Genomic DNA, 144179 nt, shown 5'->3' with positions numbered 1-144179 from the left:
AGTCTCCATCCCAGACCATTACAACAACCCATGTGCCAATCCTCATGTGAGAATTAAAATCGCCAGGGGCTCGGTTGCCTGCGTTTGAATCAAGGCTCTTCCATACTTGCATGGTGTTCTTAGACAAGGGGCTCCACCTGTCTGCTCTTCCATTTCCTTGTCTGTAAAAAGGAGGAAATACGGTGTTTCCCTTATAGAGTTGTTGAGAGGATTAAGTAGCTTAATTTTGTGTATGTGTACTCATATATTTGTTATTATTACTATCCTCAATCAGAAGTACATTGGAGGAATGTACAATCCAACGTATTGGAGGAATGTAATTTGAGTGAGAATTAACATATTTAGCTTCAATATCCTAATATTAAGAATTTTCTCTTGATTATCACTTGCCGCAAGTACACTAAATGCAGATGAGGATTCTGAGATAAACACCTCCGCGATGAATCAAGCAAAATGTATTCACATTTATAAAGCATTTAGAATTTAGTTACCTAATTCTTTCCAGTTGGTGACCTATGACTATCTCCTATAATAACTCTTTCTTTCTATGATATTCTATTGACTAGAACATTAATTTCTGGTCATAATACATAATAGAGATCACTTAATACATACTATGTATCACTTAATTAATTAGCCAATGTCTGACTACAACTACAGAGACCTGGCCTTTGGCCAACAACCCTGCATCTGTATGTCCCTTTGCTGGTTTCTGATTGATGGCAAAGCAGCGTCCTCTGTCAGTAGAGAAAATGCCCACCCACAATTCTGACCAGGTTGCTTAATGAACTGAAAAAATTTGTCAAGAAAACAAAACCCAATATAAAAGAGGGCTTCTTCTATTTGGGGAAATCTAAATCTTTTGATATATCTATTTACAAGCTATGGGTGGGCACTGCTTAGGAAAAAAATTCTTCTGTAAGTTATTGTGTCACTTCCCAAAGACTATAATCTAAAATGAAATGGTAGGACTCTGCTGGATAATGAAAACTCCTCTAAGACGCTTGAAATTTAGGTCATTAAGAATAGAAAAATAACATGATCCACATTCCTGTTGTCTGTCAGCTCGCTGTCAGTTCAGTCCAGATTTAAAGTATTTTAAATTTAAAATTAGATTTAAAGTACTATGTACTACTGCACACCACTCTGCACATAGAAACGCTCTATTTGTACATTTATAGTAGTGATTCAAAACTGTTCTACTCAGATATACAAACACACACATTTTTCTATTACAGTTTTTCATTCTCAGTTATATGAAAAAATAAGTTTCAAAAGAGTGTCTTATAGTATGATGAAGCAAAAATGTTACATAATTAGAAGTAATTTCTTAAGACTGAAGATCTGAATGAGACCTGATACATCCAGTGTCTTTAATTTTTTTTTTTCCAGTGTCTTTAATTTTAAGCAAAAACATTCCTTGGCTTCTGTTAGTTGACCAAGGTAGGGAGAAGCCAGGCCAGGCAGAGATGACCCCTTGTGGATGAAGGGGACTGAGTATCTGAACCCAGATCTCTTTCTGAACGTCACACAGCAATAGAGCAAGCTGGGTGGCACTCTATTTCTGCATGCTAAATGATGTAATTTCTGAAGATGAGCATTTTAAATATATTTATGGAGATGAACATAATTTTGAATAATAATTTTACTCAACTCTCTCAAGCCAGTGAGACTGAGATTGATTTCTACATTTGAAAGACTCCTTCAAGGAACTTAACATACACTTTTTTAAATGTAGTAAATGATGCCATAAGTCAGGTTAAGAGATAACTGATGAAAAGAAAAATTCCAACATATATGATGGACAAAATATTCATATCCCTAATATACTCAGAGCTTCTACATAAACTCAATCTGCCCATACTCAATTCTGCCTTTGTAGCGTGAAACAATCACAGACAATACATTTAGTATGGCCTGATTTGGCCTGAGCACCATAGTTCCCCAATACTTAACCCAAAAGAATGTCCATGACACATTACTAAGAGAAAAATGAGGGGCGCATGGGTGGCTCAGTCAGTTAAGTGTCCAACTCTTGATTTCAGCTCAGGTCATGATCTCAGGTCATGAGATCAAGCCCCCACCCCCACCCCACATTGGGCTCCAGGCTCAAATCACATCTGCTTGAGGATTCTCTCTCTCCCTCTCCCACTGCCCCTTCCTCCACTCACCCATGAGCCCTCTCTCGCTCTCAAATAAATAAATCTTAAAAAAAAAAAAAATTCATTTTAATCAAAGAGACTATTTAAAGAAAAACCTAGATGTAAGAATATATTAAAAGCATGGTGAAAACAGTGGAATAATCCATATTAAGCTGTTATCACCGACCACCTTAGGTAGGGTGAAAGAGGGTGGTTCAGAGGCAGGTTTGGGAGGGATACTTAGTTTGAATCCTTCTCTTTCTGCATCTCTGTATTATTGGCCTGTTACAATGAGCATGTACTACTTTTTGATTTAAAAACACGTAATGATGTAAAAGAAAATGGGAGGTACCAAACAGCTTTAGAGAAACATGGTTCCTAAGTATTAACAACCCATTCTGCATCATATAATTAGACTAGAATTAGGGACACTCCTGAGTATTCAGTGTGCCCACATCGTTTAGCACGAGGCAGCCCCAGGGACCAGTTTAACAGACCCATTTTATAGAGAAGGCCTAACGAGGTATTGTGCCTTGGAGAGTGTCACAGAGCTTGTCAGTAGCAAAGACTCGCCTGGAAACCAGGCCTTCTGCTGTCCGGCCCATTCGTTACCGGCACATACTCCAGGTCCCCAGACCTTGTTACCCTTTCTCATCTGAGATGAATGCATAGAAAACAGACGCCTCTCCAAACATAACATCATGAATATGTTGATGGCATCCAGCTCCAAGCAGCTCTGCCTTCAAAGATTTTTACACCACAGTTAGATTTGCTCTTCTGTCAATCGTGAGCCCTATTTTTAGGAACCCTTTCCTCCGGCAGATCCAGGCGTTCTCGCGTCGGAGCCTGTCATCTCTCCAGTGTGTATTTAGTAGTTTCTGCGCTCTGCTCACTGTTTGCATATCATGACACCGGGCAGAGTTCAGCAATACAGAACGTCTTATCCATTTCCTCTTAATCCATTTTAAATTCATCCTGAGCCCATCAGAGCAGGAGATGGAATGAGAGTTTTATAATTACCTTTCGCAAACAGAACATTAAATTATTATACAGTGGAATCCTCTCGTTTCTTGGACAGAAGATGGCCCTTACTTGCTAGCAAACGAATGTGCCTGTCTCTATAAGTACACACATGTACTTTAGAAATCAGCCCTGTTAGCTTGAAGTTATTGATCGATTTTGGTAGATTACTGCAATAGATTCTTAAAGTGCTTTAAGATTAAGAGATGTGCTTGGCTTTCTTCTGTCATGTATCTCAAAGGAAAACCACGAGACGAGACACACAAGGAAAAACAGCAGGTAATACCATATGAGACTCCTTATTAAAAACATAAAGTGCCTTTCACTTCTGCTTTTATTAAGTCTACTTTTCAAGCTAAATGGGGGTTAGGTGAGGCGATTATAATACAAGTCACATCTAACTATTTCATTATCCGTGTCCTACAGCAAGATAGCCCCCAGAATACCTTTGAAAGCTCTAGAGTGATGGCAGCAGGTTGAATATAATGAACAGTGTTACAAATGGGGAGATGAGATGGCAGGTCTGGTGGGGACGGAATCTCCTAGAAATTGCGAGGCTGTAATTACTGAACACCGGCTCAGTCTCTGTTGACTTTGAACACTGGAAGCCGTCGTTGGCAGATTCCATTTTTCTCAGCTACTTAAGATGAAGCCAGTCGGAAGGACTGAAATTTAGAAGGCATAATACATAAAGCAAAGTCATGGTTGGCTTTTATGACTTGATTTTTTGGTCAGTTTTTCAAGACCACTCCACTGTATGTTAGGCACCGGAAGGAAAGCTGGGTCGAGAAATGTTTTTATATTCTTCTGTCTAAGGGCTGAGTTGCTATTAGTTATATTTTAAATGATTTCAGCAGTCTAATTTTTGGTGGGGGGAGAGAAGCGATGTGCAAATTCCAGCTTTATGTGTCAGCACTTTCTTGTAATATTTTCTTTGAAATGGTCAGTAAATGAAGTATGGAGTGGAGGGAGGCACATGAGGAGAGAGGCAAGGCAGGAGGGGGACGGGGGAAAAGTGTAAATGGTGGTTCAGATGAAAAACTAGCAACACCGGTTCCTCTCCCGTGATTCACCTTGTACACCTAACCACGACAGCAAGAGACAGGAACACTGCAGACAAGACCCACCGGAACCTGGTTTGATTCCTAGTCCGCATTTGAGGGGGGCAGTAGTTGTTAGTACACATTTATTAAGGAGCTTGAATCAATTCTGTTAGCTGACCTGCTACATGGATAAGCCAGAATCCAGCTGAGCATATGCCTGTTTTCTTGCCTGGAACTCCCTGGACAAAATGCAATTAGGTCAACTCCGAGAGCACAGCACCGGCGGGACCAGGCCCAGCAGGGCAGACACATGCCTATGGTAAAGCACAAAACAGCTTCTACCCTTATCACCCATTCTTTGTTGCCTCTCTCCCTGGTAGTTCTGGGAATCTAGTTAAAGGGAACATCATAGCCATAAAGAACAGTGTCACAAAAAGTCCAGCCTGAGGAGGATGTGTGGAAGAGGACCCCGTTAACAGGGAGTTAGCCCCAGGCCACAAGCCCCTCACTGGTGCCCGGGACCAGCGTGATTGCAGTGACCTGGAACAACAAACCTCCAGGTCCATTCATGGCCTTTTCTTTAGCTTTACCTGAGAGCATCGTCTCGGCCCAGTCTGTCTTCCCACCTTCTGCTCCCTCAGTCACTGTCCCTGCCACAGAGTCTGAGGGCCAAATCACGGGCTCAGTTCACGACATCCCGGTGATGCGTCCCACCTCTGTTAGCTGAGGGTGACAGTTCTCCTGCCCTACAGAGATACAAAGAAGCAGAAGGCAAATGAGCAGAGGTGTGCCAGCTGGCAGGGGAGAGTGGGGGAAGTGGGAGGGGAGGGTTCGGCTGCTGAGACACAGGAATCAGAGGTTAGGGGACGGTCTAGAGTCTCCAGGGCTCTCCTGTGGGACTGAGCCCCAGCTGTCCACAGTAATGACTCTTTCTTCACTTTTTTTTTTCTTGGTTCATAGCATGTCCTAGGATGGCCTCCTAAATGAACTACTTGACTTCAACCATTGTTTCTAAAGGTCTGCCTTAGAGGAACACTATCCAAGAGCCTCAGCTTTATAGCTATGTCCTACCCAAACCAGAGCTCCTCCTCACCCCAAAGAATCATCTCTGATCTCCCAGAGAAGAGATGCTCCTTTATTGATCAAATTGCTACTTCTCCCAGGACAAAGCCAATTATTCCAACAAACCAAATGCAGGGGAAACTGCAGGCAGAAGGGGTGGAGTAAACACTTCCAAAGTTTCCTTCTAAAGAGTGAAGCCTTTGGACCCCTGCCCTAGGGCTGGTATTTCATTCCTGAGTGATGTAATCCAAGATTCCCTGCTCTCCAACCTGAGCAACAGATTCTATTGAATAACTTCCAGTGTGCTGCACTAGATTTCACTGCATTGTGAAATTTGGAGAAAGATTTGCTTTAAACGTGAATGTAAGATATGAATAATGTAACTGCAGTTTATCATAATTCTGTTACTATATGACAGTAACATTCAAAAAATCAATAGAACTCAGTGCACCTCACTACCCCCAGTGGCCTCCAGCAATCCAGTTTCCCATTCTGGTCCTTTTATCTTTATTAGTAAAGTCTAAATGGAATGTTCCTCAAAATGAGCATGTTATATGAGCTGAATTGAATGGATGGCCCATAGCTCTTTGTCTAGGGTATATAGTGAGACAGAGATAGGCCAGTGATAGGCTCTGGCAGAATTTTTCTGGGTCCTGACCACCAGGCTAGACCACTGGCTAGACGTTTTGTCCACAGGAAATGTAGGAGTCTAAGAGGATATGTGGCAGGAGCAGAAGCACTGGGGCAAGCAATCAAAAGAAGGAGCATAAGTGGACAGCTGGGCCAGGGGAATCAATTCAGGACTAGATCCAGGGCAGCCAAAAGACCCTCTCTTCTTGGGGTGTGGGAGAATCTAAGGGGGGGCCATACAGGGCTACACTACATGTTACTCAGGGTAAGAGGGGAGCTGTTCTTTTCCCAGCTTCATTTTTTTCTCTCAGAAACAGGAAAGGTCTCACCTTCCATACCATTAAACCCTGATGGGATCAGGGATCAAAGAGTGGATCCAGAAATTACTAGAACCATAACCATTCTGAGGTTGCTCTTATGAGGATCCCCTGCGAATCTGGGAAGTGGCCAGTTTTGCCCTCAGCTTTTTCAACTACTCTTCAAGGCCCCTTCCTCAGGCTCCGGCTCACTCAGTGCCCCTCTGCCTCAGCCCTATCCACAAGCCCCTGTGTCAGGATTATAAAATTTCAGTTACTTACTGAGCACCTATAAGCTCTGTGTGAACAAAAATATACAATCCCTGACCCCATAGAACTTCTGTCTGTTGGGGAAGACAACATCAAGCAAAGGCTCACACTAATAAATGGCACCTGTGGAAGATATTTTGCAAAGCATGCTGTCATGAGAGATACAGTGAGGGAATAGCTTAAAAGGAAAGACAGAAAATGCACTGAACAGGTGATGGGTGAACTGAATACTGAAAGAAAAGCAGATATTAAGTCGTAAAGGAGTAGGGCCAGAATGGGTCACAGGGGTAGAGAAGAGCATCCCAGCAAAGGAAACTGCATGTACAAAGGTCCTGTGGCCAGAAAGAGAACAGTGGAAAGTCACTGAAGTGTTAAGAAATAACCAGACAGAGGACAGAGTTGAATGGAGAAGGAACTTAATCAGATTTGTGTTTATAAGACCACGCTGGCTAAATATGAAAAATGGCTGGAAAGAGCAAGGAAGTATGCAGACAAAGCAATGGGTAGACTACTGCAGTGGCCTGGAAGAGATGTTACTGACATGATAGGGTTGTGGCAATACAAATAGAACAAAGGAACCAGTTTTGAGATAGACTTAAGGATGTAAATCAATGGGACTTGGTCATGGGTCAGAAATGAGGATTGCAGGAGACACAACAGAATGGTTTCTGGCATGCATAACTGACAATTGTCTCTAAATGTTCTCTGCTCTGTTGTGTTTATCCTGTTCCATAATTTCTAGCCCCTCTATCACCCTAGATGCTAACCTCTGACTGGAATCCATTCTGTTGACCTTCCACATTCATTTTCCCTCGTCTCACCCAACTTTACTCCCCGGTATGTCTGCCCCGTATAAAGAATGGTGGTACCATTCTTTAAGACAGAGAACTAGAATGAAAAGATGTTCAATATCACTCATCACCAAGGAAATGCAAATCAACTACGAGAAACAACAAGAGCTGGCAAGGATGTGGAGAAAAAGGAGCCCTCATGTACTGTTGGTGGGAACGCAAACTGGTGCAGCTACTCCACTATGAAAACAGTATGGAGGTGTCTCAAAAAATTATCCTATGATCCAGTAATTCCGCGACTGGGTATTTACCCAAAGAATACAAAAACACTAATTCGAAAAGATATATGCACCCCTATGTTTGTTGTAGCATTATGTACAATAGTCAAGACATGGAAGCAGCCCAACTGGCCAGTGATAGATGAATGGATAGAGAAGATGTGGTGTATGTATATATAAAAGAATATTATTCAGCCATGAAAAGAATGAAATCTTGCCATTTGCAACAGAATGGTGAATCTAGAGGGTATAATATGAAGTGAAGTCAGTCAGTCAGATAAAGACAAATACCATCAGTTTTCATATGTGGAACTGAAGAAACAAAGCAAAGAAAAAGAGACAAACCCCAAAACAAACCCCCAGCTACATAGAACATACTGATGGTTACCAGAGAGGAGTTAGGTGAGGGGATGGGTGAAATAGGTGAAGAGGACTATGAATACACTTAACTATGGTGAGCGCTGAGTAATGTACAGAATTGTTGGACCACCATATTGTACACCTGAATCTAATCTAATAACACTTTATGTTAACTATCCTGGAATTTAAATTTAAATTTTTTTAATTTAAAAACAAAAACAAAATAAATCTCTATAAAATATAAAATAAGAGAACCAGAGAACGTCAGGTTTGAAGAGGAAGTGCATAAATTTGATGTCCATATAATGAGTTTAAAGTGCCTTCTGGACATCCAAGTTGAGGATGAGGACTTGGCAGTGAACTAATGAACCTGGAAATCATCCAGGGCAAGTCTCCTGAATCCAAGAGTCCCTTCTACAACACCTGTGGCTGACTGCCCAACCTCCTCCCACACACTCACTCCTGCAGAGCATCAGTTAAATGGCTCTAATGGGAGAACTTTTTCATGCTAATTCCACACCTACAAATCCCACTCTTGCCCAGATTCTTCCCCTCTCTAACACCCAGAATAAAAACAGTCCAGCTTCTCTAACACAAGACCTTTGAAGATAACTGACATTTCCCCTCCCTCCGGCAAAAGCTTTCTTGTCTCTAAATGTTCTCTGCTCTGTTTATCCTGTTCCATAATTTCTAGCCCCTCTAACACCCTAGATGCTATCTCTGCCTGGAATCCATTTTGTTGACCTTCCACATACATGTTCTCTCGTCCCACCCAACTTTACTCCCCAGGGTGTCTGCCCCCTATAAAGGCTCTGTTAGTGACAGAGTCATGATCTGAATAGTACTCTAAATGAGCATGACAATACATGAAGGCCCTGACATTACCTGTTTTCCGTATTAATTTAAGTATCTACATGGAGTTTGTTATAATCACCCAGGAATCCTGGGGCCATGACTTCTTAAATTTGTCAAACCATTAGAATGTACCTACTAAGCTGAGGCCCTTGAATTAGCAGTTCTAATTCTTTGGGGAGCCTTGAACTCCTTTGAGAATCTGATAAAAGCTGTGCATCCACCCCAAAAATGCATCCATGCACATCCAGAAATAATTCTGTATAAGATACGGATGGATTCAGTGTTCTTCTGCAGTCCATCTCTGGACCCAGGCTTGGACTCCCATTTCCATTTCAAGTCCTAAAGCGCCCTCCACCCCCTCCACCAAGCCAGTAGCATATTTGCTCCATTACTCTCAAGCTAAGGATCCAGGCATAAAATTAAATTCATGATGATTATACAATTGGGACTCAGAGAGACAATTTCATTAGCTCTAAGAAAAGATTCTGCCTTGTTGAGCTCTGTGTGACTGAAGCCTAAATCTTCTTGGAGGAAGATACTAAGTGAAATCACCACCTTCTGTTCCTCTCTGTGCAACAAGAACCCACATACCTTAAATGGCTTGCTATAGAAGGTGACCTTCCCACAGCACCTCAAAGTGTCTAAATTTCTTTGAGAACTTTACAAAGTTTTGGCTGGAGTATGGAAGGTTTTAATCACTGAAAATTGGGTAAACTTCCCTTAAAAAAAAAAAATCTGTCTCTCTGGATAAGATCATTCAGCTGGAATGAAAGCTTATAAGGCTGTGGCTACAGCTCAATTTCTTTTACAGCACCAAGAAATCAGCTGATTTCAATCTCTAATGCCTAGATCAGATATTTAAATAAGTTAAGTGACAAAGGAGGATGAAAAACATTTTGGGTCTCTGTGCAGCATGTGTGTTATACGTGATTACATAATGTTTGAGCAACCTTCATTCCCCGTTGTCTATACACTCAGGCTGAAGGACACTGAAAAGCAGTGATCAGGGCTAATGCCTTGTCTTTCGTGTTTGTTTTTAGAAGAACACTTTACAAGTTCATGCGTATGTGCATGTTCTTTACTTTTTAAAATATTTATCAAAGGCCTACTGTGTGCAATGTGAGCTATGTAAAGATGATTTGGATCTGGTTATTAATGATAGTTTTTTATATTCTAGCAAGGGAGGTAAGACTCAAATGCAGTACATTCTTTTTTTCCAAAAGCAGTACAATAGTTTCAAATCAAATGAGGAAAGCAGAAGGGCTCCTTCACATGAGATTTACCTTATATTTAAAAAGCAGATATTATTTCATCTATGATCATTAAATCAATTGCCCTAATTCCCTTTCATACTGATCAAAGCTGGAGGGGTATGTTTCAAACAGTCAATTTTGGGGACAAGATGAAAATTTGGTAAAATACCATCTGCATATCCTAATGAAGGTAACACTCCTCAGCTAAATAAATGACCAAAATTTTAAAATGAGTAAAATCTGGGGTGCCTGGATGACTCGGTCTGTTAAGCATCTGCCTTCAACTCAGGTCATGACCCCGGGGTCCTAGTACGGATGCCTACATTGGGCTCCCTGCTCAGTGGACAACCTGCTTTTCCCTCTCCCTTTGCCTGCTGCTCCCCCGGCTTGCTCTGTCAAATAAATAAATAAAGTCTCTAAAAAAAAATAAGTAAAATCCACACATTTAAGAATCATCTGGAAGCAGGAGCTAAAAATATATGGGAACTAAAATCTAAAACTGCTCATGTAAGTGGAGGGTGCAACGTTTGTCAAATTCATTCCTAATGATATCCCACTGAAAGTAACAAAATTGCAGCAAAACCCCACAGGAGCAGGCCCAGCAATAACAAAGACTTGGGTAATTGACTCCTCTCTGCCTAATCCTCCTCTCCCATCTGGTGGGTGAGTCCCAGTTCTTACATGGAGAGGGAAGGAATGGAGCAGGAACATAAAGTAGAATGGGAGGTTTCTTGAAAGTGGCAGGCAACTTTTTTTTGGAATGTCAAGAGGAGGAGAGTGGGTCTCTGCTCACAGGGTTCTTCTCGCTCAGTCACAGATGGGGCCAACGAAATGGGCACCAACTAACCAGCAGATTCCTGGAATTGCTGCTGCTGTCCTAGAATTCCCGGCCTTGTAGAGGATGCTGGATCAATCCCAATGATATGTAAGTCAGAGGACAACCATCACTAGGCGGCATCACACTGCCACTGGAATGCAGACAGCCCAAAACCCCAGGAACTTTGTGGCTGCCAGCTGAACGGCTCACCCCCCTCATTTCATTAACCTCACAATATCTTGAACCTTCATTTTATAGGATTGGATTTTTTGAACCCCACTTATCAGGTTTTGGCAGGGTTTTACTTGGTGAAATATCTTCTAAGTCATCATTTTTATCCAAAATCAAATTTATGAAAAGGTCAGCTATATAGTTTGTAGGAATGATGAACAACTCAAACAGAAATTGAAATCTGAAATATTTTTGGAAGAGATTGGGAGGCAAGAAACAATATTGAATGAGAAGTGTACAAATATGAAAGTTTTCAGTTTATTCTTATTCAGGTTTTTTTAAACTGTATCTAAGCCTTTCAAAAGTCTGCCATTATAAGTTCCAAAGAATTCAGAAGCAACCACTGTTTAGAAGCACAGCTTAAGAAAAAAAACATATTAGAATCTAGGGGAAAATTTTAATTCAATAAAACCAAGATCTGAGGTGTCCTAAAGAGACGGTACTGAGGAGACACACACACGCAAGTCAAAATTCATGTGGTTATGAAGCATGATTTCCTGATCTTTGAAATTTTGGTGTGTATTTTACTTTGGTGATATAACTTGTTAATTTAATAAATATTTAGGTAGCATCAATCAAATCATTTAAACATGGTAACTAGGAATTTTTACTGGTAAAAAACATACAGTTCTGATTTTAAAAAAAACAACAGTTCATGAAAATACAAGAGTATCACCAAAGGCAATCCCACTTTGCCTACTTACTGCATTACATTTTTATATGTAGATTAGTCTTTCTCACTACCCCACAAACATAAAACAACAATATCGCTTGGTGCTACAGGCAAAGAAACAAAGCAATATCACAGAATAGGTACGAAATGTGACTAAAGTTCTTTAAAAGTATTATCACATTATTTATTTTTTAAAAAACTGTTATCAAATAATAGGGTATGAAAGCTATGAAGAAAGGGTGTGATAGTGTACCATAAAGGATTCTGTTAATGTACTTAGCTAATGAAGATGTCAACATTTTAAGACACAGAAACATTTTCTTATCAGAGCTTAAAATGAGCATCTTTGGCAACTGACAAACATGTCCCTCCCCACTAGTTTGCATAGCTTTTGTGACTATGTCACTCAGTCAAAAGCACTGCAAAAACTATGTAGCCACCCTTTTGTACCATCTGGTATACTGCAGTTCTGAGGAAGGGGAGTTAATTGGCTATATCTGAGCAGCCACAAGATTTATAGTTTTGATTATCCAAAATAGATGCTTTTACCCTGATATATAGAGAGTTTTCACTGTTGTATTAATAATAATAAAAGCATGCCAAATGAATGAAAAAGCATCATTATAAAAGGGATTTGTGTGTGCAATGAAACAGTATGGGTGCCTCTTGGTTCCCACAATGAAGATGTAACTATTTTCATATACAAGTTATTAGCTCAAGTTATTCTTTATTACACCATAACTTTGCTCCTATGGCAACATGGCTGCAGCGGAAAAATAATTGTGCCTGGGTGTTATATGCCAGATGTTTCTAAAGCAAAGGTGGCAGTTTAATTCTAAACTAGTTTAAATGGTAGATATAAGCAGTCCCAGCAGAAAAAAAGGTGCAAAAGTGTAAGGTGTACTTAATTAAAACATGTATTTCTAGAAATTTTTCTTTTACACCAGAGCTATCCAACAGAAATATATGCAAGCACATATGTGATTTTAAATTTGGGGGGAGCCACATTTTAAAAAAGTAAAAAGAAACAAGCAAGCTTAATTCTAATATACTTTAACTCAATGTATCCAAAATATCATTTCAACATGAAATTAATATGAGCTTATTAATGAAATACCTTACATTCTTTTTTCCTACCAAGTTTTCTAAATTGGGTATTTCGTACTTAGTGGAAATCTCAGATTCAGACTAGATGGAATTTCAAGTGCTCAAAAGCCACATATAACTAGTGGCTACCATAATCAACAGCACAATTCTGGACTTCTCCTAGAAAAGGACAATAGTTAATCTCTGCTAGCAGTTTTTAAAAATATTCAGAAATGACCCATGGGAGGCGCTTCATGATTCATGAATCATTCTGAATTATCTGCATGTGTCCTCTTCACAAGGGCTGCTGAGTATTTTCATTCAATCAAGATGATCACAGTTATCAACCTAGAAAATGTATTTTTAAAAAATTTCTTTAAAAATCCTGGGTCTAATAACTAAGCCTAAAGTAACTTAAAGAAAGAAGAAAACCCAGAGATCAGAGATGACAAGGCTATAAGTGTTCTCACCCAGCTATGGGAGGTAGGTGCTGCGTGGAATTATGTGAAAATTAAAGGAAATAATGTGTGAAAAGCATCAGGGCATGCAAATATTGGCCTAACAAGGAATTACCAAAGAAAGAGAAGGCTCTGTCCCTGCTCCAATGCTCTCAGTCTCACTGGGTCCAGGATAACACAGCAGAAGCCAAGATACTGGAAGAATCTAAATGGAACCCAAGGGAATGGTTACCTGGGTTAAGTCACAGGACATTTCTGAGTATGGATATGTGTGGTATAGTCCACAATCAATGCTTACCTGAATCCCTAATCTGTCTGTCCCAAAACATTTGAAAATAGATAAAATTAAACAAATGTTTGTTTTTTGGTTTTAAATGAATACTAACCTTGAAAGAGAGGATCAGTCTAAGAAGAAAAGGAGAAGATGTCTGGGAGATGAAAGAACAGTCCCTTTTGCGGGGGAGGAGGGATGGGAAATGATACTAAGTTTACCACTATATCTTAAAATTATCTCTTACTCCATTGCTAGCCAGAGCAATTAGGCAAGAAAAAGAAATAAAAGGCATCCATACTGAAAAGGAAGAAGTTAAACACTCACTATTTGCAAATGACATTCATTATGTATAGAAAACCTTGAAGACTCCATCAAAACACTACAATTAATAAATGAAAACAGTATTAAGTTATAGTACATAAAATCAATTATAGTATTAATACTCAGTATTAAGTTACAGTACATAAAGTCAAAATTCTGTTGCATTCCTATACACAAATAGAAAGCTACAGAAAGAAAAATTAAGAAACAGTCCCATTTATTTGCAAAAAATAAAATACCCAGAAATAAACTTAACCAAAGAGGTGAAAGACCTATATATTAGCAACCATAAAACATTAAGTGAAAGAAATCAAGGAAGTCATAATTAAATGGAAAGATATTCTATACTCATCAATTGGAAGAAGTAATACTGTTAAAATGTACATACTACTCAAAGCAATATATAGATTCAATGCAATCCCTATAAAAATTCTAATGGCATTTTTTCTCACAGAAATAGAACAATCCTAAAATTTGTATGGATCCACAAAAGATCCAAAATAGTCAAAGCAATATTTAGAAAGAAGAACAAAGCTGGAGGCATTATACTCCCTGATTTCAAACCATATTACAAGGCTCTAGTAATCAAAACAGTATAGTATTGGCATAATAGCAGACACATAGATCAATAGAATAGCAAGCCCAGAAATAAACCCATGCATATGCAGTCAATTAGTTTATGACCAAGGAGCCAAGAATGTACAATGGGGAAAGGACAGTCTCTTTAATAAATGATAGGATAATTGGACAGAAGAATGAAACTGGAATATCTTACACCACACACAAAAATTAACTGAAAATGGATTAAAGACTTGAATATAAGACCTGAAAACATAAAAATCCAAGAAAACATAGACAGTGAGCTCGTTGACATAGATTTTGGTGTGATTTTTTTTTTTTTATTATTCTGACTCAAAAGCAAAACCAACAAAAGCAAACAAGTGCGACTGCATCAAATTAAAAAGCTTCTGCACCAAAGGAAACCATCAACAAAATGAAAAGGCAACCTACTAAATAGGAGAAAATAATTGCAAATCACATATCTGATAAGGGGCCAATATCCAAAATATAAAAAGAACTCATACAATAGCAAAATAAATAAATAATCTAATTAAAAATTAAAAGATCTGAATTGAAATTTTTTCTGAAAAAGACAAACAGATAGCCAATAAATACTTGAAAAGATGCTTGACATAATTAATCACCAAGGAAAAATAAATCAAAACCACAATGAAATATCCACCTCACACTTGCTAGATTAGCTAGCATGAAAAAGACAAGAAATAACAAACGACTACAAAGTGCACTATGATGGAAATGTAAATTGGTACAATCACTATAGAAAACAGTATGGAGGTCTCTCAAAAAATTAAAAATAGAACTACCATAAGACCTAGCAATTTTACTTCTGGGTATTTATCCAAAGAAAACAAAAACACTAATTTAGAAAGGTGTGTGCACCACCTTTTTCACTGCAGAGTTATTTATTATATCCAAGATGTGGAAACACCCTAAGTGTCCATGGATGGATGAATGGATAAACAAATTGTGGTATATATACATTGGGACATTATTCAGTCATAAAAAAGGATGAAATCTTGTCATTTGCAACAACATCAATGGGCCTCCAGGACATTATACTAAGCAAAATAAGCCAGATAAAGACAGATACCATTTGATCTCTACTGGATGTAGAATCTTTAAAAAATAAAATAAATAAAATCTTTAAAAAAATTATATTCTTGTTATTTAAACAACAACAAAGAAAAACAAATAAAACCCCATATATGCTTACACATTTCTACAGCCTCTCATTCCCCATCTATTGCAATCACCAATCTGTACTCTATATCAATGATCTTGAATTTTTTTTTTAATTTGACAAAGAGAGAGACACGGTAAGAGAGGGAAAATAAGCAGGGGGAGTGGGAGACGGAGAAGCAGGTTTCCTGCTGAGCAGGGAGCCCAATGCAGAGCTCGATCCCAGGATCCTGAAATCATGACCTGAGCCAAAGGCAAACACTTAATGATTGGCCACCCAGGCACCACAAGAATACAGCTTTTTAAAAATAGAAATGGAAAGAAGATTGGGACAAGGCTCATCCTTCATTCTGTTAAAATGTTTTTTCTTCCTACTACCTGTCTTATAGGATTAGCTCATAACCAAGAGCTATTGTGTTCTCCCCATGAAACAGAGATGGAGAAAGAATTCAACCACTTTCAGCTAGAAACATGCAAGTGAGACATCATCTGTCCTAGTTCAGGCTCCTATAACAAAAATCTCAAGGACTGGATGGCTCAAAAAACAGACATTTATTTCTCACTATGCTGGAGGCTGGAAGTCTGAGATCAAGGCACCAGTAGATTTGATATCTGGTGAAAGCCTGCTTCCTGGTGGGAGACAGCCAACTTCTCACTGTGTCCTCAAATGGCAGGCAGAAAGAGGACTAGAGAACTCTCTGGGGTCTTTTATATAAGGGCACTAACCCCATTCATGAGGGCCCCATCCTTATGACCTAATCAGCTCCCTAAGACCCTTAATATCATTTTGGGGGTCATGACGTCAACATATGCATTTTGGGAGACAAAAACACTAGGTACATAATAATCAATAATTCTCTAAGATATAAGCTCCCTAAAGACAGAGGCTCTGTTTCTCTTATTACCTAGTGCCAAGACTTACAGCAAATGATTAATAAATATTTACCGTAGGGAATCTGGGTGGTTCAGTCAGTTAAGTGTCTGACTCTTGATTTTGGCTCAGTCCATGATCTCAGGGTTGTGAGATTGAGCCCTGCATCTGGCCTCATGCTGAGCTTTGAGCCTGCTTAAGATTGTCTTTCTCTCTCCCTCTGCCCCTCCCCACCTCTAAACAAACAAAAAATATTTATTACAAGAAAGGGATACCAGCAACTGTGGGTTTGGAAAATCAAGGTTGGCTATCATTGCAATGTCCCCAGAGATAAGACAAAGGACCACTCAAAATTTACCAAGACCAAAGAATCAAAGCAGATGAGAGAGAGAGGCACAGGTGGATATTAAGAAAGAAACAGACACTAGAGGAAATTTGGGAGCTCTCATTCCCAGATTTTAAATAAAAGTGAGATCAACTCATTTGCAGATCAGTTTTCTTCACATTTATCTCTATTGATTTATCACTTTTGTGAAGAGTCTATCCTGAAATCTAATCACTTTACTTCCATAAAGCTAATCCTAGACTCAGCCCAGAGGTCATCTTTAGTTACTCTTGATCATACTGTCTTCTAATAAGCTAAGTAATTCCTCTCCATCTTTGGTGTTTATGCCATTCAAATATTTGTAGAACATTATCCCATCTCCCATTAGTTGTTACTGAGCTAGGCTTTAAGGATTAAACATATTTAGATCCTTTAAACCTGATAAATGCCTCAAATCAATCCTTTCATTACTTTAACCATTTCTGATGTTCTTCTTGACTGTCTTTAGGGTCTTTGGACATTTCTACACTACTGAGAAGTCTGTAGCTCAACTTGATATTCAAAAAAAAAAAAAAGCCTGACTAGAATCATATAATTACATATTTTACTTGGATCACCCACATCAAAATGCCCCAAGAGCAATTATTTAAAATCATATTGAATCATACAACCAAACTTAATGAATCAGACCCTCTAGGAGGCTGATGCAGAAATTCAAAATGTCAAGTTATGAAAAAAAAAATTCAGGTCATTCTTAGGCACACTAAAGCTTGAAGACTACCTACAAAAAGCCATTATCAAGAAATCCTCAACATAAAATTTATGTATCTTTTCTATCCATGTACCTAAACATAAAAATTTTAGAAATATGATCCACTGTTATTTGTAACTGTGTCACAAAAGAAGGCAGCAGAGAGGTCTCAGACATGTGCAAGGGGGAACAAGCAGTTTTAGGTATGTTACTTGTAGTCTTCTTCCCCACAATCCTACAAATCCCAGCTACCCTTCTGTTTATTTCAAGTTCATGGAATTGGATTGATTATACACTTGATTTTTATCAAGGGCACACTTTCATCACTCATCCATGCAGCTTTTGTTTATTTATTTGCTTGCTTGCTTACTTAAAATATAAAAAGCACCAGTGATCCCATTGCCTAACATAGAAATTGGAACATTCATAATAACTTATTCTCCTGTGTGATCTTTTGTCTCCTATCCCTTTGTCCTAGCTCTCTTTACTTTAACAATTGTTAAGTGCTAATTCTGAGGCTGGCAGAGAATGTGCTGGGATATTTTATAAAGTTCTTCCTTCACAATGCAAAGAACCATTTTGAAAAAGAAAAAGAAAACAAAACAAAACAAAACATCTACACAAGTTATCCAACTTGGGTAGAACAGAGGTTTTAAAGGGAGAGGAGGCCAAAAAATAATTTAAAGTCAGATTATCAAGCATTTTGAATACTATACTAATGAACTTGAACTCCATTTTAATAGACAGTGTGGAGCCACTGTGTATTTTTTGTTCTTCAGGAATATTCACCAGTCAGTGGTATGTAGGCATGGAAATTGGGAGAAACAATAAGCAGGAGCAAAGGCTAAGAATAAGCTGTTTAGTCAGCAAGTGTGCACTAAATGTCTACTGTGCACTAGGTACAGTGCTAGGCTCCAAAGATACAAAGATAGTGTCTGCCCTCAAAGAACTCACAGTCACCTGGCAAGTCAGACAAATAACTTTAGTGTCATAGGTGAAATGAGAGAATCTATACAAAGGTGAAGTAAGACCTGAAGGATAAGAGACTCCATCCCATTAGGGAAATGAAGAATATCAGGGAAAGCATTCACAAAGAAGGTCATATTAGAGCTAAGTCTTAAAAGATGACTTTGAAAGAACTGTAAATAAAACAAAAAATCTGTGACTCAGAACTAGAATTGGAAAAGGACTAGTGCCTTTAATCCAAAATCCACCTAATGTCCACTTCATTTCCAGAACTTGACTGTCATAGATGTGAGCCAAATGACGCCAGAATCCAGGTGATTCAGTCTCAACAGTACACACACAGCAAAACACTGCTCAACAACAGAGTGATTTTGAAATCACTCACCCTCTTTAGATTACATTTGAGGAATTATAATCCATAGTTATGTTTCTTAAAACTTTAGTTACTTCTCCAATTTATTTCTTTTTCATACCCTGGAACACTTCTCATGCCACTCTCCTCAAGACTCTCTAAAAATATCTCCTCTTCCTCATCTAGTCTCCAATGCTCTGGTTGTTCTACCTTCCCCACCTTTCTCATTTTGCATGATAAATCCCCAGAAATCTGGCCTGCAAAGACCAGAACATGCCTCAGGAGGCAAGAAAGGCAAAGAAACTATAGGCAAAGCCAAAATCCTTTCTTTGTACAGGAAGAGATAGGAAAGGCTCAGAATAGTATTCTGTTACCTCTGTCTTCAAATAATCATAACATCCAAACACCTGTCTTTTATAACAGCGAATTTATCAAAAATATGTATTACCTGGTCTTCTAGCCAACCTACCACCTGAGAAGTTGGAAAACTAAAAAATAGAAGGGTGAAAAGGCAGATTTTGGGAGGCATTGAATCCAAGCAAGGAAGTTTGAATTTCATATTATCAATGGAAAGTCAGTCATCAGAGTGTTCTGAGAAGAGAACATCTTAAGAAAATAATACATCCAGTGGCTGGAAGAGAGAAAGGTGTGAGGCCACTAACAGTCCATTATTATCTTCCTCAGCGTAAAGTATAACTCCACATATTTACAGGTGAAATTATTGTTTCTTTTCCTAAGAACCTGCTTTTATCACTCGCTACAAGGAAGGGCTGGACTCTTACTGTTTCCTTTGTTTTCTTAGCCTCCAAAGCCACTTTCTGTTCAACACTCATTTTACCTCCTCCCTGCACCTGGAATATTCTCTTTCTCCTCACCAAGTCAACCAACCAGGCTCTCTTTCATCAAAAGCAACCTCAAAACCCATTCTCTCTACATTCTAAGTGAGCAACTGGTACAGACAGATGCTGATTTTTTTCCCCTGCACTTAATGTTTCCATGGATCTTAAGAGGCCAAATCTTCCTTTTGATGAAATCTCCATTGACTCAAATGCAAATTATCCTTACCCTGTTGTTGCCATGTTTTAGAACTATTACCTTGTAGTTGGTGGTTGAAAACAATCTCTTTCCCTTTACTTTTTAAAAATTTCATACCCAGGGGCGCCTGGGTGGCTCAGTGGGTTAGGCCGCTGCCTTCGGCTCAGGTCATGATCTCAGGGTCCTGGGATCAAGTCCCACATCAGGCTCTCTGCTCAGCAGGGATCCTGCTTCCCCTCCTCTCTCTCTGCCTGCCTCTCTGCCTACTTGTGATCTCTCTCTGTCAAATAAATAAATAAAATCTTTAAAAAAAAATGCTTCTTAAAACAAAAATTCTTACCCAAATATATGAGATTGTCCTTTGTCAGAATACAAAAAAGAATCATTAAATTTTTTTAAGTTTTAAGTAAAAATGGTAATAAAAAATCTTGAATAAATTAGAATTTAATCATTGACACCAATATCTCCCTTCTGAGTGGGCTAGAGATGCTCACTTCATTTCTGCACAGGCTCTAGAGATAGACCTTGGTTCTATACATGTTCTATAAGTGCACCTCATTTCTGAATGTGCTGTAGAGGTACACGTCACTACTACCTTTTGTTGTAAGCAGAATATAGTTGAACATTTTTTAATCTATTCTGATAGTCTGTCTTTTAATTAGTAAATTTAATCCATTTACATTAAAGTGATTGTTGATAAGAAAGGGCTACTTCTGCCATTCTGCCATTTGTTTTCTTTATGTGTTATATCCTTTAGTTCCTTGGACACTGCCTTCTTTTGTGGTTGATTCATTTTTTTCCCTTACTGTACCTTCTAGATTCCCTACTCATTTCCTCTCCTGTATATCCTGTGTATTTTTAAGTTTTTTTTTTTTTTAGTGATTATCATGTGGATTAGAATTAACATGCTAAATCTATAACAATCTGGTTTAGATGCATACCAACTAAACTTTAATAGCATGTAAAAACTCAGCTCCTATATTTCTCTCTCACCTTATGCTCTTATTGTCACAAATCCCATATTTATATACTGTGTGCCCATTAACATAGATTCATAATGAATATCTTATGCAGTTGTCTTTTAAATTATACAGGAAAATTGAAAGTTACAAAAGAAAAATATAATAATACTGGCTTTTATATTTACCTACATGAGTTACTATTACCAAAGTTTTTCATTTCTTTGCATGGCTTCACTCACTGTCTAGTTTCCTTTCATTTTAGCCTGAAAGAGACTGCTTAGCATTTCTTACATAATATGCCCACTAGCAATGAGCTCTTTCAGCTTTTGTTTATTGGGAAATATCTTAATTTCCTTTCCATTTTTGAGGAGCAATTTTTCCAGATATAGAATTCTTGGTTGACTTTTTGTTGTTGTTGCTGCTGTTATCAGCACTTTAAACATGTCACTCACAGCCTTCTGCCCTTCATGCTTTTCTGATGTAATATCAACCGTTAACTTTATTAAAGATAATTTGTCTGTGATAATTTGCTTTTATCTTGCTGCTCTCAAGATTCTCCATGTTTGGCTTTTGATAGTTTGGTAATAAGATGTCTTCCTGTGGATTTCTTAGGAGTTTATCCTACTTGAGGTTTGTTGAAACTGTTGGACATGTAGATTTATGTCTTTCATCTAATTTGGGAAGTTTTCAGCCATTATTTCTACAATATTATTTCTCTCTCTCCTCACCCTCTGCAATTCCCATGTTTATGTTGGTATAGCTGATAGAGTCCCACAGATCCTTTAGGTTGTGTTCAATTTTCTCCATTCTTTTTTCTCTTTCGGCCCTAAGACTCAATTTCAATTGTCTTATCCTAAGTTTGTTGCTTCTTTCTTTTGCTGCTCATAACTACTGCTGAATCTCTCTAGCAAATTTTTCTTTTTCAGCTATTGTATTTTTCAGCTTCAGAATTTCTACTTGGTTTCTTTTTATAATGTCTATGTTTCCATCAATATTCTTTATTTTTTCATTGTTTTTGCTAGTTTCCTTTAGTTATTTATTCATAATTTCATTTAGATGTGTAGATTTTGTCTAGTAAGTCTAATGTCTGAACTGGCTCACGGTTGTTGTTTTTTGTTGTTGTTTGTTTTGTTTTGGTCAATTTATTTTTTTCCTGTGAATAGTCACACTTTCTTGTGTCGTTGTATGCCTTGTAATTTTTGTTGAAAATTTTGCTGACATCTTAACATTACAGTGTGGTAGCTCTGGAAATCAGATTCTCTCCCCCTTCAGGGTTTGCTATTATTGATTATTGAGGGTTTCAGTTTTCCATTTGTTGTGACTTTTTCCAAACTTGCGTGTGTGTGTGTGTGTGTGTGTGTGTGTGTGTGTGTATAGACTGTATTCTTTGTTACGTGTGATCCCTAAAGTCTGTTTCATTCTCAGCAGTGATCTGACAGAGATTTCCTTAAATACTGAAATTTAGCAATCTCCTTCTTTAAATTCTCCCCCAGTTGTTGCAAGTTTTTTTTTTTTAATTGGACTCTGAAGTTCTGAAAAACATGATTCTATCCATTTTTACCAGTTTGATGGCTGCTTCAGTGGAGGGACCAATTCTTAGAGCTTCCTACTTGACCAATTCTGTGACATCACTCATGCATCTCACTTCTGAATGTGTTCTAGATGCAGACCTCACTTTTGTCAATACTCTAGATGCACAACTTACTTGTGAATGTGCTCTATATGTCCACCTCACTTATTTCTCTACAGTACTAGATGCATACACCACTTCTGAATGTGCATCCAGATATATGCTTCCATGTGCCCAATTAGATTTGAGCTTACCTTCAATTAGAAGACAAGGGACTGCAAGACAAATGACTTTTCTTCGCTTATTTATCATTTATTCTGTGGCAAATAGAAATTTCTTTCATATTTACATGTTTCTTACTTTCTTTTTCTCAGAATGGGTCTTAATAATTGCTCTTTCTACCAATTTTGCTTTAGACCTATAGACTAGAATTTGTAATAAAATATGCCAAAAAGCAGTGTTGACAAAAACAAAAACAAACAAACAAAAAAACTGTGATTCCTTTTGGTTTCAGTTTTCCAGTAGTCCCCTATGAGGAATAATGAGTTAATGCTTGCAAGCCCCTCTGAAGTATTAGGATATTACATATTACTGAGAAGAGGCAAGAGCCGTATGTTAAAAATTAATTGGAGGAAACTACTTGCAGATTGTAATAATGAAACATCCCAAGTTCCAAGGGCACTGGGGACTTCAAGTAAGCAAGCCCTCATTAATTTGGCTAATTAGTCACTTGCTGTATTTGCTAGTTTAAAAGCGGCACCCTCTTAAGCAGAAAATTGAGCTGTAAAGTGCTAAGAGCCATATGTGTGGTAAAGATGGCATCAGTATCCTACACCTAGGATTTCAAACCATACCTCCCACATTCAAAAATGCACTTAGGATATTTGGACATTTCAGATTTATCCATATAATCTGAATGGACAGAGGGAGAATGAGAAAACAGGCCCTGCCTTTCTCAGTTTCTCTGGGAGAAACTGATGGGAATCACTGTTACTTTTTTTTTTCCCCAAAAAGGAAGCCAAAAGGCTTTTTCAGACTAGGCTTCACGTACATGGGCAGTGCCTTGTTATTGGCCAAAAAGGAGGCAAGAGAAAGGGAAGAGGCAAGTTTGATTCCTCTATCTGGGCAAATATACAATCCCATGTACTCCAGCTCCTAGGAACCTTGTCTCATAATGCAAGAGAAAATCAGATAACTCATGTAAACTGTGGCAAAAGCCTGGTGAACTCTTCTGCCACAGAGTGTCTCAGTCCATTGAACTGAATGCTTGTGTCTACCAGATGTAGTGTCTTACATTCCTCAGCTGGGCTAAAAGCTACTGGAAAAGTCTCACCTTCCATTTCCTTTTTATGTCAACTTACAATAGCACCATCACTACCATGGCTTCCTGAGTAGAAGCTGGATATTCCTTGGCTCCAACAGCATTAGATTTATAAGATAGCTCCCAGGTGGAGTCAGACTTAATATGACTAAACCATGCATTATCTGTTCAATTTTAATGGTTTCAATTGCTGCAAAAATTTATTGATCTTGTTCTCAAACCTTAGTGACCTATACTTTCAAATTCAATTAAAAAATTTACTGAACACATACTATGTTCAAAAGCACTAACTTGTAGAGAGTACAAAATAACTAGATTCTTCCTATCTTAAAATTTGCCTCTGCAAGCAATTACCACTAGCAGCTAAAGAGCATGCTACTCTTTGTAGAATACAATGGCTGACTTCCTGTTGTTTAGAAAACTGAAATAGCTTCCAAATTCAACTCACTTAGAAATCCATGATTCCAAATGCATTAATTTCAATGAGTTCTCACGCAGCACTTGCATTTCCCACCACTGTGTTTGTCCCAGAACAGCTCTCTCTGCCTGCTTTCTAAACACAGTTCAAGTGGACCAGAGCTGCAGAGAAACCATGGGAATAAACAGGGTTTATGTAGTTGGTGCAAAGAGTAAATGTAAATATCTTTTTAGCAAGCAAAAAGCTAGAATGTATTTTTGAGTGTTGCTAACGAGTGGAAGAAGCAAGCTGCTTTTATCATGCAGTGGTGCAAATTAGATATTTATGGGTTTCCTGTGGTGTTCAAGGTGTTGCTCCTTTCCAGTATTTTAGGAAGGAAAGCTTTGTGTTCTAAGAATAGCTTCATTGATAATTCTCCCTTGGGCACAAAGATACACTAATCTGGACTAGTAAATTTTATCTGAAGAGCCTATACCTTTCAGAGAGTGGAAAGTGTATCCTCAGGCCTTTGGGTTGTTGTTTTGTTTTTTCACTCACTTCAAGTGCACATAATTCAATGCTTTTAGTATATTCACAGATAAGGGCAGCCATCTCCACTTTGAGTTTTATAAGATTTTCATCACCGCAAAAAGAAATCCTGTACTCTTCAGCTATTGCTCCTCTATCTTCCCATTCTCCCATCCTCTAGGCAACAACTAATCTACTTTCTGTTTCTACAGACTTCCTGTTCTAGAACTTTAATATGAATGGAGTCATATACTAGTGGTCTTTCATGACTGTTGTCTTTCACTTAGCACAATTTCAAGGTTCATCCATGTTAGTGTAGCATGTTAGTGCCTCCTTCTCTTTTACGGCAAAATTAAATTCCATTGTATGACTATACCACGTTTTGTTTATCCAGTTGTCAGTTGGACAAACTGGACATTTGTATGCAAGTTTTTATGGGGATATACGCTTTCATTTCTTTTGGCTATATACCTAGGAATAAAATTGTTAGGTCTATGGTAACTCTATGTTTCAGCATTTGAAGAACTGCCAGACTGTTTTCCAAAGTGGCTGTACCACTTAATGTTCCCATTTACATTCCCAGAAGTTTATATGGATACTGATTTATCTACATTCTTGTCAACACTTGTTATTACTGACTTTTGTATTCTAGCCATCCTAGTGGACATGAAAGGCTATTTCATGATTGATTTGTATTACTCTGATGATTAATAATGCCAACCATCTTTTCACTTGCTTATTGGCCATTTGTATAATTTCCTTAGAGAAATGCCTATTCATATCCTTTGCTTATTTTTTAATTGGGTTGTCTTTTTATCATTGAGTTGTAAGTGTTCTTTATATATTCTGGATATAAGTCCCTTATCAGATATATGATTTGCCAGTATTTTTTCCCATTAGACTATCTTTTCACTTTCTTGATGGTGTCCTTTGGAGCACAAACATTTTTAATGTTGGTGACGCTTTAAAGAAACTTTGTAGCATGGTATTTTCACCAATCCAGCAGCATGGATCAACTTTTGACATTGCTGAACTCCCTCAACCCCCTCTTTGACATTACCACCTCTGAACTCCTCCCATTCATCCCCACATGCCTTCTCTCTTCTTGCCCATACAGCCTCAAGCTACAATGTCTTTCCTTCCATCTTGTAGATACATCATTCTTTTTCTTAGATTTGAATCTTGGTAATTCAAGTATCAGTTCAAATTTACTTCCTCAAAGAGGCTTCCCTGACACCCATCTAAATCACATCTAGTCACTGTCACATTCCTTGTTTGATTTTCTCCATAACACATCTTGGTTGTTTATTTACTTGTATAAATAGTAAATTATTCCACCGGAATAAATGCTTTATTAGTGTACCCATTAGTTATCTATTTTTTTAAGATTTTATTTATTTATTTGACAGAGATCACAAGTAGGCAGAGAGGCAGACAGAGAGAGTGAGAGGGAAGCAGGCTCCCTGCTGAGCAGAGAGCCCGATGCAGGACTCGATCCCAGGACCCTGAGATCACGACCCGAGCTGAAGGCAGCGGCCTAACCCACTGAGCCACCCAGGTGCTCCTAGTTATCTATTTTGTTCACTGCTGTATCTGAAGTTCCTAGAACAGTACCTGCCATATAGTAGGTGCTCAATAAATATCTACTGAATGAATGAATGAATTTTTCTACTCCAGACATTATACTAGGGACTAGGGACAAAAGAGTAAATAATACAGATCCCTGGACGGGGTGGTATACAATGAAAAATATGCCTTGTGTCCAGTATTCTTGGAGGAGATGTTTGTTTGTAGGAGATTCATTTGGCAGGATTTCTTTTTTCTATTAAGGTTTCTTTTTTTTTTTTTAAGTTTTTTTGTTTTGTTTTGTTTTTACTTATTTGAGAGTGAGAGAAAGAGAGCACACAAGCAGCAGGGAGAGGCAGGGGAGAGGGAGAAGCAGGCTTCTCACTGAGCAGAAAGCCCGATGTGGGACTCGATCCTCGGTCCTCGGATCATAACTGGAGCTGAAGGCAGACGCTTAACCAACTGAGCCACCCAGTCACCCAATTTTTTTATTTTAATTCCAGTACAGTTAACATACAGTGTTATATTAGCTCCAGGTATATAATATATTGATTCAATAATTCTATATATTACTCAGAGTACTTATCACGATAGCGTAGTTAATTTTTTAACCCTTTATTTTTAAGTAAACTGTCTCAAAGATATGTAATACTCAGGGTTCCTTCAATCAACTTTATTCTGCTCACAAATACACTTTTCATTGAATTTCACTCTTGTTAACTCACTTTACATGGTTTTTTTTTTTTTTTACATTTTCACTACTAACAAAGAGAAGCAAATAGACCTGATTGTACTCTTTTCCTCCCCACCTTACTAATATATAATAACCATAATCATAACCAAAACAATGTTTTTTAGAAAAAGTTTGCTGCCCTATCCTAAGGAGGGAGGAAAAAGCTATCCCCCTCTTATGATCTAGTTGAAAGACCCACACTGGCCACTGGGAGGCTGGGTTTCAGTCCCAGCTTACCTAGAATTAGCTGTGTAACCTTAAGTGTTGTGTACTCTTTTTAGGCTCCAATTTCTTCCCCAGTGATTTTTAATTGATAAAATCTTTGCTACTTAATTTATGGAATTTGTGTGAGGATGAAATAGGGTAGATGTCAAAATACTTCCAGCTCCTCCGGGGCAGGAATGTGCTGTAATCAACTCAATATCTCCAGGGACAATGAGATTTAATCAGGTGCAAAAACACTTCCTAAAAGAATCCATACTCTAAACGCACCTCTACACCCTTGCCTAACTGACTTCTTCTGCTTCAAATGACATTTGCCTTCCCTTTTCCCCCTAACTCCCTTCCATGTGTCAATGTCTGTGTAAACATCCTTTCACTCTAAGGAATGCTGGTTTTGGATATTCTAAGCTTTAGAATCTTCAAAGTAACAGTCATATAGGGATTAATAGCTTCAAGATTAAATAGGAATGACTGAAGATACACTCTGTAACAAACTAGATAGGGCATTCAGTACATTTCCAAGTTTCCAAGTCCTAAGAAACCGGTGATAATTCTTAATCAGCATGGCCAAGAAATGCCCACGATGAGCTGGTCTAGAGCATTCTTTTTGCAGTCGCTGTGGTCTGCCCATACTGCTCACCTTCTTTGCCATCAGCATTAATATATTCACTTCTTGCTTCAGAGATTGTTTCAGAAGCTGTTAGGTTTCGCTTATACATATTTTCAAACCAAGTACAGTTGTGCAGACTGTGCACTGCAAAGAAGCACCCCGCTTGGTAGGAGTGGGGGAGTGGTAGGAGTAAAAGCTGTAATCCAGCCTGTCCTGCGCTAGCCATACCAGGAAGAAGTGTCTTTTGTAATCTGTCCACCTAGAGGCAGTGGCATTTAGCAATTTATAGTATATAAGCATGTAGCAGCTCTCTTTCAAAATACCAAGTACAGAACTCAGTCTTCATCAAGTAATTTCTACAGAAGAATGCATTCCTCCAAAACTCTGAGGAAAAGGGCCAGATCTAGGACGCTGGCTTTGCGTCTCCCTAATCTCAGTGTTTCTGGTCTAGGACCCATGGTCTCTCTCTTCTTGATCAGTGTTCACCATCCTTAAAGAGGAGGCATTTTTTAAACCTTTTGGTGAACCGTTTATTTCTTGATTGGGGTCTGAACTGAGAACTACTCTCTCTCTGGGATAACACTTCCTGTGTTTCATAAGTCACTCATCCCAGTGGTAGTGGTGGGGGTTGGTGACCATTAAATTATGGAATGTTCAATATCCTGGGGGCTACACATGCATTAGAGCTAAAATGCAGCATCTGATGAAGAGGGCCCTTGATGTATAAATTCTACCCCTATTTTCTTTGCTCTGAAACGTTTACAAGACACCTCACAATATTGGGGTGAGGAATAAAGTAAGTGTATAATATTTGACTGAATCCCAAAGAGAAATGTAACTACTTGCAATATTTTTCCAACATTTCTCTAAGACCTTAAAGAAATTTTAAGTTTCAAAGTGCTCTGCACAATTGAAACACATAGGAAGTCCTATAAGGAAATTTTCACAGAAGCCCAAAACTCCATCATCATTAAAATTAAATATGTTGTCATTAAAAGAAGTGGGCTTCTTTTAAATGCACTGAAATGTAAAAATATTACTTCAAACTTAAGTCCAACACACCAAAGGAGGAGAAGATAGCTGTTGAAAGAATTAATAATGAGAAATGACAGAACTGTTTTATATCTATTGCTCTTTGTGTTTCCCCCTTCTCCTTAAAAGCAAAGATACTATAACAAAAAAATTTAATAAGTAAAAAATACATTTTAAATGAAAAACCATGATTAACTTATTAAGAACCATTAAGTATATAATTACAAGGATTCTATTACATTAAGATACCAATTTCTTTAAAGCCAGAAATAATACCTACTGAAACTTTAATTATTTAAATGAGAAGAGAAAGAGGCATGTTATCTTCTCTGACAAAGATTAAAATCAATTTAATTGCTTCTCTGCTGCCTTGACATGATTCTCGCTGTGAGTCAAGCAACCAAAAAGGGAAATTAATACCGCAGCTGTTAATCAAGTGATATCCGTGCACTCCGTTTGATTACATCAGGGAGAAAACCGTTGCTACTCGGCTGACTCGGGCGTCCACACCACTCGGTGTTGTTGGTGGGAGTTGGGTGAGCTCTGAGAGGGGCTGAGTCTGGACTTAATTTTGAGAGCCTGTGAGAGCCCCGGCAGAGGCTCGGCCTCAGGAAATTGCAGGTTGCTGTGTTGGAGCCTGAGTAAAGGCAGTTCTATCAAGAAAGAGGTCTGTTCCAAATTAAATTCACCCTTTGGCTCCTGATTCTACTGTCCAGTGTGAAGTACAAAGAAATGCAAGGGCATTGCTGGGCTGGAGAAGGAGAAAGAATATGAGAACCCGGCCAAGACGGATGCTTTTTTGCCTGTAGAGCATAACAATATATTTTTCAAGGTAGACAGCAGCAGCTTCCAGAGGTCAAATACCAACTCTCTCACCCGAATTAGAACACGCATTTGAAAGCCGGGGACAGTGGCAAGCGCTGTGCACCTCGAGGCCCTAGATGTGCTGGTTTAAAAGCGAGGCTTTTGTTCAACACCAGCGCTGGGTGAACATCCAGCAGCATCCACACTTGGCAAGCTAATGTATCTGATTGTAAGAAAATGGTATTGTGAAATATTTATGAGGCTGGAAATACAAACCAGTACCCTGCCTCATCGTGTCTTATCAGCCCTGGTTAACTTTACAGATGATGAGAGCCACCGGGATAACTGAGGTTGTCAAAACGAATGGATCTCAGGCACTTTGCACCCATGGAGCTCAGCTGCGTCGAGTCCTTTTATTTTCAGGAACTTTTTAACCCTCCTCTTCCTGTTTGCCTTCACTTGTCAGAGACGGAGGCAGATAATAAGCCTCGAGGAAATACATTCCCTAGGAGAAGATTCTTTGGGGAACCTTAGCTTTTTCCCGGCTGGCAGAAAAACCTTCCCAGTTAGGGTGTGAGAAATTCAGTTCAGAGAAGAGTTTTGTGTTTGGGTTTTTGAACTTCCCTGCCAGTAACAGGAAAGGATCATGAGGAGGGGTCCCGGTTGGAGGAGAAGACTGTGTTTAGCGGGCTATGCAGAAAGGCAAAACAATACCGCAAAACAAAAGACAAAGACTGCTCCTCCCTGACCAAAGGGTACTCCATACTCTTTACATTTCAGAGAACTCATCACTGGCTCAGCTCAGCCCAAGGGATGAGTGAACATGGCCATCAGCCCTTATTTTATCTGAGCCCAGTTCACCTGGCCCCAGGATCTTGCAGATGACTCTGTCTGGCTCTTTTTCATCAAATACAACTCATCCTACTATATTGGATCACCTTGCTGTTCGCCTGGCACTGTCCCTCCCCATTTCAATCTGACCAAATTGAAACAGATGCCCAGAGGCCACGGAGATCAAGACTGGTATAACAAAATTTGGAGCCAGTTTCCGAGCTTAAATCAATATTTAACGGTAAGCCTGCTTTTATTTATTTATTTTTTGGCAGGCTTTTACTGGCAAATATCACTTTAAACTGAAAGCCAGAAGCCTTAATTATAAAGGATGCCGTTCAGGCTATATTTTGAAAAAACAATAACTCATTTGACAAGCCAAACTGGTAGTTTAAGGGATTTCACTCCCCCAGAATCAGGCAAGGAGAGGAGTGTTATTGCTTTCTGTACCCTTCAAGGATGTATTTAATTACCTCATCTTCAAGCACGCAAAGACAATTCAAATACAGGAGAGGGAGACGGGGGGAGTGAGAGCCAGTTGCCAGCTCAGTAAGACCCAGCAGAAGCCCAGGGCCCACCGGTGACATCACAGGCACACCACTCGGAGCCGAGCCGGAGCAGGAGCGGGATCCGCGGGAAAGAGCGCAGTGGAAAACATTCGCCAAGGCAGGAAACATCACCCACAGGACTTACACACCCGGACCTCTGTCTAGAATGGAAGACCCGCACACGCGCCATTCCACGGTGACTTCTGCTTTACCTCTCTGCTCCCCAACATGTGTGGCAAACCTTCTCTTGATGAATCCACATCACGACAGCTGGGAAAGAAGTGACATTAGGTCAGAAACATAAGCCCCTTTGGGCTTGCTGGGCTCAGCTAGCCTGGACTAGAGGTTCTGTTGCTTTAATATAACTTTCGGGATGAGTTGCAGATATCAAAACTCTGTTTTTATCTCACCTACTTTGAACAGTGATAGCAAAACAGAAACAGATGAACCACGTAAGTTATTATTAAAGATAAAAAAAAAAAAAAAAAACCAGTGCACACACGGGTATACAAATGAATCCACACCCAACTTAGCAAGCATAATATAGCTCACCAAGAAACAGAAGGGACTCAAAGCAATCATGTAAGGAGGAAAAAAACCAGTCCCCACATGGGCACCAAGCCTGTTTCTCCCGTGTCTGTCAGAACAGAGTCAGGAATGGTCGTCTTTCTCTGTGTTGTTATGTTGTTTCACAAATGCAGACCAACCTCCAGCTACTGTTCTCTTTCCTCTAAAAAGTAAAAATTCGAGGAAGCTTCTCCTCCTTGAAATGCCACCCCCCAAGCCTCACACCCCCATCTCCCCACCTGGGCCTTCCAGAGACTTGACACTTGCCTTTTGCTTCTCCTCCAGCTCTGGGCAAAATGACTTCCACAGGATCTCTTCCAGACACTCCTATAGGTTCTCACACCCACCTCTGTGAGCAAACCGAGGAGGGGGGACCCCCATCTACATTGACAGGAACACAGTTGTAGGGCTTTAATTTCATTTCATCGACTTCCCTTTGCAGCTCGTCTGTCTCTCCCATGTCTGCCGCCCGCAGCAGGAGATTAAAAGAACAGAGGAGGTAGAAGCTCTTGTGAGAACCACGGGAATTTTGGCAGAACCTTTATAGGAACCATATGGCAGCAACTTTGCAATACAGGAAACGCTTCTAAGGGAGAAGATATTATTATTCCCAATGAATTTTTCTCACCCGTACAAGGGAACTGAGCACTCCTGCCCCAGGATGGAAGTAGTATTTGCTGGGAAGACTGTATGGATACAGGTTATATCTAACCTTAATGTGGCTAGTCCTAACGGGTCATCAGTATAACCCATAATATATTTTACTAATTCAAAAAAAGAAAATACATGTTTTTTCTGATATTCCCTAGTTACTAAAACCTGCTTATGGCACATTCTACTCATCTGTGTAATGAAAGGGCTGAATGAGATGATAGTTTTCAATTTTTTTATCTTTGTCATAGACTCCTTTTTTCAATCAAGATCTTACTCAGAACTTCAGGACATAAAGGCGAGACAGTGACAGAGCACATCTGGATGAAGCAAGGATCAAAGCTCTGGGTCTGCTTTCTTAGCATCCTCCTGACTTTTTTCTTCTTTCCTTTCTCTTTCTTTCTTTCTTTCTTTCTTTCTTTATTTTTTGTGTCCCAAGGGTCTTCCTGCAGATTATTATTCTTTGTTCATTCTGAACACGTAGAACAATGAAATACCCATTCCCTCCAGTTCTACCAGATCCAAACATGCTTTACTATGAGTAAGACTAGCTATGAGTTACATTGCCTCAATGGGTCTGTGACTTTGAAACCAGCTCTGCAGTCCACGTAGACCATAGACTTCTCCCATAACAATTCCGGTGGGCAGAACTCAGATAAAACCAGGAACAGCACTCCTAGAGAAGGTCCCAGGATGCTGCCTCCAGCCCAGGCAGCCACAGACTGTTTCATGAATTAGACACAGCCATGGAGGAAAGAGAAAAAAGTGGCTGAAGAAGGACAGCACTGCCCTCAAACCACCTCTGATTTAGAGCTTCAAGAATGCTCTTGAGAGGGGTGCCTGGGTGGCTCAATGGTTTAAGCCTCTGCCTTAGCTCAGGTCATGATCTCAGGGTCCTGGGATCGAGCCTCGCATCAGACTCTCTGCTCAGCGGGGAGCCTGCTTCCTCCTCTCTCTCTCTGCCTCTCTGCCTACTAGTGATCTCTCTTTCTGTCAAATAAATAAATAAATAAATCTTTAAAAAAAAAAATAAGAAAGCTCTTGAGACTACATCAGAACTCTCATATCACAGGGATGCCTGTATATGGTTCAAATTTTAAAAATATACTCAAACTTAAGTTCACTTTTGATGTAGTAGGGTTTATTTCCTAGGGTATCTTGATCTCCTCCCCCAACAACTGTTTGGTCCTAGACAAAAGAACTCTGCAGACACTGGAATGGAAATGCCCCTGAACCAATGAACCCAACCTTGGTCAGATGGAAGCATGATGGCAGCAGCCCACTGAGAAAGAATATACGAACACCCTTCAAATGTGGCCAGAATAGATAAATATGTGCTTATTTTTATTCCTTGAGAACATGCTCTAGAACAAGTAGTAATATAACTCACTTTCTCTGGGCATAAGTTAGGATGCTTTTAAGAAACCGGCATTCCAAACATGGTAGGAAGAGATGCAGAAGTAGTTCATTTAACAGGAGACATGTCAGACCAGTTCTAGTCCTCCATGATCACTGCTAGAGTTTTGGAATCGTGTTAGCTTGCCTTTCAAGGTGTGGTTTGAGAAGCCATCACTTTTTCCTGAATGAAAAACCTTGAGTATTTTACTTAACCTTTCAGAATCCCTCACCTGAAAATGTGATGATGATGATGATCCCTACATCCAGTCTAAATCTACTTCATAAAAGTAGAAAGCAGCTGGAAGTTGAGTTCTAGCCAAGGAGACGGGTTCTACTATGCAGGTTCTGGGACGGGTGGGGTCAGCGTCAGACCAAGATGTACTCGATAGCTAGAAAACTAACAATTCAGTTGTTCCTTAGTCCAGTATTGTTATTTAAAAAAAAAAAAAAAAAATCCGTTTCACATTATCTAAGGAGATGTTGAGGGCCGGGATGAGAAAGAACAGCTTCTATCTATGAAATTCTATCTTGCCAACTATTACTACTTAAGAATTTACCTTGAGTGTCTCATCACCTTCCCTCCAAAGCAGCTTCTCTATGTTTTTCTTATGATATATACAGTACTGTCCGTGAGAGGAGTTCCAGGAATATCATTTTTCTCCATCTTTTCAAATTTCCAGGGATAGTTCGGACCCCAAGGATATTCTAGTGCTCTAAATTATTGACAGTGTAGGAAATGACCTAGCTGACCTCCCAATTTAAGCTGAGTCTGGGTAGGGCCTCCTCCTTGCCAACTTCCCAGCTGAGCTGACCTTCCAATTTAATTTGATTCTGGGTGGGCTGTCCTAGCAAATCCATCAGATAACATCAGAGTGAGTGGCAACCAAAGTCTTTGGTGTTGGGGGTCCAGCTGAGACAAACAAGAGTAGTTAATAAATCAGAAAGACAAAGGCAGGGTTGAAAGTGAAAAAGGATATACCTTGGAGCTGAGTCAGGGCCACTAGAACCAAGCAGAAGTAGGTCAGACATGAAGGAGTTGTGTCCTGATACCTGGGTCTTGGGCAAAGACAGTAGGTGATTATGCCTTGTCCTGACACTTGCCAGGGACTCCAAGGTGTATCACTATGTTAGGGCAACTTCAAGGTCCAGGAAGACAGGATCTAGAGTTGTCATGAGAACTAAGTATGATAAGGCATGTAATAGCTCTTGCTATTAGTGAGCCACTGTTCCATATAAGTAAATACTGTGATTACTACCTCCACTGCCTTAATTACTAACGTCTCCCAACTACAGTTTGCTCAACATTCTTAGTTAGGCCTTGCAGAGAATGCAATTAATGTTAAAGACATTAATAGAGATCATGAGATTGGGATTCAGAGAGAGTGGAGTTCAAATTCCAACCCCATCACACATCAGCTGTATGAGCTTAATCAGTTCACGTAACCTGGAGCCTAGATTTTCTATTTTTTTCAAAGTGGGGACAATACTGATGACTTGAAGGGATACTGTGGGACTGAAGACAGCGTTCATAAAGGGTCTGGCCCACAGTGGTAGTCAGTAAATGATATTCGTTAGTGTTCTTATTTTCATTTAAGTTGAACCATGGCTGTAGGCGTCTTTGAAGGAGAGGAATGATTTTTTTCCACTTACAAAAAAGGATAACTCTTCAGGGCACTCCAACCAGAGAAGGAGGCCCTCAATGTAAAACCATCAGCACAGCATTCTTAAACTATTGAGATAATGGCAAGAGAACTCCAGGATGGGCACAAAGTAGCTTCAGGTTACTCTCGTGCTATCCTTTCTTAGCAGATGGAGAGAGATAGGAAGGCCTAAATGTCCTGAGAGTTTGATTAATGGGGTTTTTTTAAGTAAGAAAAACTTCTTTCTTGACTTGAGATTTGGGGATTTTAAAGTTTCAAATTAACTCTCGGTGCCTTCAAAGATATTTGAACTTCCCAGATTGTGTGAAAAACTGTGGGAGTATTTCACATGTCTGTAGAATGTTTGAAAAAAAAAAAAAAAAAAAAAAAAAAAAAACCTCAGCAAAAATGCACTCCTGAGAGACTGACAGAAACATGCTGAAAAGTCGGGTTGAAATCGACACACCCGCCCGCCACAGTCCAGAGACACAGCCGGCTTCCAGGAGAAATGCTGGGAGAGCAGGTTCTGAGTGAGTCGCTTTTCTTGTGGGTGGAACCAGTGTGCTCTGTGGAGAGGCTGAAGACAACGTGAGCCAAAGCCTTGGAAAATTCACACACAAGCCAGCAATTCAACAGGTCTTGGCTGCACACAGACCCAGCCTTCACGCGGGTGGTGAGCACCAAGGGTTGGCATGGAGAGCACAGCACAGATGTTGGCTGACGTGGTTTCCTGTTGTGCCCACCTGCCCCAATCCTCCTTCCACCCCAGGTCCATGCCAGCCACTGTCCCACCATCCTCTCTCTGCTCACTCACCAGGTCTCCATTGGGCATCTGCGTGGGCCCCACAGATGCCTCCCTCCCCTCCAACTCCTCTCTCAGACAGAATCATTGAAAAAATTTATGTATGGTTTCCCTGCCCCATGCAGCCCTGTATGCTTCATGTGCGATAACTGGAAGAGTACGATTCGCAGAGATTTCACTTCTCGGGGAAAAAAGAGAGCATACTGCGCTAAAGAAGGTAACTGAGGTCTCCCAGGGGCTCCTCCTCATGCTCTCTAGCACATGGGAAACTGAGCTCACCATTCAATCTTCTACTCGCAGTAGCGAACAGATGTCTCCCCAGCCCCCTCTGCTAAAAACCTAGAGTGCCGTATCCCAGGAACAGATTAAAGGAGTAGCTGGAAGCATACCCAAGCTGAGGATTTACAGATGTTCAATAAAACCTGCAAACAGCCCACCAAAATCCCTGCACAGAGCTGGAAAGGGCACGTGTCCAGCTCAGTTGGAAATGGGTCTTCAGTGAGGAAAGGAAACAAGAATCATAGCTGCTCCAGATACGCGTGTCACAAAGGATGCTGAGGAGCTCAAGCGCATCCTTCAAGAACAGCTACTTTCCAATCCATCACAGGCTGTTTCTGAACTTCAGAATTCTCACTTCGCCCTTAAAAACGCTCAGTTTCGTCAGAGGGTATAACAGATATCTACTGCCAAGGAGCGGTAAGAGGCACAAGCCGAGGCGAGCGTGGTGTGAGGCAGAGAACACAAATACCGTGAGAAGTCGCCGGGGAGCCGATCGCAGGGCTCGGCACCAAACAGGCATCCCCCTCTTATTATCCTTCTCTTGATTGCCCCATTTGGACACATTTGTAAAAAGCATTGCTCGCCCCCACGCCTTTATTCCCCAAATACAGCAGATGGCTTCAGTGCAGTGTTTCAAATCAGATGTTAGGCAGAGACAAAGATGGAGCCCAGAGCATCTGGGTTTTCAAGAAGCATAACGCAGAGCCTGTGAGAGGACTTGGAGAGCACGGAGAGGAGAGATTGCTCAGGGTATTTACCAGGCCATTTTAGCTAGCAGGAGAAAAAGACCCGAGCCGTGGGATTCTTCTTTCTTTAACTTTAGTGGGAAGGAAAGGTGTGGTCTCACAGAGCACAGTAAGTGGATTATTTCAGGTGGGAGAAAATTTAGTTAAATTCCTTTCTTCAACACACACACACACACACACACAAATGCTCTCAAAATTTGCCTATCTAAATTATTTTAAAGAGGGTATTAAAAGAGATATAAGTGAATATCAAATAATAATAAAAAAGGAATAATTCATCTCAATGCAATGTTCATGTGTTTCAAAAACCTAAGTGGGATGGGTTCAAAAGGACATGCTACTGTTTCTGAAAATTATACTTTGTCTTTTTAAAAGATTGTCAGGTACAGAGTTAGTGAAGTTGTGAAGCAAAGACACATGGTGCGGAAATTACTTGTTTTTGTCAGTATCTGAAGAAAGACTGAGGAATCAGAGTGATTTCAGAGTGTCCCGTTGGATGTTTGTCAAACTTGTCTCACTGCCAGCTTGTTAGTCACAATATGGCACTGTGACATCCTAGGCATGCTACCGAATCTCTTTAGTGACCCCCGTTTGCTGATTTGTAAAATGAGAGGGGAGGCCCCATCTTGCACTAATATGCTATGAATACATGAAATCCCACATTCTTAACCAATACACGTGAAGTACTTAATATAATATCTTGCACGTAAGTGTGGAAGAAGTGATGGTTCTCATTATCGACAATGACAGAAACTTCCCATAGCTATTGTTGTATTAGTTTTCTTTAAACACTAGCTGCTTTAACTTAGAAAAGCAAAGACTGGGCAGCTCAGACCTAGACAGTGACCCTGGTTGGGCCAGTGGAAAAATGGGGAAAGCAGATGCTCACATCCATACCTTACCTCTGGGAAGCAGAGTGAGCAGCCCATTATCATGCCCTCTTCTGGCAGCATTTTCTGATCTCAACAATGGCTTCTCTGATGGACTGTCTGGGATAGGAATATAGGCCCCAAACCTTTTCTCCTTCCCATTTCTGAAATCGTTTTCTAATCTACCTAAAGATATGCTCTTCGTGGTCCTTAACACTATTTTAAAATAATACACATTTGTGTGTTCCTTATTTGGAAAAGGTCTAAGAATAAATCAATGAAATTGTAACACAAAGCTCAAACACAGGGTTCTGCTCCCAGAGACTCTTTCTATGGTTCCCTCAGTGAACAGTACCCATTCTGCTGAGTGTCTGTGCAAGCCAGGAATATGAGAATTGTCCTAGACTTTTCTTTTGCCACTTTCATCTTCTCCCTTTTCTTCCCTGTACCTTAACCAATAGTTATATAATGCCCTGCCCATTATATACATTTGATGAAAATTTGTTGAAACAACACCACTAATACCTAGAAGTTAAAAAGGCCTTCTGTGTGTCAGACACTCTTCCAAACATCTTATACGTATTCACTCATGTAATTTTCACAATTCCATCATCCCCATATGATAGATGGGGAAACTGAGTCACAAAGGGCTTAAGTGCCTTGCTCAGAGCCCATGTGCTCAACCACTGTTCTTTACTGACTCTCTACCTTGAGACATTTAGGTTTAATCCTGCCACCAAAGTATATTCATTCCAAGTTGAGTAAAACAGTATATTGCTGGTGCTTATTATTGTTTTACTTTAGTTTGTCCTACAGATATCATGTGTTACATTTGCCTCAACTTCCTAACTGAGTGGGTGCGTCCTGGAACTCTAGAGTAGCATGGACAGGGAAACACAGGGTGGCTCCATCACATCTCCCTGTCAGTCTCACGGCCACCCAGTTTCTCATGTGCACACACGTCAGCAAGATTGGAAGCAGCGGGAGAGAAGCATCAAAGGTAAACTGGGAACAGTCTAGGAAGGGAAGGAACACAGACTTGATTCGATAATCTATTAGGAAGAGTTGGAAGTCCACAGCAGGGCATGAGGTGAACCAAACTATTATTTTAGGAAGGTCAATTTGATAGCAGAGTGACGTGGAGATAGACTGGAAGCAGGGATATCGACTTGTCAACTCATACTCCAGCCAACTCTGCTGAGCCATCACTGAGGGCTTCAAACTGTGTGGTAGAGCGGTACAATACACAACTCAAGGTGAGAGATAGCCTGGAGGTGAAACTGGCCTCTGTGCCTCGTTAGACAGAGAGGGCAAGGGAGAGGACACAAACCCATGTTCAGAGAGCAGGAGAAAGGTAATACCAGTGGGTTGCAACAGTGAACAAGATAGCTATGGGCCTTGCCTTCCTGCAGCTTCGAGTCCAGTAGAAACACACACTAGATAAATAAGGAAACAATTATGTCAAGTTCTAGAAAAGAAATCAATAGATAGAATATGAAGTGGCAAGGAAGAAAAGAGATCTATTTAGATGTAGGAAAATAAGCATTAAAGTCTTGTGTCATAGAATCCAAGGAAGTGGCAAATCTCAGTGTGAAAGAGACGGTAACCAATATCAGACATTAGGAGGTTATAGAAGTTAGAGCTAGATGGCCATTAATGGCTTTGGAGAGCAGAATCTGTAGAATGGATGGGACAGAAAATTGTGCTCATTCGGTTCGAGAGTGCCCGAGGCATGAAAAAGTAAGAAAAATCAACCCATACCATGCTTTGTGAAAGTCTGGCAGAGAAGGAAAGAAATAAGGGAAGCTGGAAAAGGAAGCAGGTTTGAAAGGATTTTCCTAAGATGAGGGCAAGTGTAAGTGCTTCGTGGCCTAAGGGAGAGGTGAGAAATTCAGAAGAGGAAAGGGCAGGGAGGAAAGAGAAGAGAGGATTAAGGGCAGAGTTGCACACATGAGCCTTGAAGAAAGAAGTAAGAAGGCTTTGCCCAAAAGACAGCAGTACATTGTCAGGATGCTAGAAAGGTAAAAGAACTCAGTGCTCTTATCTAAATATTGAATGAGGTCAGGAAGCAGCCTAGGAAACATCTGCCCCTCCAGGTGGGCTGTGTCTGAGAGACACCACCACTCTTACGGAGAGAGAGCTATATACCAACAGAGAATCCTGAAATAGTCTGTTATTAAAAATTCAATACACAAACAGCATTTGCAAAGTCACACCAGCATTTATCTCAAGAAATCAATAAAAAGCATTAAGTGGCTCTGATTTTTCCTTTTACCATCAGAAACAGGAAAAATCTAGTAAGCTGTTTGGATAGACATTACTTAAATCAATTACCTACAAATAATTAAATTTATTTTCAAGTACAACAAAATAGGAAAATCATTTCAATTGCCTCCTCAGATGAACATATTTCCACAGTGAGCAATGCATTAGCAGGAGGGAAAGAAAAAAGAAAGCAATAACATTTATTGAGCACCTACTAGGTGCCCAGTGTCTTGGATTAGATGTAAGATGTCTGTCCTCACTTAATCCTAACACCCTATAAGGTAGACATTGTCACCTTCTTATATATGAAACCAAGGTTCAGACATAGTTAAAGAGCTGCTCTCCTGAATGATCATCTTCTAATATAACTACCCTAGAATGTTTATGTGTAGAGACTGGCTTGGCACCAACTTCTAGACTGCTGTGTTTGGTGCTCCTGCCAACATGGTAACCCCGGGGCATTCAACAATCCCATCCTTAGGATCTGTCATCAGAAGGAGCTTAGGAACTCATCATTTCACCCATAACCATTTGTAGTGTACATGGTCTCAGACCTCTTTCCTCCCCACAGTCTTCTCTCCAGCACTTGCCTGGCCCTTAGTCCTTGCTGGAGGGGCAGGCCCAGATAGTTTTACTCAACACCTCTGCCCTTTAATCACAGCTCAGGAGATATCCCAGGATGGAACATTTCATGCCAGGCCAGGCATTCTCTAACTAAGACACTGAAAATGCATCACGTTGTGATGGGCTCTGGAACTAAGAACCACACAGGCATAGGAGTTGCTGCCAAACCAAAATCATGAGTAAGTTCTACTTATTCATGAGAGCAGCAAGTATGAATAGAGAAAAGAAGGTGATCTGAGGAGATGAGAATGGGAAAGAAACATAGAGAATGCAAGGTAGGAAAGCAATATAGCCCTGGGGAAAGAGATTATCTCCATTCCTGACTTCCGTCTATTTGAGGTCTCCCTGTACTTAATCTTGGGCCCTTTTTGCCCATGACATTGTCTAATGCAGCTTTGTAACAAACCCTACTTTTAAAATTTGTAAGTAAAATTATTGACTACAAATACTACTCATTTAACACAAAAGATTGCATTAACAATGTAATAACATAAGCTAGTTTAGTGCTACACATCCAAAGTGCCAATCATTACTTCATTTGATCCAGACAGCAAGGTATTAACTCTATTCTCATCTTACAGGTAAAGAAACAATAGTGCAGAAGAGTGAACTCCATTGGAAACTCATTCTCTAGCACAAGTGGGAGACTACTTCCACCCCCAAATAAGCTCTATTTTGCCTGTGTTTCAACTCAAAGTTAATTCAGGTCTTAAATCCAAGAGGGTTTTCTAGCTAGTTTAATTGGTGGAATGGGAGTAATTCATTTCTTTTTCAACTGTAGAAACAAGTTGAAAATAGCTACAGAAAACAAAATTTATTCCTGAACCAAAAATTAAAACTTAATAATGCACAAGCAAATTGCATTGAGCTTTTATCACATTTTGCCCTTGCTGAACATTTTTGGCTTCAGCAGCTGCTCCATGAAATGTAACTGTCACTACAGTGAATAAATAAGCAACTATTGCTGTGATACAGCTGCCCCTTCTAACAACATTAGGGTAAAGCCTTTAGTGGAACCACAGGCCAGAAGAGAGCCGCATTCTTGCTGAATACGGATGGGATTTCATGTGGTCCATAGCAATCCCCTGAGATTACAGTGTATATAGAAGGGCAAATGAGCTTCAGAGTGGACATTTACTTTTTGGCCTGCCCAGCAGACTTTCCTTCTTCTGGGAATTTTTCCAAACCTAACTCCATTTTAACTATGTGATTCCTACGGGAGAGCTGCCATTTTTCTCCATGAGCCTCTCTACCTGGCCACAGCCAATTGGACAAAGCTAGGCCAACCAGACCCTTCCCTTGGGATTTTGTACACTGGAACCAAGAAAGAGAATCAGTGTCTAGGAATGGAAGATTTAAAATATAAAAATCAGGAGCTATCAGCAAGCCCTGTTTTCTACCACACAGAGGAAGGCAGCCTGCTGAGAGAGAATGAAGCCAACATTCAGAGACAAAAGAAGAATGAGAAAAGCAATTGAATCCCTCCTTACAGTAGTTTCTGGTCTAGCTGTATCACTGTTTCATTGCCTATTCCTTTCTTGGATTATATTGGCCAATAAATTCCCCTTTTATCTAAATTGGCTGGACTTAGTTTCTGATGTTTTATTTAAGAGTCTTAATACAATCTTATTTGTTTTCAATTTTTTGGCCATTTGTAAGGGAGGACACACTCTCTTTTGCACAAAAACTTGAGTAGCCTCAATATGTTTCTTTCCTTCCCATTTCCTTTCCTCTGACCCATATTCCCCTACTACCAAGATTAACCTCCCAATCCCATGATTTTTACAAGTGTCTTAGAATCAGAGCCTCCACACTGCAGAATCTCAGGAGTGACATTTCCAAATGTGAATCACATCCTCTGGAGTTGCACGATACATTCATCACACATTCATCAGCCCTGCTGAGGCCCAGTATGGATTTTTTAATGTTGAAGAGAGCATGACTGGCTTGTTTACTCAGTAACGTTAGCATACAGTTTACAGAGGGCAAAAGGGCAGATGTGGCCTCCAAACAAACCAGTGTTGTAAAGGAACAAAAGATCATAGAGGCGCCTGGGTGGCTCAGTGGGTTAAGCATCTGCCTTCAGCTCAGGTCATGATCTCAGGGTCCTGGGATTGAGCCCCATGTCAGCCTCCTTGCTTACCATGGAGTCTGATTGAGATTCCCTCTCTCCCTCTGCTCTTCCCCCTGCTCATGCTCTCTCTCTCTTTCTCTAAAATAAATAAATAAATCCTTAAAAATATATGTAGAGATTTACTAACCCAGTAGGATGGGCCAGCCATTTTCAAATGTGGGTTGCCAGTAGCAAAACAATGCTGACAAGGCCTGTGGAAGGATAAAGGGCATTAAAGGCAGGCAGAAGCCACAGCAGAGAAAGTTTCATGAGTCATTCATGATCAGTAGTAGAGGTAAAAGAGAATCTCAGACTTCATTCAGTGATTCTGCTTATTAGGAGTACTCTACATAATATTCTAGCCATATCCCAATGCTAGGGGCCCTCTAATCACACTGCACTTACCACACCAGCTCAGTCTGTCTAGATGGAAGGGACATGGGCACCAGAACTTCCACCATCGCTGATACCCTTTTGTGTCTTGCAAGATTACACCTCAGTAAAAGGGCACTGCGGAAGTCCATCATGCCAGGAGTCATGGCTGGGCCCTCCCAGGAAGGGCCTGGAAGAGCCTGTTACTCCAGCCCTTGCCTTTGTCAGAACTTGCTTAGGAATCAGGGTAGACTAAATGATGTGGACACGATGAATAAGTTAAACTTTGTGAAGGTAAGAAAAGAGGAGCAGGGGCAGGGTTCTACATTCAACACAGGGGGGAAATGCACTCTTTAAAAAAAAGGACTTTTTTTAAAGAGAAAGTCTTCCTTCTTTCCTTAGCACCCTATTCCAGGTAGTTCAAGGGTTCTCACATTTAGGGAGCAAAAAAGTCTCTACAGCCTTGCTACTCAAGGTATGGCCAGGCCAGCTGCACCTGAGAGCTCATCAGAAATGCAGTGTTTCTGCTCACTCCAACCCTAATGAATCAGCATCTGCACTGTAACATGATATCTATGTGATTCACATGCACATTACAATTTAAGAAAGCCAACTTGAGGTATTTATTTAAGATACAGATTCCTAAGCATTGCATCTAAAGATTCTGGTTCTGCAGGTCTAAGGATGAGCTCAGGGAGCAATATCTTACCAAACATCTCTGGAAATTGTTATTCTGGAGTTTTCTAGACCACATTTTGCAAGATACCCTATATCCCAAATTTCCCTTAACACTAATAAAAACAATTTCTTATTCTTCAGCATATTTGAAGGAGTAAGGAAAGAAAACATAGAAAGGAACAGTTTGATTCTTTCACAGGAAGCCAATGGTCAGAGAAAAACAAATTATCAATGTCTATTTCTGCTTCTCTGCCATTGCATATGTCCTCCTGAGCTAAACAAGCAACAGAAAGAGCACACGGGAAGACAAAGAAATAGGGAGCCAGAAGAGTGGGAAAACAGGAGAGAGGAGGGACAACTAAGTGGAGAACACAGGGAAGAGAAGGAAAACAAAACGGATCATTGCCACAAGATGCATTGTACAACTGTCATTAAAAAAATCAGAATTCCAGCAATACGAAATAAGCAGGACTTGTTTGAAGCAACCTTAAAACACTCCCAAAGGACTTAGAAGATTCTGAATAAACAGAAAGTATATGTTATTCTTGGATAGGAAAAAAGTATTGTAAACATATCAGTTCTCCTTTAATTAATCTAGAAATATTTTTTCAAGTTGACAAACTGATACAGAAGTTCATGTGCAAAAATAAACATGTGAGAACGGTCAGAAGGAAAAGAGGAGTTACAGCTTTATCAGATATGAAAATATGTTGTAAAGTTATGCTAAGTAGAAAGTTTATCATTGACAGGAGTATAATCAGACCTAATATAGATATTTGGTATATTATAAGGTAAATAATAGTGTATTAAATAGTATATTTATTGGATAAACTTGAATAAATACTGTGCAAATATTTAATAGTATTGAACCAATCGAATAGCCAACTGCAAAATTAAATTGCTGCTTATACAAAAATAAATTGCAGATGGAGCAAAAAGTCAAATTTATAAATATGAAAGTACAAAAATATTAAAATACCTACATGAATAAACTTTTTTTATTATTATTCAAGAAGAGGAGGAAGACTACTCTAAACACGAAATAAAATTCAGTAGCCATAAAAAGATTGCTAAATATGAATGCATAAATCCTAAAAAGTTCTTTTTGACAAAAGCCAAAATTAAAATTTTAAACTTGGAAAAAAACTGTAATATGTATAACAGACTAATTATATAAAAAAGAAAATAATCCAACAGAAAAATTGGGAAATGACATAAACCAACAACTTATATTAAAAGAAACATAAATGGTCAGGAAATACATGAAAAGATGTTCAATACCACTCATAATTAATAAATGCATATTTTTAAAATGAGATACATATTTTACAGGTTAACAATGATTTTAATAGTTTTATAATACTAATTCTTGAATCTCATATATTATTGGCAAGATTGTAAATTTGTACACACATTTTGGGGGCCACAATGCAATATTAATCAAAGTTAGAAATGCTCTACTCTTTTACCAATGAATTTCACCTGTAGGGATTTATCTTACAAAAATAGTTGATATGTGTGTAAAGGTATCTGTACAAGGGTATCTGTAATAGCAAAAAAACTGAAAACAACCTTCAACAGAGAATTTGATACACGCATTATAGCACATCTATATCACAGACTATAATGCAAATGTGAGAAAGAACAAGGTTGATCTACATCTACTTCTGTAGAAAGATGACTAAGAAATACTAAATGGTCAGAGCTGTGCATTTCAGAGCAAGATATATAATATAATCCTTGATGAAAGGCCTGACATCTGAAAACACACTGCCTATTTTATAACCAGATTTCCTGCTAATGAACTACATGACCTTAAAGGAAATGCTCGACCATTCTGTACCTGACTTTCCACATACTTAAAATGGGAATAACCCTATGTACTTTATAGGATTGTGGTGAAGACGAAATGAAATAGGCATGTAAATTGCTTAGCACAATCCTGAACATACACTTAGCGCCCCACACAGGAAACTATTCACAGCAGTTCTCTCTGGGAAGTGGGGCTGGGCTTGGAGCCTGCACAGGATTTTATTTTATACTTTTCTATATTGTTTGATTTTCTTCATCTCAAACATATTACTTTTACCATAAAATATTCTCAATTTAAATTTCAAGTTAAAGAATCCTATCAGAAATTGATTTTAAAAGACTACTCCATGAGTATTTCAATATTTGTCATACTCTCAAATTAAATTCCCCTCAAAATAAATGTCTATACTCTTTCCTCAAATAATAAAACCAAACAGCAGCTCTCTAGCATCTGTAAATCTCACACTACCCATCTAGACAGGAGGGCTGAATTTGCTTGGTGAAGGATAACAGCAGTGAGTCACAAGGCTTAAGTTGACTTATTTGTTGTTATAATAAACCATTATTCATTCATTCTCCAAAGTATATAAGACAGACTGACCTTGGCAGCATTCTTTAGGAGTGAGAAGACTATAATCCAAATATCTAATCATCAGAATCAAAATCTGATTTCTGGATCATCAGAAAAATCGGCCTCTTCTGCTGCCAAATGATCCTCCTGCTGACCACATTTTCAGTCAATCAGAATATAATCCTATCACAGGCAGTGAGCGAGCGTGAGGATTGCATTTTGTTTCATAGCTGTTCTAAACATGATTACTGCTTTCATCACAGAGCCATATCATCAAGTCAATAAGGATTTTCTATACTGACTTTTCATGTTGCACAGACTGTATAGAGGAACCTAGGTAATTCCAATTTGCTGCACAAAACCCAGCTCTGCAGAGAATAGATTAGTACCTGTTCACCTTGGCTTGTTCAGGATAAACCAAGGTACTACCCACCAGTCCATTTAGTACATTTCTCTTATTCCAAATATATGAAAAACTCACCAACCCTAAATCCTCTTAAAAATAGGTTCCTCTTTTTAAAAATAGACTTTGAAGACACTTCTCTTACTCAAGCCACAGATGCTGTGAAAATTGTACCATTGCATTCCATTCTTTTCATATCCCTACAATAAAAAAAAAAAAAAAAAAAATCTTACAACCGTCTCCCCTTTTGAAACCCAGAGTTGCTGGACACAGTAATGACTAGCCCAACAGGATTTTATGGGCAGAAACCAACAGCATTCAATTGTCAAAATATTCTTCCAGCCTCAAATGTAAACTAAGTCCCAACAGGACCTGGAATCCTATCTTTCTGCCCAAAACTCCAGGGCCCAAGAGCTGGCTATGAAGAAATGAACCAACAGTGCAGGAAAATATTTCCTTGAAAAGTCCTGTGGCAGGACGCGTGGGTGGCTCAGTCAGTTAACTGTCTGGCTTTGGCTCAGGTCATGATCCCAGGGTACTAGGACTGAGCCCTTCATCAGGCTCCTTGCTCAGCAGGGAGCCTGCTTCTCTCTGCCTGTTGCTCCCCTTACTTATTCTCTTTCTCTCTCCGACAAATAAATAAATAACAATATTTTTAAAAAAGAATAAAAGAAAAGAAAAAGTAAAGTCCTGTGGCTTGTCATGAGAAATAGAAAAACTCTTAAGGATCTGTTAAAAAAAAAAAAAGCATATGTCATAGTTATCATTATAAAAGAAGTAACTGTTTACTTATATAAGTATAAGAAGTATTTAGAAAAAATGAAAAATAAATAAATCAGGATCCCTCACAATAACTTTTTTCCTATCACCAATTTATCTCTTAGTTGAAAAAACATACAAATTTTACCAGGAACATAGCAAATCTTGCGTACCTAATAATAAAAACTTCCCATTGATTCCATGTGTCTGTTCAGCTACTCCAACCATTTCACAGAAAAACATCCAGAAAGCTATTAATAGTCAACATCTTTACTTCCTTGACCCCCAATCTCTCCTCACCCCATCCTAATCGGAATCCCATTTCCACCAATGCATAGGAACTGTTCTTTTCAACTCATCAGTGAACTCCATGTTACCAAACATACTGGTCATTTTTCTGACCTCATTCAACTCAACCTCCCAACCACTACCTCACTGAAAAACATTCTTCTTAGGACACCCAGGTGGCTCAGTCCATTAAGTGTCTGCCTCTGGCTTAGGTCATGATCCCAGGATCCTAGGATGGAGTCCCACATTGGGCTTCTTGCTCAGTGAGGAGCCTGCTGCTCCCTCTGCCTGCTGTTCCCCCTACTTGTGCTCTCTCTCTCTCTCTGACAGATAAATAAAATATTAAAAAAAAGAAAAAGAAAGAAAAGAAAAAGAAACACTTTCTCCTTTTGTCATTTCTGACATTATTGTATCTTGGTTTTCCTACTAAACACAGGTGTCTCCTTCTTGGTCTCATTTGCAATTCATCAACCTCTGCTTCCCTCTCAACCCTGGCGTGTCCCATACTGGGTACAGAAACTCTCTTTTCTATCTTCCTTTACTCCCTTGAGATTACATCCAGTCCTGTGGCTTCAAATACCATCCATATACTGACGACTTCTAAGGGAGATCTCTGGTACAAGTATCTCCCTTAATACCTAGTCAGCTAACCAAAGGCCTATGTGACATTTCCACATCAATGCCTAATAGAGATCGCAAACTTAATGTGTCAAAGCAGAGCCCCTCATTTTCTCCCCTACACTTGTTCCTCTTCCAGGCTTCTTTATTTCAAAAATTATCATGAACCCAGTTTCTAAGCAAAACCTACAATTCACTCTTAACCTCTTTCTCTCATCACCTCTTACATCAAATTATCAATTCCAGCAGTCTAATCCCATAGAATATCTCAAATGCATCCATTTATTTCCATTACCATTCCCTCTACCCTATCCCAAGACACATTTATCTCTCACCTGACCTTACACAATAGCCTCCTAATAATTCTCTCTGCCTACCAAGGAAATCTTTTAAAATATTAATCAGATCATACTCCTCCCTTGTCTGAAATTTTCCAGTAGTTCTCTATCCTTCTTAGAGCAGTATCTAAACTTCTTATACTGCCTCCAATGCCCTGCATGATTTGGCCTCTAACTTGAATGAGTTTATCTTTCTCACTCATTACAATCCAGGCATGTGGGCTCTTCTATTCCTTGAACATACTGAGCTTTGCCTCACTTCAAATATTGCACAAACAATTTGCAATTTTTCTTTCTCTGAATCTTCTTTCTCTGAAAGAAGATTTTCTTTCTCTGAATCTTCCCATGGCTGGTTTCTCTGGTCACAGTGGATTCTGGGTTAAATGGAATCACTCCAGAGTAACTTCTCTAGCTACCTCAAGTAGCTCACCAATCATATCTCTTTTGTCACTTCCTTTAACAACCTCCTACTTTCTTTCCTTCATAACATTTATATAACAGTCTGAAATTAGAATTTTTTAAATTATTTGTCTATTTCCTACCCTCCTCATTAGAATATACACTCCATGAAAACCAGAAGCACAGCTATTCTGGATCCCTACTACACAGAAGAATATTTGGCACATAGTAAGAACCCAATAAAATGGGTAAGAAGAGTTAATAAATAAACGAATAACAAAAATAGTGCAAATGTGAGCTTTGAATTCATGTATTTAACCATTCCAATATTTATAAGGTGCTTTGTTGTGATGTTCAAGCTGGATATAAAAATAAACAAGTGTTTCTCTGCCCTTGAGAAGGGGCATCCCCAAAACCAATTCATCAAAAACTACAAAGAAAAGCCAAGGGAAAGAGATAAACTAGAAGGGAAGTATATAGATCTTTGTTTTTGTGACATCAAATAATTATCTGTAGGTATTTATAGAGCTGAAAAAAATAGGCAGCTTGAGGTTGAAAAAAATAAACAGCATTCAAATATTGAGAATGAAAGTCAGACTGGAATAAATAAGAAATAATTATCACAGAAAATAAAACTGTTGTAGGAACAAAGTAACCCATCTGTTTAGAAACTGAGAAGGAAGAGTAAGAAGGACAAAGTTAATAAAGGCAACAGAGATTTTTGGGGAGCCTGGTAATGACATATACAGCACATTATGAGAGGAGGAAAGGAAAGAAAAGAAGGAGAAAGGCAGGAAGAAAGAAAAGGATGGGAAATTTTTTAAAAAGATGAAAGAAAGGAGAAGACAACAGTAGCACAGAGAAGAAGACATAAGGAAGCATAAAATGAATGTGCATCGATAATCAGAGAGAGATTGGCTGTGGAGACCATCATCTCTGATGAATACCAGACAGAAACTGGGCCCATGATTTGGAAGTTCTACAAGCTTTCCATGAGACCACAAGCTTTCCAAAGTCCTGGGCTACAACTTACTTTATGTTCCTAGCTCCTAGCGTAGCAATTGCTAGGTTGGAAGTTTTCACTAAGGTTCTATGATACGACGGAAAATCACAAACTGAGAAAGCAGCTCACAGAAATTTCCAAGTGGTGCTGTATTAAATGGCTCAAGCTGCCATAACCAAATACCACAAAGTGGGGGACTTAAACAAAAAGTTATTTTCTCACAGTTCTGGAGGCTAAAGATTCAAGATCAAGGTGCCATCTGGTGAGACCTCTCCTCCTGTCTTGTAGATGGCCACCTTCTCACCATGTCCTCACAGAGCCTTTCCTCTGTGGACATGAGGAAAGAGGGAAAGAGTCCTGGTATCTCTTTCTCTTTTCATAAGGACACCAGTTCTTTTAGATTAGGGCCCTATCCTTGTGACCTTATTTAACCTTAATTATCTCCTTAAAGGCCCTATCTTCAAATAGAGTCACATTGGGGGTTAGGGCTTCAACATGAATTTGGGGCAGCGGGGAGGACACAGAGCAGCCTACAACACATGGCAAAAAACAGTTAGAGGACTCTAAAACTCTCAAGGAGAATATCAGTTCATTAAGGAAGTAGAGATGAAAAGACATATGAGAGGGTATTCTTTGGGAAAACTCTGGAGTTGATATATGCTCTCTGCCTCCAAGGGCGGTGGAGGGACTGCCTAACCTCTCAGCTTAAGCCTAGTGAGAGGGGTTTTAACTCAACCATTGAAAAATGGAGGCCTTGATGTGTGTATACTGTATTTCCAGTACAAGGCCCAGGAGACTGGGTCTTGATGCATATCTGAAGAATCTGGAAATGAAAGGCTATGCTTAGCCTAAGGCAGTGCTATTGCGCAGGAAACAGCTGTCTTTGAGAAGTTACTGCACCCCCACCAATAGCAAGGCAAAGAATACTTGAGTGTTTCCCATACAGGAGAATACAGCCTAGAGCTGGTTCTGAGTGCTGTGCAAGAGGACCATTGGGAAGGGTAAAGGATGCCAAACAGAGAGAGTCTCGTCTACACTGAACCCGTAGAAAGCTAGGAGCTAAAGGAGATATTGGCTATCAGGACAAAATGTTCTTCTCAAGGTTGTATTTCCAGGGTCCCAGCAGAGAGGCTCCTAAAAATCCATGGAAACCAGTGCAAGGGACTCAGCATTGAAGGGCTGAGCCAGAAAATGAGCCCAGAAAATGCAAGACTATCTTACGATAGTAGCAGTAAAGTAAGAACTGTCCATTCTCAGTTTTCCTACCCGTCCCTTTGTCCTCCAAGAGCAAAGGGCCAAAACCCACAATTAGCAATCTGGGAAAGGAAAAAAACAAAAGAAAAAGAAGGAAGTACACCATAGCTCTTAACAAGAGTCACTAACCACCAGAAGTTGGGGCAGAGGAGAACATTTAATTCAAAATAGAGTTAGGTTTTATATTGAACTAAGCATTCCAGTTGTGGAACTAAGATTACAAAAGTCATGGAGTTTGCCAATTTTTATTCTGTAGCAGGAAAACAACATCCATATCTAAAAAATTCAAGGAATAGTAGCAGGAAAAGTAGAGGTTCCTACTGATTATATCTTGTAAGACATGCCTGTTCAGCATATTGGTTAAACAACCACAAGGCCCTGCCACACAGAACATTCAATACACTCATTGATCAATGTAAATAAAACCATTTTAAAATATTAGCAAACTCATATAGTATTTAATCTGCTTCACTTTTCATATACTTTCATGTTTCACTGACTGCTTACAATTGCTCCATCATTGATGTGGGCACTATTATTATCTGTTTAATAAATGAGGAAATTTGGATGCCTGGGTGGCTCAGTTGGTTGGGCAGCTGCCTTCAGCTCAGGTCAGGATCCCAGGGTCCTGGGATCGAGTTTCATATCGGGGTCCTTTCTCGGCAGGGAGCCTGCTTCTCCCTCTGTCTCTGCCTGCCATTCTGTCTGCCTGTGCTCCCTCTCTGTCCCTTTCTCTCTCTGACAAATAAATAAAATCTTAAAAAAAATCTTTAATAAATGAGGAAATTGAGGCAATGTGTCTCAGAGACACTCTCTTTACCTCCACCCCGTTCTGCTCTCTCAAATTAGTGAATATTTCATTGGATGTCTACTATGTGCCTTATGTTGGGTATTCTACAATGGTCAAGCAAGATACTGCCCTGTCCCCAAGGAATTTACATTCTAGAAAAGAAAAACAAGTAACAAATAGATAAATATGTCAATACAAGAACAATGAAAAAAATAAACAGGACACTATGGCAGAAGGCACACATAGGACCACTTTCAGATATGCAGGCAGAGAAGGTCTCTCTGAAAAGTGACATTTAAGCTCAGGAAGCATGGGCAGGAGCAAATCAGCCAACCAAGAAGGAGATTTTTTTAAAAATCAAGTAAAATAGCAGATTTGCCCCTGATCCTATAAAATGTATTTTAAATGGAAAGTAAGCTGACAGAGGTTAAAATGTGATATGCTTTGTGTCATATGCTTTAAGAAAGCATGTCAACATTTGCTCAAGAAACTGGAAGAGCAAACCTCCATGTGAGCACTCCCCTTCTCCACCTCCCAGGCAGAGCCTGGGATGGGAGATGACTTGGGCTAAGCATTTAATGAGCCCTTAGGAGGTTCCTGATGGGTCCTTGCTCTACCTGCAGCTGGATGAGTGTCCACAAGACATATGCAGTTCAGGTCAGTTTCTTTTTCTATTAGTTTTGGATCAAAAGAAACAAAATTTGAATGTGAGAGAAGAGAAAAAAGAAGAGGAGCTAAACTCCCATTATGTCATACAAAAAAGCAAGGGGTCATCAGAACATCCCAACTGGTACAAACTAGGGCAGGTGGGAAAATATTTCTTGCTATGAGTTTCAACCATACTGTCTCTGAGAATTGACAGTTGTCCTTGGGAAGTGTGTATGTGTGCATATCTCTCTTTCTGTCCATATGTACACACGTTCCAATAGTTTGAATTTTGGGAAAAAAATACGTTTCCATCTCCACCTATGGACCAGTCTCCTGGGTGATCAGGTTGGGTGTTCAGGTCTACTCTGGATTGCCTAGCCAGACTCAGAGATCTAGAGATACAGAGCTGTGGATGAGAGCCAAGGGGTCTTTCTGGGGGCTGTTAGTCCAAACCAAGTTACTCACTTTTAAGAACTAGGGATGGAAATTAAGATTCACCTCTGTGGATGGAAGATGCAGAGAGGGTCACATGATGATTAGAAAAAGGACACACTTGCTGAAAAGGCTGACTTAGAAACAGTGCAAAATTAATAATGAAGGGATCAGCAGGAGAATTCCAATTTAAAGATGGGTTTTCATGAAATATGGTATAGAAAATGTCATATATTTAAGCACTGCTTAAATATCCCTCTTACTCTAAAATTCCTTATAGTTAATCAACCTTGCAACCCTGTGAAACAGTCCTGCAGAAACAAGAGATGGACAGTCAAAGGAAGCGCAGCTGGCTACATTCTCACTCTTCTGTTGTCTCTACCCAGGGAGTTAACATCTTACGAAGGGAGGTATGGTGGAGACACCACAAGCGGGAATTTCATGCAGGGGAACTGCAGGAGCGGGTGGTCCTGGGGACCTGGGAGGGATGGAAGCAGTACATGATGACAAGGTGGGCATCTTATAAGAGGGGAAAACCTATGGGAGAAGGAAATTGACACTTAAGTAATACAACCCCAAACCATATTGGAAAAATAAAACTATGTGCTGTCTACTTTGCTCCCCCCCAGGCCAATGTAGCTATTCCTTTTGTATATAGTTCTTCTCAGGTAAGAAGCCAAATGCTGAAGCCCATTTCCTCCCAAAGAGACAAAAGTCCTCTCAGGCCTCCAGATCGGCTGGCCACTGCCAGATCAAGGAACCCACCCAGGGAAGAGTGGGAAGTTTGCCTAGAAGGCTTTGCTCTTTAAATGTGCCTTTTCTTTGTATCCAGGCAGGAAGGAGGCCAATAATTTATGGCTCTCCATCCTATGGTATGCTCATGCCTGTGTATGCATGCATGTGAGAGTGTATTTCTTCTGTTGTTTATTCTTCTCCTGATAAGAATGTAATGGACTCTGTCCAGGGCCTTTTGAGGGTTGTCATGCTGACCCTGTGGTTTTTCTCTAATATATACACATTTCATTATTGCCAGTGGTTCCATAACCACTGCTGTGACTAGCAAGTTCATATTTCCTGTGAATGGGCCCATCTCCCACAAAACTACATTAACAAAGGAAAAGTAACCATTCATTAGTCCTATCAACATAATTTGAATAACCTGGAAGCTAAGCAAATTGAGACTTCTATACATTAGTATTATTCTTTTTCTACAAAGGATTTATACTTATGTTCTGGCATCTTGCAGATTCGTTCTCAGCCTCCCTGTTTCAAATCAAACCCTGTCAAATTCTTCGTAAAGCCTTACACTCCTCAGCCTCAGGGCCTATGAGTCCTCATATGTCCCCTGTGGTGCCAAGTACTCTGGTGGCACTCAGCAAAAAACATCACAGTCTTAACCGCGGCTAGATTTTAATTTCATTACTTTGGACTTTAACCTGCCCTCTAATTAGACAATGAACTGAGGAAAATCTAATTACTTTTCCAATATTCCTTCACATGGAGTTCTTGATTATTGCCATGTCACATCTGAACAACTCACAGAGCCTTCCTGAATATGGATGACAATCATCCTCTTTTCTGAACAAAAGCTAACATAATGCCCTTCATTATGTGGAAAGGTTTTTGGTTTTGTTTTGCCTGTTTTTTTGTAGTCTCACCCTTACCGTGAGATTAGTCAAGTTTAGGCTACTCAAGGAGCCAGACGCATTTGAAACACGCTAGAACTGCCCGCAGCCTGTAACAATTCTCTTTTGCTTTACAAGACAGACATATGACCTTTCCTTCAGCCAGGAGCGAGTGGGTAAATGGATTATTTGATTGACTGGGTATGACAGTGCGGTTGAGAAATGTACTTTAAATATATTTGGCAACTTGAAAGTGGTGTGACCCATTAGGATACGATTATGTTAATTTGGGTTGTCATGCAGTACAGAAGCAGTTCTGCCATAATGTTTTGTTGCAGAGAACTGCTTGGGTCCTTCAGGTGGAAATGGTCTTTTGGTGCTGTGGCCCGCCTGATGCTATAGAACCCAGGGCCAACATGTAAGATCCGCTACTGACCCATCTCTTGTGACTGCTTTTATGAGGAAGGCAAGAAAAGAGACCGGGACCCTCTCCTGTTGCTTGATTGGCTACCACGGGCTTTATGGATAATGCATAAATGAGAGAAACAAGGCAATCAATGGCCTCAGTCTTAGCTTTCACCCTTTGCCTCATCATTTAAGCCTTCCCGACTCAAGCTCAACACTGTCACCACAACCACTGAAGTTAAAAAGGAGGTCCTTGTGCTTTTCTGCACCAGATTTCTGGAACAGGTTTCATAAAGAGTCAAAGAGATAGTATCAATAAAGATGAAAAACAAACACTATTAGCCCCATCCAGAATTTCAATGGCAGGAGCAACAACAACTACAACAAAAAGAATGAAATTTCTCACCAAACCTTTACAGAAGTTTCACAGCCCCTCTACCTCATTTTTATTAAACTATTTAATGTACTGGATTGACTTTGAGACTGTCAGACAGGAGATGTCACGCATCTGAAGTCTGTGATCTACCAACAAAGATTGTAGTGAGAGGATTTCTTGTGCAGAACAGGAAAAATGTTGAGAGAGAAAGATACCATCCTACCTGGCAATTCAAAAATCCTTCCTTTTTCTGCTTTTTCTAAGATGCAAGGTGATTCTCTTCTGCTTCTGGGGAGGTCAAAACACAGAAAGAAAACAAGTCCAGAGGAAGGATTATCTTGGATACAAACCCTTTTACTGGGATACTAGATAATCGAGAGTGCAAACTGGTGCAAGACAGCTAAACATTTGTCACTTGCTTGCATGCCTATAGCCCCCTGTTAAGTAGCATGGAAAAATTAAACCACAAAATCCCAGCGAGACAAAGTGCAGACAATTTACAATCCAGATATTGGAGAGATCTCTGATAGTCTTCCCTAAGAAGCAATTATAAATGAAAGGGCCTCTCACTAGTGGAGGATTTTTTTTTAGGAGGCGCGTCGTCAGTCAGAAAGTTTTTCGCCAAAAGGCAGAGAGATCGATAAACCTCTTCTTTCCCCACATCACTGATTAGCTGAAGCAGGCATATTTGCAAAATTGGATGAGAGCACATCTCCAGAAGCCACAAGGATCTTTGCAGTAGGAAAAAAGGGATAAATAGCTAAATCTAAAAATACATTGTTGATGAAGTCTTTGTATTCTGAAGTCCTTAACCAGGGGGCAGCCTAATGAGCATAAAGACTGTCAGTTTCAAAGCCAAATGAAGAAGAATTCAAAATAGCTCTTACTATTTCTAGGATTTGGGGCACATTTTTTAACATCACTGAGCCTCAGCTTCCTCAGTTGGATAAGAAGTATAGTAGCATCTGCATCCCAGAATTATTAGAGTCAGCATATAACAGGTGTTCAACAAATACTATGTCTCTAATCCTTTTTTGCACAACTAGAGACTAAAAATAAGAACAGCAAAATTTCCCCCTTTCTGTATAAGGTAATGTGCTATTAAAAAAAAAAAAAAAAAAAGGAAGAACAAGAGACAACATAACATCATTGAAAAGACAATCTGCACCTGGGAGGAAAAAGACCTGAATTCACCACCTGGCTCTCCATTTTTACTTCTGTGATTCTGCTCCTCGAACTCACTAGGCCTTCAATTTCTCATCTGAAAACCAAAGATACTGGATAGATAGCTGACCCCTACTGTTTTATTTCACTGAAGGCTGTTACTATTAGTAATGTCTAAGCCACTAAAGAGATATTTACTTAAAATCCAACATTTCAGGGATGCCTGGGTGGTTCAGTGGGTTAAAGCCTCTGCCTTTGCCCTAGGCCATGATCCCAGGGTCCTGGGATCGAGCCCCGCATCAGGCTCTCTGCTTAGCGGGGAGCCTGCTTCCTCCTGTCTCTCTGCCTGCCTCTCTGCCTACTTGTGATCTCTGTCTGTCAAATAAATAAATAAAAATAAAAATAAAAGATTTAAAGTCCAACATTTCTGTGTTAAAAGCAGCAATATATAGATAAACATAGATGCAAAAACCTTCAACAAAATATTAGCAAGCCAAATTCAACAATACATTAAAAAAATCATTCACCATGATCAAATGGGATTTATTCCTGGGATACAAGGGTGGTTCAATATTTGAAAATCAATCAATGTGATACATCATCACACCAACAAGAGAGAGGATTAAAAACCATATGATCATTTCAATAGATGCAGATAAAGTACTTAAAAAATCCAACATCTGTTCATCATAAAAATCCTCAACAAAGTAGATTTAGAAGGACTATACCTCAACATAATAAAAGGCTATTTATGAAAAACTCACAGCTAACATCATACTCAGCAGGGAAAAACTGAAAACTTTTCCCTTAAGCTTAGGAAAAAGACAAGGATGTCCACTCTTATCACTTTTATTCAACACAGTACACGTAGTCCTAGCCACTAAATATAGAAAACCCTAAAGACTCCACCAAAAAAAAAAAAAAAAAATACTAGAACTGATGAACCAATTCAGTAAGGTCACAGGATACAGAATCAATATAAAGAAATCTGTTCCATTTCTATACACTAATAATGAAGAAGCAGAAAGAGAAATTTAAAAAATAATCCTATTTATAATTACATTCTAAATAATAAAATAAAACTTATCCAATCAGGTGAAAGACCTGTACTTTGAAAATGATAAAACACTAATGAAAGTAATCGAAGATGACATAAAAATTTTAAGGATATTCTATGCTCATGGACTGGGAGAACTAATATTGTTAAAATGTCCATATTACCCAAAGCAATCAAGAGATTTAATGCAATCCCTGTCAAAATACCACCAGCATTTTTCACAGGACTAGAACAAACCATCTGAAAATTTGTGTGGAACCACAAAAAAACCCAAATGGCCAAAACAATCAAACAGAGAACACAGAAATCAAACAGAGAACCCAGAAATAAACCTACGCTATATGGTCAATTAATCTTTGACAAAGGAGGCAAGAATATGAAATAAGAAAAAGACAGTCTCTTCAACAAATGGTGTTAGGAAAGCTAGTCATTTACATGCAAACGAATGAAACAACCATTTTCTTACACCATACACAAAAATGAACTAAAACGGATTAAAGACCTAAATGTGAGACCTGAAACCATAAAAATCCTAGAAAAAAGCATAGGCAAGAATTTTTCTGACATCAGCTACAGCAACATTTTTCTAGATATGTCCTCTAAGGCAAAGAACACAAAAGCAAAACTAAACTACTGGAACTACAGTAAAATAAAAACTTTCTCCACAGCAAAGGAAACAATCAACAAAACTAAAAAACAACCGACTGAATGGGAGAAGATATTTACAAAGGACATATCCAAGAAAGGGTTAGTATCCAAAATATAAAGAATTTATACAACTCAACACCAAGAAAACAAATAATACAATTAAAAAACGGGAAGAAGTTGCACCTGGGTGGCTCAGTTAGTTAAGCATCTACCTTTAGCTCAGGTCATGATCCCAGAGTCCTGGGATCAAGCCCTGTGTCGGGCTCCCTGCTCAGTGGGGAGCCTGCTTCTCCCTCTTCTTGTTGCTCCCCCTGCTGTACTATCTGTCAAATAAATAAATAACATCTTAAAAAAAAATGGACAGAAGACATGAACAGACATTTCTCCAAAGAAGGCATACAGAGGGACAACAGACACATAAAAAGATACTCAGCATCACTAAAGTGAAAATCAAAATCATGATATCACCTCACACTTGTCAGAAAGGCCAAAATCAAAAAGACAAGATATAACAAGTGTTGGCAGGGATGTGAAAGAATAGGAATCCTGTGTATTGTTGGTGGGAATGCAAACTAGCGCAGCCACTGTGAAAAACAACATGGAGGTACCCTAAAAAATTAAAAAATGAACTACCATATGATCCAGTAATTCCACTACTGACTATATACCCAAAGAAAACAAAAACATTAACTCAAAAAGATACATGCACCCCTATGTTTACTGCAGCATTATTTAAATAGCCAAGATATGGAAGCAACCGAAGTGTCCATCGATAGATTCATGGATAAAGAATATATTACATATAATATACATATTAATATATATGGTAGAATATTAGCCATAAAAAAGGATGAAATCTTGCCACTGCAACAACATGGATGGATCTAGAGGGCATTGTTTTAAGTAAAATAAGTCAATCAGATAAGACAAATACCATATGGTTTCACTCATATGTGGAATTTAAGAAACAAAACAAATAAAGAAAAACGGACAAACCAAAAACTAGGCTCTTAACTACAAAGAACAAACTGATGGTTACCAGAGGGAGGTGGGTCAAATAGGTGAAGGGAATTGAGAGCACACTTGTCATGATGAGCACTGAGTAATGCACAGAATTGTTGAATCACTATACACCTGAAACTAATATAACACTCTATGTCAACTATAATGGAATTAAATTAAATTAGTTTTCTTTGAGATCCCTCCCCCATAAAAAGCAGCAATATGGAAGAATAACATTTGAGGGCTATAAAGGTATACCAGTTGGGGTCTGAATTCCATAGTTGCACTTACTGGTTCAGGAACCTGGAAAATTTAACCTGTGTATCAGTTCCCTTATCTGCAAAATGGGCAAAGTAATAGTTGCTGCATCATATAATGATTGTGAATATTTAATGAGTCAGTCCATGGAAAAGTTTTAAGCACAGTATCTGAGGCAGAATAATCATTGATATAATAACTGCTATTTTTATTGGTTTTGTGTTGTTGCTATTATTTATTATTATTGTTATTATTATTATTATTATTACTACTACTAGTGATTGAGATGCAATAATCCCTAAATACAGTGGTTTTATCCACTATGGATTTTTAAATATGATGCCTGTGTCTTCATATAAATGAATTTGCAAAAATTATCTTTTTATAGAGTGCTTGTAGTGCATTCGGTCTTCACTTGCACTGCATTCTAAACAACCAGAAGAGTGGGAACCTGGATGGCTCAGTTGGTTAAGCATCTGCCTTCAGCTCAGGTCATGACCCCAGGGTCCCTGGATCAAGCCCTGCATCAGGCTCCCTGCTTGGTGGGAGTCTGCTTCTCTCTTTCCCTCTGCCCCTCCCCATGTATGTGTTCTCTCCCTCAAATAAATAAATAAAATAAAATAAACACCCAAAGCAATCACTGCCCCTACTTCTGTAGCCCAAGCAGGCAAATCCAGGAAGCATTCTGAGTGTGATATGGATATCTATACACTGAGAGAAGACCAAGCCCAGAATAGTGTACCATTAAGCACTGCCATAATTTGTGAAAAGGTCAGACAACAACACAAGCATATTGCTGAGATGAAACAAAGGATATACAAGTGCAGAAGACATATAATTTCAAAGAAAGGGATACTTTGAAAACTTTTTAAAGACTGAATACTGGGACACTTGAGAAAAATCTGTATTAACATATATTACAGGACAGCAGTATCTCCTAAACACTTAAAATTGGTGATTGATCCAGAGCAGATTTGTACATCAACAAATCTAAGTTAGATTTAAAATAGATGCCTTCTAGAAGTTTTATGTACTGATAAAATGCATTTAATGACATTTCAATTGTTTAGTGTTGGTAAAACTTTGGTCTCACCACCTATGATCAGCCATAGTCCAATCAAGTCAAGGGCACACTAGGGATTACTACTGCAGTGGACAGCCTCTGGCCTCAGGGAGTCTGCAATGTAATGCATGAGCGGTTACAACCCTATGACATAGTCAAGAGCTGCAATGTGTGGGTCAGACATTAAGAAATCACTAAGGGCCTGGGGACATGGGATAGCGCTCTTTGTGACTGCTTCGGGTATGGACACATCGAGGAGGTTTTCCTGTTTAGTTTTCCCTAAACCTGCCCTCTGGTTCTTCATTTACTTTTCCCAATAAATTCCTCCAGCCTTAGCTGGCTCTAAGTCCACATGGAAAGGCAGTGTGCTACTGCTTTTGGAGAAATGCTTCAACTCTTTCCCACGCTGTCATTGACTTTCATCACTAAGAACTTAATTTTTTTAAGTTTGATTATTTAGAATGCTATCATTTAAAACAATTCCCTTAAAAAATAAATAAATAAAACAATTCCCTTAGGTTGCCTTTCCCAATTTTTTAACAAAGTATTCTTGGGGTACCTGGCTCAGTCAGAAAAGCATGCGACTCTTGATCTTGGGGTCATGAGTTCAAGCGCCAAGCTGGATGTAGAGATTACTTAAGTTAAAAAAAAAAACTTAAAAAACATTTAAGTATTCTTGATGATGCTAGAGAAAATTCAGACAGAAACTCAAGAATGTTTAGAAAATAATTATAATAAAAATACACATGATAACCTATGGAAAACAGCTAAAACAGACTTCAGAGGGAAAATAACAGCCTCAAATACTTTACTCAATACAAAAAGAAAAAAAGGAAAAGTGAAAATTATGCATTCAACTTTTAAAATGTAATAGAAGCCTTTAAAAAGCAGAATATAAAGAATATAAATAAGTATAAATGAATGAACTTAGAGGAAAAATTTTTAAACTGGTTAAAAACACCAAAAAGCAGACAAATCATTACCAATCCTAAGAAAGAAAACAGAGTAAAACAAATAAATATACAAAATAAGAAATAAAAGGAGGAAAATATCTCAGATCCAAAGAAAATCTGAAGAATCATAACAGGCTATTTTTTCCCAATTTCACATAATGGATAATTTTCTAGAAAAAAAAGTAACTTACTAAGGCTTACTAACAGAGTACCCTTGATGGCCTGAAAGAAATTAAGGAAGGTGTTTCATTTTTTTCCCCACTGTCTGCTAATGGAAAGCTCAGAAACAGAGGGTCTTTTTCAACAGGAAAACTAAGCCACTGACTTTCTAAAGCATTGTGGCTTTGGGCTTGCAGAGTGGCCAGAGCAGAATCTCTTCATACCTGCATGGACATTACAACTCAAAGAAAATGATGTAGCGAGTCTAACGTATTGAAAAGAGGTAAAGGTAGCAGTGGTTTATTGCACTCTATCAAACAAAGCCCTTCAAACGGTGTGGAGAAAAAAAAAATCATGGCAGAAGTAGGTGTTTAGATTTTTGTTTTTGCATATTCTGTCATTTTAGCATGTAAGAAAACCAGGACAATCAGGTTCAAAAGGATTCCATTCTCAGCCCTGCGACTCGTGTTACTCCCGGGGTCAAGGAATTAGGGTACAAAACATTTCCCACGTCCCAGTGATCTGAGAAGTTGCCATCTGCACCCAGGAAGACTGAAGTGAACCAACAAAGTTCCAAACTTTGAACTGATAAACCTCAGAAAGCCTCTGGGCCCAAAATCTACAGCCTCTGCACCAAGACCATAGCTGAGTTCGAGAAGGTCCATTTAAGTTCTGCCTTCTCCACAAGAGAACTCAAAACAGAACCTGGACTTAGGAACTCAGAAAACTCTAAATGCTAAAATGTTTCAAATGCCCGTGTCTCTCCTCATCACAGCTTCCTAAAATTTCCTTACCAATTACTGAAATAAACAAAGTCACTAATGATTTTCGTTTTAGTGTCTAGAAATATCTCACTCCTACTTCTGTCCTGTATTTAACCAGGTTAAGAAACTACAGTTGTTCAGCTTCAGGACTTAGACCCTGAAGTCCAGCTAGGTTCACCCTGCTATACCCTCACTACCCTCTATGGCATGTTAATAAATAGTGGCATCAAATTCACCCAAAGCTAGAAGACATCTCAGTTCATCTCTATCTATAGCACACAAACAAAAGCAGGTATCAAGCTTTCCCAAAAGAAGATATGGAAGCCACAAATAAGCTTCAAACAATGTAGAGCTAATTTGGAGCACTCGTAAGAGACAGAAAGGAGGTTGGTGGTGACTTTCCCTACAGGGTCTCTGACAGATGGTTGAGCAAAAGTCATTGCTCCATTCAAGGCAACTCTAACAACCATCCCCCACCCCCAACCCCGCTGCCTCTTGGTACCTTTGGGTCTCATCATGGGAACTGCTTAGGTGCTACCAAAACACTGAGTTATTGCACCATTATAGTTTCCTTATACACATATCATCATATATCATCATATACAGTCTCTTGGTAAATAAACCTCCTCTAATTATTTTATAGTGAGGGTGTACCATCTATTTCCCATGAACATGGATAGACACACAGTCTTCACTGGGAGCTTCTAAAACCATGTAAAAGGTAAATTCTATCCATAAGAATGCAAGCTATCACTTCCTTGGCTAAGGAAGAATGTAGGCAGAGACCATTTACTCCTAGATCAAAAGCCAATAGATCTTCTCTAAAGAAACTGAACAGATGGGACTAGCAAATACTTACAGCATGTCTTCTGGTTTACAGGAGAAAAGACCTCTTTATCTGGCTTGGTTGTGAGGTGCTTCCACCTGGCCCATCATAAGCAGTGACATGACCTGCCCCACCCAACCCACACTGAGCTTCCCTGAGAATTTCCATTAGGAGAAGAGACCTTAGGGGTCCTACCTCTACGACAGGAAAGGAAATCAATTCCAGTGTCCAATCTTACTTTCTTAAAGATGAAGAGATAACCACTATTGACCAGAAACTGAGGAGAAGCAGAAGTATGAAGGACAAATAGAAAAACTGACCTCAAAAATGAGTCAGGGGAAAGAAGATAGTTTTTAAAGTCTAATTACTGTAGACAAAAAGAGTAAAAAAGTTTATCACTCTCATAAAACAAAATCAGGGTGCTATGACAAAATAGTGAAAACTACAACTTAAGATTTTGGACATCTGGGGCGCCTGGGTGGCTCAGTGGGTCATGATCTCAGGGTCCTGGGATGGAGTCCCACATCAGGCTCTCTGCTCAGCAGGGGGCCTGCTTCCCTTCCTCTCTCTCTGCCTGCCTCTCTGCCTACTTGTGATCTCTCTCTGTCAAATAAATAAATAAAATCTTTAAAAAAAAAAGATATTGGACATTTAAAATCATTCTTGAAATAAAATTATTAGAAGGAAACCAGAAAACAAAGTCAAAGAAATTTCCTAAAATTGAAGCAAAAGGACAAATACATGAAAAATATTCCTTGTAATATTCAGACTACCAACATCCAATTAATAAACATCCCATTATGAGAAAAAAAAATTAAAGGGGAGGGAACTACTGAAGAAATAATATAAGAAAATTTCCCAGTGCTAAATCAAGACACACGTTTCAAGATTAGAAGTACAAACCAAATGCCTAACATGATGAATTTTTTTTAAAAACCTATACCTACACACATCACTGTGAAATATCAAAACCCTAAATATAACAAAAAGACTTTAAAAGCTTCCCAAGGGCAAAACCTGCAAGGGATGCCTTTTTACCAACACAGCAGATACAGAAGCCAATGGACCAATGCTTTCCATGTTGTCAGGGAAAATCATCTTCAACCAAGAGTTCTGTACCTGGCCAAATTATTGATTAAGTCTGAGGGCAGATAAAGATATTTTAGGCATGAAAAACCTCAAAAACTTATCTTTCTTCAATGTAATTCCAATCAAACCGCCAATTTTGACTTTTATGAGGAACTTGACAGATACACTCTAACATTTTCAAGAAACAATAAACAACCATGAATAACTAAATCATCCTTAACAAAAGGAGATATAGAGGGAAAGTTTCCCTAAGGGATACTATGAAATCATAGTAATCAAAATCACATTGTATTCACACAAGAAGAGACTACTGTGTGAATTTAATAGAACAGAAAGCATGGACACATTTATTGCATTTATAGGTGATGCTGGGGCAATGACCTCATTATACCAAAAACAACTGTTGATCCCTACTTAAAACTCCATACAAAGATATACTCCAGATTAATTAAAGCCTTCAAAATGAAAGCAAAAGGGCCACCTGGGTTGCTCAGTCAATTAAGCTTCTGTCTTCGGCTCAAGTCATGATCCCAGAGTCCTGGGATTGAGCCCTGCACTGGGCCACCTGCTCCTTCCTCTACCTCTGCCCTTGCTCATGCTCTCTCTCTCTCTCTCTCTCAATAAATACATTATTTTTTTTTCAAGTGAAAGAGAAAACCATAAACTTGAAAGGCAAAAATGTGGAAGAATATCTTCATTCTTTAGAAGCTGGAAAGGAATTTGGGGGTTCTATTTAAAACTCCCTAAAGCATGAACTATAAAACTAAAAAGAAATTCATAATTTCATCACATTCAATATTTAGGTTCAACTTACCATTTAAAACCATTGACAAAGTCAACAGACACGTGAAAGATTGAGATACGTAGCTGTGCCTAAACCAGTCACTACTGACAATATTTAAGGAACACCTACAAAATAACAATAAAAAGAACAACCACCATAGTAACAAAAATAGGCGAATACAAATAGGCAATTTGCAAAAGAGGAAACCCAAAAGAGCAACAAATACAGGATGCGTTATTTTTTTGAAAAAACAGCAAACAGAGAAATTCAATCTAAGATTTTAAGGAGATGCCATTTTATATCTATTAGACTGGCAATAATTATAAAGTGGATGAGAATACGCAATGATGCGACTTCCTGGAAAACAACCTGGCAATCAGAATGACTGTACTCATGACTCAGCAGATCCCCTCATGCATCTTTTCCTCTGAGTAGTTCTCACAGTTCCTTAGGGTTCGTTTATGAGGATGTGGAGTGCAGCTCTTCTGTCGAGTGGGGAACTGGAGGCAAAATCCACATTTATAATGAGAGAGAGGTTATGCAGACTTTGGCAGAGGTACACCACAGAACACCGCACAGCAGCCAGAAGCAAAAGGTTAGATATACACAACAATGTAGATGGATCTACCAAATACAGTGCTTCGTGGGGGGAAATGTAAGAAGTAAAATTAAATACATAATGATGTCAGTAAGCATCTTCCAAGAAAGCAGAACTTAAGCCAGGGAGTTGAAGAGAGGGCAGTTAATACGGAAAACTAGAAAGATTTTAGAAGGTCTGAAGGAAAAAACAGAGGAATATAAGGCAAAGCACCAATCAACAACTGCTGTGGTGTCTTTCATTATTGTCCCTCTGAGAACACTTCTTAGGTAGATTTTCCCCAATCATCCCTCCACCATGATACACTGTATATCTCTTTATACACCGTACGTAAAAAAAAAATTAAGATCCCCATCCCCCAAGAACCATTTTAGCTTCTCTGAAGGCAAAATTTTCCCCACTGAGATACACGTGTGGGAGGAATAAAGGAAAAAAAGATGTTAGGGGGTTGTTACAAGAGCTTAGAAGCCAGGACCACCCAGGTGGTGCCGGCCACACAGCAGTGATACAGCCACTGTCCAAGTCACCATGAGGCAGCAACTGGTAGGGGAATGGGGGAGGGCAGGGAGGGATACACCACCCTCTCCCTTCCTCCTTTCCTCTAATCTCACACCAGTGCTTTCTTCAAAACCCAACCAGAAGCCAGGGATGTGTGGGAAATGAGCTTTGCACAGGTCATGCCCTGGTATGTGATACAGAAACCAGCAAGAAAAATTCAGGGAATGGATCTGAGAGGAAACAGACAAATGACCAGCAGAGTAATACAATCCTATTTACTTGAATGAAAAAAAAAAATGTATGCAAGCAAAAGAACATTTTTCAAGAACATATACATGCAAAAGGATGCACAGTGAATACCTTAAAAATGTTGCCTGAGTAGAAGGGAGTGGAAAAGGATTGGAGAATAAAGACTGAAGGGCTTTGAAAAAGAAGAGAAAGGTTATTTGGGGAGAATTTCCTTAAGGAGAGACTCCAGCAAAACAAGGATACAAACAAAAAAGGCTGACACAAGAACCAGGAAACAGCGGGGCAACACGTGAGAGCAATACCCAGGGCTTCCAGCATGGAGGCTGTGCCGCGCATCCAGGAAGCCACCACTCCAGGCTCCCGTGGAACAGAGCAGACTCGCAGGAGGGAGGATTCCAGAAATATTAGAATGAGCCCTCAATACAATGGAAGGCAACGTTAAGAATTTAAAGAAGAAATTGAAGCTATCTACAGAGAAAATCGTGCAAGAACAATGCAAAGCCAACAGGATGCCAGGAAAACAACAGAGAGTGCACACGGAAGTGAGACTCCAATAATAAAGTGAAATGAATCATTTTCAAGCAATTCATGGAATGAAAGCAAGAGGAATCCATTTGCCTTTGATCTAAACACACCCAGAATAGTCTGCATTGCCCGGCTTAACTTACAACACAGGGCTCGCAGAGATCAAAGCAGTGTCCTAGCACACGGCGACCTGTCGTTATTGACTAACGTGACTAACGTTCGCAGGTCCTCACAGTACAAGACATAAACCTTGACCACCTTGACAAAGCAAACATAAAAGAGGAGCTACTAACAAAGAGGGACAGAGCAAAAGTGGGAAGAAGCGGGGAGGGAAGCAGGGGGGAAAGATACGCATTTGTATAAAGTGGTGAATCAAAAGACACTACCAAATCTGACTGAACAAGAGCAGAGATGTTATTAAAAGTTACAACAGGGGCTCCTGGGTGGCTCAGTGCGTTGAGCCTCTGCTTTTGGTTCAGCTCATGATCTCAGGGTCCTAGGATCAGGTCCCGAATGGGGCTCTCTGCTCGGTGAGGGGGGGGTCTGTTTCTCCCTCTCTCTCTCTCTGCCTGCCTCTTCTGCCTACTTGTGATCTCTATCAAATAAATAAATAAAATCTTTTAAAAAAATAAATAATAAATAAAAATAAAAGTTACGATTGTAATTAATAGAAGAAATAACAATAATCACATCGAGAATCGCACTCAGAGCAGAAGGGAAGGAGGAAGGGACAGAAAAAAAAGTGAATTAAATCATCTTCCTTGACTGCTGGCATCATTAACTGTTACCTAAGATTGATCGAACGTCTTGTCTAAAGCATGGCAAAAACTGCCTGAAGGAGGAGGAGGTGGATGAGAAGGGAGCGAGCTTCCCACTGGGGAGTGAGACCTTTTCTGGGTGGGAAGGAGTAGAATGGCAGGCTTGTTTTCAGGATAAAACAATCAATTATAGTGCAGTTGTTACCGTGTGTACATAACAGTTTCACAAAACAAATAAAAAATTAAAAAGTCTTCAGTGCAATGCAGCTTTGCTCAATAAACTTTTAGAGTCTACTTCTGACAAAGAATGAAATTCCTCTTGCAGCAAAAAAGCCCAAACGTTCTACCAGCCTAAAGGATCTTGCAGGATGGGACCCAGAAGAATCTGTCCAATACCATTTCTCTTCTCAGAGTATATTCTCCCAGCAGTCAAGGTACTGTAAGACTCAAAACCCGAGATGCCTTTTCCCTCCTGCTTGCCTTCATACATATACGTCCTCCCTCTGCCTTGAATGGCTTCCTGCCTGTGTCTTCCTGGCCCCCCTAAGTCCCGGCTAGCAATCTACCCCTCTCAGGGCTTCATGCTTCCAGGAGGGATGATCCCACTCCTCCAATCCATCAGCTGTAGGACTCACCCCACAAAGCCTATAATGACTTACTTTATCACGTCTCCTTTTCTAACACTGAGCTCTTACTCATCTTTATATCCATAGCAGCAATTATAATGCCTGACACATAGTAGGTGTTCAATAAAATACTTTAGTGGTCACTTTCATAAATGAATAATGAATGAAAACAATGAAATATTTTGGATAAATTAATTGCACAGTATTTGATATTGATTTTGTATTATATATGTCACTATGCAAGAATAGTCCCCAAATAAAAAATTTATAGATGTATATATAGATCTCTACATAGAGATCGATCTATCTATATCTATATCTATCTATCTATCTATATATATATATATATATATATATATAAAGAAGGATCTAAGAGAGGTCAAATTATATAAATAACCTTTTTATTCATATGCATTTTAAATCAACTTAACATTCAATCAATTTAATCATTTACCCATTTAGCTGGATGTCTTCAGATTAAGATTTTCCATATCTTTTTTATCAAGAAAACCCCATACTGCCAGGTTTTGATTTGTTTCAGAAGCAAATAGTCAGAATTTTTTTTAAAGCCAGTAATAATGAAAGTTTCTCTTATGCTTATTCTTTCAGGACAAAGGCCTACATAGGAAGTGGAACACTAGAAAGCTCGATCTGCCCTCTTGATGGACAGAGGAGGGACACCTTCTTTTCTGGACTCTAATTCTCTCTCTGAGTGGCACATCTTTTTTAGCACCAAGCAGCTGGAATGCTGGCTTCAGGAGAGGGATGGGGAACAGATGTCATTCATTGACTCTGGGTAATGAGATTTCATATTCTGTCAAAATCCTGAATAGGACAGGAGAGGCCTCATTAGTGGTTTCATGACTGAACAGGTGTAGAGGTCCTATGTACACAGCAGGTAGAAAGAGGCCATTTCAATTCCATGTGTGGATGTATCCAGGAAATTGGAAAGAGAGAAAAAGTGCTCTACCACAACTGCCATCTCAGGGAAATTACAGCTTTCAGAAGCCAAAACAATATTATTTCAGACCACTAGTACAGACCTCATTCAGAGGCCAGAGAAATGGCTGAAGGCAAGAGATGGGTGATAATCAGAATTAATAATACCATACAAAGGGGGTCACCTCTTTAATTCTTTAGTTCCATATGGCATGTCATAAAATTTTAGTGCTCTTTAGCCAACAAAGTAATAACCCTCTTAAGACTACCAGTCAAAAAATGGGACTGCGGGGTAGAGTGAAATCCTCTCTCCAACACTAATGACAGAAACCTCTTCAGAAGGTAGGCTACGTTGGAAGCAGTATGTGGATAAAATGTTCCAGAGTACACATAAGCTTGGCTAGCAGTTTGGCAACTGCCTCCTGGACAAGCATCTTTCTTTCACAGGGGAGTAATCAATCACTGGCCCCAATGTCTCTTTGCTGAAAGACACCTACACTGTCCAAGAGTCAGGTGACCCACAGGTCGCCTCCCATCCTGGGCAGCCCCATAGCAGCCCTGCAGTGCCTAAGCTGTTGACAACAGCTCAGCATGTTTAAATGGGGGAATATGTGCACCTGAGGAGCTATCTGAGACCTTTGAAATGTAGCAGGTTTTTAAGGCCTTCCTGCCTGCAAACCCAGGGTCTAAGTGGCCACGCATCCTGAAACATGGCCACATGTCACACTTGCTAGTTAACTGCTCTATCAGCCTTGCTGAACTCAACTCCATGGTGAAACCTCAGTGATTTATAAGAATTTAAGGCTGGGTCAACTGCAACTGTAATTTTTAAGATCATTTTGTTATGCTTCTTATTAGTTAAGATTTGGCAGTCTTGCTCTATAAATAGAGTTTGGTTTCTCCAACTTTTTGAACAAAGAGGTTATATATTTCTGCTGAAACTGCCATGTGCTGGTCACCAAGCAGGGCACTTGAAATAAGTTGTCTCAATCATCCTCACATCGACATTATAAAGTGCTGAAGCTTTGAAAGACAAAGTCATGTGCTTTAGGTCACAGGCTAGTATATGCTTAAGGTACCAAAAAAAAAAAAAAAAAAAAAAAAAAAAAGGCCAGTCTCTGGCACCAGAACACAGGGTCTTTAATGGCATCATGCTGCCTCTTGTGGTCACAGAGAAGTGGCTCAAAAAAATGTTGAATAAAGGCCAAATACTGTCAAGTAAAGCTCTCATTGGACCTGTTTTAATAAATGACTTAATAAATGACTAATAACCATTTATAATAATTACTAGCACATTGTTGCCATTGAAGTGGCTGATGCTAAAGTGGTTTGGGAAATACTAGAAAATGATTCACTGCCTTAAATAGACTAAGTGTGGCCTCCATACACTGATTTACACCCTTGGTGCTACCTTTTTCCTAAAGTGGTATAGAAAGTAAATTTCAACCCAATCCATGTTCACATGACCTCAAGATCTACATTGCTGAATTAGTAAGTGTGCCTTTTATGGGGTATTACTTTCCACTTATCAATGTATTATTTCTCAGGAAATATATTCCCAAGTCAGTTTATATATGTGGTCTGATTTCCCAACTGGACTTGGGCTTCTGAGAACACACTCCTTTAGTCTCTCTGCTCACCCTCCTCTCCCTTACTACTTAGTCTGGGCTACATGGAGCCCTGAGCAAACTAGCTGCTCTCAATATAATGTCAACTAAATATAAGTCTTGTTTTGGAGTTACTATATTATAAAAAGCAAGCAAAAAAAAAGTAAAAAATGTACCACTGCGGTATGGAATGTTGACAGTGGGGGAGCTTATGCATCAATAGGGACGAGGGTCTATCGGAATCCTCTGTACATTCTACTCAATGTTTTCTTTGAACTTAAAACTTCTCAAATACACACACACACACACACACACACATATATATATGTTGTGTATATGTGTGTATATATATGTTGTGTATATATATATATGTAGATAGATAGATAGACGATAAGTAGATAGATATCTGATTACACTAAAAGCACATACAGAGATACCAAGGCAGTCTGCATCTACCTCACTTACATTTAATTTCTGAGCAGTGTTTCCAACTCACTGCTCTTCACCCATGCTAGATAGAGCCAGTCTCAGCCTCAGTGGAGGAATCAGTTTATGCATTGTAAGATAATCATATATGGACTGGACATCAGGAGGGGCAGCTGCTTTTTTTTTTACTAAAATTTTAATTTTAATATATTTGTAATTTGCATAATAAACCAGTGATAGATGTATATATTTTTTTATTTCCTTTCAGCGTAACAGTATTCATTGCTTTTGCACCACACCCAGTGCTCCATGCAATATGTGCCCTCCCCAATACCCACTACCTGGTACCCCTAACCTCCCACCCCTTGCCCCTTCAAAACCCTCAGATTGTTTTTCAGGGTCCATAGTCTCTCATGGTTCACCTCCCCTTCCAATTTCCCTCAGCTCCCTCCTCCTCTCCATCTCCCCATGTCCTCCGTGTTATTTGTTATGCTCCACAAATAAGTGAAACCATATGATAATTGACTCTCTCTGCTTGACTGATTTCACTCAGCATAATCTCTTCCAGTCCTGTCCATGTTGTTTCAAAAATTGGGTATTCATCTTCTGATGGAGGCATAATACTCCATAGTGTATATGGACCACATCTTCCTTATCCATTCGTCCATTGAAGGGCATCTTGGTTCTTTCCACAGTTTGGTGACCGTGGCCATTGCTGCTATAAACATTGGGGTACAGATGGCCCTTCTTTTCACTACATTTGTATCTTTGGGGTAAATACCCAGTAGTGCAATTGCAGGGTCATAGGGAAGCTCTATTTTTAATTTCTTAAGGAATCTCCACACTGTTATCCAAAGTGGCTGCACCAGCTTGCATTCCCAAGGGGCAGCCACTTTTGAGAAGACTGGCATAAACTGCCCTACCAGGCTTTCCATTTTTTTTTAAATACTTTTTTTATTTATCTGACAGAGAGAGATCACAAGTAGGCAGAGAGGCAGGCAGAGAAAGAGGGGGAAGCAGGCTCCCCGCTGTGGGGCTCCATCTCAGGACCCTGGGATCATGACCTGAGCTGAAGGCAGAGGCCTAACCCACTGAGCCATCTAGGCACCCCCAGGCTTTCCATTTTTGAAAGTGCTTAAACCACCAACCAGGGTGGTTGGTCTATATAGAATTGAACAGTTCAGAGATGGTCATGAAAGGCAGAGTAAGTAAGGGAGTTAAAGGCCAAGCTCTACAAGATACAAACAAGCATGGACAGTCTAGTGCATATAAATGCTACAATTTGTGTTTTAAAGAGTATAAATGCTACAATTTGTGTTTTAAAGAGTAAGGAAGGGAATAAATACTCATATTTGTCCTTATGTGCATTAAGAAAACTCCAGTTGACTACACAGAAAATAACAAGAGGACTTAACCAGTTTGGAGGGGTTGGGAGTCACAGAAAAGGTAAGGATGAAAAAAAAAGATCTTTACCTTTAAATTTTTGAGCCAGTGGATGTGATTTTAACCACTTAAAAATGGAAATGAACCCAACACACTATATAGCTGAAGATCTGGATTCTATCTGGAGTCCCATCCCCACTTAAAAAATAGTTTGACCTTAGACAATTATTTAACTTCTCCAAGTCATCATTTCATCTGTAAAATGAAGATAATATACCTAACTTGTAGAGTCACTTTGAAGATTTAATTATGTAATCCCAGTAACATGTGTACCACCCACTAACTTCTCAATAAATATTAGCTATTAGCATTTTATCATTGTTATTGATATATTATTAATTTTTAAGAAACTAACTGCATATTACAGAGCCCAGGAAAATTGATACAGTAGATACCTTTTTTTATACTCAAGTTCTTGATATATCCTTCCAGTAATCTTTCTGTTGAGGCAATATGTAGGTGTTTTTTCTTGTAATCTCCAGGACCTGACCAGAGGGACAAATACATTCTCCCCAAAAGCCATATTATTACATATTCTAGTAATGATATTTCTTAAGAATAATGATCTACAGAATTTCCAAGGTCTCGCTTTACATCTGTGAACAAAATATCTATTTTGTTTTTCTTTTTCTTAAGTGAAATTCTGGCAAAAAATAACACAGAAAACAAAACATGGTTTTTGAAAGGTAGGGGGAAATCTATCCGGTTTTGCCAAGAGAGAATTGAAGCAATAGAAAAATATCTCTGAAAGAAAGTTAGATTAATAGGGGCCTTTATCTGAGATAAAAGGTTTGTTTATGAAAAGAACTAACCAATCAAACAAACAAAAACACAATACAGTAGAGAATAAGCAAAACCGGTGAACTGTGAAATTCCATAAGGAAACTGAATATAGCATATTAGATCACATGCTCAAACAAGAAATTCAGTAGTTAGAATCCTCTTTATTATTTTTTTAAAACTTCACATGGTATTCCTCATTTATTTAATAACATGTGCTGTGTATTTAAATGTCCCAAATTAGTCATATTTTGTGAAAACAGAAGGTAAATTCACCATCATGTCACCTCAACATGGAGACGTCCAGTTATGAGTGACTGGGGCGACCAAAGCTGCTGGCCAGTACTAGCCATCCTTCTGCATTTTCTCACCTGGTCAAGCCAGACTTGTCCCAGGAAACTATTTTAAAACCTTACTAACAGTTGCCTGCAAGGCCATTTCCTCTCAATACATTTTAGAGAAACGGCATCAACTCTCACCCACAATCTGACATACAGAGCACATACAAGAAGAAAAGAAATGGATGATCTGGTTCCCAAAACTACCAGATAAATGACTGACCTCTGCACAATGTACTCCAGAAAGCCTTTCAGGAGTGATACAGTTCATGTTACCTGAAGAATCACCAAAGATAAATAAAGGTATGCATATACAAATGAGTAAATGAATAATTTCGTTGACTGAGTCAAAACAATGATGGTTATGCCTAGGCTTTTTACTAAATATCACAAGTAAATTTTCCATCCATGCAACAATAAACTTTTACCCACTGTTTTATTACAAACATCTGAGCTACAAGAGGTCAGCCCATAGAACCATTACAAAGATTTTGCTAGCTCTCAGTTCCCTGGAGACACACTTTGAGAACAAACTTAGGCTGGCTTTTCTGGCTGTTTTCCAATTTGTTTATAAAATTAGTCTTATTATTTGATGACATTTTTTTCTAACCACCTGATTGGCATTCTAATAATCTTTTCTTGGAACAATCAAATTTTATAATTTTTCTAATATAAAATGATTTAATTCCAGAGGTTCTGATCAAATTAAACAGAATCCTAATTAACTAGTAATCAAATTGTACAGCAGGCAATGTTTAAGTTACAGTATGGAATATTAGTAACACTTTGTAGTAAGAGGCCCTCTCTAAGGACTTAGCAAGCCTTGTTGGGATTGCTCAAAGGTCTCAGGATAGGATCGGAAGTTACTGAAAAGAAACAAAGGCACCAGTCTGGGTAAAGGATATGGCAAATGAGACCAAAGAGGAGTATTATTCGCTTAGGTGTAGGTAGGAATTTTACAGGGAAAAAATGTGACACTAAGAAATAAAACCATTTAACCCCTGGGCTTGTCCTCACCCCTCTCCCGGCTCAAAACATTAAAAAGTAAAACATGTTGTTCTCAATCAAGAGTTAAAATTATTTTGGGTCACCTGTCATTCTCTCTGTAAATCCCATTCAGGTCAGGTCAACTAAATGCACTGAATACCATGTATTTGCAAGGCACCAAATAAATAAATAAATAAATAAAGTGACCCTTAGACATTGATTCATTAAGAAATTGTCCAAGGGCATACTTTCCAGTCCTCCCTCTCCTATGGCCCCCCTCTAGGCTCTATTTCATTAAGACCTTGCTGTGACACAGCTAACCATCACCCATACCTCACTGTTCAGATTTATGTTATCTCTAGGCTTAAAATGAAGGTTAAACTTTTTAAAGGGTCCATGGAAATTTATGAGGAAGTATCTAGTTTCTCAGCACAGGAAAAATGTTGTAATTCATCGAAATCTGTACAAATCAAATGAAGTCATTACAAATGACCCTGATCTTCCTCAGATGCTGCCATATTAATAGCAACTAGCCCATAAATTTTGGTAAATCCAATCTCACAGATAATCTTTCACCAAAACTGTGACCAATTAAAACCAATTTGTGTTCTTACACTAATGATCAGAACTAGGCCTAATTTAGGCACCTGAGCATCCATTACAGAGTATGAAGACATTTGCCTTCCTACACTGACTGAACTCAACACCCCCATGTCTCAACTTTTCACTCCCTGGGATTCAGGAGACTTTCTACAGCATCCTGAGGGAACTTTTAAGAAACCTCAAACACTCTTCCAAAGTCTGCGCAAATCTGACCTCACTTAGGAGACCACATTGTGAGTGACAGCTATATCCCTTAGTGGGAGGGAATTTAACTCCAGTTATCAAAGAGAGGGTAGGAAAAAGCCACATATCTCTTCTTCCAAAGAGTAAACAAATAAAATACCAAATGCCCCTTTAACCTTATGCTCATAGTAGAAAAGACAGGAAAAAAATAAATAAATAAAACCTGAGACTCGGAGACCCACAGCTGTAAACCTCCTTCCAACTCTATCGGTGCAAAACGACAAATGGTGAAGAACTCAGAAATGAGCAGCACTTCACAAGAGCATATTGATTTTCAATAAAGCCATTTGCACCTTTTTGCTTGGACTACAAGAAGCATGCTGTTTTCCCAAAGCCTCTGCCACTGAATTAAAAAGTGTGGACAGTGTCCTCACTGGCTACCCAAAGTTGTCTTTGGAAATATTCTTGATGAGAAGAATGTTCCAACCTTGACCAGAGAGGAAAAAGGGAAACAAAAACGGACAAAATGACTTTTGGTATTTTTCCCTGACTGGGTTAATTACTTGGAAAAGAAAAAAGAATACCCAGTCCTCCAGAACAAAAAGGCATTTGTTTGAAATATAGCATAGCTCATATTGGCTTTGCACCAGCGAGCCTTCCAACAGACAGAACACAGGAAATTAAGAAGAGACTGCCTTGGGAAAATATTTTACATCCTAGGTGAAATGGTGATATTTTTTATTGCAGTCCTCCAGAGTAACACCTCAGTGTCCATTGAAAAATGAGAGATTTTTTTATGAAGAAATTAAACTGAAGACAGAGCTAATATGATTCACTCTGTTGCTGGCTTACCTTCTGTCTTATTATGGTTTTGATGCCACAAGCCATTGACCCTCCAATATATGACAATAATAATGACTGGAAGGAGGAAAATATGACAATGCAAAGACAGAAGGAAAAAACGAAGAAACTTTCTATGACATGATACCAATCGGCTGATGGCTGACCGCGAGCATCCGTTATGTCCCTCCCCTTATGTGAGGCAGCGCTTCGTTCGGAGGCACTGAAACAAGGAAGAGGGGCTGGGATTGTAAATCCCATAAATCAATCACGGCAAACCAAGCCTTCTTCACAGTGACTGGTTTAAGAACGAAGGTGAGCCCACTACCTGAGAGATGAATAAATAAAATGCAATATATCCGTGCTCTGGAATGTGATTCAGCAACAAAAAGAAATAAACTACTGATATGGGCGACAACATGGATGAAACCTGAGAACGTGCAAAGGGAAAGACGCTAGTCACAGAAGACACACACATTCCACACACATGAAACATCCAGAATAGGCAAATTTATAGAGACCGAAGTAGATTCGTGGCTACCTAGGGCTGAAAGGAATGAAGGAGGTGAGGAATAATGGCTAGAGGAATAGGAGCTTCTCTGGAGAGGTAATGAAAATGTTCTAAACATGATTGTGGTGATGGGTGCACAACTCTGTGAATATACTAAGCCATTGAATTGAACACTTCAAACAGGTGAATTGTATGGGATAGGAATCATATTTCTGTTAAACAGAGAAAAAAGTCAGAGCCAATAGTCCTGTGAAATCTCCCTGGCCACATTCATTCACTAATTCAATCAAAAAATATTTATTAGGGGCGCCTGGGTGGCTCAGTGGATTAAAGCCTCTGCCTTCGGCTCAGGTCATGATCCCAGGGTCCTGGGATTGAGCCCCGCATCGGGCTCTCTGTTCAGTGGGGAGCCTGCTTCCCCTTCTCTCTCTGCCTGCCTCTCTGCCTACTTGTGATCTCTGTCTGTCAAATAAATAAATAAAATCTTAAAAAAATACTTATTAGATGACTTCTAAGTCATAGGCCATTCTAGACAAAGAAGATACCACAGGAATTAGAATACACAAAATCTCTGCCCTTATGGAGATTAGGAACAATAAGCAAAGGGAAAGCTAAGTAAAAAGCATAGCTAGTTAGATGATAAGTGATTTAGACAGAGATGAAGCTGCAAAGTTGGTTTGTGCTTTTAGACAGATGAGTCAGGGAAGGTCTAATGGAGAAGACGATGTTTGAATAAAGGCCAGAGGGAATTACTGGTTCAGACATGGGCATTTGGCTCGATTTGGTCCAACTCAACTAAACACAGGGAAAGAAAAAGACTTTGGTTGTTGAGTGGCTGCAGAAGAGGTGTGTGCGCTCTCTCACTCTCTCTCTCTCTCTCTCTCTGGCACACACACACACACACACACACACACGGAATCATCAGATGGGAAAGACAAGCATGTAGCCCTGGTACTATGTGCTGTATCCACAAAGAACTCCCCCCCCCAGGGTGAAGCCAGCACAGGACAACAGAGCAGAGATTCAGAGAGAATCTCAATTTTTATCAGATCATCAGTTAATAACACTGAAATCCGTCCCCGACCCCTCCACTTCCAGGTGTGTGACCTAATTGATTTTCTTTTTGTTTAGACCACATGCAAGGTACACATGTATGTTCCCCAGGAACGGTATCAAGATTCCTTTTTAAGAGATTTCTCACTGCTTTCCTCACAGTCCCTAGTGGGGAAATTGCCACAGGGCTGAACATTAGCACTGACACCCACACGTGCTCCCCACCTCCACTGACCGCAGGTTCCATGGGGGATGAGCACAGTCACAGGCAGGAAATCTACACAGTGCTCGTGCAACCGCAGTGCCTCTTTCATTCATTCCTCAAGCCAGACATGACTGAGTCTCTCCTGCAAAGCACTGCACGATATGCCAAGAATACAACAATGCACCCCCTTCAAGGAGTGTCAGGCTCAGAAGGAACAACAGACAAGCAAGTAAGCAAATAAAGAACTAAAATAAATACTGTCATAAATAGCTTAAAGAAAAGAAATTGGGAGAAACAGAATTAAGAAGAAAAACTACTCTGCAGGACATGAACAGAGAAGACCTCTCCAAGGAAGTGACGCTAGCAGCTCTATTACTGTCCCCAGTCCAGCGGATTCATCGTAGATCTTCGTGAGCAAAGATAAATATCACTCGAGTGGAGAGACACAGAGAGATGCAGTGTTTCAGTAATAAATCTCCAAGTTCTTTGTAAGAGAATCAAACTCTCTCTTTCAGAATGTTTCAGGTTGGTTCTAGTCCTACTGAAGAGACCAGTCTCTCACTGCAAAAGCAGGGCCAGATTCTTGTAAGACACCTGGCCAAATGTAGGGGGCCAGAAGAGAATAACACTAGAGTGGGAGGTGGGCTTAAGACCAAAGGGAGAATGGAGACTGTATGGTTCACTTAAAGACATGAAAGTTCAAATAATGTTTAAAAATACTCCGTAGGCCAAATAAAATATGCCGGTGACTGAACTACCCAAAGAGTCTGTTTTGACTCCTTTCCTAAATGTTCAATTCAACACCTAAGGGCATTTAATACCTTTTGGAAACATTTAAAATAATGAAAATTACCATTTTCAAAAGTGAGTGGCAAAGATACAGAGTTATCCCAATGCAAATATTGTGAAAATAAGGCAGAAGAAGGAAATCTTTGTCAGAATAATAATTGTTTGCCTTTATCACAAATATTACCCTCACAGAGAAGGTTGGGCTAGAACAGTAGAGACAAGGAAGACCAGGTATCATAAATGAGACAGAGTTCCCCCACAGTGGTGGTGATGGTGATGGTGGGGATGGCCTCTGTATTTTCTCCCCTGCAGTCTGGCATTTAGGAGGTATAGGCTGAGAACATCCCAGCATGTACTGAGAAGGCAGAACTACCTCTCAGGAGCTACATGCGCATTTTAGATTTTTACTATGCTATCAATGTCAGCATTCTTTTCTATCATTTCAGTGAAAATTTTTTAAGGTTTAAGCACAACAGGAGAATGACACAGAAGGACAGAAAATATCTGATGGTAGATATATTTTGCACAAGGCACCCTTGCAATCTCTAGAATAACCAATAAAAGAATAAGAAGAGAGTGTATTAATATTACTACTGAGTGAGTAGGGGAGAAAAGGAATAATAAAAATAATAAATCCAAAAGAAGAAAGGAAAACAACAACAACAAAAACAAAGAAAGGTAAGAAATGAGGAAAAAATTACATAGAACAGGAAGACAAAAAAATGTTAGTTACAATTTAAATTTATATTTGAGGGACACCTGGGTGGGTGACTCAGTTGGTTAAGCATCTGACTCTTGATTTTGGCTGCGGTCATGATCTTAGGTTGGTGAGATGGAGCCCTGTGGCAGGCATGGAGCCCACTTAAGATTCTCTCCCTCTCCGGGCGCCTGGGTGGCTCAGTGGGTTAAAGCCTCTGCCTTCAGCTCAGATCATGATCCCAGGGTCTCTGCTCAGCAGGGAGCCTGCTTCCTCCTCTCTCTCTGCCTGCCTCTCTGCCTACCTGTGATCTCTGTCTATCAAATAAATAAATAAAACCTAAAAAAAAAAAAAAGCTTCTCTCCCTCTCCATATGCCCCTCCCCCTGCTCACACATATATTCTCTCTCTCTCTCTCCCTCTCTGAAAAAGAAAAAAAACATTTAGTATATTAGAAAATTATATCATATGTTAAAAGACTAAATATTCTAACTGAAAAACAAAGTAGACTAAATTTTTTAAGTATGTTACAATAGATATGTAAAATAATGTAATTAACCAGATTAATGAAATAAAGGAGAAAACCATAAGATTACTTGATAGATGCTGAAAAATACTTGATAAAATTCAACATGCATTCACAGTTATTCTTAAAAAGGTCTTAGAGGAACCCAGGTGGCTCAGTCGGTTAAGTGTCTGCCTTCTGCTCAGGTCATGATCTCAAGGTTCTGGGATCAAGGCCAAGACCAGGTTCTCTCCTCAGCAAGGATTTGGCTTTTCCCTCTGCCCATCCCCCCAATTTGTACTGTCTCTCTCTTCCTTAAATAAATAAAGTCTTATTTAAAAAAAAAAAGTCATTAGACAAAGACGGGAACTTCCTTAATCTTATCAAAGCTCACAGTGAAGGAACATCTGGGTGGCTCAGTCAGTTAAGCATCTGCCATCAGCTTGGGTCATGGTCCTAGGGTCCTAGGATCAAGTCCCAAATCTGAATCCTTGCTTAGCAGGGTGCCTGTTTCTCCCTCTGCCTGCCGCTATCCCTGCTTGTGCTCTGTCTCTCTCTCCTTCTCTGACAAATAAATAAATAAAATCTTTAAAAAAAAAAAAAAAGCTCACAGTGAACAAGTACATGTGATACTTAAATGTTGAAAAATCTTCCTCCCTGATATTAGGAATGAGATAAGAAAACCTCTAACATTACTTCTATTCAATACTGATTGGAGGCCTAGATAGTACATTAAGGCAAGAAAACGAAATAAAAATATACTAGGATTGGAAAAAATAAATAAAATTTTCATTATTTTGCAGATGATATTATTATATGTGTTTAAAAAAGAATTTATAAGTAAATTATTAGAATTAATAAACAAACATATCAAATTTTCTAGATGAAATTTAAAATTTAGGCAAAGTTTTCAATTAGCAATAATTGCGCCTCAGATAAACCACATTGGCTACGATACTGCCACTGCACAAAGCTTAAAGTTTAATATTTTAAAATCAATGTGATTTATATGTTAGTCACCGTTTGAAAATGGTATGCTAAAAATATAACATAATACTATAAAAATATAATAAATGTGAGTAAATCTAATAAAAGATCTAAGACTACTACACAGAAAGCTATAAAACTTTACTTACAAAGTTTCAAGAAAACTTAACAAATGGAACCATTTATGATATTCATTAATTAATGAGCCCAACATTGTGATAACTCTCCTTAAATTTATGTATGGATTTAATGCAAACTCATACAATTACTGAAAGATATATTTTATGGAAACTGACAAGAGAATTTCAACTTTTACATGAAATGCAATGGACCAAGACTAGCAAAGATATCATAGAAAAAGAAAAAAAAATTAGGAGTACCTGCTCTCCCAGATACCAGGACTTATTCATAAGACTACACTAAGACAGTGTGGTATTGGTACAAAAAGAGAAAAACAGACTAACAGAACAGAACAGAGTCTAGAAATCTAGCCATACATATAAGGTCACCTAATTTACAACCATGTTTGGTACCACAGGCACAGTAGGATAAGAGTATTCTTTTTAGTAAATGATACTATGTCAACTAAATATTCATTTTAGAAATATTTAGCCCCTACTATATACCACACACTAAAAAATAATTCTAGATTTATCATTAATATAAATATAAAAAAGCAAAAAAATAATAAACCTTCTAGAAGGAAAAACTAAGAATATCTCCATGACCTTCGGATAGAAATAGTATCCTTAAGTAGGATAGAAAAGGCATTAACCATTTAAAAAAAAAAAAAGCTAATTTGACCACATTAAAAGTAGTAACTCTCTTTATCAAATACACCATTACAAAAGTAAATAGACAAGTAACAAATAAGGGGTTTTGCAGTATATGTAACCAATAAAAGTTTCATATCCACAGTAATTGGAGAGATTCTATTAATATTTTTTAAAGGAGATGATGATAAGGAGCTTAACTACTGTGTTTTCTTGTAGGAGATCTATTGTTTCAGGTTTTATATTACATCTTTAAACCACTTTGAGTTGATTTTTGTGTATAGTATAAGATAGTGGTCCATTTTCATCATTTTGCATATGGTTGTCCAATTTTCCCAACACCATTTATTGAAGAGACTATCTTTTTCCCACTGCATGGTCATGGTTCCTTGTAATAAATTAATTGACCACAGATGCATGAGTTTATTTCTAGGCTCTCTATTCTATTTCACTGATCTATGTGTCTATGTTTCTGTGCCAGTACCATACTGTTTTGATTACTATAATTTTGTAATATACTTTGAAATCAGGACATGTGATGCCTCTAGCTTTGTTCATTCTCAAGATTGCTTTGGCTATTTGAGGTCTTTTGACCTCAAGCAAGATAGAATTGCTTGCTCTATCTCAGTGAAACGTGCCATTGGAATTTTAATAGGTGTTGCATTAAATCTGTAGATCGCTTTAATTAGTATGGACATTTTAACAAAATTAATTATTCCAATCCGTGAACACACATTATTTTTCCATTTATTCATGTCTTCTTCAATTTCATTCGTCAATGTCTTTTAGTTTTCAGTATCCAGGTCTTTTACTTCCTTGGTTAAATTTATTCCTAGGTAATTTTATTCTTTTTGATACAATTGTAACTGGGATTACTTACTTACTTTCTCTTTTTGAAAGTTGTTAGTGTGTGGAAATACAACTGATTTTGTGTACTGATTTCACATCCTGCAACTTTACTGCATTTCTTTACTGGCTCTTACAGGTTTTTTTGATGAGTCCTTCAGGTTTTCTATATTTACTATTGTGCCATCTACAAATAGAGTCAATCTTATTTCTTCCTTTCCAATTTGGATGCTCTATTTCTAATAGCTCTATGTCTAATAGCTCTGGTTAGGATTTTCAGTTCTATGTTTAAAAAAGTGGCAAGAGTTGACAGCCCTGTCTTATTCCTGATTTTAGAGAAAAGGCTTTCAGATTTTCACCACTGAGTATGATATTAGCTGTGGCCTTGTCATATATGGCCTTTATTATGTTGAGGTATGTTCTCTCTATACCCACTTTGTTGAGGGTTACCATGATGAGTTTTTATCATGAAAGGATGTTGATTTTTGTCCAGTGCTTCTCTACATCTATCAAGATGATCATGTGATTTTTATTCTTCCTTTTGTTAATGTGGTATACCAGAGTGATTGATTTGAGGATATTGGACCATCTTTGCATCCCTGCAAAGTGAGATAAATACCACTTATCATGATGCGTGACTCTTCTTTTGTATTGTTGAGTTCAGTTTGCTAATATTTTGTTGAAGATTTTTGAATCTGTGTTCATCTGGGTATTGGCCTGTATTTTTTTTCTTATAGTGCCTTTGTCTGGTTTCAATATCAAAGTAATGTTGCCCTTTGGGGACTCCCTCTTCTTCTATTTTTTGGAAGTTTGAGAAGTATTGCAATTAATTCTTCTTTAAAATTTTGTAAGATTTTACCAGTGAGGCCATTTGGTCCTGGGGACAGTTTTGATTACTCGTATAAGCTCCTTACTAGTCATTGGTCTGTTCAGATTTCTATTAATTCATAATTCAGTCTTGGTAGGTTGTATGTTTCTAGGAATCTAGAAACATACAGGTTGTCCAGTTTGCCGGTGTATAACTGTTCATAGTAGTCTCTTACGATCCTTCATATTTCTGTGGTGTCAGTTGCAATGCCTTCTCTTCCACTTCTGATTTTGTTCGTTCCAGTTATCTCATCAGTTATTTCTAGAAGTTACTAGTTACTCTATAAAGCACATTTGCTCTATAACTGCCCTGTCTAGGAACCACCTGAGGTAGTAGTCTTGGCAATTTATTCAAGACTATAAGCCTGTTTGCCAGATCATTTCACGTGAAAGTTTCCAACAAGAAGTTTAAATGCATCATCACAATGACAGAGGACTTTTCAGAAATACCCTAAGGTACATGCACACCTATACAAACAGAGATGTTATGTGAGATTCAGTCAAGCATTATGGGCAAATATGGTTGGAAAAGTGTGGCCCACTGCTTTAAAAGAAGGAATGAATTAGAATAACCTGGAAATTTACTGATAGAAATAGAACAAGAACTATTTCTCAAATAGCATTCAACTTATAGTTAGCAAATCAATATGCTATAGCATAGCATGATTTAAGAACAATTCAATTTACAGTTCTCTGCTTAACACAAGTGAAAGTTTCATACTACTCATCCCTGTTTGCCCTAGGCCCGAGGGCAAACATCTCCTTGCTAATAACTGGGCAGTGACTCAGAAAAAGAGACAGGAAACAGAGCCTTCAGGCTGTACTGAAACATAGCTGAGATGGTACCAAGAACAAGCAATCAAGCCCTGGGTCTATCAACAGCTCCACACAAAGGTTAGAGAACCACCCTGCCCCCTTGGGTTACTATTTTATATCTCTTCCCTCTAGGTCTAGCCTTGATAAATCTGCTCTCTTTTACCTGTAGACTATTCCAGAGCACCTTTGGTATCTAAAGATTTGGTGACTAAAGGAAATCAAAAAATTCATAGACATCTAAGTGATTCATCTGAATATATTTAATTGAAGTAAATAAATTTGAAATGGTGCACTTTCACAAAAACAAATCTACTACCTACAGAACCCATGGAATTTGTTGTATGCTTGCTGCATTGATTTAAAAAATAACAGCACTGATAACAATGAAACAGTATCAATTTGTAGATTACTATGGAAGTACTTGGCTTTGGGTTTTATCTATCCTGAGATAAATAACAAAATTGTTCAGTAGATCAGTTTACCCCACTATGAAAGAAGTTATTTTGTTTATCTTCCATACCCCTCACAGCAAAGATCATTTTTGACCAAAATCTTTAACTATGGAGGAAAATAACACATTTATCAAAGGGTATTGACCCATCCATAGCATATGCAGCTGTGAATGCTAAAAGAACCAGGCTGTGAGAACAGTCTGTTGACATCCACATGTGACATCTGTTTCTCGCACTGATTGCCCAGGTCGATTCTCCCATACTGGCCAACTAGGTAGGTGTCCCTTTCCTCTCATACAATTCCTGGAGCTATACGTTAGAACCAAGAAGACTTTCCCAAAAGAGCAGGAGCGCCTCTCTGATCAATACTTGAGAGTAGCTGTGTTTTCCTTCTCTAGGAGAAGAAAATCAATACTATATAACCACTGTGTTACAAATTATGTACTGATAACTCACACTAAAACAAATTAAAATAAAATATAAAAGGGTCAAAGAGCTTTCTTACACTTTCACTAAAAAAATAAATTTATAATCACTCCCTTGACTCCATTCAACACTCATATCCCTTCCATTGTCCAACTTACCATCTTCTCTCAAAATGGAAAAATTTGTCAAAAAATAAAAAATAATTTCAAAAGTCTCCCTCCAAAACATCCTTCTTGCTCTCAGGGCTGATTTTCCAGGCTGATCTGACCCAGTGTCTGGACACACCGAGGCAGTGACTCAACACACACTATTTGGTAAGTTGGCTGAATCTTATCCCTCCCCTGGAAGCAGTGATGAGACAGGACAGGGCTGGCCAAAAGAAGATGAGTATTTGCTAAAGGGAGGTCCAAATAGTGGCGCTAGCAAAAGTCCCAGCACTAAACAGTTATATACACCATTTCTGCATCTGAGAGAAGAGTCAACTAGCCAACTCAGAAGTGCTAGTAATAGCACCCACTACTTATCGAACATTTAACTCTGGGTCATTTATATATGCTATGTCACTTAGTACCTTGGCAGGTACTGGGACTATTATTATTCCCATTTTGCCATTAAGACTGAGGCTAGAGGACCCACTTCCAAGCTCACTCACGTGGCTTTTAGCAGAGGACCTCGGTCTCTCCCGCGTGAGTCTATAGGGTAGCTCACAGCACAGCGGCTGGCTTCCCCCAGAACACGTGTTCTAAAAGTGCAAGAGCCACCAACATGGAGGTTTTGGTATTCTATAACTGAACCTCAGAAGTGACACACCATCATCTCTGTATATTTTATTAGTTACACAGATCAACTGGTAAATATGAGAGGTGGTTACATGAGGGTGTCAGTAAAAGGTGGGGATCATCGGAGGTGATCTTGGAAGCCAGCTATTACAAAAATTGATGCACAAAGGATAAAGTTCGTACTAGAGAAATCAAGATTTCAACCCAGAGGTTGTATATTTGAAGCCCTAAGTCCTTTAGAATCACTGAGCTATTATGGAGCTGATACAGAAGAAAACAGGCAGACACAGTGGACCACACTTCTTGTTTGAAAGCCCACCGCCCACTGGCCTCGGCCTGAGAGTGTCTACTCCAGGGCATCTGGGTCCAGCACGGCTGGAAGTCTTAGTAGCACCTTGGCGTACCTTAGCGCAGGACCCTGTCTGCTGCTGCTTCTTCCTTCCCTAATGCCTAGATATTAGAAGTTCTGTCCAAAACCAAGTCTTTGTCCAAGAACAAAGACTTGGGATGGGGCATAAAGCACAACTCAGAGAGTGTACTAATTTGGGAGGTTTAAACAGTAAAACAGAATGTTGTTCTTTTTAAGCTCCCTTGCAATTCCCCTCCTTGAAAATCAATTCACATGCTCACTTCAGCTAAACAAAGGGAAGAAATAAGTTTTCAGTGACTTTTTAAAAGATTGCTAGCCATATTTCTTTAACAGACATTCATTTCCTGGATTAGACGCTAAGGAATTTATGTTATCATTCTATTTTATTTATTCTATGCATCTGTGGACTATAGAGTAGATCATGTTAAGCATAATGCTTTGAAAGGACTCTTCAGAGAAAGAATTAAATGAATTTTCCCATCTATTCTTAATATTCCCCCTACTGAATGCAGACAGCAACAGGAAAATTCAAAGCTATTATTTTTAATGTCAAATGCCTTACTACTCCAATAAAAGGGGGAAAGATATTAAACTTTTTATACAACAAGAACCAGATAGCACATATCTTGAAGAAACACATCTTAATCAAATTGAACATAGGAAATTAAAAAGAGGGTGGATGACTGAAGGTATCCATCCTCATTTAATTAAAAAAAAAAAAAAAAGAGCACTCGCAATCCTTATGAACAAGAGAGCATGTATTTCTTGCCTTTGTTCCTTTAAGAGGAATAGTGTGGATTAATTTGGGTTCAGAAGGTTCTGAAAAACCTGAGAAATTGCTGTTCTCATTGTCCTGAGAAGAAAAAGAAATACTTCTTCTTTTAGACAAGCCCATTTTACGTTAGGAAGCAACACCAGTGAGTGGGAGATATGAACTTCTGAAAGTCACTTGGATAGCCTTGACCAAGGGGATGAAAATGCCTTTCTGATGACTTTAGATAGTGGCTATAAACTTCAGATAAGAAACCTCGTGTAAAGCCTGCTGAGAAACAAAGGCCCTATGTAAGCATAAGGTGGGGAAAGTAGTGGTATTCTTGGGCAGGTTACCTACATAAAATACCCCAAAACTGGGCTTACAACTAATTCAGCCAACTATCCTATCATGAGAAAAATCACCACAGCAATTATTTATGGAGTACTCACTATCAACAAGGCACTGTGTGTTGGTTATTTAATCCTTACCACAAACCTGAACACTACATTTAGTCCCATTTTACAGATGAGCCAATAGGTTCCAAGAAGTTAAGCACCTTGCCCAAAATCACACAGCTCTGGCTCATGCAGCAGAGCCAGGATCTGAGTTTGAATGCAAGCATAATTCCCAGCCATGGTGTTAGCCTGTCACAGCTGCCTCCATAATGCTGCAGGCACTTTACTTCTCCCAAGCTAAGAATCACCCTGCTCATCTTCAGAACAGGGAGGACAAAAGGAGCCTCCCCGCAACCACACACTCCCTAACACACACACCACACCCTCTCATGCCTGCAGCGATTTTAGATTACATTCTGCAAGTCAAAAATACTCCTCAACACAAATGTGGTTTAATTAGATTATTATAAACCTGAGCCAGGTCTGAAAATATACAGACACGTCCATCCATTTTTTCACTTCACACCTGAGCCTCAGCAGAGAATTCAAATAAAAATGTTACTGATTTGACATGTGTCTTAGTTTGTTTGGGCTGCTATAACAAAAATACAATAAACTGGGTGTCTTCTGAGCAATGGACATCTATTTCTCCCATTTCTGGAGGCCAGGAAATCTAAGATCAAGGACAGCAAATATGATATGTGGTGGCAAGTCCCTTCCTGGCTCAGAGACAGCCATCTTCTCACTGTGACTTCCAATGGCTGAGAGGGTGAGAGAGATCTGTGACCTCTTTCATAAGGATGGGTCTTGCTTGGAGATCAGCTTCAGTCTGGTCCCACAGGGAGCTCTGGCCTCCTCATGACATCATAGAGTTGGGGGCCCCCTTGGAACAAAGGAGTGACCAATCACCCTGGTTTGCCTTGGACTGAGGGGTTTCCAGAGACATGGAACTTTCAGCATTCAATGCAGAAACTAGGACAGTCCTGAGCCAACAAAGATTTCCGTCACTTAAGAGACACTCAGTATTGGCACCAACCTGGAGATGAGAGAGAGACTTTGGGGTGAGGCAGACAGCACTTCTCCTGAGAAGAGGATACTGTAAGTATTAGAAGCCCATTCTCAAAAGTGTGGGATGAGCACACCAGCCTTGAGGGTGATCTCGGCAGGACTCCTCAGCACTCGCCTATACCCAACTGACAGTTTCTTTCACTTCCACATTCTGGCTGTTAAATGTGAATATTCGTCCACTATGTTTACAGATCAAAAGCCACATCCAATTTCCTCATTAACACTAAAAGATTAAATTATCATCAATAAGTCATCACTTGACTTTTTTTCTCATTCCCTTTGTATGAGACTAAAAAACAGACTATAAACACTGGAAGTGCAACGGGATGTTTCGTAATACTTCTGAGTTTCTGGGTAACATGAACTCGCTCCACAAAATCTCAAACCGCATTTGTCAGCCCCACAAGCCAGTGGGAGGAGGTTGTGGGGTCTCCTCCTCTTAGTCTTGTCATGTCACAGTTTCTTCTCCCGAAAATGTAACACACATCCTGGCCTCCCAGAAGAGTTCAGAGGTTTCAACACAAAGTAAATGTGCCACCAGTGGTAGCCTTTACTGCTAACTGTTGAACAGAATCCGAAAGCTTGAATTCTATACCAGTGCTGTGAAGTGGGATGAGAGACGTTAACTAATTAAAATCTAGGTGGTGGCCGGAACAGCGTTCCTTATACGCAGAAAAGGCAGCGCCTCATATTCATCCTAGAGTGCACTTGAATGGCCACTCAAAAAGATTTAGATCTTGGACTTTTATCAAATGATTCTAAAATATTAGCTGGGGTAATTACTTTATACAAAGTCAGAGGCCATTAAAAATTTTTAAACCTAAAGTGAATGCTGATTTGTGTGGCTTTATGGTCAGCATGTGCTGGGGAGGAGAGTAAATGAAGCTTTCGTACGCCAGTCTGATTTGGGAGCAGGAGTGAGAGGAGCTAACAGGATTCCAGCTGCAATTCAACTAGGCTCTTTACACTGTGAGCATGGTTCAGTAACTGCACTGACACGTAAATGGGTTTATCCTTGTAATTCAAATAATTGCTTTGGTATTTTCAGTACCAACCAAGTATGAAAGCTCTGTATAAAAGCTGCAGAAAATTCCCAGGGGAAGGAAAGTATCTATAGATCGGCCTATGAAACTATATACTATCCCCACTTTCTTCACCTTGTAAGGGAAAAAAACAGATATGCTAAATGATACCCATTTCATGGTTTGTCAGAATAAAATGAGATCATTATGTCAAAACCTTTGATAAACTGTAAAGGCCCTTATAAATGAAAGATTGACTACCCTAAGTATCATGAAATTCAGAGTACCATCACACACACACACACACACACACACACAGTTACAGCCAAATGTGCAAACCAAAGGAGTGGGAGGGGGGAGGCTGGTTCTTCTCAGCTTTTTGACAGGAAGGCCAATTTTCTCCCCTAAAATAAACTTAGTCTGAGATAGAGCTGAAAAGATTTGTCAAATGTAAATATCCACTGGTTAACTAGAAGTGAATTATAAACAATACCTACTCAGGGTTATAAGCATTAATGGGGTTAAGTGGAATTTCACACTTGAGGAATTTCATATGCTCAATCTTGACCCAGCTTCAGAAAATATGTGGCTTTACTGTAAAATGCCCTAGAGACTCAAGAGGCATGCTGTTAGTTTGTGGGCAACAAGCAGCAGAATTTAAATCAGGATGGAAAATTAAACACATGGCACTCTCCCCTGGCCTTCTGTTTCTCTCTAGGGGGGAAAGAATCTTACAGGACTCCTCCTTCTTCCTAGCCCTCTTTTCTCTCAAGTCTATAGCCTGCTTCGGCCTGACCTCCTCCTCTTCACCCCACGCCACTGCCTCAACGGCTCCACACTGGTCATTTTGCCGCACCCCTTCCCTCCAGGCTCAGGTTCTGGAGAATTTCCCCAGCTATGGCCTTTCCCAGATGAATTCGTCTTTCTGTCTGCCACCACATCAGTTCTCCTAAAGCAGGGGTCTCAGAGACCCACCACATGCTCTGAGAAAATTAGAAATTCAGTGGTCAGATCAGTTTAGGAAATGTCACTGATCATATCTCCTTCCTGGAGCATCACTTTTGCAAATTAAGGGTCCTGGAAAGTCCTGCAGTCAAGACACCAACTTCACTTTATTTAACCCAGATTCTTCAAACTGAATAATATAACTAACAACCCCAATGAGATAAGTACTATTATGAGGTAGCCATTTTACAGAGGATGACATTTACAGAGGATTACAGAGGATGAGACCAAGGCTATACAAGGTTATATATGTATATGTATATACCTATACATATGTATATGTGTATGTATATATGTATGTATATGTATACATATATAACATATTACATATATTATATATAATAATATATATATACACATACATATGTGTATATATACATACAAGGTTATATATATATGACCCAAAGGTCATACAGGCACTAAATGGTAGAGCTGAAGTTCAGACCAGACTAACTCCAAAACTGAACACTTCGGGTATCCTATAGCACTACAAAAGGAGAAACAATCTTTTTAAGTTTCTACTATCCCAGGCTTCTGATCAAAGATTTCCACCAAATCTCCCTACACGCCATTTATATTTTTTAACGGGATCCTTGCTACTCAAAGTGAGACCTAAGGAGCAGCACCACTGGCATCATCCATCAGTTCATCAGATATGCAAAAATTTAACCCCCATGCCCCAACTGGTGACCACCAGCTCAATGGAGCCAGAATCCACACTTACCACAGAACCCCATTTGAGACACACCACCTGGAAGGTCTTTAGAGCATAATCTAATCTCTGTTTCCTATTCTTCCACTGGTAATTTTGTCTTCCACAAACCACGTTTCCCAGACCCATCAGCCAGGCAGTACAACTGAGTAGTATCCGTCACCAAACAGTCTCTCTCTGACTCAGCCCTCACCCACTCTTCCTCCTCAAATTCCTCCCAGGAGGTTCTGGGATTTCCCCACATGTGTCTTGTACCCTAAAGTCTGATATCCACTATTTTTCCCCCTCCCATTCTGTGGCCATCTATGGTCTCTGCCAACACCAAGCTGGCAAGCGTGCCACCAGCAACTGCTGGGGACAGTGACTGTCCTGATGCCTCAGATGCTGGGCCAAGCTTCCCAATGCAGAGGTGCAGGACATGGTGGGACTGTCCTACCAAGGCCTGCACTAGGCCCTCAGTTTCTTGGACACAGACTGTGAACAATCCTTCCACACACCCCAACATGGAGCACGAAGCCTTCACACTCCAGACAAAGGAAGAGGTGAAGCAGGGCACAGTGGGAGATCCAACAATTAGGGCAGAAGGATTATTCATTTTACAAAATGATTCCCTACAAGGATACCTCAAAAATATATATTTCTGAAAGATTTGACTGACAAGAGCACTTTCCACACAACTTTGCAGACAGCCCATGACTGTGGCCTGAAGTGGGACACACACATGCACTCTCTTGTAGACACCAGATGTGGCCCTGTGGGGAGGACACAGAAGAAGAAGAGGAAAGAAATCTAAGGGCCTAACCCAAGGCAAGGGCTGAAACAGATATGCGTGGCCTCTGGAAGACTCACAACTTAAATGATCCAACTTGAAGAGCTAAGCAGCAGATGCCTCCAGACTAAAGAAAGGGACACGGGAGGGAAAAGGGTAGAAGAGAAAGTAACAGAGGAGCTGATGCCAATGAAGCTGGCCAGGGATGGCTTGAAGCCCCAGATAAAGAGGCCATGATGGCATCTGTCCCCTCGCTGTCAAACCAAGGTGGCCAGGACAGGAGATTGTCCAAAGAACTCTAGGGCACCCCACTCCTTATCTCCACGAAGAAGGAGGCAGGTGAGGCAGAAGACAATGAAAAAGATGTTTTCTGAGATCACGCAGGCCCAAAGACAGGATGCCAGACAAAGGCTGGGCACCTACTCTGCACCTTGCCTGCCAACCCGAGCGATCCCAGGGCCCCACAGGATTTTGCATATAGTCACCCACTTTTCATCCACCTTTACCACCACCCTCCTTGGCCAGTGACCTCTCACTCTCTGCAATTAAAGAGCCCCATGTCTGATCCCCTAAATTCTCTTCTGCCTGGCCCTAATTCTCTGCTCCACAGAGCAGCAGGTCCAGTGTATATCCAGCTGGCCCACTCCTCCCCCACTTGCTGTCTTTGCGCCACTTCCATTCCTTGGACACATCAAACTTTCTCCCACCTCAGACACTGCAAATGCTATTTTTTAACCCTCTCTTCCTTGCACACAACCTGTCTGCCGACCCACCCAGTGCTTCACCTAGGCTCCTTCTGTTCTGCTCAGACCTAGTTTCCATGTCACTTCCTTAACAACATCTTAAGTGTCTTAGAACTCTCCAAGACCACTCAAGAGGACCCTGCTCTGGCCTCTTATATTCCCCCCAGAACTCCAAACTTTCCTGATTACATATATCATAATTTCATTTAACTAATCACTTATGCACCTAAAATAATTAATTTCTGCAAAGTATTTATCTTATTTATTTATCTTATTTATTATGCATCACCAAGGCATAGGACATATGTCTAGCATTTAGTAGGTACTTAATAAATATCTATGGAAGAAAGAAGGGGAAGAGGGAGGGAACAGCAAGAAGAGAGGGCTATTTTCCAGATCAGGAATTCACTGTTTTTCTCATCCAACTCCTTGAACAGTAAGGTCAAACAACTTAAACTAACTTCGTTTGGCATCATCCGTCCACGGAAAATGATACAGGCAGGAGAGACTTTACTAAAGTCCAAGATCGGCAGGTATCTCTCAGTTCTAGAAGTAAAAATATTGTTCATCCAATTCTTGACTCCCATCTATGTCTTAATTAGGAAGAAAAGCAGCACTGGGCAGTGATGGCCAAAACTGAAGTCCGGACACCAATTTATTCAAACAAGAGACTATATGGATCACATCTCCCATCTGCTCCCATAAATCACTAAAGATATATTTAGAGAACATGTTACAAGTGTATGCATATACAGGCACAAGAACATTTGCCATGATAAAACAATATTACGATGTCTGTTTAAAACATTTTTTTCCTTTACCATGTGAATTCAGTCTTCCAGTGGAAAATACTTTTAAACAAAAAAGAGCCATCTCCTCTTTGTCTGACTTAAATTTCAGACCAGCTCAGCTACACTTCCAGGGGCCTTGCCAACCCAGGGACACTTGATGGATTGCACCGGGGACGGGAACAGGGACACGGAGCAACACAGAACTCCCAGACCTCGTTTTACCTTCCTTTCTCCAGTCCCCTTAAGAGCTGCAATTAGACGTTTAACCCATGACCAATACTGATTTCCGCCTTATCTTCCTTCTCTGCCCTGTGGGGAGGTGTAAATGAACAGAGAAATATCAAAAAGCAGCAGCAGCAGTAGAGAGAGAGGCGGTTGCTTAAAGGCTGAGATAATCCATTCACCAGAAACAGAAATCTCCAGGAGCCAGTCGGTCAAATTTGCCAAACTGACAGGGACCCTCCTTTCACTGAGGACACATCTTGCTGAATATTCTCTTTCTGGATATACTTTCAAGCTCAAGTATACCATAAATGTATCTTAAAGTCTTTGACGTGCATTTACTGGTCAATTAAAGATAGGTACGGCCACTTTTTCTGCTAGGGTTTAACAAGGTTATCTCATGGATGTTGCCTGCTAAAGTTCTGACATGCCCACTGCTAGAAAACACGTTGTTTGGATTGTTTCCCTTTCCCTGTCTAGGGTACCACTAGTCTCAAACTTAAAACAGGATCTTGAGCAGGTTGTCAGTTCTTCAACTTTTTCATCTGTGAAATGGGATAATTCAAAACAATAACATTATTTCAAATGGAACTGTGCATGCTTTCCCAAAATTCAGTTTTAATATGGTTCAAAATGCAGTCTCGTAACCACATTAACAAAAATTGGCAAGTGCTGGCCCTTTAAGGACTAACTTCTGTGAACAGCTAAACATACTTGTCAATAGGCAGTGAAGAGCAATTATTCAAATGGTAGCAGATAGTTCACACCTGAAAGCAATTTCTTATTTTAAGTAAGGTAAACATTCCCTTGGACTTCAGTATAGGTGATTGTTTTGCTCTTCTAACAATGTTCTGCCAACTGGGCTACCAACATCAGCCCAATCTAAGTGCATTCATCTACAGGGTTTTCTTGCACATTCTCCCATTCTTACCCATTCTGCCCCAGGGATGCCCAGTATGCATGATCTGTAGGGTTGACTGCAGGAATGAAGGGACAGGGATAGTACCATCCGCCACTTTCCTCCTATCTCACCTCCCATTCCCCAACACAGTCTGAGCCTCCAACCACCTTCTACAGCAGGCAAATGTGTTTACCTCATTATACAGAAACTCTCCTAAGGACAATTTTTCATCACTTAATTAATAAAACAGGCACTCTGTCTGAATCAGAATACAGAAGCTCCTCTACTTGATCACAGATTAGTGCTGAAAATCTTACTCCTAAATCCATTTATTCATAGACACAGAGGGACATTCTACTTCCCATTTTTTTTAAATATATTTTTATTTATTTATTTGACAGACAGAGATCACAAGTAGGCAGAGAGGCAGGCAGAGAGAGGAGGAAGCAGGCTTCCCGCCGAGCAGAGAGCCCGATGCGGGGCTCGATCCCAGGACCCTGGGACCATGACCTGAGCCGAAGGCAGAGGCTTTAACCCACTGAGGCACCCAGGTGCCCCTCTACTTCCCATTTTTGTAACGCCTAAGTGGGACCAGTAAAATCACCGAGCTGACAAAGCTGGAACATCTTTCTTCTGAGATAAACTGTGTTCTCATTTCCCCAAAAGTTCCTAAATTTCTCTACAAGTTTGTAGGTAACGGAGTGTCTGAATGCAGAGCCTATTTTGTCAAATTTCCTAGCTTCCAGTATTTTGGCAGGTGGAATTTTCCATTATTTTCATATATGCGTCCTAACAAGCGTTCTCGGCTAAGGGCTGTTCCATCTCTGTTGCATTTGATGCTTTGCCTCTGCCGTTTCTACATCCTCTGCCTTTAGACTGATCATCACCTTCAGGCCCACAAAGTGCTAGAAAACAGGATCTGCAGAACCAGAGAGGAGTATGTCCTGAGGAATGGCTTATAAATGTAAAAGCAAGATGGGCCGGCTCTGTGTTCAGAGGGATCCTTCCTGGTTTTTTGTTGTTAATGTTTTTGTTCTGTTTCCTCTAGAACTTTAGGTAAAGGTTCAACAGATGAATAACCCATAAAAAGTCGACATTCACTTTAGAATTAAATTGAGCATTTCACTAAAAAATAACATGTGTCCTTTAGATATAATGACCCTTAAAACAATAGCCATTACTCATAAAAACAGACACATAGACCAGTGGAACAGAGTAGAGAGCCCAGATGTGGACCCTCAACCCTATGGGCAAATAATCTTTGACAAAGCAGGAAAAAATATACAGTGGAAAAAAGACAGTCTCTTCAATAAATGGTGCTGGGAAAACTGGGCAGCTATACGTAGAAGAATGAAACTTGACCATTCTTTTACACCGTACACAAAGATAAACTCAAAATGGATAAAAGACCTCAATGTGAGACAGGAATCCATCAGAATCCTAGAGGAGAACATAGGCAGTAATCTCTTCGATATCAGCCACAGCAACTTCTTTCAAGATATGTCTCCAAAGGCAAAGGAAACAAAAGCGAAAATGAACTTTTGGGACTTCATCAAGATCAAAAGCTTCTGCACAGCAAAGGAAACAGTCAAAAAAACAAAGAGGCAACCCACGGAATGGGAGAAGATATTTGCAAATGACAGTACAGACAAAAGGTTGAGATCCAGGATCTATAATGAACTCCTCAAACTCAACACACACAAAACAGACAAGCATATCAAAAAATGGGCAGAAGATATGAACAGAGACTTCTCCAATGAAGACATATAAATGGCTATCAGACACATGAAAAAAATATTCCTCATCACTAGCCATTAGGGAGATTCAAATTAAAACCACATTGAGATACTACCTTACACCAGTTAGAATGGCCAAAATTAACAAGACAGGAAACAACATGTGTTGGAGAGGATGTGGAGAAAGGGGAACCCTCTTACATTGTTGGTGGGAATCCAAGTTGGTGCAGCCTCTTTAGAGAACAGTGTGGAGATTCCTCAAGAAATTAAAAATAGAACTTCCCTATGACCCTGCAATTGCACTCCTGGGTATTTACCCCAAAGATACAAATGTAGTGAAAAGAAGGGCCATCTGTACCCCAATGTTTATAGCAGCAATGGCCACGGTCACCAAACTGTGGAAAGAACCAAGATGCCCTTCAACGAACGAATGGATAAGGAAGATATACACTATGTCCATATACACTATGGAGTATTATGCCTCCATCAGAAAGGATGAATACCCAACTTTTGTAGCAACATGGATGGGACTGGAAGAGATTATGCTGAGTGAAATCAGTCAAGCAGAGAGAGTCAATTATCATATGGTTTCACTTATTTGTGGAGCATAACAAATAGCATGGAGGACATGGGGAGTTAGAGAGGAGAAGGGGGTTGGGGGAAATTGGAAAGGGAGGTGAATCATGAGAGACTATGGACTCTAAAAAACAATCTGAGGGGTTTGAATTGGTGGGTGGGTGGGAGGTTGGGGTACCAGGTGGTGAGTATTATAGAGGGCACGGATTGCATGGAGCACTGGGTGTGGTGAAAAAATAATGAATACTGTTATGCCGAAAATAAATAAATTAATTAATTAAAAAAAAAAAAAACAATAGCCATTATTTGTGAGTGCTTACTGTGTGCCAGGCACTGTGCCAAGTGCCTTTCTGACACATCATATTTAATCCTCAAAACCACCATAAAGATAGATATGATTATTTCCATTTTCAGGTGAAGAAATTGAGACTTAAGAAATGAAGTAACTTTGCACGGTGACAGGTGCAAGTGATAGAACTAGATCTGTCTGACTCCATCACATAGGCCCTTAATGAACATATTATACTGTCTCTCAGGGGTTTGGAAAGGATTTTGTTAATCATTAACAATGTATTCTTCTACTGTGCGCTACTGCAAGAGTCTATCTGCAGGTCTGTGGTCCTTTTCTTCTCTAGTCCATTATCCATCCAGCCATCAGAAAGCCATCTCCCAAGGAGTAATTCTGAAACTATTTGCATCAGAATCACCTGTGGGAATGCAGTTGCCAGACCCACCCCTGAGATACTGAATCAGAATCACCTTCGTTTTTAATAAGCACACTAAAATTTGAGAACCACTTACATCAGTATATCATCTGTTCACAATCTTCAAACTGTTTTCCCAAAAACTATGACATATACTATTTGTGACAGGCTGAGTAGTGGCCTCCCAAAGATGCCCACATCCCAGTCTCTGACATATCTGAACACGTCACTTCACAAGGCAAAAGGGACCTTGCAGATGTGATTAAGGATCTTGAAATGGGGAGATGATTACCCTGAATCATCCAGGTAGGCCCAAGGTCATCACAAGGGTTGTTAGAAGAGGGAAGCAGGAGACTCAGAGAACGTAACAAAGGGGACAGCTGAACCAGGCACTGGAATGATGGGGATTGAGGGCAGCACACAAGACAAGGAGTACAAGCAGCTTCTAGAAGCTGGAAAAGGCAAGGACACCAGATTCCTCTTTCCTGGAGCCTCCAGAAGGAATGCGGTAGCCTGCCGACCCATTCTAGACTTCTTACCCCCAGACCGAAAGAGAATACGTTTGTTGCTTTTGACTACTAAATTCGTGGCCATTTGTTACAGCAACAATAGGAGGCAATCCTCCCTAGGTCCCTGATGGGCTGAGTCCTTCTTAGCTCACCCTTCTTACTTCTCATCTCTCCACCTTAAACTCTACGCTCCAGTAATGCCAAACCACAGCCAACTCCCCAAATATGCCTAGCTCCTTAATACTGTACTTGGACATTTGTTTCCCCCCAAACTTGTCAGCCGAGGAACACCAATTTATCCTTGTAAGATGCCCAGACGTCACTCCCTAATACCTAGAGATGGAACTAATTCTCTCCTCTGTAATGGAACCTGGAGATACACACACACACACACACACACACACACACACGGTGTTGTTCATATCACATTCTGCTATAAATACCTGAAGCCCACAACTACAACCCATTCATCTGTATATCCCCAGGCCCATTCACAGTGCCTGGTGCAGGGTAAATGCTCAATAAAAGTTAACTGAATTGAACTAAGCCCTGAGTTGTTGTCTAGGAAGCTGTAGATGTATTCCCAAATGCCACCTTTAAGGAAAGCATTTAACAATGTCCTATTTTATAACTTCCCTCAGATCCTGTATCACTGCTTATTTTCCCACATATCCTCAGTGATAACAAATTCCTATCCTTTTGAAAGGTCTGGTTTGGGGAGGTAAAAAACAAATGAGTACTCTACAAAAATATCTACTAACTAAAGACGATGATCCGGCCATAGTGTATGATTTTAGATCAAAATGAATCAAAGCTGTCATAGTGTATGACTCGTAGACCAGCTCTGACGGCACTGACGGTATACGAGTTCTGGTATTTTAGTCTTTTAAAGCCAACAAAGTATTTATGATTATATTATCAAAGTATACTATTCTGCCAAAAAGCCAAAGACATGACTCTCATACAAAATAGAATGAACCCATTTAACAGGATTTCTAGAACTCATAAGCTAATGAGGAAAGCTGTAAGAAGGTGAGTGGAGCTACTGCTCACAAGGTGAGCGCTTGTGGAGCTGGGCAGTTATAGGAAACTTAATAAAGGACTGTTAAAATACGCTTGTTGAATCAGATACAAAACTGATTAGTGTCCTATGAGGCACTAAACCAAAACCTTTATGATTACCTTATCTGCCTACCAAAAATAATATCCATCAAATCGTTTAGACACAAACCTACAAGTCAACATAAAACTTCACCTAGTTCAAGCCCTTAAGTAATAGTAGATAAGAGTACACTCTCACAGAAAAGAAAATAAACCAAGAATGGATACATGGTTATCCTCATAGTCTAATTTACAGGTTGGGATAATTTTTGTATTTTAAATATTCTTAAATTGTATTTAAAAAAAAAACCAGATAACAAAAATGGCATCTGATTAGCACCACAAAACTTCAAAGGAAACAAAAACACCGGGGAAATCCGGAGATTCACACAGAATTGGGCCTTGAAGAAGAAAAGGATAAGCAGACATCAATAGAGTTTTAAGTATCATTTTTTAATACATTAAAACCACATTTCTCTCCAAAGAAATGACTCTAATATTTTTAACAAAAAAATGATTTAAAGAGACTTAAAAGTTCACTCTACTTTTCCAGAACTATGCCTATTCTAAAAATCAAGGTACAGCTGCACATCCTATTTCCATACTGTGAATCCAGAATTCTCTTCTGCCTGTAGTTCAGCTGCTCTCCAGCACCCGTGCTAGCCCCTGGCTTTCCTCCCTCCTGGTCCTCCCCGTACTGTCCCTGCACTTCAACTGCCCCGAACTGCTTTCCACGAGCCACACGACTTGGCCTCTCATTACTTCCTTACCTTGTGCACACGTGTGTACACACACACACACACGCATGTGCTCCAGCTCTGAGAAACTCTGGAAGAGATGCTACTTCAATGTTACAGGAGTGATGGAATAACAACACTAAAGGGAAGCTCCAGGGAGATGAAGACGAACAGAAGAAAGAAAAGAATGACTGAAAGCTGGGGGCAAAATACTGGAGGCTGATCAAGCAAATAGATCCAGAGGAGTGGATAATCGTCAGGCTGTGCACGGAGGCACACGGGGTATGAAAAAGGCACTGCTCCCCGCTGAACCTGTACACTAGCTTCACATCCCACATGCCCTTTGCTCTATGTGGTCTGCCTCTAACTTTCCAAACTTCGCGTAACACAGTCTTCTCTTTGGTTGCCTTTCAGTAACCACCAAGTCACAGAGAGTCTTTTGGCACAGTATTTGTTTATAGTCTCTGAAAGCTATGTGAGTGTGGACGGCTATTCATTGTCCTCTTATGGATTCATTAAAATTAGATTCACTAAGTGTGAACTCTGAGAAATGTTAACTGTGTTTACAATTAACGATTTAAATAAAGCACGTTAATATTTTACATTACTATTTACTGACTATTAAGATCTGCTAGAATGGCAGAAACTATACTTCGCTTAGCTAAGAATATTAGAATACTCTGCATTCATATCTGCTAGCCTTCCAGCTTGGCTGTAATGTAGTTACATAAGTTTTAAGATAAGGAGATTTCTCACTCCTTTTGTATTTCCACTGTGGACCACAATGTCTGAGGAACATGGTAGGCCCATGCAGTAACTGACAACGGAAGGAATGTTAAATAAATGGGCCGTGGGATGAACAGAAAGTAGAGTTCTTCAATTTTCAAACTTTTTTTTGAAACGTGGAGCTGCTTTAAAAATGTATACAAAATCCCAATACATAGAAGAGATGAAAGTGGATGGCTCCGAGAGAACCCGAACAATGTGTGGGCATCCTTCTCTTCCCATTCTCTCCACCTCCCACCAACATAGCTCAAGGAAAAAGTGGCATCAGAAACATCTTCCTGACAGACCAGGGTAGGAAGTTACTGTTTAAAAAAATTAGCTCTGGTGCCTTTTCATACTTTTTTTCCCCCTACCTCCATAACAACTTCTAACAGGGTAAAACAAGACTGTATACCATCTCAAATTTTGTTTGCCAGGTCTGTGATGTCTCATGAAAATGTGCAGAAGTTGTCAATCACTTTGGAAGTGAAAAGTTCAACCAGATAACATATTGCTGGGTTCTTTTCCTTTTCCTTTTCTTTCTTTCTTTCTTTTTTTTTTAAAGTCATTGGAATGCTTTAAAAATCATTCTTCTATTTCACAGGCATCTGTGACGAGCGAAAGTACTGAGTTCTGTCAAGTTCACATGAAACGGAAATTCACAGAAGTCAACACTTCCAATCAATGCAAATGATCTTGATGGAGAAATTGACAAGATTTACTGAAGGATGTATCCAGATGCCTTCTCTTGTCAGGCCACAGAATCCCAAAGCTCTGTTATCTGTCATTAACTGGGGGACCCAGGAAGTGGTACAGCGGGTAAGGGCAGGAGCAGGAAAAAAAAAAAAAGTTTAAGACAGGATAAAAGAGCAATTTGAAAATCATTACTTCTTAACAATGAACACAGCTATTATTCTGAACCCCAAATCACGGATGTGATAGTCAAAAAGACAAAAGAATAGCAGGGTAAATTGTTGAAACAAATCTCTTTATAGTCGATAGTAAAAATCTCATTGCAATTCAAAAGATAAATGGCAATTAAGTAGTTTCTGTTAAGTGTTTATTGTTCACCTTTTATGTGGGTGGCCTTTTAAGTGATTTTCTTTTTAAAGGAAAAGAGAAAGTTTGTTCTTTCCAGCATTTGAACCAAACATGATGCAAATGCGTGCAACCATCAATTTTAAAATAATAATCGTCTTGATTTTCTAAGCCGATAAACCAACTACTATACACCACTTCCTTTTCAGGCTGTTGTTTGCTTGGCTTATCACAGTTAACTGTTGCACTGTGACTCCGCATGAAGACGGTAATGTAATTAAATCCTATTAACACATCAGGAATAAAGCCCCTTAATGGGCACACAAGGCTTTGAGAGGCAGCTCGTTCCTGAGCAGATTTAATATCCTTAAATTAAGCAAGTGTGAATGGGAAGATGAATCTTATTAAAAACTTAAATCTGATTATATTTGAAAATTATTGGTTTCTTAATGTAATAAATTATCCAATACAGACTAGAACAAATAATATGTCCTAGCTTCCCATAACTCCACTCTATAACAAGTGACAAAAGAAATTATATGTGACTGTGGGGCAAAAAGAAAGGTCTTTTTATAAAAGTCATTTTGCATAATGAAATACCTAAATCATTTTAATAAACATTTGGGGGGAAAAAAGTGCAAATGACACAGTTGGAGAGGGAATCATTTACCCTATTCAGAAAGGGAATGTGGAAATAGTGATGCTAATGTTTTTTTTTTAAATTGTCATTCTGGCCAATTTGTTGTAAATTCTGAAAAGAAAAGCTGCAGCTTATGTTGTTGGTAGCGAATTCCTTCTCCAGAAGGCTAATGCAAATGTAAGCCATCTGCCACGCATTCTGCTGAGAAAGCTGGAGTCGCAAACAATGGGCCAACAGTCTCTGAATACTAACACACACACTCCGCAGGCAAGAAAAGTTTGCATTTTCCCCAAAGGTATACTTTTGCATTGCCTCCTTTCCCATCATCACCGGGACCACCAGGCATCCACCCGCACCACCCCCCCGCCCCAGCCCAACTGGCACCAGGCAAGCTTGCACACGATTAGTCTGATGATGTTCGCAAGGAGAGGCCCCAAGAGAAGCATTTCTGTTCAAACTGACTGAAGCAGGAATGCAAGACCTGTTAAATTATTTAACCAGACAAATGCTTCACAGTGTGCAGTTTTTGACTTAATCCTATTTTAGCGAAATCTGGCGTCGCCCATTGCACTACACGATGGAGCATCGCCTGGGTTTTATCCTTTTACGACTGGACCCTTCCAGAGGGCTCAGGAACACCGTCCTCAGCTCCTCTGAAAGCTGCCGCCTCACCAGCAGATGGGTGCATTAAACAGAACGCACCGGGCATGCGGGCACTGCCGGGAGCCGGCATATGAAACCAGGCTCTGCTCGCACACTTTCAAGTAATTCTTTCCACTCCATTCGAGGAAACTGGAATGTTCGGTTATTTGGCAAGTGTGCCCAAATGGCTCATCCAATGACATGATGAAACATTTTAAATATTGTTTGGAGCTTGGTGATGGGGCAGAGGGACAGACGACTCCCAGTGAAAAGCCATCAAACAAATGCTAGCTGCTTCTCTCCAGATCTGGCTTTCATCTCCATCTCTTCTTGCTCCCATTACCATGCTCCCTCCGGCCTCTTGCTGGAGGTCTCTCAAACTTGCCAGACTGTATCTTCTCTTGCTGCCTGTGCACAGCTGCTTTCACTGCCTAGTATGCCTTCCCAAGACCCTCCCCACTACGGGGTCCAGTGTTTGCTCTAGAGTCGGACTTCCTGGGTTCAAATCCCAGCTTCCTCGCTTGGTAGCACTGTGGCTGTGGACACGTTGCTTCACTTCTCCATGCCTTGGTTGACCCAACTGTAAAATCAGCATATTAAGAAGCTAACCAACATGGAAGACTAACTAGGATAAGACATGTAAAGCACTTGGCATGGTATCTAGAGTAACATGGGTTCGATCACGTTGCCTGTCATTATCCCTTCTTTTGTGGAACCTCAAGGCTCTCATCTGCCATGCCTTCTCTCTCCCTCCTTAACGTTTGTTATTCTTTCTCTGCATGACATCATGCTTCTGTGCAAGTCCAGGCTCATGTTGCGGCATTCATCATACACTTTAATTAGGTGCTTCTATATGTTTTCTCTGTGAGGCTGTAAGTTTCTTAAGAGCTTATTCTTACTCATCTTTGTATCCACGAGGCTTAATATAGTACCAGGCACATAAAAATTGCTTCATAAATATTTATTAATGAAACATAAGAATTAAGGAATGAATGAGTTTAGTAAGAGCTGGATTAAGCATATAAACCAAGATAGGGAGGAGATAAATGTTTCCCATCATATATTTAATAGTGAAGGACGTTCAGGTGTTGAGGAGGACATAGAGAAACTGGAACGTTTAATACATTGCTAATGAGAGCGTAAATTGCCTCAATAACTACAGAAAACTAGCAGTATCCAATAAAGCTAAATATATAACTACCTGATGGCCCAGCAATTCCACTATTTTATACCCCACAGAAATGAATGAATATATTCACAAAAAGATATGTAAAACATGTTCATAGCAACTTTATGCATAACAGCTTCAAATTTGAAACTACACGAACACAGTATCCCTCAGCAGGAGAATGGATGAAAAATGTCGGCAGTACATTTATATAATGAAATACTACCCTAGAATTTTAAAAGTGGGGGAGGATGTTAGGGGATGCAGGAGTGCTCCTTATCCTCGGTTTTTACTTTGTACAGTTCCAGTTACCCTTGGTAAACTGTGGTCTGGAAGCAGGAGATGCTCCTTTTTTTTTTTTTTTTTAAGATTTTATTTATTTATCTGACAGAGAGAGATCACAAGCAGGCAGAGAGAGAAACTGGAGGAAGCAGGTTCCCTGCTGAGCAGAGAGCCCGATGTGGGGCTTGATCCCAGAACCCTGGGATCATGACCCAAGCTGAAGGCAGAGGCTTAACCCACTGAGCCACCCAGGTGCCCCAGGAGATGCTCCTTCTTATGTACCATCAGAAAGTCAAGTAGCCTAAAAGCAAGTCACAATGCTTACATCATTCACCTCACTTCATCTTGTAGGCATTTTATCATCTCAGATCATCACAAGAAGGGTAAACACAGTATAATAAAATATCTTGTGGGGGGAGAGACCACATTCACATAACTTTCACTACAGTATATTATTGTAATTGTCTATTTTATTATTGGTTATTGTTGATAACCTCTTATTGTATCTAATTTAGAAATTAATCTTTATCCTGCATATGTGTGTCCAAAAAAAAACAGAATATATAGGATTTAGGACTATCTGTGGTTTCAGGCATCTACTATGCATCTTCTAAAATAAAGGGGGTTACTACACAGATATAAACAAAAATAGAAATGAATCCACAAAATATTATGCTAAGCAAAAGAATCCAGACATACAAACGTATATATTTTATTATTCCATTTTTATGAAGTTCAAGAACAAACCTAATGTATGATAGCAAAACTCAGAGGAGTGATTACCTCAAGGGGGGAACTTCCTGGGGTGAAAGAAGTGTTCTGTATCTTTGGTCTGATGGTGATTAACACAAATATATACATTTGCAAAAATTTACTGGGCAATATACTTCAGGTTTGTGCACTTTACTCTGTATAAATTACTTCTCAAAAAAATTGTCGTAAGATTGCTGGCAGGCACATACACTGATACAACTTTTCTGGAGTGCTGTCTGGCAATATATATTGAAAACATCCCAATACCAGTGACTCAGAAATTCCACTTCTAGGAATTTATCCAAAGAAAATAATTAAATGCACAAGTATATATGCATGAGGATATCTATTGGCCTAAAGTTTATAATAGCAAAAACTGAAAATACTGTGAGCATTTAATGGTGTGGAATGCTGCACAATGAAATACTAGGATACCACAAAATATTATTAAGTGGAAAAAAGGTAGGTTACAGAGCAGGACTTTGGTATGATCTTATTTTGTTAACACATAAGCCTACATATATATACAAATATATATGTACATATTTGCACAGAAAAAAGTCTCCAAGAATGCACAAACAAGGCACTACAATAGTTTTCTCAGGATGGGATGTCAGATGATACAGTTGGTTTGTTTTTTTATATTGCTTTTCTATTTTTTTTTTTTACTATGACTATTTGTCAGTATGAAATTTAAATAAATACATCAATACATGATAGCCGGATACATATAAATGTGTGTGTGCAGACATCCATTCAGAAGAAATAAGTCAACATGACCTAAGGCCATAAATGATACAAGAAGGCTGCACTCTCTAAGTAAAAAGTTGTCTTCACAAAGCAAGGAGACTACAGGCCCACTCTCTGTAAGACAAAGTTAAGTCCTGCCTGACAAGAACAGGAGCAATCCCTGGGGGACAGCATTTTAAAAGACTTGCTCTGCTGGACAGACTCCCCTTAGGAAACATATTTAAGTAATTTATAACCCACTAAAACCCAAAAGATAAAGTATCCTTTTAGATATCCAAGTTGTAATTAGATGAAGCCAAATTTTCACAGTTCAAGAATATGGTTTTACATACACACTAAGGAGGATTTTTAACATCAGATTTTAGAAAATAATAAAAAGTTGGGGGAGAAGAAATAGACAGACACAGAGAGACAGGGATAGAGACAGAGAGGAGATAGAGATGTCTATTTCTAGTCATTGACAGTGAAAAGTCAAGTCTCATTTCTGGCTTTCTCATGTGATCTTGCTTTGTACAGATTTATTTCTTTCCTTCCCTTTGATTTTCTGTTGATTCTCAATGGTTGGATGTAGAGTCACTATGATGCTTTCTGCATTTTTCTCAGTGTGTAATTATTACAACTCAACAACCTGGAATCTCACTAAGACTCCAGCCCATGTAAGCAGCCTTGCCCCATCCTACATGCCCCACAGTGCTCATCAACCTTTTCTCTGTTCCTAGATCTAGATGCCCTGATTCAAACTACAGGTTATACTTTTTACATAATTAAATTTAATTTGGGAGGAAAAACCAGAAACTGATAGAAAAGTTGCAGATATAAAGAGCTTTTTCCATGAATGACTTTAGAGTAAGTTGCAGGCCTGATGCTCCAACAACACAAGAAAACTTTCCTGTTTGTTTCCAACAAACACATTCCCTTGCATAACCACAAAAACCAGTACACTAATACATCACTAATATCTAATCCTCAGAATCCCCTTCAAGTTCCACCAACTGTTCTCATAATGTCTTATACATCAGATAGACAAACTTCAGAATCATGCAGGGCAATTAGCTGTCATGTCTCACCTATCTCTTTCAGTCTGCAAAAGCTGTTCAGTCTTTCCGCTATGACCTCAACATTTTTGAAGACTATAGGCCAGCTATTTTAGTAAGCAACCCTCAATTTAGATTTTTCTGATGTTTCTCATGAAACAGGTTATGCATCTTTGACAGGAATATCACAGAAGTGATGCTGTGTTCTTTTCATTGCATCCTATCAAGGGACACAAAATCTTGATTTGTCATTACTAATGTTCCCTTTGATCACTTAAGTAAGTTATCTGCTAGGCCTCTCCACTGAAATGATTTTCTCCCTCGTAATTAATAAATTGCTGAATATACTGATATTTAAAAGCAGTCAAAGGAAAATAAAAATGAAAAAGACTTAATCAAAAGTAAGAGGTAGGTAAATCAGAAGAAAATAGTTCCACGAAATCCAACGCAGAAGTGACATTTTGGAAATGAGAACATGATCAATCATGTGAAATGTTACAGAATAAGAGATCTAAACAACAGTCATTGGCTTTTGCAACTATAAGGTGAGCGGTGACAGTGGCCAGCCAGTTTCAGGAAAGTAGATGTTGGTAGTTTGAGGACTGAAGGGAACAGATCAAGAGAACATGGGATAGGGTAACCTTAGTTTTTCCAGCCCAAGTCAAGAGGGAAGATGAGAACAGATGGAGTTAGGAAAAAACAAAAACAAGGAAATTATGGGAGTTTATAACTCATGGCTTCTATTTCCTCCATGAATATGTGTCAACAATTGATGAAAACAGGGCAGGGTTGAAGTAGAGGTTTGGGGAAGACATAAAGGTGACAGCAGCCAACCAAGGAGGTTGAGAGAGGGAGATTCCGTGGAAACAAGGTTGCATATTTGCTCAAAGAGAACCTTTCCCTTTGGTCATTTGCCTTTGCCTTAGGTCTCCAAGCCCACTAAGCATAATTTCCTGACTGGAATTCTACTGCTGATGGCTGAATTCTCAGCGTTCTCTATCTCAGAACTGAGATGAAAATAAGATAAAGGAAAGAACTGAGTTACACCACCAGTCACTGGGAAGATGGTCAACGGAGAGTCATGTAACAGGTGATTGTTTTTAAAGTGACCCTCTGATACTAAACCAGCTTCTAGTTTTAAGGAACACCATGTTGGCCACATTTCTACTGGTCATATCTGCCTTTTTGGGCTTTACTGACTTCTCCAGTTACTCTTGCCCACCTGTGTCACTGTCTAGACCCACCTCAGGTCAGCATTGGCCTCAGACGGCTGCTGAACCAGCCCACACCCTCTTCAAGGCTTCCCATGCACTACAGGCTCTGATATCTCAACTACTTATCTTGCTCCACTGCTCTGAGCAAGAAACTATATAGTGTTTTCCTATATTCACTTCAAAAAGCTCTTTGTTGTTGTTGTTGTTGTTGAATCATAATCTTATGTTCATACATAATGAAAGGCTATGCTATTGGTAGCCACAGAAAATCCTCACAATTTTTAAATCCCCTGGCATCTCTTTCTCCCACCCCTACCCACCTCCATATATACTTACATGCATACGCACACACACACGTCACATCATTTCTCCCAGACCTGCCGATGGGCTTATGCTATTTCTGTCATACTGAACAATCCGGTTACCAACCCTATGTATTCATGAGCAGTTAACTAGCCAGAAGTTAGAGAAGGGTTAACTGGCACAGTTGAAGATTAGATATATATGGTCTTAAGCTGGTTACTTTTATGCTCTAAACACCTGAGTTCTTGGCCACAGTGTCTGAGCACATTAGTCACACACATTCAGTCCCATTAAAGCCAAATTCCCTCGTGGTCTTTAAGTGGTGTCTGAAATGGTCATAAAACCTTGTCATTACAGAAATATTTTTATATCCAGTGTCATGGTGGGAACCTCTTAGAACATATTTGCATACATTGGACACCGTTGGCCAACCACAGATTCTGGGACACGGTTCTCATTCTCAGCAACACTGCACACTGTCTGAGCCATCGATCCTTTATTTTTGGTGGAAACTGAAAACCTCTACAGGACAACAACAGGCCAGAAAATGAGTTTAGAGCATAGTAATTTATACATATATCACCAGGGCAGGCTACGAACATACATTCATTCTACAGGAACCTTAGGGCCTCCAGCCTTTAATGAGACAAGCAGCAAGTCAAATTGTATTTGAGAAATATTCAGTCTTAAATGTTGATAGGAGACGCTGTTCTTTACAGGGAGCACCTCACAAAAATACTCTGTGCAGACATGAACACAGTTTCCCAACAAGCAGAGGCTGTATCTGTAAGTTTTCTCCTAGCTGTGCAGCCATAAACTTTGCTCCTGTCACAGCAATCACAACCGTTGCTCATTTTAGTTCTAGCTTATAGCTTCTAGACACAAGTATCCAAATACACAATCAGCCCAGTTGCCCCATCTGGTATGCAAAACACAATGCTTCTAGGACAATAAGAGGAGGCAACTTCATGTGCACATGCATGCACACATGCACACACACACACACACACACACACCACTTACTTGGAGGGAGCGATACACATTTTCTTCACATCAGTAAAATCTACTGAAGACTTTTCTTTAGTTTTATGACAACCAAACCGCAAGAAAATAGTAGATAAAGCACAAATTCCAAAAGAATAGACAAAAGCTGCTGTTCTCATTATGAACACCAACGCATACTGTTTTGACCATTTCAGTGAGTTTATGATGTCATAAGGAGGAGTCATTTAAACAAATTTAAAGAAAGATTGACTACCTGCCCTCAATAGCTATTCCTTAACCATACTATATCTAAGACTACATCACACCAAGGCCAAACCCTACCTCTGTGCTCCACTTCTACCCCATTTTACCTTCTCATACCCACTACCTTATACAGAGCTATCACTGGGATAAGGCAGGACCTGAGGAATGACGTCAATGTACCAGCTTGACGTCATTCCTCAGGTCCTGCCATTTTAAAGGGATTCACAGCCACAGCAAAAAGGTACAGATGAAGAACTGGTATCTGGTAGCTAAGGTCTCAGCATGGAAAAAAGAACTCAACTACCCCATCTTCCATTCTAAAGAAGACCTACTCCTAGCCCTTCTGGGACTCACCAAGTGCGTCCCTTGATCCTTGTATACCTGTAGTTGGGGCAATCAAAATTTTACAGAATTGCTGGATTAAATTTTAAATATTGATTCCAACTCACAAAAAGAAAAGGGGAAAAAAAAGAAAAGAAATTCATGTGAGTAAGAAAAAATGGGATGTTGAAGAGAAAAAAAAAAATGTTGGAGCATTTAGCAAGAGCGAACCCCTCCATGTGGAAATAAAATTATGACAACAAAAGCACAATGTCTGGGAGGGAAGAAATGGAAGTCAACTGCTGTAAGGTTCTTATGTCATTGCATGCTTAGTACAATATCACTAAGAGAGACTATGATAAGTTGAAGATGTACACTATAAATACTAAATCAACTGCTTAAAAAAATAAACAAAAATTGCAACTTTAAGTATTCCTTTTTTTATGCCAATAAAATTGACAACTTAGATAAAATGGACAGATTTCTTCAGAGATACAGACTACCAAAGTTCATTCAAGAAAAAAAAAAAAAAAGAAAATCTGAACAGCTCTATAACTGTTGAAGAAATTTAATTTGTAGTTAAAACCTTCTTACAATGAAAACTCCAGGCCCAGAAGACTTCATTAGTAAGTTATAGCAAGCATTTAAGGAGGAAAACAAGCCAATTCTATACATCCTCATGCAAAAAACTGAAGACAATACTTCTTAGCTCATTTTATCAGCATTATCCTGGTAACAAAACCAGACAAAGCTATGAGAAGGAAAAAAATAAGCAAACAAACAAAAACAAAGCTACTCATCTATTCATGAATACAGATGCAACCCTTAACAAAATTTTATAAAAGCCAATCTAACCATATATTTAATGGATAATATGTTGTGACCAATGGGATTTATCACAGGCATGCAAGGGTGGTTTAACATGGGAAAATCAATCAATGTACTTCACCATATCAACAGACTAAAGAAAAAAAATACAGTCACCTAAATAAGATGCAGAAAATGCATTTAACAAAATTCAACAGACATTTCTGATTTGTTTTTAACATCCAATAAATTAGGAAAAGAAGGGACTTCCACAACCTAATAAAAGACATCTATGAAAAAGTAATGCACCTCATACTTAATAGTGAAACACCAAATGCTTTCCTCCTAAGATCAGGAACAAAGCAGGGATATCCTTTCTCACCACTTCTGTTCAAAATAGTACTGAAGATTATAAGAAGTTCAGTAAGGGAAGGAAGAAAAAAGACATTGAGATTGGAAAGGAAAAAGTAAGACCGTCTCTGCTCTTGGAGAAAATAATTATGTAGAAAATCCAAAGCACTATTTAAAAAGCCATTAAAACTGGGGTGCCTAGGTGGCTCAGTCAGTTGGGCATCCAACTCTTAGTTTCGACTCAGGTTGTAATCTCATGGGTCATGGATTCGAGCCCCATGTTGGGCTCTACACTCAATGGGGAGTCTACTTGGGGATTCTCTCCCTCTGCCCCAACCCCCACTCACATGCATGCATGCTCTCTCCCTCACTCTCTCCAATAAAACATAAGTAAAAACATAAAAAATAGGGACGCCTGGGTGGCTCAGTTGGTTAAGCGGCTGCCTTCGGCTCAGGTCATGATCCCAGCGTCCTGGGATCGAGTCCCACATCGGTCTCCTTGCTTGGTGGGGAGCCTGCTTCTCCCTCTGCCTCTGCCTGCCACTCTGTCTGCCTGTGCTTTCTCTCGCTTCTCTCTCTATGACAAATAAATAAATAAAATCTTTTAAAAAAAGAAAAAAAAACATAAAAAATAAATAAAAAGCCATTAAAAGAATTTTGTAACGTTATAGGATATAAGATCAATCTAAAAAATTAATTGTATTTCTACTATGATGAACTGTTAAAAATTAATATTTTTAAAGTAATATAATTTTAATATTTAAAAAATTAAATAAGACTAAACCTGAAAAAGATATGTAAAGCTGTATACTGAAAACTTTTGAACACTGCTTAGAGTCATTGAAGAAGACCTAAATAAATGGAGATGTGATGTGATGTTCAGGAGTCATATAACTGAATACTGTTAAAATGTAAATTTTCCCCAAAATCAATCTAGAGATTCAGTACAAACTCAATGAATTCCAGCAAGATTTTTTTGTAGAAACTAAAAAGCTAATGCTAAAATTTACATGGAAATGCAAAGGAAATATAATAACAGACAATTCTGGAAAATAAAGAATAAAATTAGATGGGGCACTAAGTGTCTGCCTTTGGCTCAGGTTGCGATCCCAAGGTCTTAGAATCTAACCCCACATAGGGTTCCCTGCTCAGTGGGAGTCTGCTTTTCCTTCTCCCTCTCTCTCTCGTGAGTGCTTTCTCTCACTGTCTCTCAAATAAATAAATAAAGCTTTTTTTAAAAAAAAGAATAAAACTAGAGGACTTACACTAAGAGACTTCAAAATTTATTATAAAATAAGACAGTCTGGCACTGGCACCAAGATAACAAAGAAATCAATTGGACATCACTGAGAGCCCAGAAATAAGCCCACATGCATATGGCCACTTGATTTTTAAAAAATTTTTATTTTGAAAATGTTACGGATTTCCAGAAAGTTGAAGAAAATGTACAGTGATATCCTGAGAGCCTTTCAAACTTCCCACAATGGTAACAACTTGCATACTAGAGTGTAGTATCACAAACAGGAAACTGACATTGATACAAATCCACAGGCTTCATTTAGATATCCTTAGTTTTATTATCTCATTTGCGTGAGTATATATAGTTCTATGCAATTTGATCCCATGCATGGAATCACACCACAATCAAGTGACGGCTCTGTTCCATCACAAAGGCCTCTTCCTACCCCTTTATAGCCACACTCACTCTCTCCACCTTTTACTTTCTAATCTCTGGGAGCCACTAATAATTTCTCCATTTCTATAATTCTTCTATTTCAAAAATATTATATATATATGCAATCAGACAGTGTATAATATTTTGAGCTTTCTTCACTGAGCATAAAATTCCCTTAAAATCCAACCAAGGTGTTCCACATAGGATCAATTTATTTATTTATTTATTTATTTATTTATTTATATTTTATTTATTTGACACAGAGAAACCACAAGTAGGCAGAGAGGCAGGCAGAGAGAGAGAGAGAGTGGAGGAAGCAGGCTCCCTGCAGAGCAGAGAGCCCGACATGGGGCTCGATCCCAGGATCCTGGGATCATGACCTGAGTGGAAGGCAGAGGCTTTAATCCACTGAGCCACTCAGGCGCCCCAGGATCAATTTATTTTTGACAAAGGAAAAAAGCAATCATTTAGAAAAATGAGTCTTTTTAATAATTGTTGTTGGAATTAACTGAATAACTTTATGCAAGAAAATAATTTCGAACCATACCTTATGTAATACACAAAAGTTAATTCCAAATGAATCATAGACCTGAATGTGAAATCAAGACCATAATAAAATTTCTAGAAGATAACAAATATTTGTGATCTTGAGTTAGGAAAAGAGTTCATTGCTAGGACATAAAAAGAATGATCCATAAAGGAATATACCAATAAACTGATTTCATCAAAATTAAGACCATCAGCTTTTCAAAACACACTATTAAAGGAATGAAAGTACAAGACAAAGATGGAGAAAATATTTGCAAAGCATATATTTGTTAAAGTACTTGTATCCCAAATACATAAAGAAAAGAAAAGAAATAAGAAAACGAACAACACAATTTTAAAAATGGACCAAAAGTTTGAACAGATATCTTACCAAAAAAAACAACAATGGCAAATAAGCACATGAAAGAAATATTTATTATCATTAGTCATTAAGGAAATACAAATTAAAACCCAGTGAGGTACAGCTATATCTATTAGAATGTCCAAAATTAAAATGATTGACCATACCAAGTGCTGGTGAGAATTTGGAAGGACTAGAACTCTCGTATGCTTCCGGTTGGTCAGAAAAGTGGTACTACCACTTTGGAAAACAACTACACAGTTATTTAAACACATATAGCAGATGACTCTGAGATTTCACTCATAGGTATTTACCCAAGGAAAATGCAATCACATTTCCATACAAAGACTAGTACACAAATGACACAGCAGTTTTAACAGCCAAAAACTGGAAACAACATAGATGTTCATCAACGGGGGAACTGAAAAATAATTGTGGCATATACGTATGCTTTAGTTGAATTCTCATGAGAAACAGAACCAACAAAAAATAAGAGATTTATTATGAAGAAAATGCTCTTACAGTGGTGGACCACAGTCTGTAAGATCAGTCCAAAGCCTGAAAGCTGAAGGAGCCAATGACGTAAACCCTAATCTGAGAGTAGGAGAAGATGAGATCAGGTGTCCAGCTCAAACAATAAGCCTATAAAGAAAAGGGGCAAATACCTCCTTTCTCCATATGTTTGTTCTATTCACATCCTCAAAAGATTAGATGACACTGTCGATATTGGGGAGGGCATCCTACTTTACTGAGGCCACAAGTTAGAATGCTAATCTTTTCTGAAACACACTGGACACACCAAGAAATAATGTTCCACCAGATTCTGAACATCCCGATCCAGGTTAATACATAAAATTACCTATCACACCATGAAGTGGAACACTGCTCAGCAACAAAAATTAACAAGCTATTGACACACTCAGAAACATGGATGGATCTCAAAATTATTTTTGCTGAGTTAAAGGAGCCAGACAAAAAAAGAATGTATTGGATAACTGTATTTACATAAAACTTTAGGGGAAAAAATGCCAAGTACTCTATAGTGACAATAGAGCAGTAGTCATCTAGGGTTGGTGGAGGGGCGGTGGAGAGAGGTAAGTCATGAGGATGAAATACAAGGCATGGTGACTACAGCTAGCCTTATTGTACTGTATATTCGAAAGTTCTAAGAAGGTACTTTTTTTTTTTTAAGATTTATTTAATAGAGAGAGAGAGAAGGAGCAAGTGAGCACAAGCAAGGAGAATGGCAGGCAGAGGGAAAAGCAGACTCTCCACTGAGCAGAGAGCTTGATTTAGGGCTTGATCCCAGGACCCTGGGATCATGACCTGAGCCAAAGGCAGACACTTAACCAACTGAGCCGGCCAGGTGCCCCAACAAAGGTTTTGGTTGTTTTGTTTTGTTTTGTTTTTAAGATTTTATTTATTTATTTGACAGAAAGAAAGATCACAAGTAGGTAGAGAGGCAGGCAGAGAGAGGGGGGGAAACATGTTCCCTGCTGAGCAGAGAGCCCAACACAGGGCTCGATCCCAGGACCCTGAGATCATGACCTGAGCCGAAGGCAGAGGCTTAACCCACTGAGCCACTCAGATGCCCCAAAAGTACATTTTGAACATCCTCACCACATGCACAAAAAAACCTGTATGTGAACAATAAATGCATTCACTAATTTAATTGGGGTAATGGTTTCCCAATATATATGTATATCAAAGCATCACTTCAGATGCCTTAAACTTACACAGTGTTATATGTCAATCATATCTCAATAAAACTGGGAAATAAGTATTGAGAGAAAATAACTGACAATTTAGAAAATTTACATCCAGCTAAATTATCTTTAAATATTAAGATTGAAGAAAGCACTTCAGACCAAGATTAAGAAAAAGTTTTTTAGGGGCACCTGGATGGCCTAGTCAGTTAAGCAGCATCCACCTTTGACTCAGTCATGATCCCAGGGTCCTGGCTTTGAGTCCTGTCTTGGGCTCCTTGCTCAGCAGGGAGTCTGCTTTTCCCTCTCCCTCTCCACCTCCCCACCACTCGTGTGCTCTCTCTCATGCACACACACGCACGTACTCTCTCTCTCTCTCTCTCTCTCAAATAAATAAATAAAATCTTTAAGAGAAAAAAAAAAGTTTTTTGGTGAAAGATGACGAGGGTGCCCTTCCATAAGAAGGAAGTCAAACCCAGGGAAAATTAGTGTGTTGCAAGAAACAAGGGTGAGCCGAGAAATGGGCAAATGTTTCAGTAATTCTAAACAAGCATAGACTGAAACGGAATAAAAAAGGCAAGACAATGACTAATACTGGACAGTTAAAAACATGACAGAATGAAAATACTAGGTAACAATTACATGCGCACAAGGAGGACAACGTCCATCAGTAAAATTTTTTTTTTAATTCCATATGCTATTCAGGAGGCTCACAAAATGTTGATTAATTTTGGACTTTTAAGTATTCATGTCAAAATTTAAAAATAACTACCAAAGGGAAACGCAGGCAGAAGGAAAGTCTGTTTAGCACAGAGTGAACACACAGAAAGTACTTGTGAAATGGTTAAATAAGAGACTTGCTTGTTTTCTGTATTTTCTATATTTCACATAGCATTCCAGCACATTTTTAATGTGATGCTATATCTATCACTGAGCTTCCTAACTGTAAGGATTCTCCCCAGAAGCAGAACCTAGAACATACAACCAGATTCCACCGTCTTGGGACAGAGTCACTGGAGTCAATGAGGCAGAATAGGGTAGTATATATAAATCTGCCCTCCTGGGTAGAAATCCCAGCTCTGTCACTGATCAGCTGAATGACCTTAAGCCAGATATTTAAACTCTGATTGTCCCAGTCTCTTTAACAATACTACTGTGTTTTACATGTTTTACAATTACCGATCTTATTCATAAAGAAATGAAATACTTAATAAGATGTCTGACACACAGAACCCATTCAGTAAATGGTGGTTTCTATTGTTTCTGCATCTCTTTGTCCTTCCTAGAACATGCGGGTACCTTAGGAAGACAGGCCTTGATCAGCTGGTCAGAGGTAAGGTTAAATTGCTCAGGACCGATCCCCTTTATTCTGGCCTCCTAGGAAAGAAACTGGCTCCTGCCATTCCATGGAGGCTACTACTCATGGCCTAGTGCTTAAGATGATCAGTCCTGGTCAGCCCCAGGCTTGGACTCTACACACAATATGCCAAGGGAGAGACTAGCATCAGAGAAAGGGATGTGGTGAATCCTTCCCCTAGTTTGCCCTGATACACATTTCCAACTGCAAGGCCTGGAACTCCATTTCTTGAACCCACAGGGGAGGGCTTGGTTCCCCCTCTACCATGAATACTGAGCTGGCAAGACAGGGCTGGAGCCAAAGTTCTGCCATGTCCTCTCACTGTTACCTCCACACCACTGATTGTGTCAGAGGACAGCCCCATACTTCCCTGTCCAAGCAGCTAGTACATCTCACAGTCTCTCCTGGCCCTGCCAGACCTCTAGGTGTTGCCCGGGAATGCAATGGTCAGTGGCAGACCTGCACGATGCTGCTACTGTAGCTCGGAAGGTTTCCCCAGGGGATGCTGCTCCAACAGACTTTGTGTGAGTACTGCTTGGCGATCTGCCCATGTGTATATGACGATCCACTAACTAGAACTAAGACGCAGCAACAGATACCCAACTATACGGATCCTGCTCTCCTGGCTCTGACTTACCTTCCCTGACACCGAATAGGCGTCCACAGCCCTTGAGATCCCTTCAGGGATCAGCACTGATGTCATCTTTGTTCTGCTTTATCTTCAGCGTGTAGTCTTTGATCGCTTTGTCTCTATCTGTTCTGCCTCTACCTAGTCTGTCCTACATCTACTGCTTTTCTCCCTGGCCAGTTTCACTGGTAACTTTACACCACAAGGAAGGTCTCATTTAGGATTAGAAACTGATATCCTCCGCTCTCACTGGGGAAGTTAGGAAGAAATGATTAGGGTAGGTAAAGAGACTGAGGTCCCTAGAAGAACCCTGTGACACTGTTGACCTTGGATTGTTTACTGTGTGATCACTATACACTTGTTTGAGGAAACAACCATGGAAAGCAAGAAAAGATCCGTCAACTTCAATCTGCCAGTCTCTGAGTCCCCACTATAGCTAGATGGTGACCCAATTAATCAGTTAACAATAAATATAAAGTGGTAGTTGAAATTTTTGAATGGGAAATTTCTAGAAATTCAAGATTCATGTTTTCAACAACCTGGATGATCTAAGTAACAGGCTAATCAAACTTTTTAAAACGCTGGATGGCACAATTTTTAAATTAAGAAGTCAAATGCACATAGCAAATTGAGGTCTTTTCTAAAGCAAATATACAAAAATATTATAGAAAAATGTTTTCTTCCCCCTTCTTCCATTCATTCAACAAAACATGTATGAGGCACTGGGTTCAATTACTCACATACACAAGGTGAAAATTCTGAGATACTACTTGAATCTTTGTCTGCTTCCACATAAAAAACAATAAACACGATCTGTTAGAGAGACTGGGTCTAGAAATACTGACTTCAGAGAAGAATTTAGCATAAGGCATGTCTAAGGGGATTTCATTAGTGATGTAGCAGAAGGTGCTCAAGGTGAAGAGATCTCAGCCTGAGGCAGATCGGTGCTGTGGATCCCAAAGGCAGAGTTACAGCAGGACTCTATTGCCGAATCACCTGGAAGGTCACCTCTCTTCCCACTCAGACTTGAGTGCAAAGAAACCTGGTGGCTATTTCGGCTATTTCTTCAACTTGAACAAACCTTTGACCTGATGGCTGGTGGGGTGGGGGAGGTGGGGGGAGGTGTCAGGCGGTAATTGTCTTTGTAAATCTTCACATCCTAACAAAATCTGTCCATCAACTTCCAGGGAAACAAATGTAAAAACAAAATATGCTTTTTAAAAACTCAGTTAATTCATACCCTGAGAATAAACTCACCTCAATACTTCTGAGGGCTCATCTCTTCAACTCCCCAACCCAATCTATGCTGCCTATTAATTATCAAAAATTTCTTATGCACTGGTTATTTAGATAGTCTGCTAAGTTCTTATGGAAACAAGCATACACATTTTTTTTTTTTAATTTGCCAAAATCTGCTGTTCTCTTTCCCTTGGAAGCACAGAGAATGAGTTCTTGTGGCTTCTTAGATGGATGACAGATTTCAATCTAATTAATCCAGAGCCCTGTGTATAGAAATGACTGCAAAGCAAACATGTCTATTAACAAAAAGCAGTGATTACTGGCTGGCACTGGGCCAGTATCTCTACATAAGCAATGAACTGATGCCTACAACTGTCTCTGTGCCATATGGGTACTGCTGTAGCAATGAATTTGATCCAATGCAAGGTTAAGAAATGTCAAATTTAACTGGGGTTTAATTGATACTGGTAAGGGGTTCTAAATAAAGAAACAGTGTATGCACCATCAGAAACACGCAACACGTCAGGCTCTAGCCTCCCAGTTTGTTGGCAACGCAGTCACAGCCAGACACTCAAATTAGTTTTCAAACTCAACTTTTTCAGATAAGATTTTCTGGGGGAAGTTGGATTAACAAGTTTATCAGCAGCTAATTGAAGCTAAACACCCTATCATTAATCAGTCTGGCTACTTCTCTTTTCACCACGAAGTTATTGCTTACACAAACCATGTAGAGAACTCAAATTCAACATGTCTAGCATGAACTTTCTTTCCCCAAACTTACTCTTAACATCCGTACTTCCTCTTCGGATCATGGTCCCACGGAATGCCAAAGTGAAAGATCCTCAAATCATCTTGACTCCAACTTTCTTCACCTGCCACATCCGATACGCCACAGAGACCCACAACCTCAACTTCACAGATGTCTCTTCCATGTGCCCAGTGCCACCTGCTATGCCCTCATCATCTCCCACCTGAATTACAACAGCTTCCTAGCTGGAAGGCCTGCTGTTTTCCTCCCAACTGTTGGACCCAACTGCTAGATGCTTTACTGCTCAAAATCCCTGACAGTTTGTTTTCTGTATCTCCTAAGACAGAATTCGGACTTGGCCCCAGGCCCCCTGGGTTCCTTGTCCTTCCCCAGTCATGCGCATGCATCTTTGTCTGTGCTTTTCCCTATGCTTAAAACAACCTCTCCCCAGGGCACCTGGGAGGCTCAGTGGGTTAAAGCCTCTGCCTTCAGCTCAGGTCATGATCTCAGGGTCCTGGGATGGAGTCCCGCATTGGGCTCTCTGCTTGGCAGAGAGCCTGCTTCCCCCTGCCTCTCTGCCTACTTGTGATCTCTGTGTCACATAAATAAATAAAATCTTTAAAAACAAACAAACAACCTCTCCCTCCCCTTAAATTTTTACCTGAAAATTAAGAGGGAAATGCTCAACTCTAACTTTTCTGAGAAGCCTTTCCCACCCTCAAGCAGAACGGGTCTCTTTTTCTCTGCACTCCCACAGCTCTTTGTTCATAACTTTATTATAGCCCTGATCTGATGCATTAGAGCTGTGTTTATGTCTCTCTATCCATCTCGATTATGAGGCCCTATGATTCCTATCCATCTCAGTTATGGAAAATCATGCCATTTATCTTGATACAGCCTAGTTCCCCACAGAGCTGGGCCCGACTCTCCGGGTAGAGTGAAGAATGCACAGAGGGGCATATTCAAGCCATGCGGCTAGGCTTATTGAACCCAATTAACAACAGTATACAGCCTCTCACTCATAACATGACAGAGGAGATACCTCCTCTACAGCCAGGAGACGGCCTAAGATCAACCAGGTGTGTCTTGTATCAATTAGCCATGACAACAATTAATGTTTGTTGCGCACTACATTGTGCTAAGCATTTTACAATCAGTTTCATTTGTTATTTACAACAGTTCTATAGGGTGAGGATTTTTCTCTGCTTTTTTAATTCTCTAGCACAGGATTTGGTACACATTGGGTGAACAACAAATATTCTTAATGAATAGTATACACACTATATTATTACTCTCATTTTACTGATAAATTGAGATGTAGAGAAGTTAAAAAACTTATTCAGGAACAATGGACTGAATTAGATTCCTCTAAAATTCATATATTGAAGCCCCAGCCTCTAATATGACTGAATTTGAAGATAGGGCTTCTAGGAGGTTATTAAGGTTAAATGAGGTCATAAGAATCCAATAGGATTGGTGGCCTTATGGAGACAGAGAGAGCTTTCTCTCTCTCTCTCTGTGCACATATACAAGAAAAGGCCATGTAAGAACACAGCTATGAAGCAGCCATTTGTAATCCAGGAAGAAAGTTCTCACGGGAACCCAACCATGCTAGCGCCCTGATCTCAGATTTTCTCCAGAAAGGTGAAAAAAGAAATTTCTATTGTTTAAGCCAACCAGTCTATGATATTTTGCTCTGGCAGCCCAAGTTAACTAATACATCAAGTTACACAGGGCAATTGGGAAATGGAAAAATCAAGATTTGAACCTGGATTAACAGATTCCAGAACCTTTACTCAGCTGCTTTGCAACACTTACCAAACTGTACGTTGTGATCCTCTAGTTGACCCTGAATTAAATCTAACGGTTCATGATCAGCATTTTTTTTTTCAGGAAACTGAAGGGCAAGTATAAAATAGAGTATAATGGAACAGAATAGAAAAATACCAAAAATCAACAAGTCAGGAAATGACAGATGCTGGCGAGGATGCGGAGAAAGGGGAACCCTCCTCCACTGTTGGTGGGAATGCAAGCTGGTGCAGCCACTCTGGAAAACAGCATGGAGGTTCCTCAAACTGTTGAAAATAGAACTGCCCTATGACCCAGCAATTGCACTACTGGGTATTTACCCTAAAGATACAAACATAGTGATCCAAAGGGGCACGTGCACCCGAATGTTTATAGCAGCAATGTCCACAATAGCCAAACTATGGAAAGAACCTAGATGTCCATCAACAGATGAATGGATCAAGAAGATGTAGTATATATACACAATGGAATACTATGCAGCCATCAAAAGAAATGAAATCTTGCCATTTGTGACAACATGGATGGAACTAGAGCGTATCGCGCTTAGCGAAATAAGTCAAGCAGAGAAAGACAACTATCATATGATCTCCCTGATATGAGGAAGTGGTGATGCAACATGGGGGCTTAAGTGGGTAGGAGAAGAATCAATGAAACAAGATGGAATTGGGAGGGAGACAAACCATAAGTGACTCTTAATCTCACAAAACAAACTGAGGGATGCTGGAAGGAGGGGGTTTGGGAGAAGTGGGGTGGGGTTATGGATATTGGGGAGGGTATGTCTTTGGTGAGTGCTGTGAAGTGTGTAAACCTGGTGATTCACAGACCTGTACCCCTGAGGATAAAAATATATGTTTATAAAAAATAAAAAATTTAAAATAAAAAAAAAAAGATGAAACCATGGTTAAAATCTACACAGGAATAGGACTTTCCGTGAACTGATGAATCGAGGAAGCGAAACTATTGAGTTAATCAATGAACGAGGGGTCTGCTTTGACTTCTGCAATGTTCATCTTATGTTTGGGTTAATTACAGAAACGTAACCTAAGTGGACATCTACTGAGAGATGATAAAATGCATAAGATTAAGATGCAAATGTGGGAACACCCACACAATTTAATAATAGGCACTTGCAGGTTTAACTAAGAGCATCTCGTCACAAGAAAGGATTGGCTTTGACAAATTCAAATATTGACAAAAAATTGGTTTTGACAAATAAAAATGTGGCTAGTGAAAAAAAAATAGCAGAGTGTATCATACATAGGAAGAATAAGTATTGTTTTATAAAAATTTTTGTTCCAGGAGTGTATGAGAAACTGTGGAGAGGTATATAATATCCCAGTATAAAATGTATTTTTTACCATGAGTTATAGGCAAAAAATATTTTTTAAAACACTTTGCTATACTACTTAAAAATATCCCATTCATCCTATCTCCAGCCAAACCTCTTCTGATATAAGCAGCATGGGTGAACCCCAACATCCACATTGTCTATACAGTGTCTTAGTCACAGCTCATCCCAGCATGGCGTGATTTGTCATTTAAGCTCTACACATCACGTGTATCTGTGTCCTTACTCATTTTGTACCATGGTTTTTCCTTACAATGGGGGGTGGAAGCTGGGCCACGAGCTTTACTGTCCATTCTTATTCCCTGTTTCCTATGACCCTTAACTTGCTCTGTATCCTTATGGCTCACTCATCTCAAGGCTTATCCATTATACCTGCATACAAATATATATAAAATAAATTCAATTGATTGATCCAATCAAGTAAATTATATCCACTGGAAGGTCTTCATAGCAGGCACCAGTGACCCATTAAAAACCTGGAGATTACAGCAGAAAATTCAGTCTCTAAGGAATCTAGACTCAGTTTCAGAGAGATAAAGCAGGCACGAACTCCATTCATGGAAAACTTGGCTTTTCAAGCCAAGAACCGTTCCATCAGTGGATTTTTTAATGCTAAGACAGTGTAAATATCCAAATTCTCTTTCAGGCTCTGTCTTAATCTCCACATCACAATCAGGCATATCAGCTATGGTGGAGGAAAAGCGTGGGATGTCCACCCTAGTGAGACAGGCTTGGTAACACAGATTAGTCACCTCAGGGACCATATCTGGGTATGGGCCAGATGGGGAGCTACTGCCACAGAATTATCTGCCTGGATTCTGAGCAGAGAAGCCAGATATGCTCCAGAAGGAAAGATGTAGGGCATGCCATCCACTGGTCAGCCCTATGGACTGTTCTAAAGTGTACCTGTCTGACTTCAGAAGAGCAGATCACCCTTTGATCTGGGGTCAGCACCAGCATATCTGGCTTGCTGACTCTCTGGGTACAGCCCACTCCACAAAGGGTGCTTCAAACTAAGAGTGTGCATTCTAGTGTCTGAGACCATCTGACTCTCCACCAGGGAGTTCCCTCTTCCAGTTTCTGGAGTTAATGCCTCTTCTTCTGGGTGGTTACTCTCTCTCATGCGGATGGGGCTGAGGGAGTAGAAAATGTGTTCAGCTTTCCCCATACTCCTTGATTCAGCATCATCCTTTTCCAAGGTCTTATACCTTCTGTGACCCAGGTCTGAACCTAACACAGGTTGGAATTAGGGAAGAGAGTCTCTGGTCTACCTTATTCTAATGTAAAGTGTCTTTGTTAGTTTTCTGACTGTTCAGCATCTATTCCATCTTAATTAAGTAATAGATCCCAATTTTTGACACACTACTTCTCTCCCAGTATATTATGTCCTAATCAAGAGGCTCCATCATCCCCAGCCCCAGTCATGTGACCCTAACTAGCCAATCCAGTGTTCCCTTCCTAGAGGATAGTCACTGACACAGCCCCTTACCCTGACTGACAAAACAGTTGTGTAGGTGCTTTTATCCAGAACTTCTAGAGCTACAAGTTTCCCGTGCTTTCCAAACCTGGTTCTTAGATCTCGTGAACAACTTTCATACCTTTCTACAAATAATCCCTCTTGCTTAAATTAGCCAACATTTGTTTCAATTGCTTATAACCAAAATTGCTAACGGTTTCCTGCCATAAGAACAAAGATCAGGCCTGGCCTCTTGGGATCAGGAGACGGAGAGTGAGAAAGATAATAAACCTACAACCGGCGGATAACCAAGCCCAATCAAGCCCAACCAAGAGACCATGAGCCTGGACTCTATACTACTAATTTCTAAATCCTTACACACTCAGCACACACTTTATACATAGCTGACACTCAAAATTTACTCACTGAAACACAGACAAAACTTACAACATGAATATGACTAGGAGAGAGAAAAAATAGTGCTGAAACGTTATTCTGAACAGTAGAAATTTTGGAGGAAAGAAACAGCTCTCAAAAAAGTCACCATTACCTAAAAAAAAAAAAAGAAAAGAAAAAAGTCACCGTTACCTCTTCATCTCTCCCTCTCCCTCTATCTCGTTTCCACTCCATGTTCCCCCCACTTTCAACAACAAATAAAAATTTCAAAGCTTCGTCCTGGCCCTCTCATTTGTTAGGGCAGAAAATGCAGTGTCTGTTATACCATGGAGTAAAGCATCGAAGCAATGTAAAATAAAACCAATGTAAAATAAAGGCTTTCAAAGAATTCCTAAATTTTGATCCTTTCTGATATTCCCCTGACTCCAGTTAATAAAAATAGCTACAGTTAATAAAACATTCTATCCACTCCTTTTCAATGCTGCCTATTATTCTTGAATGCTCAAAAGCCCCAGGCTCCCAGCCAGGTCAAAAGGTTTCACAAAACATCCACGAATTATTTCGAAGCAGAGAGACTCCCACAGCATGTCTCCCCGGAAGCTGTAAGGCAAGAAAATCCATCTGCTCTTTCTGATCGAAAGCCAGAATTCACTGGAGGAGATATAAAGAAACCACCAGATAAAGGTTTCTTCTCATTTTGCACCTTCAACCTATAATCCCAGGTACACCCCTCACCTAAGTAGGAGCGTTCTCTCCCAGGAGAAGAATCCCAACGTACCTTCCATGACAATATATTTTCAACTTCTTTTTATAACAACTACAAATTCAGTTTAAAAAAAAAAAAAATTCCATTCTCCAATATACTGGAGGGCACAAGGAGTTTTTTCTCCCAAGCACAGAAGGGAGAAAACTCTCCCACCTTAGCCCTGTTGCCTTTTCTCTTTCAATCAGACTTTAGCAAGTTCAAGTTGAGCCTGCTAAAGAGGAACCTCTGTTCACTCCCCTGTCAAACCAAACCTTTATGTTCAGCCCTTTGGCTTTGCTGGATGTTGTCATAATACTGCGGTCCCTGTAAGGAACACAGTATTTACAGCCTGAGAGCCAACTACATTTGATTCTATATCCCAAGCCCCACTTCTTCATGGGTGGATGGTAACTTGAGGGTAAGACCCTTAACCTGTGAATGCCTGTAGCTGCTAATACATGTAATTCTACCCTGATTCTTTCCTGATCCACTGCCCAACAACTGATCCAAGATTGGACCTTACATATCCTACCGACACTGTCAATAGCAAAAAGGCTTTGGAACTCAGAAATGTAACAGGTTCCAGCGAGAGCCAACAGTGAGATGCAAATCAATCTGCTGTAACATTTGCATTTTTTAAAATCAAATTGAGCCTTTTGGTAACCAGAATCCACATTCTCCTAAGGACCTCAAAACATTTCAGTATCTTGTCTTTGTTTCTTGCTATGATGCCTTCAACACATTTATGATAATTTTGCCAGAATCAAGTGTCCAGAATCTATTTGCTTTATGGATTCTTAGTCAAGTTATTCCTCATCCTGCTCTAAAAACCTTAAAAGTTGGAGGAGATGGTGGAGTATTTTTTGTTTTATTTTATTTGTACTGCATAGTCTTAGTACATGACAATAAAAAAAATAACTGTAAGCCAAGTAAATATTTTAAGTATCACTTCCTGAGCCCGTAACATTTCACATTCGTTCACTCAAGAGACATTCCTTGAGCACCTATTCGGTCAGGCTTGGTACTAGGCACGATACAGAAAACAGTAAAGTGGGTGTTGGATTTTTATATTTTACCATTTTGAATGTGCCACTGGCCATCTTCACCTTGTAAAACAATCTCCTTCATTAGCCTAAAGTCTCTTTTGTAGAGATTGCTTTGCTGTCCTATTTCCGGGCAAAATTAGAACTTCTGTTAGAGCCTGTATTTCTACTTAGGCTTCTATCAGGCTTGGGTTTTTACAAATTATGACATTTTATTGAAGCAAAATTGAGTCCTCAGGCCAGATTCTTCTACAGCAATTACAACAAAAAGTTCATTATAACAAGAAAATATTCCAAAGTCCTGCTGAAGGCAAATAGAGGCAGTGTTCTATTGACTTCTAAGTGTCTTCCCACTGGCACTAAGAGCCACATTGGGTGGTGGGTCTCCGTGGCAGATTTTGTTACTGCTGTCCCCTCTCCCACTATTACTATTTGCAGGATTCTCTTCCAGGAGAGGTTTTTACCGTAACCACCGTCCTCCATAAGCCCTGCCCCAATTTCTTCCTCAGCGTGATCTATGACATGAGGGAACTAAAAATTAGTCCTTCTTGCCAAAAATAAAGGACGGGAGTGGTTCTCCACTCTCCAGCCCAGTTTCCTTCACTGCATAATCAGCGTTCAACTAAATCCTGCCCTAAGCTAACTTTCTATCTCACCTTTCTTAACAGGAAATTTTGCTCAACTGCTCAGCTTAGCACCTTCCAAATAGGCCCTGTGCTTTCTCATCATGATTCCTTCACTCAAAACATCCACCCCACCTAGAATATCCTTCAAAACTTCTGGCTGTTCTTGAATACCTAATTCAAACACCATCCCCTCAAAAAAGCCTTCCCTTATAACTGATCCAGAATGAAGTCATCACACCTACCTTTTCTCCAGTTACAGTAATTAGACAGCTAAAAGACACTAAGGGCCTGAGTTAGGTCAAGGGAAGCAAGAATGCACAAAGAGAATAGATTCAAAATCCCTAATCGTGGTCAAATGGTCAGGGCCACATGGCTGATGGTAGATGTAATTATTGATGCTCCTTTGCCAGAAGTTTGGGAATGAGGCCGAGGCCATGGAGAAGACATGAACCTTTTCCCATACATACAATTTCTACTAAGTACAATATTTAGAACTTGAGGCTGAAATGACCACTGGTCTGATCTAATGGGAAAATTCTTAAGATTCTATATTTTCCCAAAGTAGGAAGTAAAGAAACATCTCTATACCAGAGAGATCTGCTGCTGACTCTAACTACAGTAATTTCTCATTGTGAAGTTACTCCCCCCTCCCCCCCACAACTGGTTCATCACAGACACCCGACTTGAAATGAAAGATGACTGACGTCACTTCTGAGATTTTATTACTTGAAATACTAGAAATGAAGGTTATAGCTTTTGTGGTCTCTGAGACATACATGAGCATGTCTCAGTCTGTCTTGCCTGAAATAAATTTGCTACAATCACTGTTTTACAATATGCTAAAGATATATTACCAAAATAAGCTTGCCTCTCCACAGACTAAGTGAGCCAAAGGCATTGTGTTCCATCTTTACAATGAAATGCAGATTTCTCATTGAAAGACTAATCTTCAGTTTCAAAAGATTGAACAAAATGGTGCTTAAAAAGAATTATAGCTGGTTAAATATAAGCTGCTAAAAACATCTAAGACAAGAATATTCTCTGAGTATCAAAGCATTTTCATCTGCTTATGATTTAAGCAATTTTTTTTCCAACAGAAGACCTTGCCCTAGTATTTTCTTCTGAGATCAGCAAACAAAAATCAGTAAGTATGCTGACCCAGAGCCTTCTTTACTTAAATGATCTTATTTCTCCCTAACTGTGTCAATAAGATTATTTCACACTGGGGAGATTGCCCCCTCCCCCAGCCTTGACATCTCACTAACAGGACTGAAGAGCTAAAATTCCTCTCTTCTGGCCTGGACCTACTTACAGCAGGATTGAAGTGATCCCTGGTAGGACCCTCAGGCATCACTTACCCTCAGGACCACTGCTCACTCGCGGAGTGACCAGTTTGAAACTCTGCTTAAAATTAATTATCCACCCCTTCTTGAGTCTTCTTGGCCCAATAGAGTAGTCTCTATCCTCCAGTATAACCCACTCTTCTTTAACCTCGCCAGCCTCCAGATGCTTGGCTTGGGTCTTCAAGAACTCAGGACTTGTCAGGACACTTCCCTGGATAACATTACTTTTTCACTCCAGCTGGTATCTCAACTAGATCCCAAAGTACAGGCTTCTCTGCAGCTCCCTGAAGGGGTGGTTGTCTGATACCATTTGTCTTGAAGGAAGAGGCAGATCTCATTTCTCATTGCCACATCCAGATGAATACTCCCGATTCTGCCCTGAAAACTTTGGCTTTACCACCCTACACTTCTCATTGCAATGATCTACCTTCCTTTCCTCTCTGCCAACTAAAAGAATTTTTCCCTTGGTCATTCTCTTTCTCTCCACACTTTTATTTCTGTGGGTTTCATAGCGACATAGATCCTTGATTTTTTTTTTCTTTTTTTTTTTCCATCCATTGGAATTATCCTGTATCCCACCCCAGCCACTCACCTTCATGACCACACCCTCTTCCTTTTCATCACCAATAATTTTCACTTCAAATTTTCAATTTCAAGTATCCCTTTCACGATTATAACCCATGATCTTTTCAGCACAATCCTTTTTTAACTTGAACTCCAATGCTTTGGCTCCTTTAGTATATCCAAATCATTGGTCTCACTGCTCTTGCCCTGCCCATCAGGTTCTCACTTCCCTCCATGCTCAGCTTAAATTCCACGGTCCATGTCTAAAATCATCCCCTCATAAACTCTCCCGGCTCTCCTGCTCGTCTCTCCCACCAGAGATTCAGCTGACAAAATGGCGATCCTGGCTAAATTCGGCTTTCTGACTACACCCAAACCAACACTAAATGTCAGGGAAAAGTCTATACTCTTCTAACTAAGCCCACTTTAAAACCACGACCACAAACATCAACTGTGCCCTCCACATTAAGCAGGAATTCCAGCATACTGTCCTAGTGAATTCATTCTCCTCCCCTCTGAGACAAGTATATCTCACACACTCTTCTTCTCTTAGAACTCAACACATCTTATACATTCTTCCCTCAGGTGACGACTTCATTTCCTCTTGTAGTTAAAAAAAAAAAAAAAGAAAAAGAAACACACAGAAGGGAACCTTCATAACCTGCAGCCAATCATACATCCTATCTCCCACTGGGCACACATTTCACCTGCCCTCTTATAATGGTAACTGAACTGTATGTCCTTTCTGAGGCCTCTCCCTTCCCTTAGGCAGTGGACCCATCCCCTCTTGCCTGCTCAAGGACTTAGAAACAGCAATAATCTCCAGTATCTCCTGAGTAAGCATGTTTGGCCACCTACCAGATCATATATATCAGCAAACACATCGTAATATTTTGAAAAAAAAAAAAAAAAAAGAAGCCTTCCCTTGGCCCTGCATCTTTCCTTGGTCCTGTCAACGCCACTCGCCATTTCTTGGCTCCTATCCATAGCAGAACTATCTAAAAGACTGTACATGCTCTCTATACCCAATTTTTCACTCCTCATTCTTTCTCGAGCCCCTTCCACTGGGGTTAACATGTCTTCCATTTCACTAAATCCACTCCTTTTAAGATCTCTAATGAGCTCTGTATATTGCCAAACTTGGAAGACTTTTCTTGGTCTTCATCTAATTTGGCTTTCCAGCGTCATTTGATAACTTACCACTCTCTTTTTCTTGGAACATTTTTCTCCCCCTTATACTCGGAACATCATATGTTTCTGGTTTTCTTCTTACCTCCCTGCTGTTACCTCCCACTCTCATTTACTGGATTCCTTACTCCTACCCGAGGCTCAGTCCTCGGACCTCTTCTCTATCAATACTCATACCCCTCAAATGATCTTCCCTCTTCTATTGCTTTTAGCACTATCTATGTGTTATGGCCCCAAGTGCATGTCTGTATCCTCTGGCTTCTCCCATAAACTCCACATACATCCGACTCCCTACAGGACATCTCCACTTAGATATCTAACAGGAATCTCTGCAGACTTTGGAACAATCAAAGAATCCACGCCACTGAGGACCAATAACCATGAGAAGGTGTTTAACGTCACTAATAATCAGGTTGTGCCAAACAAAAAGCAAAACACATTTTTCCCATCACATAATTATTACCAATTATGCTGCCATGAATATTTATGTGCATGCCTTCAGTGCACATGTGCATGCAATTCTGTTGGGAATTATGGGATCATAGGGCTTGTAGAAGTTCAACTTGAGACAAAGCCCAACTTTTCTAAACTGTTTATATACATATATTCTCAGTTGTGTTTCAATCTCCTGTTTTTAACCTCCCTGTGGCTACTACCAGTCATCTTTGTTTTCATCAGCCAGCGTGTGTAGTGTTGTGACATCATGTTATTGATTTGCATTTTCTTGATTACTGGTGAGGGTCAACACCTTTTCCCTAGGGGCCAAGAAAACTCAACAATGATATTTAGGAATGCCAGCTCAAGTGGTTAAACTATCAAGAAAACCAACAGGGTGATGATCATAAACATCAGGAGGATGGCTACCCTTGAGGGGAATGGAAGATAAACAACCAGAAGAGGCTGTGTAGCAGGGGCGGGGCCTTCATAACACTGGCAGTACTGGCTCTCTCCCCCCACCCGTGTGCAGTAGTGACACAGAGTTAATTCTGTGATCAGACATTGGCCTATAAAGTCTTGTTTGTATACTCTTCTGGATTTGTTTCACTTCACAGTAAAAATTTCAAATAAAAGGTTAAGTAACAAAATTAATATTATTTGAGTACCTATTATGTGCAATATGACAAATATTGGAGATTCAGCAAATAATGAGGAAGGTTCTTTCCCTCAAGGTGACTGTGAATCACACAATTAAGAGGTAGAAAGCATGAACTGCTCCTAGAGAACTTAGAACCCATAAAAGATGTTCAGGAAGAGGGAGATTTCTGATGGGCTATCAAATGTGACTAGGATTAGATAATAGAAGGCATGACGGACCCTTTTTGATTGTGACGGCAGTCAACTCTCAATCTCCACACATGCATACACACACACTGATACCCAGATACCCATAGTCATACACGTACTCACTGTATTAGTTTGCTAGGGCTGCCACAACAAAACCCCACAAACTGGGTGGCTTAAACAACAGAAACATATTGTCTCAAAGTTCTGGAGCTAGAAGTTGGAAATCAAGGAGTGGAAAGAGTTGTTGGTTCTTTCTGATGTCTGAGAGGAAGAATCTGTTCCTGGCCTGGAAATGGCTATCTTCCCCCTGGATCTTTTCATATTATCTTCCTTCTTTGACTTTCACTGAGTCAAAAGTTTTCCATTTTACTGGTGATTCACAGACCTGTACCCCTGGGGATAAAAATATATATTTATAAAAAATAAAAAATCAAAAAAAAAAGTAAAAGAAAAAAAAGTTTTCCATTTTATAAGGATACTGGCCATATTGGATTAAGGCCCATCCTAGTGACCTCATTGTAATCTGATTACCTCTTAAAGACCCTGTCTCCAAATAAGGTCCCATATAATTGGGACACAAACCCATAACACTTACATATGCACATATACTCACAAATTCACATACACATGTATGCCCGTACACACACACAATCACACATACACAAACTCCCATTCACACAGACTCATACACATACCCTTACACACATACATGCATATGAATTGCTCCAGGAGAGCAAACTCTCCAACATACTCACATATACACACACACCCATGTATTGTCAAAATACACTGAAACACACATACATATTCACACACCCAGATTACACTTTCCCACATGTACTCATACACACTCACATGTGAACATCACACACACACACACACACACACATCTCACTCTGTAGGGGTGATGCTCTTTCCCCCAGCCTGCTCCTCATGGCACCCTTTCTCCTTGGAGGAATGTGACCCAGGCCAAGGAAAACAGAGCCTTCACCCAGGGTGAGTCAAACTGGAACTAAGAGAAGACCGCCCCCTTCCTCTCTGGTGGCAAATTTGGAAAGGGTACCAGTAGGAACTCCCAGGCTGCTGTTGGAAGCACTACTTCTTGATCATCTGCAGGATAAGCCTGTCTGCTGGAGGGAAATGAAGGAGACCCATGTGAGAGAAAAAGAAAGGGAGCCTTAATGACCCTTGCCCTCGGGTTCCAGGTTCCATGACAGTTTCAGAGTCTGCTGTACCCTCACTTGCTAACAATTCAGTAACTCCCCTTTACTGCCCAAGTTAGTTCAGTTTGGGTTTCTGTCACTTGTAATTTAAAGAAGACAGATTCCCTAAAAGGACATTCCAGTGGAAGCCTAGGGAGTGTGAAGAGTACTGTGAGGATAGGTGAGTGACTAAAATGGCCACGGTTGGGTTTTCTCATTGCTGCTGTTGTTCCATTTTGTTTTATTGTTACAGAGGCATACTGCTCTCCAACCATACTGCCTTCTTTCAGTAGTTCACCAACCTCTCCCCCAGCAGACTTTGCAATCCCTCCTCCTCATACAGCACATCTGTTTGTGTGTCAGTGTCTCCAAAAGTATAGCCCGTCCTCTTTTTGAAAATCATGTCCCTTCATGGGATCCCCTAGCTCAGAATTTTGATAGTTTTCTCCACAGCACTCTATCACAACTTGGAATTATTTGGGGTGCTATTTACTTGGGCCTACCTTTCTCCTCCTCTAGACTATAAGCCCCCTCAGGAGAGAAATTGCGGGTGTGTTGTTCCCCCTTTTATTTCTGGCACCCAGCATCCAATGTGGTACACTGCTGGGTGATCCAAGGCCAGCAGGAGTAATAGGGATGGGGCTGATGGAGGCTTCATTACTGCAGGAACTCTCCAGCTACGGCCCCCAATCCAGGCCTTTTGAAAAGACCATTTTCTTTTTGTTTTTGTTTTTTTTAATTTATTTAACAGAGAAAGAGGTCACACGTAGGCAGAAAGGCAGGCAGAGAAAGAGAGAGGGGAAAGCAGGCTCCCCTGCTGAGCAGAGAGCCCAATGCGGGACTCGATCTCAGGACCCTGGGATCATGACCTGAGCCGAAGGCAGAGGCTTTAACCCACTGAGCCACCCAGGCGCCCCTGAAAAGACCATTTTCAACTGGAAGTTTCACCTTAGATTCCTACACTTCTCACTCACTGAGGTGGTGCTGTTTTCAACTCCTCTGTGACACTTTCCCATAGCCTCCAGGCTTCACCCCACAGAAATCTCCTACTGTGTGACCTGCTTGCTTCAAGGGTATATAGTGCCAGGGCCCATTATTTTTAGCACAGCGACCGGTGGGTGACTTTGTTTTGGTTTGGGCCAAATAAGAAAACATGTTGAGAATTTTAAAGTGACTGAACAAGTTTTAATGTTTTAATTCCTGTCCCCCACACACCCCCCTCCATTTTTTAAATTTCTCAACCCCTAAGGCTTCCTTAGAGAGCATGCCACAGGCAATGCTGGATTTGAGACAGAGCAGTGAAGAGAATGCTTTGCTCAGAACACGCATGGTGACATGCAGGCAACTCTCTGTCAGGAGAGCCCCCTTTGGGGCCAAGGAGAGAGGACTGCGCAGAGTCCCTACTTACAAAATCCCATTTGAGTGAAAACATCTATTTCTCAAAGAAACACCCGTGTCAGAAGTGACCATGGTTTATTAACATTCCAGAGTCTTAGATACCAGAACTCTCATTTGCCGCAGAGGGTCCTCCAGGGAAAAAATAGTTAACTGTGGTGTATTTAAGACACCTGAAATGCACATTTGCTCCTCCTTTTCCTTTTGGACCCTCCATCTTAGGGAAAACGAAACTGACAAGTTACTGGCAATTCAGGACTGTGTAGTATCGTGTGTCAGAGATCAGCACGGAACGTTACACTCACTTTGCCTGTAACTTTTTACAGCCTTTAAATTGCCATCTCTCTAACTACATTTCTTCAAACAATATTGCCATTGGAGCGGTATCAATCAGAAAGGATTGCCCTTGGACATCAAAACTCTCAGAGACAGCCCTCGTGAATAAATTCTGATTACTCCTGTATTCCAAAGAGAAAATGTATTTTTTCAGACGGTTGTGAGCTGTGAGTGGGCATTTAATAAAAAAATAATATCGACTTCTCATTTGTAGGTGTCTGGTGCTCGAATTAGGGAATCTTCCCACCACAACCACCCCAGGCCTAGCTCCTTCTTAGCCATAGCCTTAACACTCCATTGCTTTGCCTAATTCCTAATTCTAAGCAACTCTCATGACCTAGTTTGTTTTGTTGATTAAAAAAACGCACCAGTTTAAACTTCACATTTCAAGTTTGATTGCTGTGGGACAAACTGGCTCATAAATCTTCGCTAGGCTACTAGTAACTAGGGAGAAGTCGCTTTCTTCAGTAAACATCCCCTGCTTCTCAGTAATAGGGTCCCTTCCATCACCCAGAGGTTTTTTCCTTTTAATTGAGTGTTTGTTGAAGCATGACTCTGAGATAGGAGGCCTATTCAGGAATAGAAATTGCAGCCCAAAGTGCCCATTACTTACCTGAGACAGGGCCTGAGACCAGGTACACCTTATAAAGCCGGGTTGTCGGGGCATGCGGATTTGGGCTGCTGGGCCAAATGGCAACATTGCCAAAAACCGCAGAGGTGCAGGGAGATCAGGGGAGCCTGGGTCTGGGTGGCCTCTTCACCTTCTACAAAGCTGAGAGTTAAAAAAATAATAAGAATGCAATTACTCTATGTTCACTTCCTCATCTCCCACCACCCACCCACCCCAAAAATTTCCTCTCCCCAAATGGAAAATTCAACTTCTCGGCACACCAGAACCACATATCTGGTTTTCCCACCTATTTTTCCTGTGCGTGCTTTCGAAGCTTCCTCTACTCTTTGAAAGGAGAAGAGAAAGAACGCTTTTTGAATCTCCATTTTGCGCCCGGCATTCTATTAGCTGCTTTCCCAACAGGGCAGTTCTCTTGGTCCACAAGTTAAGACTCCTGGGAAGACATTTGCTCCGTCTTAGCTCTCCCAGTGCAGATCTCATGGGCCCCATTTTTCCTAACCCGGAGTTCTTCTTACACATCAATATGGATAAGGTTTTACTTTGAACGATTCATTCTTCCAGGAATGACAGATGTCAGATTAAAGTGCAAAACTCCCCAACTTTACATTCCCTGCATTCACCTCCAATCAATAAACGCATCCGGGTGCTTCTCCGCAGGAAGGCACTCCTCATTACAGCCCTCCTCTGCAATGCCAGGGAACTCTCCTCCCAGCCCTTCCGAGCGTACACTATTTTGCACATACACTTCTCACCCCTGATGTGAGGCAGTATAGTGTCTTCAAATGTGATTATCTGAATTCTAGCAGAAACATTTGAGGTACATCTGGGTGGCCCCCTGTCCTGAGCTGAACCTTGCCGTGCTACAGAAATGGTTCATTACGGATACCTAAGAAGAGCTATGGCTTTCCTCTTGGCTGGGATAAATTACAGTGTGACCCGTCCCTGGTATCCAGCATGTGGGGAGCCCTTTGCCTTCAGACAAAATGGCGCCCAAATCACAAATATCTGCCTCACAGAAATACCTGAAGGTCGTTGTTCTCTCTCCTCTCCAACATAGCAAAATCTCGGCTTTGATCATTGCTTGTCCTCACTGCCCTACTCCTTTGCCCACGCCTTCTCTGTCTTGGGCTCCTCAAAGTCTGTTCTCCCTCCCTATGAACTATCCATTCCTGAATAACAGCATAAAACCCTCCCCAAGAAGGTGGGAGAAACACATGCCTGTGAATAAGTATATTTAAATATTAAATATTCATTGGAGATTGAGTCTATTATAATAAACTTTAACATAAAATTACGATTCAATAAGCAACCATCTATGACATGGGCTGGCCACTATAGTTTTGGTCATAAATTGCAGAAACTAACCCAAACTTGCTTAGAAAACAAATGAGAATGTACTGGGAAAATATTAGAGAATATCACACCGAAATCATGGAAAGAAAAGAGATGTAAGGTGGGCAAATGTCGAGAGGACTCACAGAGTCAAAAAAGAAGTCTCTCTCTCATTTTCTCTCCATCTCCCTCCTATCTGTCTCCCCCTTGCCCTCTTCCCTCTGGCTTTCTCTGTGTCGATTTTCCCTCACATTAACTCCTGATGGTTTTTGACTTAACATCTTACATCTTCCAGCACTAGAGAAGACCTGATTATCTCTCTTGGTTTGACTTCGTAAATCCTGGGATAGGATACTAGTTGGCTCAGTTTGGTTCAGATGCCACCTTTGAATCAAGTATCTGCGTATGGGAGATGAGCTGTGGACTTTAAGAACACGGCTTTGACTGTATGTGTGGAGAAGAAAAGCACTTCCCAAAAAAGAAGATGTTTAAGTTAGGGTAATGCTAATTACTGGCAATGGATAAGTCCCTATGTCTCTGTGGTTTAACATGATGAAAGTTTATGTCCTGCTCATGACACAGTTCTGGCCAGATGACTTCTCCACAAGGAGCACAGGAGGAAGAGGAAATGGATTTGGGTGACATGACCTGGTCTCTATCATAAGAGGTGTACTCTCCCCTAGTAAGGGGAATCAAGGAAAGGGCATTCTTGGTCTCCCAAATAACAGGTGTCCATTGTGCTGGACATAATATATCAGTGTGTGACACAGTCACCAAGAAACAACTATTTCTGAAAGAAACTACAAACAGACAAAAAATATATAAATACACACACACAAAAAAAACCTGAACATGGAACTATGAGAAATCTCAAGAGAATCAGGAAAAATGGGGGTTTTAAGAAAATGTTTGCTATGTTCCAACAGACCATCCTAGAGAATGTTCTTGTTTGATTATCCCATGGTCTTCCAAAGTGCCAGATTTCTGATTCCTCCTCCACCAGCCCAGAAAATAATGAAGTCATTTTATTTGTATATATATCCCCACCAGAGATCTTCATCAGTGCCAGAGATTGCAATGAGCTAACACAATAAAAGCTGGAATCAAGAACTTTCCTTGTTCCAATTCCTTGATCCCAGGCTTATCTCTGTTTCCTCATAAGATCTTTATTTGCCACAAAGAGACTGCAGCTGATTCTTTTTTCCAGCCCTGAGCTCATGATTTCAATTAAGCAGCCTCTTGGAACAAAGTATACAGTCCTCATCAGTCTCTTTTAGTTATGTCTAGGTCAAGGATCTGCCTCTCACTCCCACCTGCAGTTTTCAATGATGCCTTTGGGCCCTGCTTCCTCTTTTCCTTCTCTTCCTCCTGATGGAACATCTACCAGCTCTACAATTTCCCTATGTCACTGGTGAGATCCATCCATACCCATCCAGGCAGGTGCCTCTGGCCACCTTAATCACCTTCTTTCTCATACCTTACGTCAAAGTAATTGTTGAGACAGTCCTTGGGGAGGGGGCAGAGTAAACAGGGCAATCATGGAGGAAACTAAAAACTGTAGGACAGAAAGAAAACCTACCTAAGCACAATGACACCTCTAAAAAAGTCTTCAAGACTGATGAATGGGTACAAACCTTTGTAATTTAGGGAGAATCTCAAGGCAAACCTTTAAACTCACAAAAGCATCCCAAATGACTGCCTCGAAGTCATAGTTCATTTTTAGGATTCAGAATTGAGTCCAACCTGAAACAGGGCACAACAAGCATCAAACATGGTTCCTCCTTTAATCCTCCACATTCCCCCAACACCTTCACAAAAGAACCTGCCAGACTCTCTGGAAACACTGTAGCAAGGCAAAGAGTGGAGTGAACCACTCACCACACGACAGAGTAGCAGAGATAGGTCAGGAAATAAAACTCGGGATTTCCTCCCTGGCGCCTACCTTAGCATGCAGCCATTCTGCTGCACATGTTTTTCATAACAGACCTCAGGGGTTTGAATTATTGCTGGGTTTTGCTTTTCTAGGTGGATAGGGAGAATTCAGGTGGAGAACACTAGTAAAATGCAAGAAGTTAAAGCATTATTGGTATAACAAATAGAGAATGTTTTGTTCCAGTTGAAAGAGCTCCAGTATTTCATCCCAAAGTCATCTTCTGGGAAAACCGAAATGTAAGGAGTCTGACACACACTGAATAAGATTTAGTAGGCACATTTCCAGAGTATGCACAGGGCCCGTGTTTTGCTGATTTTACACTTCCTCTTTAACCTTAGGTCTACCTGGCCAAATATCTATAGTGCCTCATGCGAGCAAACTTTTGGGGCAATGCAGTCAACAGAGCACAACATTTTTATTATATATTAGTTTCTCTTTTCACATGCTTGTATTTGCAAGACATAAAGCCCTGATCATAGCCAACTTTCTCCTCAAATTATACAAAAACAGTTTCAAAGGTATTTTGTTCTGTAGGAAAAAGGACTGGAAGAAAAAATTGCCCACATATTAATAACAAGTGCTAGATAAAGGTTTTATTAAGTGTGAGATTTTTTTCTGTTTTCTATTATTTCTATAATCCTGCCAAGAGTTTAGGTTTTTTGTTTGTTTTTAAGATTTATTCAGGGAGGAGTAAGCACACAAGCAGAGGCAGAGGCGGAGGGAGAAAGAATCAAGCTGACTTGTGCTAAGCCTAATATGGGGCTGGTTCCCACAGCTCAGAGATCACGACCTGTGCCATAGTCAAGAGTCCCACGCGCAACCGACTAAACGACCCAGGTGCGGCCAGATTGCTTTTTTAATCAGAAATGAAACAGGGGCGCCATGGCTCAGTCGGTTGAGAGTGGGACTCTTGATTTCGGCTGGGGTCATGATCTCAGGGTCATGGGATCAAGTCCCTAGTCAGCTCCGCCCTTAGCGTGAAATTTGCTTGAGATTCTCTCTTCCTCTCCCTATGACCCTCCCCTTGCTCACACTCTCTCTCTAAATAAATGAAATCTTAAAAAATGAAGAAAGGGAGAGAAGGGGGGGAGCAAGATTAAAAATAAAACTGAAACAAAGTTACCACCTATGAAGGAAATGTATGATTCTAAGTTTGCCCACGTCACCTCCAGAGGACAGGCCAAGCCCTTGAGTGGCAGGTGAGGAGCTCCTGGAGGCCATCGTAAGACGCACTGTGACACGGGGTCAACCTGAGCGCCTGCCTTTAAAGCCCAGCACAGCCCCTAGCTAGTTGTTTGACCTTGGACGGATTGCCTTATACTTCTGGCGCTTCAGGTTTCTCCTTGCTCACCTGTAAGGTGTTCTGGTAGGCAGTTAGTTAGGTTTTAACAGCATACCCAGAGGTCAGCGACAAGGAAGTCCCGGCCAGGTATGTGGAACATCAGAGGCACACGTGTTCTGGCAGCACATCACAAGAAGCCGGCTCAAGAAGGCAGGATCTAGATGGCGGATGCCATGTGGGGAAACTACCCCCCCCCCAATAAACTGGGAAGAAAAAGCAGCATCCCACCCCAGGCAATGAATATTCTGCTGCCTACTTAACAACTGTCAATAAAAGATAGAAACCCAACCCCCTGAGATGTCTGTCTGTCTGTCTCTCTCTCTCTTACCTGCTCTTTTGTCTCTGAAGAGGGTGGTTTTCGCTTTAATAAATTTCCCTGCTTGTGTCCCTGCTTGTCCATGGTGCTGCGTGTCTGTCTTTTAATCTCTTCTGGTGACAAGACCAAGAACCTTTCCTGACTCCTTTGGGTCTGGCTGGTTCAAGGCCCCAGGCCCCACGGTCTCCCCAGTTCAGTGGCAACAAAGCAGGGTAAATACTCATCTTAATTATGAGACGGGGAAGCCCAAGGCACCTCGTTAGCGAAAAAGCTGTGGGTTTTGTTGTTGTTGTTGTTTCCCCTTTGTTCCTTATCCGGCTTCTCTTCTTGCTAGGACCTGCACCAGCTCTCCACTCTATACAAGACTCAGAATGCAAATAGTGCCTGCCCTCCTCAGGAGTTAAGGAGTTAATGGTCTCTGTAGAAGAGAGAACATCTGAGGAAGGACCAGGTGAGAATGGTGAAGCTATCATATGTGTATTCCAACCCACTGTTAAACATCTTGAAATCATGACCCCTTGTTTCAGGGAATAAATGACTTATGATGGACAGCTGAACCTTGTCCTCGTTCTGACCAGTTCCTAGATGCCCAAGAGGACACCTGCACCAGACCACAGTCATCAATAAAAACCCCCAGTCCCGAGGCCTCTGCCTTCGGCTCAGGTCCCAGGGTCCTGGGATCCAGCCCTGGGAGCCTGCTTCCTCCTCTCTCTCTCTGCCTGCCTCTCTGCCTACTTGTGATCTATCAAACAAATAAATACAATTTAAAAATAAATAAAAATAAAATGAAATAAAAACCCCCAGTCCCGGAACAAAGACCAGACCCATGCTCCTTTCCTTTCCGAGTCTCCCAGATGATGGTCCATTTGTATCTGCTATGTCTTTAATAAACTCTGCTTTTGCCTCCTGATGGCTCACATTTGATTTTCATCCAATGTGAAGCCAAGGACCCTTTTGGCTGGTCCTGCAGGACCCCCTCTAGGTCCTCAGAACTGGCCTGCCGACATCAAAATCGCTTTACAACCTAAAAAGTCACAGGAGCCAGGAACATGTAGTTTCCTCCAGTGTAGGTCAGGATTTAGAAGGGCAGGGAATAAAGTTGAAAGCAAATGGGCAAATGATTGGCATAGCTATTATCCTTATTTGCCAAGAAATAGCTCTTTAAAAGCACTTTAAATTTGCTTAAAACCACATTTGGTAGTTTTCCAAAGCAAATTTTGGGAATACACTAATCTCAAGGACAGGTCCAGTGACTAGCCCCAAAGAATAGTCTCCCATCCCCACACCAAGATTCATGCCTGTGATTCTGTTGAAGTGCTACAAAGTACCCTGACTTGCTTCTGGGAGAGTGTTCCTAATGGGTCCCTGATTTCTTCCTGTGCCTTTCAAGGCACGCATAACACAGACATTCTTATGCATATCGAGACTTCCAGTACTTCAGTTTCCATATTTTTGGCATGGAATGCTATTACCTATCATACCCTGAAGCCCAATTTTCACAAAAGTACCTTATAAACTGTGAAGTGCTTTACACAAATGACTTGTCATTACCTTTTGATTCCTGTTCTTTTTTGCTACCCCATGCCACTCCTCTTACCAGGAATAACTTGGTCATCCTGACATGTTAAAAGACACCTTGAACATGTGTCCAAAAAAGCAGCCACCAAATAGAGTAGCTTCTGCTAAATTCCCTTGTGATCCCAAACTAAATCAGCCTAAGGCATGCTGATACAGAAAATGAGCTTGTTCACATATTGGAGTTTTCGCCTGACCACACAGATGCATACCCCTTCAGGGTCTTCTTCCAAAATATGGCAATTGATGGATCTATAAGCATGCTCCTGTTACCTCAAAAGCATATTTAAGCACATTTTTAAAACACAAGGTATTGAGCAAACAGAAAATCTAAGTCAACCCTGAAACAGAGTCACAAACACTGCCTCCTTGTGGAATGTCTGCTCCGGGGTAGGCATAGCACAGACATCATCCCCCTTTATCCGCCCAGCCTCCTGCAAGATGAGTATTATTATCCCTATATTACTGACGGGGAAACTGAGGTTCAGAGATCTAAAGTATCTTTCTCAAGGCCATGCGGCTAACAAGCTAAAACTTGGATCAATAATAATGCGTGGGCATTCTGCCCACTCCCAACACTGCAGCCTACCATAGAATGGGTGTGTCTTCAGAGATCTCTGTTTTCCTTTCATTTCCCTTCTGGCCATTCCAAATGCAGGCTATGGCCCTGGCAACTCCACTCCACACTGTGTGGCCCACACAGGAAGAGCTCCAGGCAGGCTTCCCTGACCACAACAATACGACCCCTCAGATCTCTGCTGCTGCTTGCAAACTGCAAAAATGAGTGAAGTCCAGTGGCTGTCCTCAGAAGTCCATCACCATGTTCACAAGGAAGCTGTGCTTCCTCCTGCCTGCTCCCAGCTCACAACGGACCACAACAGGGACGTTAAAGCAAGGCCATCCCAGGAAGACAGGCAACACCTCGGACAGGTCTCCCCAGTGGCCTAAGATTCTTCCACCCAACTTTGTTTCCTTCTCTCATTCACTCAGGTCAGACCAGGCTCTTGGCCTGCTGGCTCTAGCCCTTGTCCTCATAAACATTTCCTCTAGTCAATCTCTGATTTGTCCAACCCAGCCTGAAGTCCACTCCAAAGAGGACCCAGACTAAACAGCATCTCTTACATAGTTCTAGTTCTTTCACTCCCCAGTGTCTCCTGGTCTCCACCTCCCAGCATCCAACTTCAGAGGCACCAACGCCCTCAGCCAATCCACCCACCTCACCCACACCACTCCTTCCAGGCCCCAAACTGGGGGAGGGATTAAATGTTTTCCCCATTTTCAGCACCTCTCACTCAAGCATCAATTCAATCCCCCTTTGCTGCTTGAATAGCCCCTCATCAGAGAAGAATGTTATAAATCTACAGCCGCTAAGGTGTAAATATTAACAGCTTAATGTGCTATCTCCCCAGGGAGCCTGCATTTTAAAGAGGCCAAATGAGAGGGCAATCACTTAACCCAAAGAAATGAATAAATCTACAGATACTTCTTGAGTACTCAAGTCAGGGAGCTCAAGAGAAGCTGAATTCAAATTTAAAGAATGTAGCTCCTGAATGGAATTTAAATAATGCTGTGGGAGATCTTTTGGCTGGGAGATCTTTTTCTCACCAGAGCAACTTACCCTGCTCAACAACACTTTGAAGAACATCCTAGAGAAAACCTCTCTCCCCCAGTCAATGTTTTGTTTTGTTTCGTTTCATTTTTTTTTTTTTTTAAAGGTTGACCTGGACAAGATCTTGTTCCTGCAGGTAGAGGAGTTTCAATCCAGCCCAAGACCATCCAAACTCCAGCGGGTGAGGAGAATCAAGATAATTCTCTACTCTTGTCTTCCCCTGGTTCTTTCAAGTTAGAGCTTTTTGCTTACAACAAGCTGGGGAACTCTTCAAGTATGTGTTTTATCCCAGAGGGGACGCCATCTTGGGCCTTACGAAGCACTAGCCAGGCTCTTCACTGAGCACTGGCGGCAGGCTGTCTCATTTACAAAGGCTTATCCCCTGAACATAA

The 144179-nt window shown here is 40.0% G+C and overlaps 1 long non-coding RNA gene and 1 pseudogene across 1 annotated transcript; one reads left to right on the top strand and one right to left on the bottom strand.

The window, feature by feature from the left end:
* Positions 1 to 81542: 81542 nt before the first annotated feature.
* On the bottom strand, positions 81543 to 81670 carry LOC123387478 (annotated as a pseudogene).
* A 27090-nt stretch (positions 81671 to 108760) lies between these two features.
* LOC123387284 lies at positions 108761 to 143963 on the top strand. Its single transcript, XR_006601599.1, has 3 exons — positions 108761 to 108918; positions 140938 to 141054; positions 143894 to 143963. It is a non-coding gene; the product is annotated as an uncharacterized LOC123387284 (long non-coding RNA).
* Positions 143964 to 144179: the final 216 nt, after the last annotated feature.

The sequence above is a fragment of the Mustela putorius genome, unplaced genomic scaffold (assembly GCF_011764305.1).
Source record: "Mustela putorius furo isolate JIRA1106 unplaced genomic scaffold, ASM1176430v1.1 tig00003853_pilon_pilon_pilon, whole genome shotgun sequence".
Classification (NCBI taxonomy): Eukaryota; Metazoa; Chordata; class Mammalia; order Carnivora; family Mustelidae; genus Mustela; species Mustela putorius.
Note: the sequence above shows the minus strand (reverse complement) of the source record. Positions and strands in the feature narration are given on the sequence as shown.